This window comes from Dromiciops gliroides, chromosome 2 (genome assembly GCF_019393635.1).
Source record: "Dromiciops gliroides isolate mDroGli1 chromosome 2, mDroGli1.pri, whole genome shotgun sequence".
Lineage (NCBI taxonomy): Eukaryota > Metazoa > Chordata > Mammalia > Microbiotheria > Microbiotheriidae > Dromiciops > Dromiciops gliroides.
Window position 1 is genome coordinate 437539658 of NC_057862.1, and position 118272 is coordinate 437657929.

Sequence of the window (118272 nt, forward strand, 5' to 3'; positions counted from 1 at the left end):
AGGTGCATTCAGGCTCTTGGGTTCTCCTACCCTGCTGACTGCTGTGCATTCCAGGAAAGTCTTATAACATGGAATCAGGGCAATAGCGAGGCACTCCTTCCTTTCATGGCTGACCCAGCCCTGGGCACAGAGGAGGACTAGAAGTCAGGGCCAAAGGGAGCAATTGCCAACAGCTCCCAAGTGCCAACCCAAAGGCCAGCTAGAATTCTCCCAGAGCTAGCTCGGTTTTGGCACACCCTAGTGATAATTCACCAAGTCTACTCTGCCACCTCATTAATTAGGCTTCAGCCCTTCCATCCAGTTTTCCCCCTCACATCCTCACAACCAAGATCCCAAAGGAGACAAAGGAGGAGAACACAGAGTAGTAGAATGTCAGAATCAGAAAGAACCTTACAGAACATCAAATTCAGCTGCTCTTGATTTACATGGGAGGCAGCATTGGTAAAGGTGAGAAATAAGCCCAGTCTATGGATGCAGAATCGGGCATCCTGTGGCTGCTAGGCCCAGGGAACAGCATCAAAGACAGCAGGTGGGATGACACCCACCACCATTTTGAGCACTTTTCTATCCCAACATCAAGTTTTTCTCTCCAGCCCCAGAAAGGTAAAAAGTCAATAACCAGGTCCTTCACAAGGATGTCTGTAAGATCATGGCTATCCATGTGTCTGTGTGCTCGTGTCTATGCATCCCCATGAGTGTGCTTGGATGGGTGTCTGTGTGTGACTCCACAGGTCTTTGTGTTTGCTATTGTAGGTCTCAAAGTCTCTGTGACTGTGTGAATGTCTTGGTGGGTCTCTATCTACATGTGTGTAAGTGTTTGTGAGAGAGTTTTCATAAGTAGAGTTAAGCCTGAGGGCCAGACGCCCTGCAAAGGCAATATCCTCCCCATTGCTCTTCGATCACCATACCAGGAAGGCATATTTTTGGTCCTGCTGTGACCAATCACAGAAACAGCCCTTATTTTGAGTCTGTTTCCACAGGGACTTCCTCCCCGGGGTTTTCAGCATTCCCCCGGCAGAACTGCTCAGAGGCCACCGCCTCTTGGGGTCACAGTCACAAAGCCATCTGGATGGTATCCAGCCCCACAGCCATAGGTTTTGCCCAACACGAAGTCTGAAAAGAGCCCTGCTACAGAGCTGTTACCTGCGTGAGCTCTGTGTTGGGCGTGGATGGACTTTGGGGGCTGGTGGGCATCATGGGGAGTTCCACGCCTAGTCATGCCGGCCTGGGTGCAGTTTCTGAAGTCTTGCAGGCAAATGCCACATCCTTGGCAATGCTCCGCACACGGTCGGACACCTGCAGCTCCCGGCGTAGAGAGGATGCACAGCAGAACTTACGAAAGCAGGCCTTGAAGTTCTCGTCCAGGAAAGCATAGAGGATGGGATTCAGGCCACTGTTGGCATAGCCCAGGACAATGCAGAAGTGCAAAGCAGCCACCGCAGCTTCACTGGCTAGCTGGACTCCCAGACCCTGAGCCAGCACAAACACCTGGACAGGGGTCCAGCACCCCACAAATACAGCTACTACCACCAAGACGAGCCGAGTGATACGCCGCAGGTTACGGTCCTTCTCCCTTGAGCCGGAGAGTACCCGGACACTGCGGAGCCTGCGGATCATGAGGCTGTAACAGGCTGAGATAATGAGGACAGGGATCACAAAAGAGAAGAGGAACACGCAGACCCCAAACACAGGGCCCCAGTAATCCTCAGGGGCGGGGATCTCCACCAGGCACTCGATCTCTGTCAAGAGAAAGAAAACAAGCATGGGGACCAACTTGGCCACAGCTTCCTTGGGCACTGGGCCCATCCCACAGGGGAGGTTCCCAGCTGGAGCTGGGTCACTAGACCTGCCCTGGATCTCCAATTCTCCCCACTCTCAGGCTAGGTCCCATCTGGAGCCCCACCCCTACAAGGGAATGTAAAGGCTGTGTCTGCCCTCTCTCAAAGTTGCATTGGGTCTGGTCACTTTCCCACAGAAGAATGAAGGATCTATTTGGGTCTGGCTTCCCCCATGGCATAGGATCATATAGTTGGAAGTGACCTTAGAAGTCATCTGGTCCAACGCCTTCATTTAACAGGTGACAAAACTGAGACCCAGAGAGCTTAAATGACTTATGGGATCATAGATTTCAAGCTGGGAGGGATCCTAGGAGCCACTGACTAGAAAGCCCTCCATTTTGCAGACAAGAAAACTGAGGCACAGAAAGGTTAATTCATCTTCCCAATCTCATAGAAGTAGTGTCTGAGGCAGGATTTGAACCCTTTCTGACTACAAGTCCAATGCCCCACTCATTATATCATGATCACAGTAAGTAGTTGGGGTAAGATTCAAGCCCAAGTCCTCTGACTACAAATTGAGCACTGTTTCCATGGTCCCACACTTCCTCCTACAGTGGGACAATGCATCTGGATGGGTATGATCAATTTCCTCTAAAGCAGAGATTCTTCTGTTTCTTTCTCTTTTTTTAAGTTTTTTTGGTGAGGCAATTGGGGTTAAGTGACTTGCCCAGAGTCACACAACTAGTAAGTGTTAAGTGTCTGAGGCCGAATTTGAACTCAGGTCCTCCTGACTCCAGAGCTGATGTTCTATCCACTACACCACCTAGCTGCCCCTAAAGCAGAGATTCTTAACCCTCGAGTCCACCACAAAGAAGTCTGTAGAAAGATTTCAAGGGGTCCATTGTAATTGGAAGAGAAAGAAATACGTCTTTATTTTTACTAACCTCTAACTGAAATTTAGTATTTCCTTCAGTTATGATTTTTTTTTAAAGCATTATTCTGGGGCAGCTAAGTAGAGCAGTGGATAGAGCACTGACCCTGGAGTCAGGAGGACCCAAGTTCAAATCTGGCTTCAGACACTTGACACTAGCCTCACCAAAAAAAAAAAAAAACACATTATTCTAAGAAAGAGTTTATAGGTTTTACCAGGCTACCAATATATCCATGATACAAAAGAAGGTTAAGAACCCCTGCTCTTGAGGCATGATAGGTCTGGTCTCCTTTCCCAGTGGGATAACAGCTCTGCATGGGTCTGTCATCCCCAGAGAGATGATAGGTGTGGGCACCCTTCCCCAGAGGAATGATGAGTTTGCCCTCACTTGCCCACCACCACTACAACCATCACTTCATACACATGCATGCACTGACCGTCATCATCCATCTGGGCTGAGCCCATGACTGTGACAGGAACACCAATGAGAGAAGCCAGGGCCCAGATGCCAACATTGACAGCCTTGGCCTTGTTGGGTGTGCGGATGTCCAAGGCCCGGACTGGATGGCAGATAGCAATGTAGCGGTCCACACTCATGGCAGTCAGAGTGAAGGTGCTAGTGAACATGTTGTAGTAGTCTATGGCAATGACCGTCTTGCACAGTGCATTTCCAAATGGCCAGTATCCCAGGAAGACATCAGTGCCCTGAAAGGGCAGAGTCAACAGGACCAGAGCATCTGCCAGTGCCAAGTTAAAGATGTAAATATTTGTTGCTGTCTTCATCTTTGTGTGTCTATGGTGGGTGTAGAGGAGAGAGAAATAGGGAAAATTTTTAAGTTCATGATAATGACCATCAGACTTTTCAGATTCCCTTAGAGACCACAAGGGGAAGCGGTAGGTGAAGGAGGGCAGAGAACAGTAACCTGAGGGGTCAATTACTCAATTACCTGAGGGGTCAAATACTCAATTACCTGAGGGGTCAATTACTCAATGTGCCCCCAGAGAAGGGATCCAGCCAGTTCAAGGGTACAAAGACCTAAGCTTTCCCATCATAGTCTTTACTCCAAAGTGAAAAATACTACACATGTATGTGATATTTGAAAACTGAGTAGATGACTAATTATCCCCATTGCTTGATACCCCTTCTAGACTCTAATGATAATGCTGTGGTTTCCAGAGACTTAAGTTTCCAAGGTCACTTGGATGATTGGCATAAGGCTTTTCCATCTTGGCCCAGACTTAGTGATGGCAACATTGGTGATGTTGACAACAGAGATGATGATAATGATGATGGTGGTACAGGTGATAATTCAGGCAATGAAAGTAATAGAGATAATGACTGTGATGGATGAAAGTGTCAGAGATGGCAATACAGTGGTGACAGTGGAGGTGATGGCAGAGGTAGGAATGGCAGCTATGGTGATGGTGGTAGTCATGGTGACAGCAGCAGGAATGGTGGTGATAGTATTGGTGAGATGGAGATGGCAGTGAAGATGGTAGCCATGGTGATGGTGATGGCAGAGATAATTACAGTAGTAATAGTGGTGGGGATGAGGCGGCGGATGGTGAGGAATATTAATTATGTGTCCTTTGCTATTTTAGCTTTACTGTCTTGAGCAGGTTGTCATGTTAACTGAGCATGGGACCCAGAACAGGATGCTTTCCTGGCCCTCTCAATCCTTGTGCATTGATGTCTCTGGAGAGCTTTTCACCTTTCCTGTCTATTTAAATCCAGGATGTAGGTTTGGGGTTTTTTTCCATCCCAACACTGAGAGAGGATGAAAAAGATAAAAATAGCAGCCTTAGTCTCTAAAATGCTTCACTGTGGCTCCCTTTCCCAGGAGGACTCCAGGCTGGCCTGTCCAAATGATGTCATCAGTGAAGGACATCTAGGACAGGTGGGGTCCACGTCTGGTGGTTGCGAAGCATAGCAGAAGGAGCACTGGCTTTGGAGTCAGAGGCCATGGGTTCAAATTCCAGCTCTACAACTTATTACCTCTGTGACCTTAGGCAAGTCACTTTGCCTCTTGGGCTTCAGTTTCCCTTTCTGTAAAATGAGGTTGGACTTGATGATATATGACCCTTCTAGCTCTAAAACTATTTATACTCTGATAATCAACCTAGACTAGACTCAGCATTGAAAGAGATTTCAGAGATCATGTAGTTGATCTAACCACAAGTTAGAGACTAGAGTGAGTCTGTGTGTCTACCACACTGCTCATCATTGTCATCAGTCATCACAACTCTCATTTCTATAGTACTTTTAGAATTAGGATACTTTCCCCACCAACTACTGTTATCCACATTTTATATATTAGTTACTTATATTTTTATATTACTTACTAACCTATAGCTAAGTAAGGGTAAATCCCCTGCCCAAGGTAATATAACTAGTATTGGAGATACGATTTGAACTCAGGTCTGACTCTATAGGCTCAGAACTCTTTGATACATAACTTTTTTTTGCACCTATGACACTGCACCAAAGGTTCAAAGATGCCTTCTCAAAGAAGGCAAGCCAATAATTCCAACTCGCAGATTTTCTATGCCCTCTGTCCTTTTAATCAATCCAATCTCCTCACTGTCAGCTTAATATCAAGATCAGTCCTGCCTACACACCTTTGCTCATGTTCTCCTCACATAAAACAATTACCTTTCCTCTATCTTTTCTATTTCTACCGTATTCTATCTATCCTTTAAGGCATAATTCAAACCACAGTTCACTAAGCAATACACACTGTGGCCCTGTTTCCTATGTATTCATGTTGTCCTCCTAGTCAGACTTACTTCCATGGATATATATACCTTCTTATCTCATCTACAATGGCAAACACAGGTGAGGGCACATAGGTGGGCTGAATAAATCTGTGTTGAATTAAACTGTCTTGATGAAAAACTAGAGATCAGGCAGAGGAGGAATGTACAACAGAGGAGGGGTTTTTTTTTTGGGGGGGGGAAGTGAGGAGAAATATCCATGCCCAAGCCCTAGCACCCCTCCCCCAAAACTGAGCTCCAAGGTCTGGCCTTAGGAGAGGGCACCATCCATTTCCACTGGGAGATGGCTGGCCCTAAATTCCTGACACTAGGGTCAGACAATCCCCCTCCCTCTCCACAAAAACACTGATCCCTCTAACTAGGCAGGCCTCAAGTGGACCAGGACTTGCTGAAGCCTAAAGCCCACAGGCATGTCTTCCAGCGAGGCCCACAGTGTCCTGTCCCCTCAGGGGTCCCAGTGGCCAGTTTTCTCAGAGGACCTCAAACCCATACCTCCTTTCTCATTCCATTCCTGAGGCATTCCAGAGACTTGGGCCACAGCTTCCCCCTAGGGCATCAATAGGGCAGATTATACCAAGGAAATATATTGGTCCCTATAAAGAGCCCTACTCTTCATCACCTTTAATTGCTACCAAGAGCTGCAGGAAACTGGCAATGCCAGCTCCAGTGCCATAGCAGTTGTCCAGATCAGCAGGGTACTGGGAGGTCTCAAAGTAGGAGCAGATGCATACCTGATTATGACATGTTAAGAAGGACTCAGAGCCCACCTACCTGATGATGACATACATGACAAGGCAGTTCCCCAGCAGACCCCCTATAAACACAGCCAGGTAGACGACCACAATGGTGACCTTGAGGCCGATGGGCAGAAAGGTGTCCTGGCTCACATTGAGCAGCAGGTGAGGAGGTAATTGGCTCCCATTTGGGAGGGAGAAGTTGTTGAACAGGCGATTTCCATAGAAATCCTCCCAGAATGGGGCCAGGAAGAGGGGTTCCATGGTGCTCTCTCCACCCACTTGCCCCAAGCTGGCCCTGAGAAACCAAGGAAAGAGGGAGAGAAATGTGACTAGCGCCAGAGCTTCCCCTGCAAACCACCTCTCCAAGCCCTCCCCGCAACACACACACACACACACACACACACACACACACACACACACACACACCCCTTCCTCACTTCACCAGGCTACCTAACAACAGTGAGAGGTGACATGCTTACATACACTCTGACAGGCATGTGTGGACACAGATACATACAGAGGGATACCTGGCTACAACCCGGGGAGACACGCAGACACTAGACACACGTACACAGAAACGCACACACAGTAACTGCTCATTGGGGCGGATTCTAACCTAGGAATGTGCCTCTCCTGAGCCCCCCACCCCTGCATTCCTTTCGTCCTTACCTTCCCCCCCGCCCCAACTCTACACACACAGGGAAGAAATCCCCGATCCTGCTTGTCCCCAGTGCCTCAAAACACACAACGAACATCTCCCAGCTACCCCCACCCCGGGGCCAAGCCCCGATCCTGCGACACCCAGAGCTACCCGGCTGCCCAGCTGCCCCAACTTCTCACCCTGGGAGCAAACCCCCAGAGGGCTCAGATCCAGAAACGCCCTTCCCCCAGGACAGGCAAACGTAAGTCAAGAGTCAAAGCCAAAAAAAAAAAAAAAAAAAACCACAATGGGGGGGGGGGCAGGAGAGGCAGCTTTAGGAAAGGAGAAGAAACGAAGGACAAACAGACAAGAGGAATAAGGGAAAGGAGGGGGCGGGGGTCAGGAGGCAGGGCGGGGAAGAACTGTCCCGGCTGGGGATGGGTCCCCCGCCCGCAGCCAGCGCTTTCCTCCACCGGGCTGGGCCAATTCCCAGCGCTGCCGCTCTGCAGACGTCTCAGAGAGCTCCTAGCCAACTGCACCCGTAGAGAAGAAGAGAGGAAAGGAGGGGAGAGGAAGAGAGGAGTGGAGAAAAGGGGAGGGGAGAGGAGGGAGGAGAGGAAAGGAGCAGAAGGGGAAGGGAGGGGGCAGGCGCAGGAGGTTTACGGGAGAACTGGTCCAGGAGGGGGAGGGGCGATTCGGGCAGGTTTGGGGAAGAGGGAGGAGGGAGGGGCAGAACTGGGGGGGGGGGGGGGTGCCTGAGCCTAGGTTTATACCGAGTGTACCTATAGACGCGCACAGACACACACACATACACGGATGTAAGTTGAACACAGACAGGTCCCTACAGAGGTTCTAGATGAACGCCTATTTTCCCACGATTGCCCAACCAGACACTAATTAGCATCCAGATAGAAAGGGGAAAGTGACCCAAAGGGGGGGGGGAGGATATCCTTGTAACCTTTTTACATTCTCCGTGAATGTATTTGTGTGTGTGAACAAGCATCTCTGTAGGTGAACGAGCTTGAGTGAGTCCACGGGGTCTTTTGTGTCTTTGGCATTAGAAAAGAAACATAATAGGATAGAAGGAAAAGCTCTGGATTAGGAGTGAAACCCCAGCTCTGCCACTGACCAGCCACAGTGTGACTAGGTGAATCGTCCCACCTTCCCCAGCCTGTTTCTTCTCTGTAAAAATGAGGGAGTACGAATTAGCTAGCTCTAAGGTTTAGCCCTAAATCCCATTCTATGCTTTCCCCCTGAGGAGACAAGTGGTCATCTAGCCTCCACTTGAAAAGTTCAAGTTCAAGTTACTTACTTTAGCAGATCATTCCACATTGGGACAGCTCCATACATGAAACTGAAATCTGCTTCTCTAAAGTCCCGACCTACTGCTCCTGATTCTACCTTTGCCACCAAACAGGACACATCTATTCCCTCTTCCCTGTGACATCCCTTCAAATAATTGGAAATGGTCATGCTGTCTCCTTTAAGTTTTCTCTAAGTTAAATATTCCCAGTTCCTTCAACTGACCCTTGTGGGACACAGTCTCAAGGTCCCTAACTCTACTTTGTCCAGAAGTGAGCCTAATGCTCCAAATAGGGTCTAACCGCAGTAAAGTGCACTCTCACTTTCTTCATTGTGGATGAAATGCCTCTGATCAAACTTGATTAGCTTTTGGAGCTGCCATACATAACCACTGAGCACTATTGAGTTTGTAGTCCACTAAAGCCCCTGGATCTTTTTCACATGAACTGCCAGGTAGGTTACATTGCTCAGCTGGGCTCCCTGGGCTTGCTCTTCTCTGCAGCTTGATTATTGATGACAGTTCTTCTCTCTTGAACCCATAGTCAGCTTTCTTCTCTGCTTCCAGAATTCACCGTCTCAGAAGCTATGTCCTACCTAGAATGCTATTCCCTGTGATTTTGTCACTACAGTATGCATCCCTATTCAAGAGGCAGATGGTGGTGCAGTGGATAAAGCATGGGATCTGAAGTCAGGAAGAAAATGGATTCAAATCCCTTTTCAGACACTTAGTACTTGTGTGACACTGGGCAAGTCACTTAACCTCTATTTGCCTCAGTTTCCTCAACTTGTAAAATGGGGATAATAATAGCAATAAGGTTGTTAGTATACTGTAAATTCAATATCACAGGTTAGCAGGGTTCCATAAGGATAAGCTCATCACTTCTAAACTTACCACCATACTACTAACTCAAGCCTTGATTGATGCATCCTCAACTCATTCCACTTTGCATGTATGTTCTGCCAGGTTTCAAACCCATGGAACAAGATGTCCCCAGGCTAGGTACACCCTGGTACCCAGTCTTTCCCACATCCTGGCTTTTCTGCCTACTTTTGCGTGTTGTCTCCTTTCTACCAACTGTAAGTTTCTTGAGGGCAGGGACTAACTTTATTTTATTAATTGTATCTCCAGCACTTAGCACAGTGTCTGGCGTACAGTAGTTGCTGCATAAATATTTATTGGATTGGATCACATAAGGTAAAGAGGAATGGGGAAAGTGATTCTTCTGGATAGGGAAGAGAAGGAAGCAGATGGCTGCAAAGTCATATTTAGAAGCAAAGAAGATGGAAGGTAGGAAGCTCACATTGAATAGTTCCCATCATCTCAAGAAGGGAGGAGTTTATTTAACAAGAGTGGGTGGGGCTTGATTTTGAAATAGGTTTAAGGGGAGCTTACAGAGAACTTCCAGAAAGATGCCATCATCTTTAGGGGACCACAAGGGAGCCAGATGCTTCTATCCAAGAAGAGGATTATGTTGGCAGTGGATATAGCCAGAGAAACTTCAGGGGAGTAAGATAGAATATTCACTTGGAAGCCACCCCTGGCTTCTACCCCATTTAGGATAAGTAGAAATCTTTTATACCCACTCCTGATCCCTTTCTTAAAATGTATTGTTCCTAAACTAACATTTTCTTTTTCCTTTATTAAGCCCAGTGTGACTTGAATATGATATATTTTTTAAAAAGGAACAAATGAAAAAATGGGACTTCCAGGGATGGAGTGGGGAGGTAGGGGATCAAGGATTAAGCATAACTATGATTTAACCCAGGGATTCCATGAGGCTCAATGGTATAAAAGGTCAAAGAGGTTTAGTGTTTCATGCCAAGGCTTAAAGATAAAACTCAGTGGATTTTTTTTTTAAATAAGGAAAGGAGAAAGCCTTGGAACAAGGACAATGTCCCCTGTGGACCAGTTCTAAGAAGAGACTGCTGTCCAGGAATCTGATATGTTCTTGTTAGGCCTAAGGCCCAGAGTGTGAACCTTTATACCACCTACTGACTCCAGGTACAGAAAAGAAGTCAAAATGTGAGCGTGCAAGAAAGCCACTCCCTCCTTCCCTTCCCCTAGAACTAAATCCAATCCAAAGGAGAAAATTCTATTCCCTCTCTACTGAATTAATCTCTTAACTGCTGTTCTGCTTCTTAAACCAATCTAAAAGTCTGTGTAGGCTCTCCAATATTCCCTAAGCTTTCACTGTCACTGGTGGATACATAAACCCCAGTATCTACCACCAGACTTCTTTCCCTTTTTCTCCTTCCAAAACATGAGGCCAAGACTTAGCCCAGGCACCACCTCTTCCACTAAACCTTATTCCAATCCACTGAATATGCTCTTTCCTCCCTCAAATTTTACCAGAGTACTTTGGGCATTTCCTTTGCACCCATCAGACCCCCTACCTTTATATGGGTTCAGACATAGATATCTGACTCTGGCTCCCACACCCCAAGGAATCCCAAATGTAAACTTCTACAGGGTAAAGACTATCCTTTCTTAATCATTGTATTCCCAGGACCTATCACAAAGCTTTACATGTAGGAAGTGCTCAATAAATGTGTGTAAAATAAATAAACAAACAAACAAATGAATAAATAAATAAATGTGTGGGTAATGAATGAATGAATAAATAGATAGATAAATGAATGAATGAGTGAATGAATGAATGGATGGATGGATGGATGGATGGATGGATGGATGGATGGATGGATGAATAATAAGTAAGTAAATAAATAAAGTGCATTTTCCAGGACATCTATTTAAAGGAAAAGAATAAATTCACAAATAATACAGTAGCCATATCCAATCTGAATGCATAAAAAGTAACAAAGGGTCCCTCTCTCTATTTACATTGTTCTGTAAATGCTAGATAGAGCTATAATGACAAGATAAGAAAATTAAAGATATAAGCATTGAGAAGGAAGAGACCAAATTATTTCTCTAGAAAACCCCAGAGAATCAGTGAAGAGGCTAATTAAGATGTTTAATTACCTCAATTTTAGTTGTTGTTGTTCAGTCATGTCCAATTCTTTGTGACCCCTTTTGGGGGTTTTCTTGGCAAAGATGCTAGGCTAGGGCGGTTTGCCATTTCCTTCTCCAACTATTTTACAGATGAGAAAACTGAAGCAAACAGAGTAAAGTGGCTTGCCCGGGGTCAAACAGTAAGTGTCTAAGGCCAGATTTGAACTCATGAAATCAGGATACTATGTATAGTATCAGGCTACAAAATAAATCAACAAATTATCAGCATTTCTATATAATATTTATGTATAATACTAACAAAATCTACAAGGAGAATAGAAAATTTTCTTGCAAAATAACTACAAAATGCATAAAATCTGGTAGTTAGCCTACTGGGATACACTCAGGATTTTTCTGAATACAATTATAAAACATTAGAGAAAAAATGAAATAATTGGAGAATAGTCATTATTTACAGTTAAACCTCAAACATGAAATAATAATGATACTATCTGAATCAATTTACAGATAGAGTGCTACACCAATCAGACTACCAAGGGGTTACTTTATTAAACAAGACACAATAATAACAAAATTCACTTGGCACAGGTCAAAAAGTATAGAATCTCAAAGGAAATTATAAAGAAAAACAGTAATAAAGGAAGCAAAATACAACTATTGCTGTTGGGGATTTTTGTCCATTTCTAAGAGGTCTAATGACATCATGGGTGATGTCTTGACTCATGCATGAATTGAATTTAAGTGAGGCAGAGTTGCACAAATTTATCAGCCTCGACTCTCTCTTCCAAAGTCATCAAAGTCCAGAGGCAGGACAAAAACTAAGATGATTAGGAATGACTGATGACCTTGATGTCTTCAATGTCTGACCAAGCTCTAAGCATTTCATAATGACTGCTTCAATTACCTTCATGGCCATTGGAATAAATTGTTCTCATGCACCCATTCCACCAGGGGAGTATTCACATGCTTGGGGTAGATATTCCCCTAATTCATCAATGAGTTAGAGGCCCATCGGTTACCCTCAACCTGGTTTAGCCCATCTGCCAAAATAGTTTTGCTGGGGTGTTGCTGCTGTACGTGGTTTAGCTTCTTAGAGTCTCAGGTAAGAATTGAGTGCCAGGTGGATGGATAAGCAGCCCAGGTAAGCCTTCACACCAGAGGTGCTATTCCTTCTTGAACTAGTTTTACCAGATCTCAAGTAATACTATGGGGTAGTTTTCATCAAAACTATTTAGAACTATGCCAGTATGGCAGCTTGGCCAATCATGCAAGCCTGTCATCTTTGCTAGCAGAGGAAGATGAAGCTGGTTCAGGAGATCTGAGCTGTAGTAGGGAGGGCTACAGCCAATCAGAGTTGTCTACACCAAGCCCAACACCTATGAACTGTGGGAGAGGGAAGAAGCAGAACTAAGAAAACAATATACAAAACAACTGCAATAATGTAAATGAAAACTACATTCAAAGGTATCTGATCTCAGGTGAATTGCACTAATCAATCTGGTTCCCAGAAAATATGAAATGAAACACCCTACCTTTAGGTGTGTGGGGTATAGGCATATGGGGATGTCTGAGTATGGAATGTTTTGTATTGTCATTAGATGTCATCACTTTGTTGATCAAGTTTTGCTTAACTATTTTCTTTTTGTTTCCAAGGGAGGGTTCCATGGAGTGGAGGGTTTATCATGAAACAATTTTGATGAAAAAAAAAGACATCAATAGACCTTTTTAAGAAATAAAAGTTAAATCAGAACAGAACTAAGCTGGCCTGAATTAAACTTACTGGTATAGTCTATTCCCTTCCTATCATTGGTCATCATCTTAAGCCAAGAGAAGTCAGAACATATTTCCTTTCCTTCAAACCCTCTGCCCAAAGATAGAAGATCTTCTCTAGACACCCCACCCCCACATATACACATTAGCTTCACCCAACTTCCAGTTCTCTGGGCTATTTATAAAGCCACACCTCACCCACAACCAATCTGGAAGCCTCCAGCCCCATCACTAACTCCTTGCTGGGGCCCTATAAGTTTCCTCCATCCAAAGAGGCTTCACTATAAAGGTGTTGCAAAAGTCTGCGCTAAGACTTTTGGGATACCTTATATGCTTTACACAAGGGAAGATAAACAATGACCACACAACCTGCAAATATTAATTCAGCTATGCATTACAATGCTAAGACCCTTGATTTAACATAGAGCACTTTCCTGGAACTATACCTCCCAGTTCCCCAAACTTTCACTCTCCCCTGGATGTTACCCCCAGATTAGGTTCCCCCTGATTGGTCTAGTCAAGATCTTAACCTGGGGACCATGGATTTTTTTATATATATTTTTTGATTCCTATATTTCAATATAATTCATTTCCTTTATAATTATATGTAATTCATTTTATGTATTTAAAAACGTTAGTCTGAGAAAGGATCCATGGGCTTCACTAGAACATCAAAAAAGGGTCCATGACAAAAAGAATGTTTAGAATCCCTGATCCAAGCACTAAGACCACGGCCTTTTCCTTCTTCTAGCAAAGGGCCTGCAACACAGGATCTATAGAACATATAGTCATGGCCCTCAGTGAGCTCTTCCTACCTTACTACTACTCCATCCTATCCATGTCATTACATCTATTCCACCATATGGATTTGAGAATAATTAGGGGTGAGAGGTGGGAATAAGAGGTGGCAAACTGGTGGGTCTGACAGTCCCTGGTTACTAGGTAAATATGTAGCAGTGATTACTCTGCTTAGAGGCCAATTATATTACATTTTACCAGGGTTCTTCAGTACCTTTAAGTGGTTTGGGGATATCTCATCTCTATCATTAGCTGAAGCCCCTACTTATTATGTTCCCAAAACTTTAGGTAGTCCCAGAACCCCAGTTTCATCTAACAGTCAAATTAGCTTTTATAAATGAATATTTACTTCAAAGATAATAGCAAGAACAAACATACAAAAAGGATCCACATGTACAAAAATATTTACAGTAGCTCTTTTTGTGGTAGCAAGGAATTGGAATTTATGGGAATGTCCATCAATTGGGGAATGGCTGAACAAGTTGTGGTACATGAATGTGATGGAATACTATTGTGCTTTAAGGAATGATGAGCAGGAGGAGTTCAGAGAAACCTGGAAAGACTTACATGAACTGATGCTGAGTGAAGTGAGCAGAACCAGGAGAACATTGTACACAGTAAAAGCAATGATCAACTGTGAAAGACTTAGCTCTTCTTGGCAATACAATGATCCAAGGCAATTCCAAAAGACTCATGATGGAAAATGCTCTCCACATGCAGAAAAATAACTATGAAGTCTGAAAGCAGATCAAAGTATACTATTTTTACTTTATTTGTTGCTGTTATTTTTTCTGTCTTGTGGTTTTCCCCTTTTTTCTGATTCTTCTTTTTAAACATGACTAATATAAAAATGTGTTTAGCATACACACACACACACACACACACACACATATATATATATATATATATATATATATATATATAACCTATATCTGATTGCTTCACAACTTGGGAAGGGATTGGAGGGAAGGAGGAAAATTTGGAATTCAAAATCTTATAAAAATGAATGTTGAGGGGGTGGCTAGGTGGCGCAGTGGATAAAGCACCGGCCCTGGATTCAGGAGTACCTGAGTTCAAATCCGGCTTCAGACACTTGACACTGTAACGATTGGAATGACACCACCTGCTGGATACTTACTGTAGAAGAGTTCTGCCCATGAAGGGAAGGTCTTTGAGGGCAAGACCAGGAGTCAGGAAGTGACGCGGGCTAGTGGGAGGAGGAAGGAAGAGACTGGCGCTCAGTCTCGGGCTCTTTCCTTTGGACTCTGGTGGAGAGCGGAGCTAGAAATGTGCTCTCCCTTTAATAGATAGGAATCTAGGCCTTTCTCTCTCTCTTTACCAAATTCTTCTTTTCCTTAATAAATGCTTAAAAGTCTAACTCTTGCTAAAGCTTATAATTTATTGGCGACCACTCATTAGATATTTTAGACAGTTTAGCTAGAATTTTAACCCTTAACAGATGGCTGACCACGAAGAGGAAAGCTAACCCTCAGTCTTCTTCTGATCTTCTGGTTGGGTAAGAAATTTCCCCTCCCTCTCCCTTTAACTGCTAAGTACTGGTGTACTGCCTGTGTTTTCCTTTAAATTTTTTCGAATGGACCTTTTAAACTCCCTAATTATCCTATTTTTGATTTTAGTCTGTTTAACCAGACAAATGGGAGATAAGATCATGTTAATGCTTTGTTTTTGTGGATTTTCTATTTTTCTTTTTATTTTTGTTAAAAGAGCCAGCAACTTACTCACACAAGGAAATATCTCTCCCTCTCCCAACCATGCTTTTTCAGAGAAACCTGAAGAGATTCCTGCAGCTTTTCCCAGTTCTAACACTAATTGTTGCTTTAATTTTGCATGCCTGGAGGCAATGACCCACCCTCTAGAAGCTTTTAATCCCCTAGCACCTGGAGGCAAGGTGGGGGAAGAGGAATCCAGGCCTGAGTTCAAAATCAAGTGTGATTCAAATTGTGCTGGTCCCTCCCCTCCTCTCCAGACCCCACCCTCTACTCCTCCTATGGCCAAGCCCATAGCTTCCCCTGCCTGGGAAGTCCAGAGATCTGATGCGCATGCTCAACTTTTTCTACCTGCATTTGCAGCTTTAGGCTCAGCCCTTCCCCAGCCTGGCTGTGCTTCTGAGACAACCTTAGAAAACCCTTTAAATTCCAGATATGCTCGATTTGTTCATAATTTTGCTAACCTGCTTTTGTCTTTAATTAGTAATCTTATAAAGCATTTGTATGGTGGAAAGACTGACAGACAATATAGAGGGGTTAAAGAAGAAAAACTTAAGCTGAATAAGAATGACAATCAACATAGTTCAAGACTCTGCCTCTTTTGCCATGGAAGGGTATATATTTTACAGAAATGTAGAAGTAAGCAGCAAGGTATTGATATGAGTATTGGGGATTTTAGATACCGGAATCAAAGGTGTTCTGAATTCACTCAGAGTATTAATATCAGTTCAGAGGTTACATAGGATTTCTATGCTATTACATATACATTTTGAAATTAATGGTATGGGTTTATTTTCATAGAGATTTTCATGCTTTTGAGATTGTGTTTTATATTTAGTTTTTAAAACAAGGAGAATATTTGTAAAAGCTTTTTATAGTCATGTGATCAAGTTTATATTTTATAATACTCTTATTAATATTAAGTTCACATTCATTTAGACTTCCTTAGTTTGAATTTCATTGTCTTTTATTGTTCCATGTGTATTTTCTTCTATTCATTTGTCTATCTAATTTTGAAACATTGCAAGATGGTTTTGATTTTATTATACAATGTTAATTCTAGGAGTATTGTGCTCCCATATTCTGAGTTGTTTGTTTTTGTTATTTTTTCTCAACTGATTATTTGATCAAACTCTTTAAAGCATTTCCCTGGCAAATTGGTTGCCATGGCAAGTGTAAATTGATTCTAGAAGTATTATTTTTGATAAGCATATTCCCCCCCCAAAAAAAAAGAGGGGAACATTTGTAAAAGTTTTCTATTTTCAAAAAAAAAAAGTTCTTTGAGATTCTGTTGTGCTTTAACTTGTATTTAAGTATGTTCTGATTTTTCACAAAAGTAATTGTATACTAAGTAAAAAAAAAGGGTATTATTTGAAATTGTTGCATAATTATATATTATATTTTGAGTCAAGATGTATTCACATTTTTTGCAATCATTTATTATTCTCAATTTTAAATCCATATGAGACTTGGATTATGGGAACTTATCATTTAAGACATTAATTGCCTTTATTCTGAGTTATCAGATGCCAGTTGGCCAAGATGCCATCCAATCACAAGAGGAATACATGCAAGAGCAGACACTGAACTGTCACATGAGGGGAGACATGCATGAAGTCAAGGTATGGCCGAGGGAACGGCTTTTGACAAATGTTGAGGTTGGATTCTCTTGGTTTAATATTTTATTCTCTTTTTCCCCACAATATTGTACAGATGGCTGGAAGTATTGATCCCACCCATCTCACTTCTACACCTGGCTTCTATGCTCCCTCCTATATGCCTGATGCCATGGACATCTCAATCCCATGCATCTGATTAAGTCTGACTCAGTTTCTTCCAATATGTTCGGTGGCATGGACATATATTCCATCCACCTATTTTAAGCCTGGCATACTGTATGGGTAGTACATATTGCTCAAGTGTGGGAATGCTCATATCCCATCATTTCTCTGTTCTTTTATGGTAACCCTCATAATTATCTCAGGTGTCATGATAAATACAGTGTTGAATTTGGCCTTGACACCTGTTACCAATTATATTAGATTTTTTAATTTCTCATAATGGCATGAGGATAATTAGGCAGATGATGCAAAAAGTGATGAAACAAAGATAAAAATTATTTTTAATAATTAATATCGCAGCAATTGTCTTCTCAATTACCCTCCATAAAGGGGGACTATAGTAATATTATAATTTTAAAGAATGTTTCAATTTTTGTTTTATTATATGTTTCATGTGTAACAACTAAGATTCTGAATTCCCTTAGACATGTTTTTGAGAACTTTCATTGTTTGATTTGATTATTGACAAAGCTATTTTAAAGTTGTGTTAAGCTCAATTTTGTAGGAAATTTTCCTGGCTGATTACCAGCATCCACACATCAACCCCTGAAAAGACTTCCATTCCACGACTACACCTAGAGGACATCTGAGAAAAGACTTTCAGAGACTTTAAATTAACAGTTTTGATTTGTTGTTTTTGTTGTTTTTTTTTCTCTTTCTGTTATAATATACACCATCTGTAACATGTATTCTCTGCAGAGGCCCTCCCTTTGCAAGACCAATGTCAAAGCGTCGGTTCATGAGGACAAAAAAAAAAATCGCCCCTCTGTACAAAACTTTCCTCTCTTCCTTTTCTATATTGTTGTTCACATATTATTAGTTAGCAATAGTTATTATATTGTTTTTACTGTTCCGTCAAGGAAACATTTTGTTTCTTGAGGAACAACAGGGGGGACTGTAACGATTGGAATGACGCCACCTGCTGGATACTTACTGTAGAAGAGTTCTGCCCATGAAGGGAAAGTCTTTGAGGGCAAGACCAGGAGTCAGGAAGTGACGCGGGCTAGTGGGAGGAGGAAGGAAGAGACTGGCGCTCAGTCTCGGGCTCTTTCCTTTGGACTCTGGTGGAGAGCGGAGCTAGAAATGTGCTCTCCCTTTAATAGATAGGAATCTAGGCCTTTCTCTCTCTCTTTACCAAATTCTTCTTTTCCTTAATAAATGCTTAAAAGTCTAACTCTTGCTAAAGCTTATAATTTATTGGCGACCACTCATTAGATATTTTAGACAGACTAGCTAGAATTTTAACCCTTAACAACACTTAACTAGCTGTGTGACCCTGGGCAAGTCACTTAACCCCCATTGCCCCGCAAAAAAAAAAAAAAAAAAAAAAAAAAAGAATGTTGAAAACAATCTTTACATGTAATTGGGAAAAAATAAAATACAACCAATAAAAAAAATAAGAACAAACATACTAATATTTCTTGCAACACCTGGAACATAATTTCACACGTGTATACTACTTTATTCTTTGAGCTGGTGAAGAGGATTAAGTTAGGAGCTTAACTCACTTCATTGGTCCCTCTAAATCCAAGTCTCCCAACCTACCCCAGGCTTGCATCTCCAGCCCCAGGCTCCTCAGGGTTTCCCTGCTGGTTTAATGTCCCCCTCAGTTGTAGAAGATCCTGATTTGCCTATCATTGAATAGATCTTGACAAAACCATCTGCCAGCCCTTGATATCCCATGTGCTTTACAACTGGACTCTCAATCCCCACTCACCTCACATGACTTAGACACTATTTTCCAAAAACAAAAGAATTTTCCTTTATTACCGGTAATAATTTAACTCTCCTGGAAATAAATAATGGTACCAATAGTGAGTCCTGTCGCTTCCAGTCTCCTTCCTGAGAATCTCCCTAGAAGGTCCTTGTAAAGTCTTATCCCATTTCCTCCCCCTGCATCCACCCTTTTAGATCTATTAAAATCCCTGGGCTAAAAAGGTTCTTGCAGATCATCTAGACCAAACTAGACCTCAGCAGGAATCCCCTTTTGAACATACATTACAAGTTATCACCCAGGCTCTGTTTGTGGACTTCCAATGATGAGGAATCAAATACTTCCATAGAGAGCCTATTTCACTTTGGGACAGTTATAATCAGTCATGGCTAACTGTGACCCCATTTGGGGTTTTCTTGGCAAAGATAATAGAGTAGTTTGCCATTTCCTTCTCCTGCTCATTTTACAGAAGAGGAAACTGAGGCAAACAGGGTGAAGTGACTTGTCCAGGGTCACACAGCTAGAAAGTGACTGAGGCCAGATTTGAATTCAGGAAGATGAGTCTTCCTGACTCCAGGCCCAGCACTTTATCTACTGCAGCAGCAGCAGTAGCAACAACAGCATAATAGCTAGCATGTATAGAATGCTTTAAGGTTGCAAAGAACTTTACAAACATTATCTCATCTGACCCTTATAGCAACCCTAGGAGAAATGTGCTATTATTATCCCCATTTTACAGATGAGGAAACTGAGGCAGACAGAGGTTACATGACTTGCCCAGGGTCACACTGCCAGAATATCTGAGGCAACATTTGAACTTAGGTCTTCCTAACTCTGGTCCAGTACTCTCTATCTACTGCAACACTCAACTAGAAAGTTTGTCATTACACTGATCTAAAGTTTCCCTCTCTGTAGCCTCCATCCCCTTGTTCCTACTTCCATCTTCTGATGAAAAGCAGAACAAACAATCCATTTTCCACATGACTGCTCTTTAGATACCTAAGACTGCCATCGTATCTCCCCCAAATCTTCTCTTTTCCAGGTTAAACATTGTAGAATTGGAGTTAGAAGGGACCTCAGCAGCCATCTAAAACAACCTGTCCCTGTCAACCTTTTCTCTACACATCTCCAACTAGTGGTCACCTAGCCTTTACTCAAAGCCCTCCATCCTCTGATGCCATGGTTTCAGCTAGGTCTCATAAAATAGATAGAAAGCAGAGACTGGAATCAGGAAGAACTGAGTTTAAATATGACCTCAGATTTTTACTAACTATGTGATCCTGGGCAAGTCACTGAACCTCTGTGAAATTTCCTCATCTGGGATGATAAGAGCACCTACTTCCCAGGGTTGATGTGAGGATCAAATGATTTCACCAATATGAAATTTGTAAAGTACTTAGCATAGTTCCTGGCATTTAGTAAGTACTCAACAAATGCGTTTTCTTCCTTTCAATTCCCCCACTATCCTGGTCATCCTGCTTTGGATAACCTCCAGCTTGGCAATGTCCTTTCTAATGTAATAAGAGTTGATCAGGGGAGACTCTGAATAAATCTGATGAGTCACCTCAATCAATCTGATAGTTAAATCACACACAATTGTTCCTGGGCCCACTGGGCTGGGGTCCTCTCTCTCTCTCACACTCTAAAGAAGCTCTTAGCTCTAGACCCATGCCCACAGAAAGGGTTCCTGCTTCTGAAGACGGGAGAACCCTCTGGCTCTTTATACTCCCATCCCAAAGCCCAGGATAAAATCACTTAAGATGAGATTTGATTCCTATGCAGGATTTCCTCAAAAAGGAGGAATAGAAGGTACTCAATGTACAATGTACGTTATATAGAACAGCTATTTATTTCCTCCACACAAAAGAAATGTTATTAGCACAAAGATGCATAAGTACACATTGACAAAGATTTAAATATGCAGGAGTAATTTATAACTACTATAATATTCTCATGGGAGGTTGATACTTACAATTAAAGCATGAAGCATTTAAAAGGATTATTGAACCACATTTCATTTCATTTCAGCTCTGAACTCTCCCTCAAGGTCATATCTTCTGCTGAGCCACTCTAGGAGCTGGTTTCCTCATCCTGTAGGTGGTCATCTTCTCCTTCAAGAAGCAGTGGAGTAGTTCTAGGGCTCTCTTCCCAAAGTGCAGCCTGTACTAACTGAGGAATACAAGCACTTCCGATTTCTTAAATTCACAAGGCTGCCTCCAAGGGTGAAAATATTCATCTCAGAATTGCTATTTGGTCACCTACACTTAGGCAAAGAAGCACAAAGCAGAAGAGCTTAGAGCTCTTTAGAAAAGCTTTTAGATCCCAACTCAGGTTCACCAGGAAGAGCATTTCCTCTGGTAGCCATGTAAAAGTAGTCACCATTACTGCCAGAAAGATTTGCAAAGGAAGAGAGTTATATGGCATACATTCCAGAGTAAGAAAGGAAGATTGAAAACCAGACAGAGGAACTAAATGTTGCCTTTTCCTCCTGCTGCCATCATGAGATAGCAATCAAGGGATTGCTATGCAATCCCAAGGTGCCAAGTGATTCAGCCCTGAGGCAATCTATATTCATGACCCACCAGAACAGGGCCAGGACAAATATGTCCCTAAAAAGGGCCCAGCTCCAGGGACAACATATATGATCATGGAAACAGCCTAAGTCTAGACATACTTTTTGAGGTGATCATGAGCCAGAGCAGATCTTGGCGGGGTTCCCCTGAATACATCCATTAGAATGAAGTCACAGAGGGTGGCTAGGTGGCGCAGTGGATAAAGCACTGGCCTTGGATTCAGGAGGACCTGAATTCAAATCCAGCCTCAGACATTTGACACTTACTAGCTGTGTGACCCTGGGCAAGTCACTTAACCCTCATTGCCCCTAAAAAAATAAAATAAAAATTTAATTTAATTTAATTTAAAAAAAGAATGAAGTCACATGTTACAGACCTTTGTCAGAAGTGGTACCTCCCATGGGACTAGAAATGTGCCCTGCTCCTTCACTAAGAGGACTCAGGACACTCCTCTGATTGGTCTACAACAACCAGAGCTACCTCTTGACAACTGGTGGGCTGAGGCCCAGGAGGGCAGATTCTTTTTGGAGGAACTATCCTACCTGTTATATATAAATGTCAGTTGTAAAACCAGTTTTGCCTCTCACCTCCATTTTTCTTATTGAGCTCTCATCCCCCAACTTCCAGATATGAGTCTGGAACAAGACATTTCATCCCAAATCCAGGCATTTTTACTGGCTATCCCCCAGGCCTGGAATGTTCTCCTTCATCTCTGCTTTTTGGCTTCCCTGGCTTCCCTCAAATCCCAAATAAAACCTTACCTTTTATAGGTAGCCTTTCCTAACTCCTTTTAATTACAATGCCTTCCCTCTCTTTATTATTTCTAATTTATCCTGTATTTTGTACTGTAACAATTGGAATGATGCCACCTGCTGGAGACTTACTGTAGAAAAGCTCCACCATGAGGTGAAGGTCTCTGAAGGCAAGACCATGCGTCTTTTCTTTGGCGTCAGGAAGTGATGTTTGCTTGGGGGAGGGAGAAGGGGGAACCTGGCGCTCTGACTCACGCTCTTTTCCTGAGAACACTGGTGGAGAAGGGAGCTAGAAATGCGCTCTCCCTTTAATAGATAGGAATCTAGGCCTTTCTCTCTCTCTTTACAAATTCTTATTCTCCTTAATAAATGCTTAAAAGTCTAACTCTTGCTAAAGCTTATAATTTATTGGCGACCACTCATTATATATTTTAGACAGTTTAGCTAGAATTTTAGCCTTAACAGTACATTGTCATTTGCATGTTGTCACCCCTGTTAGATTGTAAGCTCCTTGAGGGCAGGGGTTGGATTTTGCCTTTCTTTGTATCCCCAGTGCTTAACACAGTGCCTGGTACATAAAAGGTGCTTAATAAATATTAATTAACTAAGTAAAACAAGAAGGGGAAGGGATTTCTTACCTCCTTCTCCCCATCAGGAGTAAAAAAAAAAAATAGTGACTTGCAGGAGGTCAAACACATGGCAAGCTCAGCCTATAGTGAACCTGAAGCTGGAGTTCCTGGACTTGGGGTTTATGTCTTCCCCTTTCTGCCTTTCTGTACACTTCTTCTGAGCACAGTCCAGAAAGTAGCCAACCTGAGAATAGATTATTCTAGCTTTGGAGTTTTATCTCTGGTAATCCTGAATCTGAGAGTTACTGAGTTTTCAAGTGGGGCACTAACAGCCTAAAGTGAAAAGATTTCTCTAACAGCATTCTTCTTGGAGGAAAAGAGAAATCCCAACAAAGAATTTTACAACTCAAAAACTAAATTCATTATATGACAAGCCAAGAAATCTAGATTTTGCCAATATCACATGACATTGCTATGCATTTGCACAGATAACACAGGTCTGAGGTGAATGAGAAGTCTTTGTTCAGCAGTCCCACTTGGGGGCACAAGACACAGAGTCTAATGAGTGTGCTGGGCTAATTGAGTGTTTTATGTTTCTTTTATTTGTTCATATAGCCCTGTGGTCCTTTACATCATAAGCATTTTCTGTTGTGGAGAAAATATAAAGCTGTCCCATAGTCTACATTGTGTATATTTGTTGGAGAGGATCCTATTACCCATATTCGGGGAGAACTAGGCATTAGCCATACCTAAGATTTGTTTTAGAGATTTCCCTGGAATATTCCTTAGGGTAGAGGCAGAGCCAGAGAAAACTTGACCCATATTGTGAAATGCAGATAACACAAAAATGTAGCACCCACACTTGAACATTGTACTCCAGATATGGGATAACTAGGGTAGATAACAGAAGGACTCAATTTGGATACTAACTAACCTCCTCTTAATGTAGCCTAAACTAGCATTGGGCAATTAGGTGGCACAGTGGATAGAGCACTGGGATGGGAATCATGAGTTCAAATCCAGCCTCAGACACTTACTAGCGATATGACACTGGGAAAGTCGCTTTACACTGTTTGTCTTAGTTTCTTCATCTGTAAAATGAGCTGGAGAAGGAAATGGCAAACTAACTCCAGTATATTTGTCAAGAAAACCCCAAATGGGGTCATGAATAGTCAGACACGACTGAATAACAACAAGCCAGAATTAGCCTTTTTGACTGCTAAGTCACACTCTTCAATTTCACAACTACATAGATTTTTAATATGCGATTACACAAATACTTATTTGTGTTGATTCATGTGGAGCCTATAGTCTAAAAACAAAAACAAAAGCAAACCCAAGTCCCATTTGTGACAATGATCATCTAGCTATACTATCTCTATGATACATACATACAAATACTCTATGATTGTTTTTGTTGTAGTAGTTGCTTTTGAAATCAGCTCTATTTTTAAAATCAACTCCAACAAGATTATTTTTATTTTTTTAAGAAACTGGATTTTGAGTGAGCTGTTTTGCTGTTTTATAACCATAACAAATTGATGTGTAAGAGGTCTGAAAACAACATAACAATAGTTCAAGATCAAGGTGTTCCCATGGCAAGGCTAAAGATTTCAGCCTCTAGTCTTTGGGAGTTAGAGCTGCAGCCCTTGTTGTTTAGACAGTTCTCTCTCCAATATCTCTGGAGAGGGAGCATCATTGTCCATGCTCTAGCCAGATTTTAACAACAACAACAAAAATGGTCCCTCAGCCCAGATTTATATCTATAAAGGGCTTAGTCTCAGACATGATATAAACAACAAAGACCCTTCCCACAATGCCATGCCAGGTTCTCCTTATTTTATTCATCAAATTCCTTCTTGCTATGAGCTGCTGCTATTCCATGAAGCTTCATTAGAGCTTCAGTGCCATCTCTCCTTCAACATGACTTCATTTTTTTTTTGGTGGAGGGCTGATGACAGGGGTATGCTGGCAAATGTTTAACAACCAGTTCTTGGGGAAGGGAGGGAGTAGGGAACAGACACTGTATGCAGGACAAACACTTATAAATTTAATCTGCATTATTAGCATTTTTCCATCACTTTCTTAAGTCAGATAATCAATGAAACAATAAATCAAGCTCTGCTCTTTGTAGGATTTGTGGATTTCTGAGGTGCAAATGCACATAGAAAATTTAGCAGTCTCTCAATCTCTCTTCAGGCTGATTCTAGCATACCCCAAGGGGCTTAAATCCAATTCAGTGAAATTCATGACATCACCCTGATGTCATGGTCCTCTCTGAGAATAAAGGACAAACAACAGCAGCAATATACCCTGAATGGTCAAAGAGGAAGTTAAAGAGTCTTAGACATACTGGGTAGGTACTCTGATTTCCAAAGCTCATTACCTGGGTAGGTACTCTCATTATTATTGTTCATCTTATTGCTGTTTTTTTAACCTAAGCATATGTCTTTACATTTCTTCTTATAGAAGTTTGATCTTATCAGATTTCACCAATTATTCTAGATTATTGATACCTTTTTAGATACTGGTACTGTTATCTACTATATTAGCTAGATTTTTCTAATTCTTCCTCCATGAATACCATGTATCATGGGCAGATAAAATTATGTTAAAAAGGACAGGGCCAAAGAGAAATTATTCCAGAGACATCTCTCTAGGAAAAGCCCTCTTTGGATCTATTTGTTGCACCAACTCTTAAGCAACATAGCATACTTTTGTCTAGTCTACATTGTGAGAGATCTTATCAAATGCCTTGCTGAAATCCAGATGTTTGCCATTCTCCTGAACTCCCAGTAGAGTAACCCTGTCAAAAAAAGGAAATGAGGTTAGTCAAACATGGCTTCTTGGGGAACTCATCCTGGTTCATAGAAATTACCATTTATTTCCCTAAGTGCTCACAAAAAAACCCTTTAATAATCTATTCAAGAACTTCACTAGAAAGCAAAGTCAAGCTTACCACAGGGCCTATAATTTAAAGAATAGCCCTTCTTAGAGAAAAAAAGTCCATGAGGACAAAAATATTTATAGTAGCTCTCTTTGTGGAGGCAAAGAATAGGAAACTGAGAGGATGCCCATCAATTGGGGAATGGTTAAACTAGTTATGGTACACAAATGTGATAAAATACTATTGTGTTCTAAGAAATTATGAGGAGGAACGTTTCAGAGAAATCTAGGGAGACTTTTATGAACTGATTGGTACACAGTGAAGTAAGCAGCTCCAAGAGAATAATTTCTAGAATAACAATAATATTATCAAGACAAACAACTTTGAAAGACTTGAGAACTCTGATCAAAACAATGACCAACCACAATTCCAAAGGACTCATGATGATAACATGCTGTTTACCTCCTCATAGAGAGCTGATGGATTCATAACACAGACTGAGACTTTTTGGAGAGACATGGAAAATGAAGGAATTTGTTTTGCTCAACTGATATATGTGTAGCGGGGGGGGGGGCTTGTTTTTCATGTTTTCTCAAGCATAAAAGATTTTTTAAAGGGTAAGATTCTTCTTTGGAGAGGATGGGAAAATGACAGCAGGTAACAGAGGGAAAAGGTAGAACTACCCAACTGCTGTTTTGTTTCTGTTTTCTTTGCCATGAAGAATAATTTTCAGAGTGGGAAGGATAGAAAAAGAAGGTCACGCAGGTAATAAAAATCAAATTGATTTTTTTGAAAGAGGAAAGAAAATTTAGAAACAAATTTAATTCAACTATATTTCTAATATAAATAAGTAAACATGTATAAACATATGATATGATGTGATAAATATGTATATAAATAAAATTCTTCTTTATTAAAAATTAGAACATTGACTGTCTCCAATCCTACAGAACCTCCTCCATCAACCAGTTTTCCCAGCATCACTCACAGGGCCTCGATAAGCACATTTGTCCTTTCTTTCAGGGCTCTCAAAAGCAGTGTTGGACAACACAAAAAGCACAGAACATGAAATCAAAGGCCCTGAAATTTGAAACTCAGCTCTGCTGCTTATTACTTGTGTGACCTTTGGTAAGTCACAACCTTTCTTTGTTTCAGTTTCCTCATTTGCAAAATGAGTGAGTTAGACTACATGACCTCTAAGGTCTTTTCCTCAGGTTTAAGGTCTCTGAATCTAATGCTATGTAGTTTGTCCAGGTCTAATGACTGATAGTCATTGAGAATGACTAAGCACTGTCTTGCTTATAGAGATTTCTGTTAACCATTCTTCTCCTATCCTTCCCACTCTGAAAATTATTCTTCTCAGCAAAGAAAACAGAAACAAAACAGCAGTTGTGTTGTTCAACCTTTTCTTCTGTCACCCATGGTCATTTTTCCATCCTCTTGGAATCTTACCCTTTTTTATCTTTCTCTAGCTCCCAAAAGAACTAAAAAAAAATCTGTCACAATGCCTTTTGAAGTCATGTATTATTTCTCCAAGTTCCCCACAGATACCCCATCACTACTTCTGACATAGAACACACAAGCTAGGGAAAAATAGTAAGAAGCCAAGATTTTTGGTGGTAATGGCCCAGTTATGGTGTGGAAGATGCTAGTACCCTTTTTGAAACGTGTCATCTAAGGGAATAAAGCTGGCTGCTCCCCCACTCTCAATCTCATTCTGGTCTTTTACCAACTTCACTGGGGTGGGGCTTTCAGCTACCCAAATCACAGTCTTGGACATTTGTTCCTACCACCAAAAAACACTCCCAGTGCTACATGAGTAATTCTCCACACACTCTTTCAAGGGACATGAGATTTCTCCCTCTCAGATAATTTGCCTGAGACCCCAGTCTTCTTTCCCCTCCTTCCCACTGTTTTGGTCTCATCACTTCAGACAATGACTCAGCAAGCAAAACCACCTCATACACACATATGTGCACACATACACATAAACACATACAAAACTATACAACAAAATTCTCCACATTAGAGCTGTGTGCTCCAGCAAGGAAATAAGGAAGTAGGGCCTTTCTGACAGGCCCAAAGATCACAAATCATCCCTGCAGTTTATTCACTCTCTTTTTGGGCTATGTCTGCATAAGCCATGTATCTGGGTAGTTGACAGGATTTTTTTTTCCCTTTCAAGTGTTCCAGGTCGAAGCTGACACTAGCTGAAGCAGTTTGAATTAATAGTCACAGTTCAGGGTTGTGTGGCCAATCAGAAGTGACTCTAAATCAGAGCCAAACAGCCCTTCCCCTCATATGGGTAGTCAGACCATTCCAAACTCCTCCCACATATGACCACCTGGTTCTGTCAGCATCACTATCCTGGAGCTGTCTGCCCCAACCAAAGCTTTAAAACACTTTGCAGAAAAAAAATTAGCCTGGCCCCTCCCCCACCTCTCCTGGGCCCTTCTCTGGAAGGTTCTCCAACAGGGTTGCTAGGAGACCCACTTCAGCATCCCTGGGTCATCCAGCCAATAACTAAAAGTGTGATATAGACTACAGGCTCCCCTAGACAAATTGGCAGGCACAGAGAGTAGTGCACAGACACATATTTAGACACACATGTAGACATATATAGAGATACATGGACAAACACAGGGACAGAGACAAATACACATGAGATCATGGGTATACAAATACACATTAAGACATCCACTGCAGACTGTTCCTTAGATTGGCTCTACCTGTCTGATCTTTGCTGTATTATAAGGATGTGCATGTGGACAGACATATGAGCAAACACATGCCCAGAGAGATAAATATGGGTAGACACTAAGATAGCCACATAGACACACACAAGGACCAGTGAGCAAGCACAGAGGAACAGACAAGCACATGAATATATATATATCAATAGAAACACACACACACATGACTACAAAGACATTTATTAACACACTGCCAGACCAGCACAGGAATACATACATGTACTTACTGGTAGACAGATACAGATATACAACACATTTAATGCCTCTTACCTCTAAGCAGCATTGTCAGATCAAGATCCCCTTTAGACTGTGGGTCTCTGGCTCAGGAGGGGCTAGTCTGTCTCTCAGAAAGCCCTGAGTTTCCATCATTATTGATCTGAAAACCCAGACACCTGAAACATCAGTTGTAGAGGGGCATCCAGGCAGAAGTCTAAAGAGATCAAGTGACTATCCAGTCATACAGCTGGGCAGCCCACAGCAATGCTGCCTCTGGGCTTAGGAGATGTGAAAGGGCCAAGATCCCTGGGTGACTAAGGCTAAGAATGGGATGTGGGGCTCAGACTGACTTGGGGCATCTGGGGGGAGGAGCAACCTCTCTATGCCACCACTGAACCTGACCCCACATAGGACGGAGACACTTTGTAGGACTAAGGAAACAGCCAATGACAGTTACTGCCAGCAAAGGACACTTGACTCTAGTGAAACCTTGTCTATCAAACAACGTAGATCAAGTATACACATGCACAGAGACCCACACGTATAGTACTTAACCAAGGATCTAGGTGGAGTTTCCCTAGTAACAGCATCTCCACACACACCCTCCACTCGAAATTCATCATTTCTGACCTCACTCTTTCTTCCCTTCCTTCTCTTTCAGTAATTCACCCTAGAAAGGGACAGCTAGAGCTAAAGGGATGGAGAAAGAGTGGTCAGGGAAGGGGCCATAAACCTTGGGCCTTATTGTGGTCATTGCCACACCAACCACATCCTTTGGCTAGCATTGCCTTTATCACAGTATCAGAGAACGGACTGCACTCCCAACCCAGCTCCCTACCCCTGAGACAATATGGCTACCTTGCTACCTAGCTCCCAGGTTTACTAAACCCAGACCCAGCACACACACTGCTCAGTCACCCCCAGAGAGAAGCTTGGGCAAGCCTGATAGCTGTGCTCAGAACAAGAACTCTAACAGACATTTCAGTGGTGTTCAAAGTAGTGAACCAAGAGCATCCCCAGCTGACAGATCTCACCAGTCCCCCAAATCCTTCCTAATTCAGATTTGTGACCTTGGACAAGTCACAGTTTCTCTGGGATTCAGTTTCCTCATCTATAATACAAGGGGAGTGAACTACATGTCCTTTGCTAACTCTAAGTCACCCATTGTATTGTGTTTCCTTGTCTAATAAAGGGATCAAGAGAATTGTTTAAGTTTCCTCTCTTCAGGAATTCAACTCTGCTGCCTCTGAGGTCAGGGGAGGTGAAGGGACCAGGATCACTGGGCATTTCTGAAATCCATCAAATGACCTAAGTCAACTCTATGGAGTCTTGTCCCTTAGAGAATATGGAAGTGAGGTGGAGGCCAGGCTCACCAAGAGTTTGAATTAGGTCAGTCAGAAGGACATCATGGCCTGAATATTATCTATATTCTATTATCTCTGTAATGGCTAGATAGTGTCATGGAAGTAGCAAACATAGTTGTGGACAGACTTTGGGAGATAGTGGAAGACTGAAGGGCATGGCGTGCTAAGGTCCATGAGATCATGAAGAGTTGAACCCAACTGAATGGCTCAATAACAACAGCAAGAGCAACAAGGATAATAGATGCAGAACAGAAACACATTATGTTTCCCAGTATGACACCTTGAGTATGTGACCTTATGTCAGAAGCTCTCATGACCCAAAGGGCACATTGAATGCTCTTCTCATTCTCAACTCATAATCCTTATTCAGAACACTTAGGAAAATAAACAACACCAATCAATACCCTGATCCCGGGGGCAGCTAGGTGGAGCAGTGGATAAAGCACTGGCCCTGGATTCAGGAGTACCTGAGTTCAAATCCGGCCTCAGACACTTGACACTTACTAGCTGTGTGACCCTGGGCAAGTCACTTAACCCCCATTGCCCTGCCAAAAAAAAAATACCCTGATCCCAACTTGCATTTCCAATCATGAAGTCTACAATATTATATGAAGTACCTGTGGCACCTCACTCTCACACCTGAAGTCCCCAGAAGTTATTTTAGATTCAAAGTGCAATATGAGTTTACAATGACACAAACAATAGAACCCAACCCTGGCTTCCCAGGGCAGCCATTCTATCTTGCTGTAGCTACTCTCTCCTGATATCTAAACCCCACAGCATTCTCCTGGCTCCCTCCCAGGCACCCCCTTTCCAGCTACACACTGCTGCGTGATGCCCCGGGACAACTCCACCCTGATGCCAAACCTATATGGACAATGATAAACTGCCTGAAATCATGGCTCAGTGTTTACCATCCCCAACATACCTACCTCATCCCCGTGATTCTGAACCCCAAGATTCGATTGTTCAAATCCTGTTCTTGGTCTCCCACTGACCTCTCCTTTATTGCCCTCCCCCACAACCCATCCCCATCACGCAGGTCTAAAGGTACCCACTCCCTTCACTGTGCTCTCTAGGACATCTCCTCTAGAATGTTAATCACAAACTTTCATCTTAAATCTTTTCCTTTTGTTAAGGGGCTAAAATTCTAGCTAGTCTGTCTAAAATATCTAATGAGTGGTCGCCAATAAATTATAAGCTTTAGCAAGAGTTAGGTTTTTAAGCATTTATTAAGGAGAATAAGAATTTGGTAAAGAGAGAGAGAAAGGCCTAGATTCCTATCTATTAAAGGGAGAGCACATTTCTAGCTCCCTTCTCCGCCAGCGTCCTCAGGAAAAAGCCCCAGAGTCAGCGCCAGTCTCTTCCTTCCTCCTCCCACTAGTCTGCGTCACTTCCTCCCGCCAAAGAAAAGGCTCCTGGTCTTGCCCTCAAAGACCTTCGCTTCATGGGCAGAACTCTTCTACAGTAAGTATCCAGCAGGTGGCATCATTCCAATCGTTACACTTTCCTGCTCCTTCCCTCTTCTTGCCCTTACAAACACTTGGTTCCCTCCTGATAGCATGGCTCACCTGGCTTATCCTTTCCAGCACTGGTTGCAGTTTTCTGCTTCCCTGACTCACCAATAGGTGATTTGGAATACTTGCTCCCTGGTGCTCCTTCCAGGCTTTCCCTCTATCACCATCACTCAGTAACCTCTCTTCCTTGGCGGTTCATTCAATCTATATTTATCACCCAATCAAAATTCTTGTGGCTGCTATCTACCAACCTCCAGAACATTCTCCTTCCTCAATGAAGTCAGTGCACGGTCCATAGTCTTTCTCTCCTCCCAAATCCTGCCTTCATACTAGAGAACTTCAGCATACATATTGTTATTCTTTAAAATACTAACCTTCCAGATCCTCAATTTACTTATTTCCTACAACCTAGTCCTCCACCCCATCAAACTACACACAGAGATAGTTGATACCCTTGATCTGTCCATCACCCACAAATTCACTACTTCTATTTTCACGAACTCTGAAAGTCTCTTATTTAATCACAATCCGTTGTCGTTTTACCTCTCCCTCTGCCTTACAACCTCAAACCCTGTTCATCATCCTCACTTTGACATAAGATCCCTCTACTACTCAGTTCTTTCCTGTCTATCATCCTGCAGTGGCTACACTTGTCCCTTGGTCCCTCGGTGAACCAGTTCAACTCTATACTGTCTTCTCTCTTTGCCCCCTTATCCCGATGAAGATCTTGCCTTGCCAAACCGTAGCCTTAGATTACTCCAAAGGTTCACTGCCTTCACTCCTATTTATATGCTACTTAATGAAGATGGAAAAATTCACTATGCTGACTGGGTCCATTACAAATGCATGGTACGGGGGGCACCTAGGTGGCGCAGTGGATAAAGCACCGGCCCTGGATTCAGGAGTACCTGAGTTCAAATCTGGCTTCAGACACTTAACATTTACTAGCTGTGTGACCCTGGGCAAGTCACTTAACCCCAATTGCCTCACCAAAAAAAAAGATTAAAAAAAAAAACAAATGCATGGTACAAAATCTCAACTGAGTCCTCACTGCAGCAAGACAATCCTTGTATACCTCCCCAAATGACTCACTATCTCACTCACCACAGCAGATTTTCTAAACCTTTCCATATCTTCTCAAACTTCCCATGGTTCCCTTCCTACTCCCCACCCTCTTAACTGAAAACCTTGCCTCATTTTTCACTAAAAAAAATGAGAACATTTATCAAGAGTCACCTCTTCTCTCCTCATCTCACATCATTCAGACTCCTTCTGCTACTTTCTCCTCTCCCCATATCTCAAGAAAAGAGGTGACCTTTCTCCTTGCCAAAGCAAGCCCCTCTCTGTGCACAAGTGATCTCATTCCATCCAATCCTCTTTAGCAGATCACCACCTCTATTATCACCATTCTCATTTATATTCAATCTCTCCTATATACTGGTTGTTTCCCTACTGTCCATGTCTTCTCTATTCTCAAACACTCCCCACTTGATCCATCCATCCCCATTATCTATTATACTATATCTATTCTCCCTTTTGTGGCTAAAGTCCTTGAAAGGCTGTCAATACTTGATGCCTCCACTTTCTTTCCTTCTTTAATTCCTGCAGTCTCACTTCTGACCTTGGCATTCACCTGAAAATGTCCTCTCCAAAATTACCAATAATCTCTTGACAGCCAAATCTAATGGTCTTTTCTAAGGGCTCATCGTTCTTGACTGCTTGGCAGCCTTCATCACTATCAATCATCCTCTTCTCTTTGATACCTTCTAGATTTTCATGACCTTGCTCTCTCCTGATTCTCTTCCTCAAAAGCTTCTGTGTTGGGCCCTCTTCTCTTCTCCCTCTATTCTATTTCTTTTGCTGATCTCATCAGCTGCCACGAATTCAATTAGCATCTCTCTGCTGATGCTGATACTATCAGATTAATCTGTCTAGACCTTCCCCTCCCTTTAGGCTCTGTGTCCCTAAGAAATGGCATTCATCTCTAGAGTGAGGGAGCAGAATCTTGGACTTAAGGAGCTCAAGTCATGGTGGCTTAGGAACCTGGATTCCAGGCCAGAATTTCAAACTCACCCAAAAGGACAAAAAGATAAGTAAGGCTCAATTAAGGGAAGTAGCAAAGAAAGCATCTACTCCTAGATTTTAGGCATATGCTTCCTTACCCTAATAAATTATAGGGCACAATAAGTCAAGCTGTCTATATCTGTTTAAATGCAAAAATAACAGATATGCAGTAGCATTCTAGTGATGTAATCTATGTTTATCACATTAAACAATATAAATTTTAACACGGGATTCAGTAATAGAGGTATCAGTATTTTAAACTTGATGAATCAACAGATTCAAAATTTGAAAAATTATGTCAATGGAACTGACTTTTGAACTCCCTATACCTAGAACCAAAGAGAACAAACCAAATATATCAAAACCCCCAGCCTGTTTCTTGGGGCCACAGGGCCTAAGGAGAAAGGAAAGGTTACCTTTCCCCATCCAGCTTAGCAGGTAGTGGTGAAGATGCGGGTGAATGAGACTTTTACCCCTGGATAGCACTGGAAAGAGGGAGATATTGTGCCATTACTAGGTAGATTTAGAAACAAGGGCAATTACAGCTACCCAGACAATGCCAAGAGACTGCTCCTACTCATGGGGTAGGCCACCACAAGATGTGTTCTCCCAGAAGCAGGTCCCTGGCATCACCCACATGGGTGCCTTTCTCTTAGGTAGTCTGGGCATGTGCCAAAGCCCCATTATATAATATTATTGCATTGTAAGAACATACTATCCACCTCTAAAGAAAGAACTGATATTGATGGAACAGATTGAAGCATGCTATTTTTCACTTTCTTTCATTTTTTTTCTTTTAATCAAGTTTTCATGTACAAAATGACAAATGTGGTAATGTTTCACATAATCATATGTGTATAACCCATATCTGATTGTTTGCTGCCTCAGGGAGGGGGAAGAGGTGGGAGGGAAAGAGGAATAAAAATTGGAACCCAAAACTATAAATAAAATTGTTTATTATTTAAAAAAGAAAAGAGAAGAAATGATAAATGGGTTCATTAAAAGAAAACTGGAAGAACTTGAATCAATTTAGACAGTGACAAAAGTAGGACAGTAAGTTAGATAATTACTACAGCAAAGTAAGGAAAACTAACTGTGAAAGCTACTGTGAAAAGACTTAAGAACACTAATCAATGCCATAACCAATCATGACAACAGAGAATCAATATTAAAGCATACTTTCCACCTGCTGGCAGAGAGGTGATAGACTAGAGGTACAGAATAAGAAATATATTTTGGTCATGGCCAATATGTAGATTTTAACTTGATTATGCTTATCTGTTAAGAGGGAGGGTTTGTTTTTATTTGGAGAAAAGAGTAGAGCTAGTGATAGTGATGTCCCAAAGAAAGAAGAAAAATGGTACCTTTTATGTCACTATTCATGTTTATTGGCATTTGCCATGTTCAGAACAATAAAAATAGACATTTTTCAAGGATTAAAAAAGAAAAACTTCGAGAAATGCTTCTTTACTCTCTAAAATATCAAGAAGAATGAAATGTTCCACAAAAGAATGTAATAAATACTTTGGGGGGGACAACAAAGAGGCAAAAGGAAATTCTACCTTATTTCAGGAAGCTGGTGGTGTGGGGAAGGTGGAAGAATACAAAACAAAAGAAAGGGAAGAAAAAACACCACTGAACTTTTGGAGTTAAGTGACAGGTTTGATTCTCTTTCTATAGAAGGAAAGCTGCCCCCATCAGAAAAAAAGAAGCTTTTTGTGCTCAAGGAATAATGATATGGACCCACAAGTTACAGAATCATGCAATTCAAGAGTTGGGAGAGACCTCAGTGGTCATTTCCTATAACACGTTAAAAAAAGGGATTTCCCATTCTCCCATGTTCAAACCATTGTCTACCATCAGCTTAGGGAGAATTCTGGTGAAGAGGAACCACCTCTCTAGGAAGCCCATTCTATTTCTGGACTGCTCTTACTGTGAAGAAGTGTTTCCTGACATTAGAACCTAAATTAGGCTCTTTGAAAATTCCCCACCATCACCACCCTGCTCCTGGCCCTGCATTCTAGGACCCAACAGAACACATCTGTTCTCTCCTCTACATGATGCCCTTCAAATACTTGAACATAGTGATCACAACCCACAATGGAGTCTTTACTTCTTCAGGCCAAGGATTCTCATTTACTTAAACCAATCTTTTTTTTAGAATAAAATAATAGTTTATTTAGGGTGCTAGGGAAAGGAAACCAAGAGAGAAATCCTTAGACTTCTTTTCATGGGGAGAAGGCCTGGCACAGAGATGTAGTTCTCTGAGATACCTATCTCCTCAAGCGGGAGACAGGCAGATACTTTTATAGAGGACCGATGGTGTGTCCCAGACACTCTAACTTTTCTGAGCTTCCCTGAAGGAGTAGCTGACTATAATATCCCATCTGGAATCTTGGCTCCAATGTCTGGGTCCAGTGGGTATTCTACCTCCTGCACCTAAAATTGAGGCGTAATAACTGAGGGAATAAGACAAATATCCCAAGTATATTTCTTAGGGCCATGGGGCCTAAAAGGAGAGAGATGGGCAAACAGGAAGCCCTTTCCCCTTTATCAGTTCAGTTCATGGAAATAAGGGTTAACCTCCATGCTCTTGGGACACCAAGCTTAAAAATGAAATGAGGATCCCAGTCTCAAAGCTTTTAAAGAAATTACCTGTTCTAGCTACCTAGCCAATGATAAGAGGCCATTGCCATCTATACGGTAGGGGAACACAAGATGTCTTCTCCCCAAAGCAGAATAATCCACATTAGGTAATCTGGGCATGCTTAGTAAAGCCCCTCCATTACGGTTGTAAGAATATATTAAAGATAAGATGGACAGAATGAGGAAATAGACTAAAACTCAGTGAAACAAAACACAAACCTTGACAGAGGCATGACATAGTAATGGGAGACTTCAATTATCTGGACATTCGCTGCCAAAAGCAGATAAATTATGGTCTTGCCTTAATCATAATTTCTTTCTTCAAAAGGTGTTATGGAGCCTATTGCAACGTGACTGTCATAATTCATTTCATGACCCAGTTGTCTGGAAATTGTCCACTATGGTTTAAAAGCTGAGACTTTCTCGAAGGATTCCAAAGTATGTATCAGTCATTATTTAAACTGTGTGTATATGCCTTATTTCTGAGCCATGGTGGACAAGTGGATTTTCCATACATGATTATTTCTTTATATAATGAAAAAGATTATAGTTCACTATTCATGTCTCCTTTTTATAACTTTTTTGCCTCTTAGAAAATTGGCTAAAGTAAATAAATCTCAATTTGTGGTCTCCATAACCCTGTCTTACTACATCTATACATGTAGAGTTTTACTTTTTAGAGTTTTGTAATTGCAAGTACTAGCCTACTTCACTCTGAGAGATAAAAATGAATCAACATTGCTTCCTACAGAACAGATATATATACATTTATATTATATTATTTATAATAATATGGATTATTTAAATATTATTTTAATTTCTATTTTATATTTATTATATATTTACATATATTATATTAATGAGCATGGACTTCATTACCCTGTTAGGATCTTTCTATGATACAAGTTTATTCCCCTTTCCCCTATGGAATCTTAGTATTTCACATGCAGAATCCCAAGACAAAAAACCATGAGCACCACTATAGGGTCTTTGATTACTTACTTGACAGAATAATATAAGGATGTTCTTCTGGAATTTCCCAGATAATTTAAGAGAGAAGTTTTATCCTGTATCCTATAAGTATCTATTGTGTTTACTTTTTTCCCTTTCATCCCTAAAACCGGCTCTCATTTCCCAACGATAACTCCATAGATAAAGTGTCCATCTGAACCCAGACAGCCCCATCCCATCCAGATCATCACAGGTAGGATTTTGCATACTGTGCTCCTAGCCAACCTTGAGTAAATGAGGGAACATTCCATTTTCATCATCCCATCCCCTTCAGATAATTACTGTACTCAAAGATCCCAGAGCTCAGATCCCACTGACTCTCAAAGGAGTCCATTTGACAACTCTAATTATGAGGAGATGTCTCCTAAGAGCAAGCCTAAATTTGCTTCTTTGCAACTTCCATTCCTTGCTCCTGCCTCTGCCTTCTGGGACTAAACAGAACAGGTCTAATCCCTCTGCCATAGGGGAGCCCTTCAGATACTGGAACATAACTATAATACCACCCTCCCCCAACCCTGACTTTTTCTAAATATCCTCTCCTCCAGACGAAACCATCCCCAGTTCCTTCAACCAATCCTGATATGACATGAACTCAAGTTCTCTTGGACTCTGTTTTCTCATCTGTAAAATGAGAAGATTGTACCTTACAGACCTTAGGGACCAACTCTAAATCTATGATTTTAGGATGCTAAGGCCCTAAGATGCCTTCACTGCCCTGCTTGTTCTCTGGCTGTTCTCTAGTCTGGCACTCAGGACTGAACCTAATCCTCCAGATGAGTTCTGCCCAGGGCAGAATGCAATGGAAACTACCAACTCCCCAGGGAATTCTGGGAGCTAGGCGTCTCTTAATATAGCCCAAGATCCTATTAGCCTTTTTTTTTTTTTTGCAACTTCTTCACATCGCTAACTCTTGCTGAGCTTGCAGGCCACAAAACTCCAAAATCTTTTCCAGACAAACTAACCCTGCTTCCCCTAACCTATGCTTGTGAAGTTGACTTTTTTACCTCAAGTATAAGATTTAAAATTTATCCTTATTTTAATTCCATTTTATTTGATTCAACCCAATGCTCTAGGGTGTCAATATCTGTTTTGGGATCCTAACTGTATCCTTAATACAGTTAATACAGCTTTTTGTCATCTAAAAATTTGGTGAGCCTAATACCATCTATGCTTTCATCTAAATTATTGATACAAAATGTTTAACAGCAATGCCAAGCACAGACACCTGAGGAACTCTACTGGAGACCTTCTGCCACATTGGCAATGAACTATCAAGAAACATTCTTTGATGCTGGCCATCAAATCAATTCTGAGTTCATCTAATTATATCATTACTTAGTCTATATCTTTCCTTCTTCTCCACAAATATAGCATGTAGGTGGGGACTGTCCTGTGATTTCCAGTACCAATACTGACATAGGTCAGCACTAGTCTCTGCAATTTATGGACTTAGAGAGTTGTCTAGAACAGTGGTGTCAAACTCAGAATCCTCTAAACCATACATGAGGATTCCTGCAGGAAGCATATTGACTTAGAAAACCACATATTAACATTATTGATGTTTTATTGTCTTTTTGTTTATTTTGTTAAATATTTCCCAATTACATTTTAATCTGGTTCCTGTTGGCATGAGCAGTTTGTTTGACACCTCTGGTCTAGAACACCGAGAAGTTAAATGACTTACCCAGGGTCATATAGTCAGCATGTATCAGAAGTCTGTCTTGAACCAAAGGACTTCCTGGCTCCCAAGCCAGCTCTCTATCCATCACACCATTTTGCCTCTCTTTTGCTTTACTAAAATTTAGATAAATTATATCTACAGTTTCCCCCTCACCTATCAGTTTGGTAACTTTGTCAAATAAAATAAATTATGTTATTCTGGCATGGTCTATTCCTAAAGAGGACAGTTAGGTTCCACAGGGATAGAGCACCAGGGCTGGAATCAGAAAGACTTGAGTTTAAATACAGCCTCAGACATTTACAAGCCATGTGACCCTGGGCAAGTCACTTAGACCTCTTTGCCTCAGTTCCTTCATCTATAAAATAAGCTGGAAAAGGAAATGGCAAACCACTCTAGTCTCTCTGCCAAGAAAACCCTAAATATGTTCACAGAGAGTCAGACACAAGTGAAATGACAACAGCCACACCAACAACATTCCTAAGGAAGCCAGACTGGGTCCTGGTGATTACTGCTTTCATTTCTAGATGTTTACCAACTATCTCTTTCATGATTCCTTTTAGAATTTTCCTAGGAATCAGTGTCAGGTTCACTAGCCTATATTTTATTGGTTCTGTTGTCTTCCCTTTGCTGAAAATTAATGTAACATTTGCTCTTCTCCAATCTTTTCATACCTCTCTTATTTTCCATGATCTTCAAATCATCCTCAGTGCTCATCCATCATATCTGTCAATTCTTTCAGTAAGGAGAATAAAGGTCACCTGGGCCAAGAGGCCTATATCCATCAAATGCAACTAGGTACTCTCTTATTATCTCATTATTTATCTTGGGTTTCAGCTCCCCACTAGTAATTTTTGTACCATCAGTTTCAGAGCAAAAGTCATTGCCCTGGAATCATTCTCCTTAACAGAAAGAGAAAAATTGTGCAATTTTGCTTCATCTCTGTTCTCAGTTGTCACCATCCTTTCTATCCCAAGCAGGCATTTTATTCCTTCTCTGATCTCCTTTCTCTCTTAATATACCTTTAAATAAAAAAGCAAACAAACCCAAAAAAAGCCTTTTTCTGTCCTTAGGTTCCCTTACCAGCCTCAGTTCATTCTGAGGTTTAGCACTCCTGACCTGATTTTTATACCCATCTTCTATTACCTAGACTTGTCTCCATCTTCTTTACATTTTCTTCTAGAATCTAAGGTAGTTTAGTGAATTCCCTTTGCTTCAACATAGATCTCTCCAATAAAATCCCATTTTTCCTCTCCATTGGAATTGCTTCCTTTTGTGTCTTTCAAATTTCATTCTTGAGTATTTCCTATATCTCCTAGGATGGCATCCCCTGTAGAATTGTAGATCATGGAGTCCCATCTTTCCTCTGAACACTTTGGAATCTGCTTTCCCAAAATCTATCACAGCCTCTAAAAGGGAGTAGTCAATTACTCAGGGTTTCCTACATTTCCACCCCAGCAACCTGTTCCTCCCTGTTAATGAGAATCAGATCCAGAATTGAATTTCCCTTTGTTGGTTCCTCTACTTTTTGGAGTTTGAAATTATCATTAAGGCAAGTCAAGAAGTTATTACCTGCTCTGCTTTTGGCAGAGAAAAAGAGCACCAACAGATGTCTGGATAATTGAAGCCTCCTGTCAACTAGTACAAATATCATGTCTCCATGCCAGGTCTGTGATCTGTTTCCCAAAATACTCATCTATCTCCTCTCACTGACCAGAAGTGACTTTAAAACTCAGATTTTTAAAAGATATCAATTTGAAAATTAATTCAAGAACAGGAAACTAAGGATGTGTACAAAAACAGTAGTGTGATTCTGTGAGATACATGAAGTGTGCTAAGACCTAAGATGAACCAAGATTGGTAATGAATGCAGGGGCATCTGGGTGGTTCAGTGGATAGAGCACCGGCCCTGGATTCAGAAGGACCTGAGTTCAAATCCGGCCTCAGACACTTGATACTTACTAGCTGTGTGACCCTGGGAAAGTCACTTAACCCCAATTGCCTCACCAAAAAAAAAAAAGAAAGAAAGAAAGAAAGAAAAGGTAATGAATGCTAAGAACAATGAAAATGGGTTCTCTGGTGATTTGGGTGGGGGGGACAGGAAAATCAAAGAATGGGGTGAATGAACCAATAATAAGGGACAACAATGAGAAAGCTGAAATACTGGGTCCTTATTTTGCTTCTCTTTTCTTTTTCCTATCAGAAAGAATTAACTTTGGATTAAGGAGAAAACAAAAATGATTAACTGAAAATGACACTGAAGTCAAAAGACTAGTGAAAGAGCCACCAAATGTCATCAATAGGTTCAAGCCACTGGACCATTACAAACTCTAGACCAGAGTGTTGAAAGATCTGGAAGCTGTGAATGGTCAGCTTTCTATAGTCATTGAAAGACTTCAGAGAACAGGAGAGGTGATGTTAGACTGCCTGAGGGGAGATGTTTCATTTTTTTAAAAAAAGAGTAAAGATTGGAGGCAGCATATTGGAAAGCAGCAATTTGACTCTTCTATGCCTAACAAATTCTAGAACACATATGGTTTTTAAGCATTTAGAAGGGGAACTGGTAATCACTAAAAGCCAACATGGATTCATTAAGAATAGGTCATATCAGATTATTTACTTTTTTTGATAGAGTTACAAGATGGTAAATCAGCAGAATGCTCTAGCCATACTATAGTCAGCAAAGTATCTCATGGTCTCCCACGTTACTTTCACATACAAGGTGGGAAGGGTGTGATAGACAATATTAGAGTTGAGAAGATTTAGGACTAATTGTACAACTGAATCCAATGCGTAGTGCATAATAGGTGCCAAATAAATATTTATTGAATAAATGGGTCAATATCAACTTGGAGAAGTCTCCAGTGCATTGTATCTTTATCTCTGTGGGGGTCTTATACTTTTATCAACTGGAGGCAGCTGGGGGTAGAGTGGATGGAACTATGGACCTGGAGTCAAGAAAACCTGAGTTCAAATCTGACCTCAGATACTTACTAGCTGTGAGACCCTGAGCAAGTTACTTAACTTCTATTTGCTTCAGTTCCCCCAATTGCAAAATGGGGATAATAGCAGCATCTACCTCCCAGGGTTGTTGTGAGGATTAAATGAAATAATATTTGTAAAAGCACTTAGCGGGCAGCTAGGTGGCGCAGTGGATAAAGCACTGGCCCTGGATTCAGGAGGACCTGAGTTCAAATCCAGCCTCAGACACTTGACTAGCTGTGTGACCCTGGGCAAGTCACTTAACCCTCATTGCCCCACACCAAAAAAAAAAAAAGCACTTAGCACAGTGTCTGATATATAGTAGGCAAAATATAAATGCTTATTCCCTCTCCTTTATCAAAATTTCATCTAGAGCCAAAGAAACTATGCTTGTCAAATTTTCAGATTATGAAAAGCTAGGAGGAATAGCTAACAGATTTAATGACAAAGAGTCCAAAAGGATCTCACCAGGCTAGAACAATGAACTAAATCAAAGAAAACTGAATTTAATGAGGAATAAATGAAAAGTTTTATATTTGTGATCAAAAACTCAAGGATGGGAGGTGTGGCTAGACAACAGTTTGTGTGAAAAGAAAAGGTCTGGGAATTTTACAAGATCAAGAAGTGTCAATAATGTGATATGACAGCCACAAAAAGCTAATGCTAGCCTATGATCCATTAAAAAGGCAGGACAGCCTTCATAAGGGGGCTAGTGGTTCTACTGTCATCAGACCATGGCCTAGGTTCAGCTCTGGGCTCCACATTTAGGACGGATATAGACACGCTTGAAGTTGTCTGGAAGAAGGCAGTCACAACAGTAAGGGAACTGGAGATCGTGTCATGTGAAGATCATATTGAAGAAACTGGACATGGTTAACCTGGAGAAGAGAAGGGAAATATGAATATCATAGCAATATTGAAGTACTTGTGCTGCTATAATGTAGAAGAGGAATAAAAAAAATTCTGCTTATTCCCAAGGGACAGAACCAAGAAGGTAAAAGGCAAATTTACACCTAGCTGCCCCTGGAAGGCATATTTTAAATTTATGTTAATGTAGAAAGTTGATCAAGGGAGTTTCCAAACAACTTGATGAGCTTACAAAATGATTAGCTTCTGATTCCCTGGAAACTATACTCCTAATGCTGGTGCTGAAGTTACTCAGCCTTTTCAACTCTTGTGAACTCCATCTCCAACTGGACACACCATCTGGACTTTACCATCACTCTAGACTATGCAACCTTCTGGCCTCCAGGATTCCCCTCTCTGATCACAATCTCCTTTCTTTTCATGTTTCTCACATTCTTGTTTTTCTTGTTCCACCCTTGCATCACCATCATGGGGAGCTTCAAGTCCCCAATCCGTCCCTATGCTTCCATTTCATCAGCCTACCTCTAACTCCAATTTCTTTTCTTCACAGTCTTGCCTCTATGGTCAACCTTTTCAGCAATATTCTGTGTTTCATCCTTGAGTCCTTTGCCTTCTAGTGTTTCTACTGTTCCTCCTGATAATCTGCAACCCTGATTAAACCCTGCCATTTTGCCTTCTCTATGCTTAATCCCAATAAGTATAAAATTGATTAGAAAGATAAGGTGGATACCAAACTGTGGAGGACTTTAAAGACGAGACTAATGTGTTCAGACATTATTTAGTAAAAAAAAAAAAATAGGGAAAAGCTGTGACCAATTGGCACAGTGAGTAGAGTGCCATTCCTGGAATCAAGAAAATGAGTGTTTCTGAGTTCAAATCTGCCCTCAGACACTTACTAGCTATATGACCCCAGGGAAGTTAATCTCCTCTGTTTGCCTCAATCTCCTCATCTGTCAAATGAGCTGAAGAAGGAAATGGCAAACCATTCCAGTATCTTTGCCAAGAAAATCCCAAATGGGGTCACAGAGAGTCAGACATGACCGAAAAAATGACTGAGGAACAAAAACAAGGAAAACATTAAAGGATTTTCAGCAGGAAAATTACAGGACCAAATCTATTGATCTGTTACCAATATGAAGAATGGATTTTAGTAGTGAGACTAGAGGCTAGAAGAATTTTTAGGACATTATTACAAATGTCTGCATAATTAGGGTGGTAGCACTGGAAAGATAAAGGAGGGGACCATTACAATAATAGAGGGAGGAAAGTAAAAAACAAAACCAAGATTTTAAACATGAAAGACTAGGTAAATGGTGGTGCCTCTTAGAAGAATAGGGATATCAAAAGGAAGAACAGGTTGAAGAGATAAATCACAAATATGGTATTATTTTTTACATTTGGAGTATGAGGTACTAGCAAGAGATACCAGTCAGGCTGTCCCATGGGCAGTTGGAAATAAAAGTCTGGTACTTCAGAAAAGAGGTCAGATATAGACTTGAGAGTTATGTTCATAAAGATGATAGTTTAAGATATGGGGATGAATGGGATTACCAGGAAAGATAAGAGAGAGAGAAAAGTGATTTGAGAAACAGAAGAGACCAAGAAGAGTATAGTGCCTTGGGATCCAGCAAAGGATAGAGTGTTTAGGAGGTACTAGTCAATAACATCAGATACTGCAGAGAAACCAAGGAGAAAAAGAACTCAAAAAGTCTAAATTTGAGAATCAAAATCAAGGAGTCAAAATTTGAGAGCTAAAATCCAATGGGTCAAAATGTCAAAATCTGGGAGTCAAAATTCAGAGACTTGAAATCCAGCAGTGAAAACTGGAGTGCCAGATTCTCAAAATTTGGGAGTCAAAATATAAAAGTCAAAAGTCTAATTTTGAGAGGCAAAATCAAGGGAGGCAAAATCCTGAAGTCAAAATTTCAGAATCAAATTGTCAAAATTTGAGAGTCAAAATATGAGAATCAAAATCCAGAAGTCAGAATCCAAGGAGTCATAATGTCAGAATCAGGGAGTCAAAATGTCATACTTTGAGAATCCAAATTCAGGAGTCAAAATTCCATTAGTCAAAATGTCAAATTTCAAGGGTCTAAATCCAAGGGTCAAAATGTAAGAGTCAAACCATCAAAATTTTGGAGTTAAAATCCAAGGAATCAAAATTTTGGAGTCAAAAATGCCAAAATTTGACAGTCAAAATTTGGGAGTCAAAATTTGGGAGTGAACATGTCAAAATACAGGAGTCAAAATCTAGGAGTCAAAAAGTTCAAATTTGAGAGTCAAAAATCAAGAAATCAAAACTTGGGAATCAAAATCTGAGAATCAAAATTCATGAGTCGAAAGGCCAAAATGCAAGAGTCAAATCCAGGGAATCAATCCAGGGAGTCAAAATTCAGGAATCAAAATGTTGGAATCAAAGTCAAAATCCTAAAGTCAACATTTAGGAGTCAAATTCTCAAAATTTGGGAGTCAAAAACCCAAAAGCCAAATATAAGAAGTCAAAAAGTCTAAATTTGAGAGCCAAATGTAGAAATGTAGAAATGGGAGAGGTTTCTGGGAAGATGGCAGAGTAGGTCAAAAAACTTTCAGCTCTCCAAATTTTCTCCACAAAAAAAAAAAGACAGAACATAACCTCAGAGGGAATATAGAGCAGAGGAAATAAACAAATGGCAGGGTAAAGCAGTCACCCTCAAGTTGTTTTACAACTTGAGAAGAACCCTGCAAAGACTTGACCTCCAGGGGCAAAGGTTCAGCCTGGGTGAACACCTCCAGGCTGACTCTGTGGAATCAACAAACAACAAGCCCTGAAAGCGGCTGGGTTGAGAGGCAGCTTTAATCTTAGAAACTTTCCTCTCAAGGACAGTGTCAGGGTTGTTTTTTTGTTTTTGTTTTTGCTTTTGTTTCTGGTTTTTTTGCTTGTTTGTTTGTTTTTATTGTTTGTTGTTGTTGTTGTTTTGGTTTTTTTGTAGGGGAATGAGGGTTAAGTGACTTGTGACTTGCCCAGGATCACACAGCTAGTAAGTGTCAAGCACCTGAGGCTGGATTTGAACTCAGGTCCTCCTGAATCCAGGGCCGGTGTTTTATCCACTGTGCCACCTAAATGCTGCCTAGCTGCCCCTAGTATTGGGATTTGACAGACAAATAAGGAAAGACTGAAAAGACCTTTGAGCGATGCCAAACACACCTGTGCTGACCAGACAGTCCTAGGCTGCAGGTACAGGGGGAAAGGAGCTAACACACACCTGGTAAGTACAACAGCAGAGGGGTGGGGACCCTGCTGGCTGTGTGTACTTGCAGGAGAGCAGAGTCCATGGTTCCAGCTCCGGGGCAGAGAAGACATCTGTAGTTTGCAACTACCAGAGGCACTTCAAGAAGCAAAATAATCTGTGGGACAACATGGCTGGAGGCCCTACCTGGATTAGGAGTAAAGAGGAGAGCCCAAGGTTTGGCCCTGAGACAAACCTCAGGAAGTAAAAGTAAGAAGGACCTGAGAATCGGAGTTTCATTCCCCATACCTTGAGACTAGAACTTGATCACATCAAAAACTGCTAGCAGCAAAATAAAACAAAAATGAATGAATGAATGAATGAAAATGAGTAAGCAAATGAGAAAGAACCCAAGCATAGATAGCTACAATGGGGATAGAGAAGCTATGGGTTCATATTCACAGGAAGATAATGGAGATCAAAAAGCCACTCCTTCTTCAATGAGAAACATCAAATGGTCCCAAGCACAAAAAGAGTTCTTGGAAGAACTTAAAAAGCACTTTTTAAATTAAATAATTGAGATGGAGGAAAAATCAGAACAAAAAATAAAAGCAATCCAAGAAAATTATGAAAAGAAAGTCAACCAATTTGAAACAGAATAAAAAACTTAGGGAAGAAAATAATTCCTTGAAAACTAGAAGGGGAAGAGGAAGCTAATAACATTCTAAGACACCAAGAAATAATAAAACAAAATCAAAAGAATGAAAAAATAGGAAAGAATATGAAACATCTCTCCAGAAAAACAACTGAACTGGAGAACAGATTGAGCAGAAATAATATAAGAATAGGTGGACTACCTGAAAATTATAATTAGAGAAAAGAATCTTGATACAACATAACAAGAAATTATCAATAAAAATTGCCCTAATGTTCCAGAACAAGAAGGCAAAGCAGAAATAGAAAAAAATCCACCAATCACCGCCTGAAAGAGATACCAGGAGGAAGACTTACAGGTTTCAAAGCTCCCAAGTTAAAGAGAAAATATTGGAAGTAACAAGAAAAAATATTAAATATCATGGAGCTACAGTAAGGATTACACAAGACCTAGCAGCTACTACCTTGAAGAATCATAGGTCTTGGAATACTATGAGGGTTGGGTTTTTTTTTGGGGGGGGGTTGTTTGTGGGTTTTAGTTTGTTTGTTTTTGCAGAGCAATGGGGGTTAAGTGACTTGCCCAGGGTCACACAACTAGTAAGCATCAAGTGTCTGAGGCTGAATCTGAGCTCAGGTCCTCCCGAATCCAGGGCCAGTGCTTTATCCACTGCACCACCTAGCTGCCCCAAATACTATGTTTTATAGAGCAAAAGAGCTGGGATTACAACCAACGGTAACTTACCCAGCAAAGTTAAATATAATCCTGAATGGGGGAAAAAATGGACATTTAACAAACTGAAAGACTTTCAGGTATTTGTGACAAAAACAGAAGAACTTAAGGGAAAATTTGACATATACTATCCAAGAGAAATATTAGGTAAACATTAAAGATCAATTATAGGGGTGATTCTAAAAAAATAAAACTGTGTAATGAGTGATAAAAAGGCATAATTATCTCATACAATGAGGAATAAAAGGAACAATTGATATAGAAGAAGTTAGTAAGGGGGAGGGCAGGTAGTGCTTAAACTTTAGTCTCGTCAGGAATGAGTTAAAGAAGGAACAACAGATAAATCTAGAAGGGTATAAAAGTCTTCTAAATTCAGAAAGAAATGAGGGCAAGGGGATGAGATTAAGGGAGAGGATAAGGGAAAGGGACTCTTGGAGGGGTGGGTAGATTTAGGAACAGAAGGGGAAGGTAGAGGGTAGAAGTGAGGAAAAATAGGGAGGAGGAAAATACATAAATAATTATAGTTTAGAATGTGAATGGGATGAATTTACCCATAAAACACAAATATATAGCAGATTAAAATTTTGAATTCAACAATATGTTCCTTATAGGAAACACTATAAAAATGAGAGACACACAGAAAGATCAGAAAAAGGTCAGGAGTAGAATTTATTATGTAAAAAACCAGGGGTAGTAATCATGATCTCAGACAAAGTTAAAGCTAAAATAGATTCAATCAAAAGACAAAAACAGGGAAACTATGCTGTGTCAGCAAGATTATTCAATATTGTTTTAGACCACTTAAAATAACTAGACAGTATAAAATACCTGAGAGTATACCTGACAAAACAGTCAGACACAGGAACTATAGGAATATAAACATAAAATACTTTTTATATAAAGTCAGATCCAAATAATTGAGGTAATACTTATTGTTCATGGGTAGATAAAGCCAATATAATTTTTTAAATTACAATTTTACCTAACTAATCTATTTATTCAATGCTATCCCAATTAAATTACTAAAAAAAAAATTATCTTACTGGGTTAGAAAAAAATAATAACAAAGTTCATTTGGAAGAACAAAAGGTCAGGAACTTCAGAGAGACCAGGGGGAAAGAGATGTAAAAGAAACAGATTCAGCAGTATCAGACCTTAAACTATATTATAAACTGAGGACATTGTTGAAGTATAAAATGGATCATTTTGATTATTTTTAATTAATTTTTTCTTGTATAAATAAAAGCTATGTAGTCAGGAATAGAAGGAATGCAGAAAATTGGGGGAAACTTTCATAGAGAATCTCTCAGATAGGATGTGACTAGTTTGGAATATTGCTGTGGTGTAGGATGCTATTCACCTTCAGAGAAACAGATGACAAGTGGAAATAAGTATAGTACGGTCTTACATACATGTATATGTGTATATATGTATATCTTTGTAGATATCTATGTATATGTATATATCTCCTCACTTAATTGTAGCCTTCTTTAGGGCAGGGGAAGGCGGGGGGGGGGGGGGGGGGGGGCGGGGAGAATAAAGTAAAAAGTGCACAGCAGAGAACAAAAGAAAATCTACAAGGAAGCCAAAAATAAGCTGCTTTGAAAACAATGTGTAGTGTTTATTATATAGGTTTTCTTGAAATGTACATTTATCATTTTATAATGAATCCTCTCATATTCTGCTGTGTACATGGAACTTTTTTCCTTTTCTCCTTTTGTATTTAAGTGTAAAATAAATTTTTAAATGTACCCAAAAGGGGTCAGCTAGGTAACACAGTGGATAAAGCATCGGCCTTGGATTCAGGGGGACCTGAGTTCAAATCTGGCCTCAGACACTTGACATTTACTAGTTGTGTGACCCTGGGCAAGTCACTTAATTCCCATTGACCCCCAAAAAATCAAAATCTGGGGTCCAAAATTCATGAGTAAAAAAGTCAAAATCCAATTAGTCAATATGTCAAAATTTGGGAGTCAAAATTTGGCAGTCAAAATGTGAGAGTCAAATCCAATTCCTATGAGGAAAAACACAATGACATGCTTTACTTTTCTCTGTGGCAAAAACAGACATTACATCCTGCTTCTATAACAGGGGCTCAGGTAAATACCCTAGGAAACATGGAAGAATCAGGGTTTTCACATAGGTAAGGGCTTAAGAGTTATTTTTGCCTGGATAAATCCATACCAATCAGACTTCTTATAATAATGATGTGAATGCAACCACCCTGCTGTAGAAATAAATAATAGGGAGGAGAGGGGATCAGAAAAAAAGGTGGGTAAATTCTCTGAGGACCACAGAGAGCTTGGTGCTTCCCCGGAACTTCTTCTACGAATGAGTTGAGCACAAAAGGTGAGTATAGAAAACTTCCCAGGTCATGGAACTTATGATGGATAAGATCAGGTTAGGGACAGCAATACCACCTAGTGGTTAATAAGGAAAATAATCACGCAGTATAAACTCTTAAAAACTAATAGTGATAACAATTTATATCCCATTTCCAACCTCTTTTCCATATGTATATTTATAAAGAATTGGAGTGGTTGTCATTTTTTTCTAACAGTCTTCTTATTCCTTCTTTGCATCACCTCATGCCTTTCCATATTTCTTTTGTCTTTTCATGCATCCTTAACACTTTATGGATCAGTGATTATTTTAATAAAAGAACTCTCTCCATCAATGTAGGAAGCCTTAGAGAAGCTTTTCCAAGTAACTAACCCCTATCCTATGATCACACAGGTGGTAAGCATAGAAGAAGGTTCTTCTGAGAACCCCGATCTACCTGACACCAAGTTTGCCACCTTGCCACATCACTGACACCTGTTATTTTTATAGCTGTTATTTTTACCGTTATTTTTACAGTACAGTAAAATTGTCACATTAATATATGCCAACTAATTCAGCCATTCCACAATTATTGGAAATTCATGTTGTATCCAAATTTTTTTGCTATTACCAGTGAAGCAACCATGGACATTTTTGGTACAAATAGATCCTTTCCTCTAGTACCAAGAGAACATGTGTCCCCAAGAAAAACAACCCCAGGTTTGAGGCACTTGTAGGTCAGTGCCTATTCAAACTATAACTCATGAGCTCCCACCAATTTGTTTGTTCTTACCGGCCAGCCAGGGGTCACATTCATTCAAAGCAAGAGATATTTAATCAAACTGCATAGCAATTAAAGCATCAAGAAAAGAATATTCCATGCACACAAGAAGTTCACTTTCCTACAGGTTAAATTGCCACCAATGGGGAAGGATATACATATAGAGAACTCACCCAACCACAGTGATTATATGTTGGGGACAAACATCTAGGAAACATATACCATCAAGGCATATATGTGAAGGAGAACACAAGAGAAATTTGTGTGGCCAGGGTGGGCATGTGTCCAAGGCAACTCACACATCCTTAAGTGAAGAGCTGTTAATAAGGTGGTGATGACACTGTGCTGCTCTCTGCTGGGCGTTTCAGTTGGGCATCACATCTCACTCTCCTCTGGGTATCACATTACCTCTTCCAGATGTCTCCCCTCATTCTCTGCTACGATCCACTGAGAAGTGGCTAGAAATCCTCTCCTTGATATGGGCAGGCCGACTGCTCTTTTAGGGTATGAACAAAATTTTGAGCCAATGCACCCAACTACAGATACCAGCAAAACATCGGCAGGATGGGCACAGGCTCAGATTAAATCTGTTCTTTCAATGCTTTTGTCTGGTGCTGATTTGAAGTTCATATTCCCAGTACATAATAGATAACTGTAAAACATTCCTAACTTCAGTTATACTGTTGAGTGGATTCAAACATGGCTGAATAATTGGACCCAAAAAGTTATGATTCATGGTTCAATGTCAACCTATATGGTAGAGTTCTGTTAAACATTTTCATCAACAACTTAGATGATGGAAGAGATAGAATATTTTTCAAATTAACAGATTACAGAAAGCTGAGCATTATAGATGACACATTGGAAGACAGAATTGAATACAAAAATACCTTGACTGTATAGGACAACAGACAAAATCTAATAGGCTGAAATTTATTAGTAATAAATATAAAGTCTTCATATCAATTTAAAAAATTAACCATGAATATGAGATGAGGAAAGCTGTGGCTTGCTAGTAGTTCATATTAAAGAGACATGAGAGGTTTATTGGACTGTGTGTGCTCTGTATGAATCAACAGTATAAAGTAGAACATCATCATCATCATGCAGTCTTCAATTGTGTTAATAAGAACCATTGTTATCATAGGTGAAATGGAGTGCTATGGGCTGCCAGGATAGAGCAACCATAGGTAGCACTCTGTGCTATGTCTACTTGGAGAGAAATGCATTGTGGCTGATCATATTGGCACTTCATCAGGTATTTAGGAGACTACCTTATGTCAGTAACTGAGATAAAGCAGTCTGAGCACCCTAATGAATAAATTAGCAACAAAGTAGAGGACTTGCCAAGGTCAGAAGAAGATAAGGAGGACTACAGACACAATGAAAGAATATGCAGTCCTAAAGGAAACTTCTTAAATTATACAAATACTAGCTAATATTTATATATTACTGTAAGTTCTGCAAAATGTTTAATAAACATTATCTCACTTGATCCTCCCAATAACCTTGTGAGGTAAGTACTACAGATATAATTTTCCCCATTCTAAAAATAATGGAACTAAGGTTCTAAGAGGTTATGTGAATTGTCATTGGTCATACAACAAGTAAATATCAGAAGCAAGATTTGAACCAAAGCCTATTCTAACTCCATGAGGGCAGCTAGGTGATGCAGTAGATAGAGCTCTGGGCCTGGAATCCGGAAGACTCATCTTCATTAGTTCAAATCCAGCCTCAGACACTTACTATGTGACCCTGGGCAAGTCACTTAACCCTGTTAGACTCAGTTTCCTCATCTGTAAAATCAGCTGAAGAAGGAAATGGAAAATCACTCCAGTACCTTTTCCAAGAAAACCCTAAATGGGGTCACAAAGAGTTGGACACAACTGGAAAACAACTCTATCCTAACTCCAAATCCAGTACTCTTTCCACCATTCCAGACACCCTCCAAAAGAACAGAAGGGGGCAACCTTCACATCGACAAAGAAGGTAACAGGAAGGGCATGAGAGGCATTCCTTTATATTACATGAACATAGGGGAAAGGACAGTGTTCCAAGAGAGGACAGCATGGCAGGTAATTCAATGTCATTCCTATGAATGGAGACACATTCAAAAGCAGATACCAGAACACAGGTGCAGCAATATGTGGCCAACAGCTGGAGCAACTCTTTCTATAAAGAGAGCTGTTTAAGGCCATGGTAGAGCCAAGCCTGACCCTGGTGATCAGTTAGACCAGCTCTCTTGATTCTTAAGGAATTAGGCCAAATATAGTATGCGGTAGTTGTAGCACAGTTATGGTTCAGAATATTAGGATAGAACCATGGGTCTATTTGGTGGTGGTCTCCAAGTTAATACCCTTCTTCATATGTTGATGGGCAGCTCGGTGGCTCAGTGGATAGAGTTCTGAGTCTGGAGTCAGACAGACTCATCTTCCTGAGTTCAAATCAGGCCTCAGACACTTACTATTTGGGTGACCCTGGGCTAGTCACTGAATCCTGTTTGCCTCAGTTTCCTCATCTGTAAAATGAGCTGGAGAAGGAAACAGTAAACCACTCCAGTATCTCTGCCAAGAAAACCCTGAACGGGGTCATGAAGAGTCACACACCACTGAAACAACTGAACGACAACAACATGGGCATGGCTCTGTCTAATGGCAGCACCTCTTAGTTCAGGTTTCATGTCGGAACAAAAAAGAGATACTCACAGGTCACCGAACATTGAACAAAGGGGGTGGTTTACTTTGCCCTAATGCAGCACAAATAGAAAATAAGGATACTGTGACAGTTTGTCTAGATGTAGCACCCATTGTCTTCATCTGGAAATGTGTCTGGTCAATAACTCAGGATAGGGTGGGGTATGAAAACCCCAGTTGTCTCAGGAACACACCAAGTCTGAGAGGCCCTGACCATATGAGAATGGGATTTTTAATAGCTCCAATCCAGGAAGCTGCATCGGGCAAGCTGAGGCCACGAGGGAAGCTGTATCAGGGAAACACTGGTCCTTTCATACTCAGTTTGAGTTTGCTTTGTGCTGTGACTCATCATGCATGAGCTAGCTCTAGGGCTGACTGGATCAATGTCCATGAGGGAAGCTAGAGGGATGTGATCCAACTTTGTCAAACGTAAGGGATGGCTCATATTATGAGACAAGAGTAAAGGAAGGAGAGCCTGTGAGGCTGTCGGTGCAAGACAGTGTGAATGGTAGGGCAGGGGCTAAGAAGTAAGAGGAAAAGTATGAATCAGGTACCAGTATGTAGGGATAAGGAATGAAAGAGAATAAAGTATGAGAATTGGCAGGCAACACTAAGGAGGCCTAGATGAGGTTAGGCACCCAAAATTTTCTCCAGTAGCTTGAGTAGGAGTGTATCAATTAAACAGTGGGTATTGCTACAGAATGAAGATTAGCAGAGTAGAAATGTAAGTCTAGCACCAATTGACCCTGGGTTGGTCAAGAGCTAAGTATGGAGATTCACTGACTATCTTTCCACAGAAAACTCCTTAGTCCCATCCAGCTCTAATTTGTTTCCTAACTCCAGTCCTAGATCACCAGCTTGCTGGCTGAATGTCTTATCAGCATATCCCATCACAATCTCTGACTCAAATGTCCAAAATGGAGCTTGTTATCTTCCTCCCTAAGCCCAGCCCTCCTCAAACTTCCCTATTTCTTTTTTTTTTTTTTTGGCGGCACAATTGGGGTTAAGTGACTTGCCCAGGGTCACACAGCTAGTAAGTGTTAAGTGTCTGAAGCCAGATTTGAACTCATGTACTCCTGAATCCAGGGCCGGTGCTTTATCCACTGAGCCACCTAGCCGTCCCAAACTTCCCTATTTCTACAGAGGGTGACCACCGCTCTGCCATCACCCACATTATGACTATGAAGTCACCTTTGACTCTTACCTCTCCCTCATCCCCACAGCCAATTAATTGCCATGTTTTATCTATTCTACCTTCACAATATTCTTGCCTATATCCCCTTTCCTTCACTAACATGATTGCTCTACTAGTACAGACCTTCATCACCCCTTTCTTAAACTATTGTAATAGCCTCCTAGCTGGTCTCTCTGTTTTCAATCCTGCTTCTCTCTGAAACATCCTCCACGTAGCTGCCCAAAAAAATCTTCCTAAGGCACAGGTTTCACCATGTTAATCCCCTGCTCCATCTTACAGGGGTCCCTATTTCTTCTAAGGTCAAATATCTCCCTAGCCTGACATTTAAAGCCTCCCGTGGTCTGAAGCCAAAATATCTTGTATCGTATTTATGAATTCTACTTTCTAGCCATACTGGCCTAAGTTCCCAAAATTTGGTACCACATATAGTTCACACAGGCTGCCTCCAAAGCCTATAATATCTTGGAATCCCCAGTTTCTATCAAGGGGGCTAAGTGGTACAATAAATTAAATGCTGGACTTGGAGGCAAGATGATCTGACAGGTTCGAATCCTGCAACAGACCAACCAATCCTGGTTGGGTGACCCTGGGTAAGTCATTTAACCTCTCTGAGCCTCAGTTTCCTCATCAGTAAAATGGGGGTAACAGATTTTACCTCATAGGATTATTGTAAGGATCAAATGGTGTTGGGCGGGGTGGGAGGGAAGCATTTATCGAGTATGTACCAGGCACTGTGCTAAGCACTTCATAAATATTATCTCATTTAATGTAAGTTCTGTGAGGGCAAGGATTATATGTCATTTATCTTTGCATCTTAAGCACCTAATAGGCCCTGCATATAGGAGCCATTTAATAAATATCTGTTGGATTGGTTTGGTTTGATTGGCTGGGGATGAGGGACCCCTGAAGATAATATCCAGACGGCCCTGCCTGACCCTGCCCATACAACTCAGGATTGACCACCCATGGCCCTCTCAACCAGCCATCTACTACTGGGAACAAAGTTTGGGAGCTAGAAAGGGGGACTCCCAGGAAGCTTGTATGAATGTCTGAGAGCCCAAGTATCTGAAATATCTGAGGCCTGAGGATCCAAGCCCACCCCAGCACAGTGAAAAGACCACCTGGGTTTATAGTCAGACAACCTAGGTGGTCTCTGCCACTCACTACCAGGGTGAGCTGCCACAATCCATTTGATCTCTCCGAAGTTTCCTCCCAGGGTCATTTCTAACTCTAAATCTATGATCCAATGATGTCTCATAGTTAAGCTGAGTATTGGAAGGAATGTGATTTTCAGATTTCTCCCCAAGCAAATGTCCTCTTCACGTGCTCACCACCACCACCACTGCCACCACCGACTCAAACTGAAACCAGTGGCAGACTGGCTTGAGGAGAGAGAGGGACTTAAAGGGAAGAGGAAAGGGAAGGGCAAGGCTTGGTTGCCAAGGCTGGGGTTGCCAGGCAACCAAGTCAACAGTATCAACAGCCTGAGCCTCTGACCAAGGAGAGAAGAGGCTTCCTACAGAACAGACAAAAGACAAAAGCCAGGTAGGGACAAAGGGACTGGTCTGAGGGTCAAGCAATGAAGGATTTTATACTTCACAGATTGTGGAGGGGATAGGGAAGAGTCTGGGTCTCTTCTTGAGGCTGCCACCCCCACACTCCCCAACCACAGGGCCAGTCAGACTATGTCACCCCAGACTCATCATGAGGGGTCTCCTCCCTTACCCAGAGTCCACAGGGATAGTCACCACTCCCCCAAGACCTCTGGATTCCTCCTCAAATTATCTCCCTTTTCCCACAGGCCTCAGGGACTCTTCCCAGCCCCTCAAGGATACTTGTGATACCCCTGCTCCTTTTGACCCCATTTAAACTTTGCTCTTCTAGCAATTCTGCATTCTTTCCTGTTTCCTCTAATGAGAGGCAGCAAAGAGTCACAGAGGGCTGGATTTTGATTCAAGAAGGTCTGGGTTTTCAATTTGTCTCTAATACTTACTAGCTGTGTGACTCTTGACAAATCACCTAACCAAAGCCTCATTTTCCTAATCTATAAAATGAGAATACTAATAGATATAGTACCTACTTCACAGAGCTTTTGTGAGGTGTTTTAGAAAGGTCAGTCCTTATTGCCTCCCCATCCTTCCTAACATAGGGGCCCTCACTTGAATGCTTCTGTGCTCCCCAAAACATTATCATCCTTCCTACAACTCTGTCTTTCCTATCACAGAATCCTTCCCTAAAATGATAGCCTTGGGAATGCACTCCCTGCCAGCCCTTTTCATGTCAGATGGCCTATGCTAGTCTTTTTATGCCTTTCTCTTCTCCAAATACTCTGCATTCCAGTGACAATGGCCTTTTTGCTATTCCTTGCACATAACACGGATCGTCCTGACTCCAAATCCTTTTCTCTGGCTGTCTTCTGTGCATGGAACTCTCTCTTCCTCATCTCTGCCCCCGGCTTCCTTGGCTTTCTTCAAATCTCAGCTAAAGTCCCACCTTCTATAGAAGCCTTTCCCAGTCCTCCTTAATCTTAGTGCCTTCCCTATAAAATTAACTCCAATTTACCATATATATATGGCACGTATATAGATATAGATATAGGTACATTATATATGGTACATATATATGTGCATATATAGGGTGTGTGTGTGTGTGCGTGTGTGTATCTGTTGGGCCAGCTATGTGGTACAGCGGATAGAATGCAGGCCCTAGAGTCAGCAAGACCTGAGTTCAAATCCAGCCTCAGATAATTACTAGCTATGTGTCCCTGGGCAAGTCACTTAACCCTATTTGCCTCAATTTCCTTATCTGTAAAATGAGTTTGTCATGGGGAAAATGGGATAGGGGTAGGGGTTTGGGGTCCCTAGGAATTCCTCTTTAAAGAATTATACCCTCCTGCACACAAAAGCAGTTAGAATAAGATGGTAGTTTATTTAGGGGCAAGGGAAGGGAGGGGAAGGGAAACCATGAAAGAAATCCTTAGACTTCTCATGGGGAGAAAGGCATGGCACAGAGAGAGTGGCTCTGAGATACCAATCTCCTTGAGCAGGAGACAGGCAGGTACTTTTATAGAGGACTGATGGGGTGACCATCTGCCTGTGGAAAGTTCCTTTAATGAGGGAAGTCCATCCCCCACTGGTGGTAGCTGGAGGAATTGGGTGAGGGGTGGCTGCAGATCTCTCTAACCATCTCCTCAGGACACAAAGGAAGCAGCCACACCTAATCTTATCGCCCCAGGGTTGAAGGAAACTAGAATGAAGGGTGAGGGTCCCGGAGCTAACTCAGTCCGATCTGGTTCCACTTATCTCTCTAGGCATGTCTGTCCTCTGGTTTAGTTTCTCAAGGAGAAGGTTCTTTGATGTGCCCCAGAGAACTTCTGGGGTGCTCTGGGCCCATAACAAGTTGAAGAAGAAAATGGAACACCACTCCAGTATCTTTGCCAAGAAAATCCCAAATGGAGTTACAGAGTCAGACATGACTGAAACAACTGAACAACAATAATGAATATATATATATATGTGTGTGTGTGTGTGTGTGTGTATACATACATATCATATGTGTATATATGTATTACTATTTATATATCACTATTTGCATGTTGTCTCACCCTTAAACTATACCCTTCTTGAGAGCTATCTTTTGCCTTTTTTGTATCCCCAGCACTTAGCATAGCTCCTATCACATAATTATTAATAAATGCTAGTTGACTGACTATGCAAAAGTCTCTTTTGGTCTTTTTAGTGGCTGATGTTGCCATTGATACAAAACAATCCACTCTACACTACTAGTTCCTTTCCTCAGTGACAGAGGCATCTGAGGTTCCAATACTCTATTTAGAAGCAAGTGTCCACATCTGGCTGGTGGCCTTGATGCCCCCTCCCCCCATGTCTATACCTTCATCCCAGAACACCATTTTTCCAGCAGATACCCAGAAGATCTCAGAAGCCTATGTATGAGTCGGATGCACCATCCTGGACAGAATCTGATCTTAGAGCCTTTCATCATCGCTCACTCCATATCAACTTCCCAGGAAGGAGAGGCAGTGGGGAGAAGCAGGAAGAGCTCTAGCAATCAGGTGATAGCCCAATCCCCATGTACCATATTTATTCCACACTCATTATATTGAGGTGGTGCAGCAAATAGAGCTCTGGGCCTGGGGTCAGGAAGAGAGCAAACAGGGCCTTAGACACTTACAAGCTGTGTGACCCTGGGCAAGGAGCCCACAATCTAACGTAAATAATAATAGCACCTACCTCAACGTGTTGCTCTGAGGAGCAAATGAGATATCTATAAAGCACTTAGCAAAGTGCCTGGCACACAGTAGGTCTCTAATAAATACTTGTTCCCTTCCTCTAGCCCTCCCATAACAACACTCATACCAAGTGCCCAGGCCCCTGCTGTGGTTCCGAAGCTCCCAATTCATACCCCACTAATTCTCTAGTCTTTCCCAGTTCTGCATCTACTCTCAAACAGTCTTACAAAATCTCTGCTCCCACACAGTAATCACTGACTCCTTCCCAGATGCTGCACTCACAGCTCCCAAGCCAGCCTTTCAAACCAACAATAAACACCCACCAACCCCAAGGCTACTTCCTTTTTTTTTTTTTTAAACAGATCTAAGATTTCATCAGGGTAGGAGGGAGTTTCTGGTGAAGAACTTCCTCCATCAGGCTCTGTAATTTATAGTCTCAGAGAGTTGCTTGGGAGTTTGTGGGTGGTGAGGTACTGAGATAGGCTGTGTGAATTGCCCAGGGCAACACAGTCATTACCTGGCAGAAGCCAGATTTAAACCTAGGTCTTCCTGACTCAGAGGTCTTGCAGCTTCCTCATCCTCCACAATACCACTCCTAACCCCCCACATGAATGCAGGCACTTCCTTCCCTTTGCTTCTGCCCCCACTTGATAGGAGATGAGGAGGGAATCTTCCATAATACAGCAGGCACCTGTCAAGTTTCTCTCTCCAAATCTTGTCCTCCCCCACTTTGGGAAGAGAAGATTCCAACCTTACCTCTTTGCCTGCCCCAGAGAGGAAACAATGTAAGGCTCCCACTGGACTGATGGGTCTGCATGAGGAAAAGCCCTGATTTCTTGTCTGGGTGCTTTTCTAACCTTCTTTCTACAGGTAGTGCAGTGGATAGAGCTCAGACCTGAAGTCGGAAAGACATGAGTTCAAATCCTGATTCAGACTCTAGGTGCATGACCCTGAGCAAGTCACTTAAACTTTCTTGGTTTTAGTTTCCTCATTTGTAAAATGAGACTGCTCAAAACAATGGCCTCTGAGGTCCCTTCCAGGTCTCACTTAGAAGAGTAAGTAGAGTTGAAGGCAAACCCAGTTCTTCCTTCTTGCTGAGACCTGTTTCCATGCCCTCACCCTGAGCCACAATGGAGGCCTGAATTTAAGGGCCCTTTCCACAAGGGTCTCTTCCTTACTCTGATAGACCTCTGGATCTGCTCTTTCCCAAACCCAGGCCCTTAACCTGGGTATCTTGCAGCCCCTTCCTGTTGATCTCAACCTCATGTTCCCTTCATGATAGTAGAAGCATAGAAAGAGTCTCAGGCCCAGACCTCCAAGTCCTTGAGGAGGGGCATTGCCCAACTCTATGACCCCAGAAGGAAGGACCCAGCCCTACATCAGAAACAGGCCTGGGAAGGCCTATCACCGCCCCACTTTGGAGAACTGGGGCCTCTGCAATTGCTGGGACTGTTTGTCCAATCTATTCTACTAATGCACAAACTGCACTTTTTATATCCTGAACTTAGGAGCAGTAACACTGCTGGGACACAAGGCCCAGGAATCTACACCTTGGCTTGCCAAGCAAGTCTGGGAAGTTTACCTGGGCCAGGGAGCACCCAGCTGCATGGGTTCAGGACTGTCTTCTCCTCCATCCTTTGTCTTGTCCTGCCCTGTCTTCTGATTCAGTCTGCTGTCTACATGTCCAATCCAAGCCAATCTGCATCAGACCTGTCAGGCTGTCCAGGAAGGACACCCTGAAAGTAGTCTTAGAGCCCTTCCCTTGAGCCCTTCTTTAAAATCTCCAGCAAGACTTCCTTTACCCCCTTTACTTACACACACACACACACACACACACACACACACACAGGCTCTTAAAATGAGTCTTCCATGCAGTCCAGCAAGGATCTCTCATACTCCCTAATGGTTAGCATTTCAACTTCGGCAATCCATGTCCAAATGAGTGAGCCAAACATCACCCAGAAATCTGTCTCAAAGTGCTGGCAATTTCCCAGCAAGGGATTATCTTTCCTCAAGTCACCAAGCAATCAAACGCAACACCTTTCAGCCTGCCAATAGTGAACCCTGCCCTCTCCTGCCCAACAAAAAAAAAAAAAAGAAGAAGTGTAGGACTGTATTATGGACACTGGATGGCACTGCTCCCAGAAAAGCCGGAGTACTCTCTGCTCCCCAGGAAAAATAGGCAGGGCTCTAATTACTGGCTCCTGTGGCAATAGCCACCAAAGATTTGAGGCAATTCTGTTGTATCAAAAGCTTAACTGAAAAGGAAAAAAAAGTACTAAGTAGCATTTTAATTAAACACAGTCCTAACCCTATCTCCTCCCCCACCCCCACCCACCCCCCAAAAAAAGCTTAACTGTGAGGCTTAGATCTCCCAAGGCTATTACCCAAAACTGTGTACCTAACTATCCAATCTTACACAGAGGGGAGTAATAACTAACACTTTTTTATGCATTTCCTTCTCTCTCCCTCCCATCCCCTGAGCATTCTTGTCCCTTCCTGATACTGCTAGTCCCCCTCTCCCCTTTGTTGTTTGGGTGGTTACAGTGATGGGACTGGATGAGATGAGATGACAGGGAGAGGAGGAATCACTCTGTATCCTTCCTCTGATTCTCTTAATATTTGAGGGATACTCTGGCTGTCCACTGTTACTCCTCAGTCTTGTTAAATGAGCAACCCTCCTCGGTTTTCTCATCAGACTTGTCCTGGTTGATTAATTTCATGCCAGTTGTCACATACAAGGAGAGAAACAATATGGTGAAGTGTATACAGAGTCAGCATCAGACTCAGGAAGACATGAGTTCATGTCTCATCTCTGACATACACTGGCTGTGTGACCATGGACAAGTCATGTAAATAACTCCGTGAGTCTATACGTTGCAGAGAAGATGAGGATCTCTCATCAGTAGAGGGAGTTTCCTTACCAAGAAGTTCCCTAAACCAGTGAAATCAAAAATCTGCTCCAAATATAGCACACAAGTCATCATTGATAGTATATTGTAATCTACTTAGATTTAGAGCCCGTAATGACTTTAAAAGTCAGCTGGTTCAATTCCCTAGTTTTACAGGCTAAAAAACTGAGCCCCAAAGAGGTTAGGTGCCAGATTGTAAGTGGCAGAGTTGGAATTCAAACCCAGGTGTCCTGATCTGGACACATTTTCATTGCCCTTTGGGTCATCTATGATTAATAGTCAAAATCACAGCAATTAGCATTTATATAGAGAGATTACTATGTGCCAGGCACTCTACTCACTTTATCTCATATGATTATCACAACAATCCTGGGAGATAGATGCTATTATTAACCCACATTTTGCTGTTGAGGAAATTGAGGCAAACAGAAATTAAGTAACTTGCCCAGGGTCACACAGCTAGGAAGTCTTTCAAGTATTCTGATGTTCTGGGACTCCAAAGTTCACAAACACATAGTAGCATTGGGAGAAAGAATATTGGTGTTAAAATGATGGCCCTTTCTGTCAAGGAGTAGCTCGAGATCATTAAAAATGCCACACCAAATTTGATCCAGCCTGATCTTCTCCTCCTGGTAATTCTGGGTCCTATTTGCAGTGCTCATACAAAGTATTTTCACTGGTAGACTAAATGTGATAACCTGGATAAAACATGTTTTTCATCCACTTTATGTTTCCTCTATGGATGGATAGGTTTATCTCTTTTGAGAGTCTGTGGATTTCAAGACAAGGCAAGTTATTCCATTAATTTAGTAAGGTGTGATCAGCAAGCAGATATCTAGATATCCCCATAGACAGTTCCTCTTCTATTTGGATTAGGCAGAGGGCATTGTTTCATAAGTAGGTAATCTTTAGTCACCATACCTCTTTTTTTTGCCTTGATATTTATAATCAAAGGATTACTGAGCAAAATTAATCTCCATTGAAGCAAATGTCATTGAATTATGTGTGTAACTTTAGCAAAAGAAAATGAGGCATCTTGTTTAAGGATGAATTTGAGGCTATATCTTGTTCTACTGAGTCAGGTCGGGTTTTGTTTGTTCATAATTAAACAGACACAATTGGATCTTATATTATCTAAAATAGTTGTTCATTTCTGTAATTAAAAATGTGGTCTCCCTTAGAAAATTACAGAAACCTGCCCATTTTGTGTTTTCATCAAGCATATCTTTAACACATGCATAAAACATTCTCATAAGGATTTTATAGAGAAGAGATAGTAGGAATGAAGGTCTATAGTGCAACCTTTTTTGGTCAGAATGTCATCTGTGACCTTTTCCATCTTAGAGAATCTTCTCCCTCTTTGAAAGATCTTGAACGTCAATACCAGGGGGCAGCTAGGTGGTACAGTGGATAAAGCACTGACCCTAGATTCAGGAGGACCTGAGTTCAAATCCAGCTTCAGATATTTGACGCGTACTAGCTGTGTGACCCTGGGCAAGTCACTTAACCCCCATTGCCCCACCCCCCAAAAAAAAGTCAATACCAACTCTACAATTTAGTACCTGTGTGACCCTGGACAAGTCACTTGACCTATTCGAGTATCAATTTCCAAATTAATAAAATAAAAGGGTTGGACTACATGACCTCTAAGATCCCTTCCAACCCTAAATCTAGAGGGTTTTGGTCAGGTCCAGCTATTCTTCCTGTGCCATTGTGGCTTCTTCACCTCAGATACTGAGAATGTAGAGTCCAAATCTGGTAGTTCCCTTGTCATTGCTAATGAGAGTAAAATGCTATATAAGCACTAGCAGAGCTATTTTATTTCACATCTATTTATTGCCCTCTTTCTAGTTTCATTTACTTATAGCTACACTGGACCAAATGTCACTCAACAAGCATTTATTAAAGACTTACCATATGCTAGATACTATGCTAAGTGCTAAATATACAAAGGTGAAAAAAGTTCCTGCCCTCAACAAGCTCACTTTCTAATAGGTGAGACAACATGTAAATAACTAGGTACATACAAGATATGTACAAAGTTGGTGGATTGTAATCTCAGAGAGGATGGCACTAGCAGCTGGGAGGGAGGAGTGGGGCTAGGCAGGACAGGGAAATGCTTCCTCCAGAAGGCAAGATATAAGTTGATGCTCTAAGGAAGCTAAAGAAACTAAGAGACTGAAGTGAAGAAGGAATGCAGGTCAGCCAGTATGAAGGCATAGAAATGGAAGATAAGCTGTCATATGGGAGGGACAACAAGTATACCAATATTGGGGACTGGGAGTCCAACATTAAAGGAGGATTCTCTTTGGAGCAACCAGTCAAGCCTTTTCTGTGGACTCATTTACCCTCCACTGTTTTTCACTGTTTCACTGGATAATAGGGCTCATAAATCTTTGCCCATCCTCCCCCCCACAATATCTTTTAAATGAACTGGTACTCTAAACTCATGCTGTCCTCAGTTGATAGTCTTTCCACATACAAAGTCATCAGGTATTTGCTGGCTGAGGTGATTTATAAACTCATTCTAACTCTTCATTTTGGTCACCATTTTGCATTGGTTTAATTTTTCTAAGTATCAAAAAAAATTTTCTGAGTATGTGATAAAGTCATTGTCTTTTTCACTAATTTCCCATGTTGCAGCCTCAATCGCTTATTTAACAAGTCCAATTAAAGTTGCTAGGATTGATTGAAGTATCTTCTCATTTTTATCCTTTCTTCTAATTTGATATTGATTTTGACCTTTGCTCCAACAAATTGATGATCTGACTGCCCAGGGAGCTGACTCTAAAAAGTCATTCCCTGCTGTGAACATGTAGTCCAATTTCACTTTTTATGAGGTTATTCCAGTCTTCACCACATGTAGCCTCTTCAAACTCTTTTTGAAGAAAATACTTATGATGTACAGACTTCTGAGCTATGTACAATGTTTTAGCATCTTTCATTTTTTAAATACCAAAATATATTTTTCTAACATATATTCCCTGGCCTCGCCTATGCCTACCTTCATATTGAAGACACTTAGTATCAGTGTTGATGTTGACTTTAGAGGAATTTGTCAGATTCTGCATCTGCATCTTCTACAACTGATATTGGGGTATGTAAAAAATGAAGCTGATTTCAGGGCAGTCTGTTTGCTTACACTCACCATGAACACTGAGGTGAGATGTTCAGGTATGCCATGAAATGAAGTTTGTTGTTGCCCATTGGCACAGGATGGAAACAACTCCTTTGTCTCTATTTAACTTCAAATTCTTCTCGCCATCTGGTTTCATTTCTAGCTAGAATATCAGTAACAATGTGGTTTATTTTCTCCAGGAATGTATCAACTCATTGGCCAAAGCTGGCACATTAAAAGAATGAACAGTCAAATATTTCTAGAGAATCTATCTATAGAGCACCACCATGACAGGGTGCAGAAAAAGCCAGTTTTGGAGACTCGAAGAAGACTAGCATTCAAATCCTGTCTCAGACACAGGACCAGCTGTGTGATCCTGCTTGTTACTTAATTTTTCCAGTATTCTATGAAACTCTTAAGAGTATAAATTTCAGAGAAGGTGCTGAGTTGCACCTTCAAGGGAAAACACAGACATTATTGCTATAGATGGCCGAAGAGCTGTGTACCATAAAACAGATCTTTTTTGATTAAAATAACTCAATTGTCTGGTGGCCTTTTGCTCCAGTTAATTCCCCAAGGTTTTCTGCCCTTTTCTCTCAGACCTTTCCTCCATTTCCTGTATTAACACAGGAAAAGATGGGGAAGACTGCACAGAGATAGGAATCCTGAGCCTGAGTTCTCTGTAAGCAGGGGAAGTCATCTCCCATTTTACTCTTAAAGAAACAGCCCCTACCCATCCGCTTATCCCAAGTATCAAGTATCTGACTCATAGTAACCTGACATTTACACAGAGTAACCACTCTCAGCAAGGTCTCCTATACTCCCCCACATTGCTTCAGTTCTAGAGTTCCTCTGCTGTTTGCTGAAAGAGCCTATATTCCTCACAAACAGCATAGCATTGTAAGTGAAATTTAAACAAGGAAATTAGAATCACAGATTCTCAGAACTGGAAGAGACCTCAGAGTCCAAACTGAACTTGAAAAATCTCTCTCTCTCTCTCTCTCTCTCTCTCTCTCTCTCTCTCTCTCTCTCTCTCTCTCTCTCCCCCCCCCCAACCCCCCGCCATCATAACCAACAAGTATCATCCCCATCCAGCCAAAACATGAGGGTGGAAAAGAACCACATCCTGGGAGTACCTTATTCCACTTTGGAGCAGCTCTGATTATTGGAAAGTTTTTCTTTGTATTAAGCCCAATCCGGCCTAGATAATGTCCACAAATTGCTCCTAGGTTTACCCTCCTGGGCCAAGTAAAAGAAGTCTAATCCCTCTTTCAAATACTTGAAGACAGATTTCATAGCTTAATACTTCTTTTCTCCAGGTTAAACATACTCAGTATTTGCGACCGATCCTCATAAAGCTCCCACTGGAGTCCTAGACCCCACATGATACCTCTTTAGCATCTGTTCCATGTCCTTCACTCACCCAATCTCCAGATGCTCTAAAATGTCCTCCAGGTCATCAACATTTTTCCTAAAAATGTGGCACCCAGAACAAAACATAGTATTCCAAACAGGCACGGTCTAGTAATGTGGTGCAGCGAATAGAATGCTGGCCTTGGAGTTGACTCGATTTTAATTCAGATTTGAGCTCAAATACTGTGTCAAACACTTACTCACTGCATGATCTTGCACAAATCATATAACCCCTCTAAGCATCATGTTCCGTCAAGGAAACATTTTGTTTCTTGAGGAACAACAGGGGGGACTGTATTGATTGGAATAACGCCACCTGCTGGATACTTACTGTAGAAGAGTTCTGCCCATGAAGCGAAGGTCTTTGAGGGCAAGACCAGGCATCAGGAAGTGACGCGGACGAGTGGGAGGAGGAAGGAAGAGACTGGCGCTCGGTCTGGGGCTTTTTCCTGAGGACGCTGGTGGAGAGCAGAGCTAGAAATGTGCTCTCCCTTTAATAGTTAGGAATCTAGGCCTTTCTCTCTCTCTTTACCAAATTCTTATTCTCCTTAATAAATGCTTAAAAGTCTAACTCTTGCTAAAGCTTATAATTTATTGGCGACCACTCATTAAATAGTTTAGACAGTTTAGCTAGAATTTTAGCCCTTAACAATCAGTTGCCTCATCTGTAAAATAGAGATGATAATAATAGCACCCACTTGCAAACTTTAGAGAAGAGCTTCTTAAACTTTTTCTACCTGTGATCCCTTTTTGCCTGAGAAGTGTTTACACAACCCTAGGTAGGTAGGTATATAAAATAGGTATACATAACCTTTTACTGTTGCCAAATTTTTTGAAACCCCCACATTCAGTTACATGACCCCATAAAGGGATGCAACTCACAATTTAAGAAGCTAGGCTCTAAAGGACTATGTAAATGCTAGCTGTGATGGTGGTAGTGATGGTGGTCTTGTTTTTGTTGTTGTTGCCAGGACTAAACACAGTGAGAACTAGACCTTGCCTCTCTTCTAGTAATACAGCCTAAGATCACAACAGCTCTTTTGGCCACTACATCCCAACATTAATTTATATTCAAGATGAAATCCACTAGAACCCCTAGCTTTCATGTAAAACATGAAATTTTGTCTAACCATTCCCCTCTTCCTTTCCTCATACAATTGATTTGTTTAAAACAACTATAAGACTATCATTATTACATTTCATTTTACTAGATTCTGACTATTGAGATTTTGTTATTTAGATTATGCCATCCAAGATATGTTATTTCTCTACAAATTTGATTGGTATGGCCTTTATGCCTTCATCTAGGTCATTGGTAAATATCGTGTATAGAATAAGGTTAAGGACAGAGCCCTCAGGCACTCCACTGAGACCTCTCTCTAGTCTATCTCTAGATTAATCACCATTGTCTGGGACTGCTTCCAGTCCAATCTAGCAAGCATTAATTAAACATTTTATCATGTATGAGACACTGTGCTTGCCACTAGAGCTATTGTTGTTGTTTGTTGTTCAGTTGTTGCAATCGTGTTTGACTCTTCATGACCCCATTTGGGGTTTTCTTGGCAAAGCAACTGGAGTGGTTTGCCATTGCCTTCTCCAGCTCTTTTTTACAGATGAGGAACTGAGGCAAACAGGACTAAGTGATTTGTTCAAGGTCTGAGGCTAAATTTTAACTCAGGTCTTCCTGACTCCAGGTCCAGTGCTCTATCCACCCAGTGGAGGTAACACAGGGCAAAAAAAAAAACCTGCTCCTGACCTCAATAGGCTTATATTCTAGTGGGAGAAAACAACATGTAAACAGACTAATATATAAGTGATTATCAGAGGAGAAAAATACTCCAACTACTAGGGAGATCAGAAAAAACAACATAAGAAGTTGCCCCCTGAGCCTCTGACTCTTAAGGTGTAAGAGATAATGATGAGAAGGGAATAAAGTCTAAGCATGGGGAATTAGCTTTGCAAAGGCATGGAGGTAGGAGGTAGGAGGAAAAACAGCAAATAGATCATTTAGCTGAAATAAGAGTGCACAAAAGGAGAGTAACGTGAAAATAAGCCTCAAAAAGCAGGCTAGAGACATATTTTGAAGAATTTTCAAGGTTCTTGAAAAGGAGAGTATCATAATCAGACAAGTTCTGAATCATCTTGTCAGTCTAAATATCTTTCATCTTATTGGTAAAAAGCAGTTGAGAAAAATTTGAAATACCTTGATAAAATCCAAAAATGGGTATACCAAAAGTCATTGTACAATTTCAACCTATTAAAACTGATAGCTTTGGGGCAGCTAGGTGGCACAGTGGATAGAGCACCAGCCCTGGAGTCAGGAGTACCTGAGTTCAAATCCGGCCTCAGACACTTAACACTTACTAGTTGTGTGACCCTAGGCAAGTCACTTAACCCCAATTGCCTCACTGAAAAAAAAACAAAAAAACCCTGATAGCTTTAATATGAATGTATTAGTATTTTTATGTGTAATAGTCTATATAAATAAATATTTATATATGTTAAGGGCTAAAATTCTAGCTAAACTGTCTAAAATATCTAATGAGTGGTCGCCAATAAATTATAAGCTTTAGCAAGAGTTAGACTTTTAAGCATTTATTAAGGAGAATAAGAATTTGGTAAAGAGAGAGAAAGGCCTAGATTCCTATCTATTAAAGGGAGAGCACATTTCTAGCTCCGCTCTCCACCAGAGTCCAGAGGAAAAAGAGCCAGAGTAAGCGCCAGTCTCTTCCTTCCTCCTCCCACTAGTCCGCGTCACTTCCGGACGCCAAAGAAAAGATTCCTGGTCTTGCCCTCAAAGACCTTCGCTTCATGGGCAGAACTCTTCTACAGTAAGTCTCCAGCAGGTGGCGTTATTCCAATCGTTACATATATCTATTTACTTATTTAAATGAACTCTATATACTATGTATTTATATTTACTAACATGCTTATATATAGTACATATACATAATAATAAATATATATCTTAATATAATAGTATACTCTACATGTTATGTCTATGGCATTCCCCTTATCTGCTAATCTAATAACCCTATCAAAAAAGTTTGGCTTGATTTTTTTTCTTGAGAACCAATGCTAGTTTTTAGTGATTATCAATTCCCTTTCTTAATCCTCCTAAACCATCACTTTAGTAATAGCATTGTGCCAAGAAGCAATGTTAAGGTATACAGCATGTAGTTTGAAGCCTCATATTCTCTTTTTTGAAAATAAGAATAGCATTTGTTCAACTGCAGCCCTGTGATAGCTCTCCTACAATCACTCCATTGTTCTTCAGAGCAGTTTAGGAAGCACATCTATCAAATTTTTCAGTGCCCTGCACTGAAAAACTCATATCCAGCTTCAGACACTAGCTGTGTGACCATGGGCAAGTCATTTAACCTCTTTGCCTTAATCCACTGGAGAAGGAAATGGCAAACCATTCCCATATCTTTGCCAAGAAAACCCCACTCATAGTATTTTCCACAGGGTCACAAACAGTAAGACAGGACTGAAAAATAGCAACATATGCCAGGCACTGTGCTAAGTACTTGGGATACAATTAATAAAAAGAAAGACAGTCATGCCCTCAAGGAAATTACAATCTAATGAGGGTTGGAAGGAGACAATATAGAAAAGGAGGCAGAAAAAGGGGGGGCGTGTGTGACATCAGGGGATATTCAGGCTCAGGGACATCTTGTTCTATGTAATTGAAACCAGGTAGAGCAGCAGATTCAGAGTGGAATGGACCCAAAAATCCAATTTTTGCTCTCTATAAAGGAAGTCATTGGGAAGAGTTTGGTTTTCTACCCTTCTGTCCTCCAATCAGAAGGGAGAGGAAGCTGAGAGAGTTGGTATCAGTCAAGGCCTGAGTTAAGAGCTTGGAGATGCAATTAGAGGTGATGAGCTTAACTTGGAAAGGGTATCTAGTTCAATGGATCTGAAACCTGGCACATTCAGAGTAGAGTGAGAAATACATCCCAAAAAGTTTATAATACATCTAAAAAAGCAAAGTTATCCATAGAAACTAAAACAAAATTTCCTATACATCAAGTGACGCAAAAGAGAACTTGCAACAATGCTATCAAAGAAAACAAAAACCATTCACACTGTGAACAGAGATAAATAAGAAAATTACATTATACTTAAAGGAACTGTAAACAGACAGATATCAGTATTAAAGTTATGTTCTCTTAATAGTATAGCATCTAAATTAATAAGTGAAAACAACTGAATTACAAAAATACATAGACAGTAACATTATAAAATAGAAGATTTTAATGTTCCTCTTTCAAAGTTAGACAAATCTAACAGAAAGGTAAATATAGATCCAGGGTAGTACATTTTAGGCATGAGAAAAGGCACTAAGATAGTAGAGGGCAGGAAAATGCCAGATTTCCTATAATGTAGAGTGAGTGAAAGAAAATATTATTAGATAAAACTGGAATACAATTATAGGTTACAGAGTATGAAGGAGCTAAAATAACAGAATCAAAAGTTTATAATCTATTCATTCTGAAATGTAGAGCCATTAAAAGTCAGTCAACAAACTTACTAGCTGTGTGACCCTGGGCAAGTCACTTAACCCCCATTATCCCACCAAGAAAAAAAAAAGTCTGTTTGGGGCAGCTAGGTGGCGCAGTGGATAGAGCACCAGCCCTGGAGTCAGGAGTACCTGAGTTCAAATCCGGCCTCAGACATTTAACACTTACTAGCTGTGTGACCCTGGGCAAGTCACTTAACCCCAATTGCCTCACTAAAAAAACAAACAAACAAAAAGTCAGTCAACAAGTCAATAAACATCTTTTAAGCACCTACTATGAACCAGACACAAAAAAAGACAAAATACTGACTCTGCTAACAATCTAATAAGGGACACTACATGCAACTGACTATGGACAAACAAGCTAAATACAAGAGAAACTGAAAATAATCAAAAAAGGGAAGACACTAGAATTAAGGAGGATTAGGAAAGGCTTCTTGTAGAAGATGTGATTTTTATCTAGGACTTAAAGGAAGCCAGGAAATGCAGGAATCAGAGATGAGGAGAGAGAGCTTTCCAAATATAGACTCTAAATTTATGTTCAAGAACAAGAAAATCCAAAGTATATCTAAAACTACCATCAGGTCCAGTGCCCGCTGTCACATGCATCCCTCTTAGTATGGGGGGAAAAATGAATGAATTCATCTAGCACAGTCAGATGGGCAAGACCAAGGTGTTAAAAAGAACTTAAGGTTGGGGTCCCTTCTAACTTCAGTTTTATAAGACCATCTAATAAAACCTCTTCATTTTACATATGAGGAAACATGCCCAGAGTGATTAAGGATTTTGCCCATTGTTACACTTTGGGTTTTCTTGTCCTTGAACATTAAATTCAGAGTTTGTATTTGTTTATCCTTTGGGAATCAACCTTAAAAAACATACTTTTAATGTCAAAAAGAAGAAAGGAAAGAGGAAAGGGTGAAGACTTGTTTCATCAAGGAAACACTATAATGTTCCTCGAAGAAACAAAGGAAATTTGATGAGGACCTCACAGGGGTTATTGGCCATTTTAGAACAATTTTCAGAGGATATCAGCCCACTTGGAATGATGTTTATGAGCTTATGGAAGCAATATTATCCCCAGGGGAAAGAGCAGAAATAATAGCTGCAGCCAATGGCCTGGAAGCTGTTAAGGGCTAAAATTCTAGCTAAACTGTCTAAAATATCTAATGAGTGGTCGCCAATAAATTATAAGCTTTAGCAAGAGTTAGACTTTTAAGCATTTATTAAGGAGAATAAGAATTTGGTAAAGAGAGAGAGAAAGGCCCAGATTCCTATCTATTAAAGGGAGAGCACATTTCTAGCTCCCTTCTCCGCCAGCGTCCTCAGGAAAGCGCGTGAGACCGAGCGCCCGTCTCTTCCTTCCTCCTCCCACTAGTCCGCGTCACTTCCTGACTCCTGGTCTTGCCCTCAAAGACCTTCCCTTCATGGGCAGAACTCTTCTACAGTAAGTATCCAGCAGGTGGCGTTATTCCAATCGTTACAAAGCCACAGGAAAGGTTGATATTGGGTGGCCTATTGAAGACCCTGAATGGGACCCCAATAACCCTAGGCATTTTGATCTGTTGAAAGAGGCAAGAGACACATTGCTGAAGGCAATAGAATCCTGTGCTAGAAGGATTGATAACTGGCAAAAATTTATAGATACAGTTAAGAGTTCTGATGAGAGACCTAATAGATTCTATGATAGGTTGTATAAGCATGCCAAGCAACATGCTGGGCAAGACCCATTAAACCCTAGAGATTCCCATTTTATCTGCTCTCATTGTGTATACCAGTCCTTGCCAGAAATTCAGAAATATTTTAAAAGGTATTGTCCAGACTGGAATAGTTTGAGTCCTGACAGACTTAAAGAAATAGCAACATATATTTATGAAGGAAATGAGAGGGAGGAAAAGAACAGACAAGGCGCTTTAGCTCCAGTACAGGAAATAATAAGGCAGCAAAGCTGGGCAGTTGAGAATCACCACCAACCCCAGAATTATTAGATACAGGAGCCTCAAGATCAGTCCTAGTGAGAAAACCTAACCCTGAATGTACACCTATTGGATCTCTAAATGTAGTCGGTGTTTCAGGAAAAGCCCAATCCGTTGCAAAATTAACCCCTCACATGGTAAATCTGGGTCCATTAACAGTAGAACATTCATTCCTACTTATGCCTGACTCTCCTGCAAACCTATTAGGCTGTGACCTCCTTTGTAAACTCAGAGCAACCATATCTTGTTCTCTAAATGGTAGCATTTCCCTGGAGGTGCCAGAGGACACGGTCCACTTACTGCCAATTTTGACCTCAGACAGTCAGGGAACAGTGGAGAATACATTTGAAATCCCTTCATGGTCGCCATCTGTAAAGGGCTAAAATTCTAGCTATACTATTTAAAATCTAATGAGTGGTCGCCAATAAATTATAAGCTTTAGCAAGAGTATTTAAGTGTTTAAGTATTTATTTAAAAGCATTAGGATCGGAGAGAAAGGTAAAAATCTAACTATTTTTAAGAGTCCCCAGCATCCGACCTGCCATGGCGAGGTCAGGAACCAAAAGGACCCAACACTTCCTCCTTCCTCCCAGAAGCCTCCTGTGTAACTGGGAACATCCCACACACATAGCTCCAAGCTAATTGGTTGGTAGCTTTGATAGACAGTACCCATGAGCAAACATCACTTTCTGATGCCAAGGACCTGACCACATGGCTTACCCTCAGACACCTTCTCCTCAGGGCGGAGCTCGCCTCCAGTAACTCCCCAGCAGATAGCATCATTCCAATCATTACACACTAGTGGTGTGGCATTTGGGGTGTGGTGGCAGAAGAAGGGGAAATGTTAATGAGGTATTGAATGTGGCAGATCTCTGAGCCCAAGGATCAAAGTAGGTGTAGGGACCAGAGTTGGGGGCTTAAATTCTTGGACCTTGGAGTTAAGCCAGGAAATTAAAGGTATTTTGACCTTAATTAGCCCTGGCAAAGAGCAAGTATTCCCTAGATGTCTTCTGAAGAGTTGAGTCCCTGAAATGCTGAGGTGCTCACTAGGACCCTTAGTTCAAGATGGTTCTTTAGATATGGGGGAAGTAGTGGGATTAATAATAACAATGATAATAATCTCACATTACTTAATAATTTTATAAGAAACTCACATTTTGCAGGATTACAGAATTCAAGTTGGAAGGGATGGCAGCAGAAATTTAGTCCAAAGTATAAGAAATAAAGAATCCCCAATTTAGTATGTATAACAAGTGCTCATCTAGCCTTTGCTTAAAGATTTCCATTGAGGAAGTACTCACTGCCTTCTAAGGCAATCCATTCCAATTTTTGATAGCCCTAATTGTTAGCAAGTTGGGGGCTGGGGGTGTTTCCCTGACATTAAGTTTAAATTTCCCTCTTTGCAAATTCCATGCATTATTCCTAATTCTATCACCTTGGGCCAAACAGAACAAGCCTAATCTCTCCCCATGACAATCTTTCAAATACTTGAGGACTGGTATCATGTACTCTGAGTTCTCTCTTCTTCAGGTTAAACATCTCCAGTTCCTGCAGTTGATTTTTATACAACACGGAGTCAAGGCTTTTTCTGTGTTTAAGTATTTGAAGGGATGTTGTCATGTGCAGGGAGGATTTTATTTGTCAGGCAGCTCCAAGATCAATGGGTGGAAGTGGCTAGAGGGTAAATTTAATGTTTTTGTTTTTGTTTGTTTGTTTTTGTGGGGCAATGAGGGTTAAGTGACTTGCCCAGGGTCACACACCTAGTAAGTGTCAAGTGTCTGAGGCCGGATTTGAACTCAGGTCCTCTTGAACCCAGGGCCAGTGCTTTATCCACTGCACCACCTAGTTGCCCCCTAAATTTAATATTAATGTCAGGGAAAACTTCCTGACAATTAGAGCTTCCCAGTGGTGGAATGTGCTGCGAAGGGAAAAGTTGAGGTCTTTGAGCAGAACCTAGATGGTCATTTTTGAGGTGCATAATAGAAGGTTTATGAGATTGGGGGCTTGTGGCTTTTTTCACTAACAGTGTCTTCACTGTAGACTGTTGGTGGAGTGGGGTTGGGAAGGGAAGGGAGTATGGCTTGTGCTGCTTTGGACCCCAGGCAGTAAGGTGGCATCAAGGGCTTTGTTCAAAAAAACAAAAAAAAGGAAGAAAGGAAGGAAGGAAAAATAAAATTTTTTGTTGTTGTTTTTTAAGTATGCTTTGAATTGGACATCAAAAGAATGCCCATCAATTGGGGAATAGCTAAACAAGGTGTGGTATATGATGGTGATGTAGTATTATTGTGCTATAAGAAATGACAAGCAGGATGATTTCAGAAAGGCCTGGAAAGACTTGTATGAACTGATGTATAAGTGAGCAGAACCAAGAGAACACTGCACAAAGACAGCAATATTGTTTGAAGAACTGTGAATGACTTAACTATTCTCAGCAATACAACAATCCAAGACAATCCCAAAGGACTAATGATGAAGCATACTATCCACCTACAAAGAACTGATATTGATTGAACACAGACTGAAGCATGCTATTTTTCCTTTCATTTTTTTATTTTATTCAAATTTTCTTATACAAAATGACTAATATGGTAATGTTTTACATAATTTCATATCTATGAGCCACATATGATTGCTTACCGCTTCAGGGAGGGGCAGGGGAGGAAGGGAAATGTGAGAATGCAGTGGGACTCCAAGAAACCTAAAGATCCCAACCTCCAAGGAATTCTTAAAATTTTCCCAAGGGAAAAGTAGCTCTATCTCCTACCTCAGGAATAAGGTGTGGCCAAGCAAGACCCTGGTAAGCTGATAAGTAACATCAGGGTCTGCAAGATATTATGGAGGATATGGTTGCATGCTGCATATCCTACTGATACCCCATTATTCAGAGATCCCCTCACAGTTATCTTGCCTTTCCTTCCCCTTTGTTCTGTAAAGATACAAAAGACCAAGTCTTCTCTTACTCCAGTGGGACAGTCACCAGAATGATCTGTCTTACAGCCATATATTCCTCTCTCCTAATAAATCTATTTTACAAGATTCAAGATGAGCCTCCAATTTTGGGGGTGAACTAGCCCCCCTATCCAGGTATCAAGTCCCCCCAACAAGTTCATATGTGTTTTCATGTTTTTCTAAAAGTATCTGGTTCATCATTTCTTATAGCACAATAGTATTCCATTATGATCATATACCACAATTTACTCAGCTATTCCCCAAATTGAGGGGCATCAATTTCCAATTCTTTACCACCACAAAAAGAACTGCTATAAATATTTTTGTACATATAGGTCCTTTTCCTTTTTTCTTAATCTCTTTGGGATACACTGCTAGTGTGGTAGTACTGGTTAAAGGGTACGCATGGTTTTATAGCCATTTGGGAATAATTCCAAATTGCTCTCCAGAATGGTTAGATCAGTTTACAACTCCACCAACAATGCTTTAGTGTTCCAATTTTCCCACATCACCTCCGCATTTGCCATTCCTTTTCTGTCCTATTAGACAAACTGATAAGTGTGAGATGCTATCTCAGAATTGTTTTAACTGGCATTTTTCTATTTATAGGACTACAGATTGCTTTTATTTCTTTGGCTGAAAACTGTCTGTTCATATTCATATCCTTTGATCATATATCAATTGAGGAATGACTTATTATAAATTTGACTCCATTCCACATATATTTAAGAAATGAGGCCTGTATCAGAGAAACTTGCTATACAAAAAATTTTACAGGTCTGATTACTGTGTATTTCTCTCCAATCCTATTTTTCACCTGTTTATCCTATTATCATTCTTTTACCTTGTCCATCCCCCTCAAAACTGTTTTGTTTATGTCCACTGCTTCCCCCAATCTCTTTTCCAGGTCATTTCTATTTCCAATGAAATAGTTCACATTTTCTTCTTTTGTTCTTCTTTTGATTTTCTTTTATTGTTTCTTGATATCTAATGGAGTCATTAGCTTTGACTTACCTAATTCTAATTTTTAAGAAATTATTTTCTTCAGTGAGCTTTTGAACCTCCTTTTCCATTTAACCAATTATACTTTTTTCTTTTCTTCAATGATTTTTTTGCACATATATATATATATATACATATATACACATATACATATATGTCATACACATACCATTTGGCATATTCTGTTTTTTAAGGTGTTATTTTCTCTAGTATGTTTTGTGCCTCCTTTGCCAAGATATTTACTCTTTCTTCATCATTTTTTTGCATTGCTCTCATTTCTTTTCCCAATTTTTCCTTTAGCTCTCATTTCATTTTTAAAGGTTTTTTTGGAGTTCTTCTAGGAATTCTTTTTTTGTACCTTAGACCAATTCACATTTTTCTTTGAAGCTTTCCATGTAGTTGTTTTGACATTGTTGTCTTCTTCTGAAGTTTTTTTTTAATCTTCCTTTGTCACCATAGTTACTTTCTATGGTCAAATTTTTTGTTGTTTGATCATTTTTTCCCACCTATTTCTTGACTTTAAACTTCATGTTAAAAATTGAGCTCTGCTCCCAGGGTAAAGGGAGCAGTGTCCCAAGAGGGTAAAGGGAGCAATGTCCCAAGTTTTAAGTTTTTCATGCTACTGTGTTCTGATCTAGTTCAGGAGTGTGGGGTCGGGGAGAGGGATATAAGTTTTCAATTCTTCCAATGTGGTATGATCTCAGGAGAGATGTGGTCACTGCTCTTCTGGCCTGTGCTCTGGTCTATGAGTACTCTTCTGCCCTGGAACTGTGGTCAGGGTCTCTGCTTCCCTGTTGCCAAATGCTATAGTGTGCTAGTGCTCCTCCTCACCCTGGGACTACAACCTGGAACCTCATATGGGCAATGCAACATAGTCCTGTGCCCAATGCCAGCAAAGGGTCCCCTATTTCCCTCTGACCAGTTGTCCAACCAAGGGCTTCAAATTCTTCTAAACTCAGACCCATTGACACTTCTAGGAACATTCCACACTTACCCTGCTGAAGACTTAGCTCCTTCCATTCTACCTGCCCTATCTGTATATATTTTTACCACATAATCAGCATTCATCCCTGGTTATGGGTCAGTTTGATCATGGTATACCGTCTGTATCCCCTTTCTGACACCCATTAGTACTCTGATGAGATATTTACAGCCAAGTAAAATCAAGGCAACAAGCATATTAAGTACCTACAATGTACCAGTTATTGGCCAAAAAAAGACAGTCCCTGCTCTTGAGGAACTCACATTCTAATAGGCAGAAACAACATTTATAGAAAGGTTCTGCTTCAGGGTGGTAAGAAAGGTAGAGGAGTCCTTAGGATACACAGGGCAGAGTACCTAGGGAAGTTCCCCACTTTGGGAAGGGGGAGTAATTCTCAAAGGGAAAGCTAGGTGGCACAGTGGACAAAGTGCTGGGCCTGACTAGCTGGGTAACCCTGGGCAAGTCACTTAACCCTGTTTGCCTCAGTTTCCTCATCTGTAAAATTAGCTAGAGAAGGAAATGGCAAACCTCTTCAGTATCTTTGCCAAGAAAAACCCAAAAGGGGTCACAGAGAGTCAGACACAAGGGAAAACAACTAAACCACAACAGTGATTCTAATAGTCAGATAAAAGGTTGCCTCTAGCAAGAGTAGGTATGTGGGAGGAGGTATATAGTCAGTGTTCAGCCAGAAGAGGAAAAGGGAAAGGGAACTGGAAGGAAGGTTAGAAACTGATTGTCCTGGGGAGGAGGAAAGGCAGGTTTTGCCACCTACAAGGTCAATAAGTTCCTCTACAGAGAAAAAAAGTTTCCCACTTCAAATCAGGGACTCCCTGAGGGAAGGTCATGTCTTTTCCTTATTAACTCCATAACTTACCTGCTCTAAACCTAAGTGATATGGAACTCCTGAAGTTACACCCCTTCCCCGCCCCCCTGCCCCTTCTTCTTTTATTTAGGGGCCAGGAAGATGCCAGGAGCACAGCTGGACTCAGATAAGGGGAATAAACAAAAGAGGACAAGTTCCATAAAGAGGGAGACTAACACAGGCAAACAGGAGCAGGAAGCCTCGGCAAAGAAGGAGGCAGTGGAAGGAAATGAATCCAGGCAAAAGAAGAAAGCAGCAGCCACCACAGTGAATGTCACCAAAGGTTGGAAGAAGGTGGTAACGGCAAAGGCCGCAGTGAAAGCAATGGCAGCCCGGTCAAGGGAAGAATTCAAGAGCCAAAGCCCGTGGGGGGAAGCAAAAGGGTTGACCACGTTTCTGAAAAAGTACCCGGATGCCCTGCTGCGCAAGGACCTGGCTTCCTTATCTCCAGCCGAGGCGAAGCGTTACTTGCTTTTTGTGGAACCCAAGAAGGCCGGATCCAGCGCCCTGCTCCCCAGTGACTCGATTGATAGCATCAGCAGCAGTCAAGGCTGCAGGCGGTGGGAGCTGCCTGCGGAGGCAGACACAGAACAGCAGAAATGCCTCATTGGAGTGCTGAAGGCTTTCGAGGCTCGAAGCCGAATCCGAGCACTACGACTCCGATATACACGGATGAGGGTAAGGGACGTGGATTAGACACCCACCAAAAATGTTCGACTTCAAGGGAGGCTTCTTAGACATTACCAAGGCCTCTTTGAGGGAGGAGGATGGGAATATAGTAAACCTTGCCCCTTTACCCACCCCAGAAGCCGTGAAACCTTAATTCTTCACACCAGCCATCCCTGGGATGGCCTAAAGTAAAGTCTGGGATTGGGGAGGGGGGAGGAGGGGGGAGGGGATCATGACTTGGAACAAATAGCCAGGATTCCCCCAATCCTGGGGGAACTTGGTGAGGGGAGGCTCAGCAGGGTGTGTGTTCCTAGAAGAATGGAGCACTAGATAAAACACTTTCTTGGGGGGTGGGGGACTGGGTCCACAGGCTGATGAGATAAAGCACCTGATTAGCAGGCAGAAAACAGCCCGGGCAGCAATCCGACTTGAAATATTCCTGCCCCCTCATCTGAACCCCACAAAGATCCCTGACTGTCTGGACAGACGTGAGGTACCCAAAGCCCCAGGGAAGCTGGGAGGGGGTAATACAGGTGGGACCCCAGTGGCAGTAGGAGATCAAAGTCCTTGGGGGAGGGAAATAGAGCATGTGATAAAACTCAATTTAGGCAACTGCCAGAATCCTGAAAAATAGTATGTAAATTGAATGTTGTTGTACAGAAGGCCAAGAAAGAACTATTCCCCCCTCCACCCAACAAACCCATCCCTAATCTCATGGCTTAAATCTAGTTTTCCTTTTACTTAAAAGGACCCAACCTTTAACCACCCTCAGGAATATCCCTCCAGGACTTCCTACCCCAACCCAAGTAAAGCCTGTCAGAAAAGGGAAATGATATCGAATTCAGGAGGATTGTGAGAGAGGGGTATTTTGCCTAATGTTTATTACTAATTATTTGCCTTGTGATTATCCATGGATTTTGATTATCTAGGATTCCCTGGGGCAAGCTATTCTCCCCAACCTTTCTCCTAAACTCCAAAATTTCTCTTGATTTGGGCAGGGGGACCAGAAGGTGGGGAAACTATTCCTATCCCCACAGTCACTTCTGCCCCCTTGGGCTCTCTGGTTTCCTCCCAGTTACCCCAATTACCTTTTAGTCTTTCTGTCCCCTTAATTAACTCTCACACACACCCCCCCAAGACATTCCGGTAACTTTCAAGGAAACTATTTCTTCTGTCACTTCTCTGCCCCTGAGTTATTACTGTCTCCTCAGCTATTTGGTTTCCTGTCCTTGATGGACAGCCCCCTCTAGTTACTCCTTAATCCTCAGGTTCTTCAGTCTCACCTTATGCACTGCTGTCCTTTCTCATCCATTTTGGTTGCTCCACAAACCTCAAACCACTCTCATCTCTCCTCTCCCTTCAATAACTCGTAAAACTCCTTCATTCCTGTTACCCTGAGCCATGTCTGTCTTCCAAAGTCATCCTTGTCACCTCAACCATTCCTGATTTCCCTCAGTCACTCTTTCCCCTCTTCAATTAGTACTGTCCCTTCTCAGGCTGACCTACTACCCCCAGACACAGCTGTCTCCCTTTAGTCATCCCTATCTTTTAGTCACTATATTCTTCATACCCATTTAGTTTCTTCTGTCTCTCCATCTTCCCTCCCCCACCATCCTAGAGGCATCGAGTAGAGGCCATCCTAGAAGAAGACAACGCCCATCCAATGTTCAGATGATTTGGAGGAGCCAGCTAGGGATCATTTCCCCTACCACTGGAAGCTCTGGACCAAAAAAAAAAAAAAAGAAAAAACCAGAAGAATTCTTTCCACCTGAAATTCTTTCTTTTATCTTTTATCTTTATTCCCTGATAACATGCCCAAGACTAATTTTATGACTATAAATTGGGTACCTGGGTCAGGTATACGCCCAAATTCTGGCTTTAGCACCACACAAACAACAGGACAGCCTCCTTGGCCCAGACAACATCACAAACACACACAATAGATATAGTCACCAGGCAGCACTTGGCTGAAATCTAGATCAGGAATGCTATAGAAAAATATGTGGCTTTCATCAGAATATCTGATAGTCAGGCAGCTAGGTGACGCAGTGGAAAAAGCACCAGCCTTGGAGTCAAGAGTACCTGAGTTCAAATCCGGCCTCAGACACTTAACACTTACTAGCTGTGTGACCCTGGGCAAGTCACTTAACCCCAACTGCCTCACTAAAAACAAACCAAAAAAAAGAATATCTGATAGTCTTTTATACTATCTTCATGGATAAGGAGGAGAGAGAAGGGATAAATGACTGTCCCAAACTAAATTTGGAACTAATCAAATTACTGGACCCAAAGGGTAGTACATCTGATGTAAAGTCTCAAGAGAAATACTCTAGCAATCAGTCCTAGGCCTTGTATTATTCAATATTATTATCAGTGACTTGAACAATGCCATAGAATGTTGATCAAAATAGCTTTGTAGAGAACCTGAAGCTAAGAGATAGCCAATAGGTTGGATAACAGAATCCAAAGAGTTCCACAGGCTAGAATGATTGAGCCAAAACTAATGAGAAGAAGGTTAATGGGGATAAATGTAAATTCTTACACAAGTTCCAAAAAAAAAAAAATACACAAATCCAGGAGTAGGGGGAAACTTTTCTATACAGCAATTCAAGGGTTCTAGTGGCTACAACTCAATATGTGTCAACAGAATGACACAGCAGACAAAATGGTAGCCAAAATGGCTAATATGATCTTGGAGAAAATTCATAGAAGTACAGTGTCTCTGATGAGGGAAGTCATTTGTGAGGCACTTCCTGCTCAGGTTCCAGTTGGACTAGTCCACCTCTGAGGTCCCTTCCAACTTGAAGATTCTATTCTATTCTCTTCTTTTTCCATGTGGCTTGGTTTGTTGTTGTTTAGTTGGTCAGTCCTATCTGACTCTTTGTGACCCCATGTGTTGTTTTCTTAGCAAAGATACTGGAGTGGTTGGCCATTTCTTTCTCCAGTGAATTAATACAACCAGAGGTTAAGTGACTTGCCCAGGGTCATACAGCTAGTGGGTGATTGAGGCCAGATTTGAACTGAAGTCTTCCTGACTCCAAGCCCAGCACTCTATCCGCTGAGCCACCTAGCTGCCAACAACAACAACAACAACAACAACAACAACAACAACAACAACAAAAACTGGTTCTCTTTTTTCTCTGTGTATCTTGGTTGTCTTTGTGTTATTTTATGTTCAGTTCCTTCACTCTCTGAGGCCTCTGCTGCCTTTGGCCTCCATCCAAATCCACAGTTGTTTTCCCAACTCCGAAATAGAAGATTGTTGGAAGGGCCCCTTCAGTTTATAAGGAAGGAGAAATATTCTTTTTATATCTACTGAGGAGGAGAGAATGAAAGGGGAAGAAGAACATATCTCTAGATTTGGGAGAACTGAGGTGAAGAGGGGGAGGTACAGTTCTGCCTTCAAGGAGCTTCCAATAAGAGAAGAAATTAAGTTACCTAATTGAAAGAATTTGTAATGAAACAACCCCAGAGATTTCCTCCCAAGAGATTCTGCCCCCCAGTCCAGATCAACCAATGTTAAGTCCCTTCTATTACAGGGCACTATGCTAGGCTATGCACACAAGAACAATAGGTATTTTCATACTCCTGGTCTGGGGGCTTGGGAGAGGACTATAATAACATGTACACAGATAAGTAAGCACAAATATAGACAAAGGAATGTCAAAAGAAAGAGGACAACAGGAAGAATTGTGAAAGGCCTCCTATAGTAGATGACACCTGAACTGCCTTTGGGGTGGGGGGCCAGGGAGGGGACTAACATGGCATGATATGTGCCTTGGGAAGGTCAGTTTGGTAGGAGGCTGGGTTGGTTATCAGAGAAAATAGAAGTAGGGAGAACAATTAGTAACCCATTCATTACAATAGCCTAAGAGAAAAGTTGCAAAGGTCTGAATCATGGTGTGTGAGTAGAGACAAAGCAAAGATATAAAAGAAGTTGTAGAAGCACATAGGATAAGACTTGCCAAGGTAAAGAGTTATGGACTGGGAGAGTAGGGAGGAGCTAAGGAACAAAATGGGGTGGAGGACAAAGGAGAGAATTTCCAAGAAACTTCCAAATGCCATGGGGGAGTGGGAGAGTGACTGGACTAGAGGAGGATTTCTCAAAAAACTTTAATCCTAGGATTTAAAACCCTTGTCCTTTCTTTGCTCTGCAGTGACCCTTCCCCATCAGGGCTACTATAGCACAGGACATTTTCAGGCAGTTGTATACAGAGCACACACTATTTTACTCCAGAATCAGTGTGTTTCAGGGCACTGAAATGTTAGAATCTCAAGGTGAACCTCAATTCTGCCAGACTTTGATGGCAAACTTGGGATACATTTGAATACAACTAGCTGAGGTGGTTCACAGAGCATATAACTTCATAGGACCTAATGAAATTACCATCAAAAGAGAACAGATAGAAGAGTGCCTTGGATACAGCCTCAGGAAATGAGGCCCATACTTAAGGTTTTAGTGCATAGAGATGTGGCTACAAGGCAGAAAGACCTGGATTTCAAGGTGTTATTTTAAAGTTGTTAGAAGAGGAATGTTGGGAGAGTTGGCCTGTAGAGGTCCCTCTAGTCTGCCATCTTGGCTCTGCCTCCCAATTTCAAGTGCCATTTCTTACATATATTGTCTGTGTGACATTGGGCATCAACTTGTCAGTATCCCAGGAAACTCAGAGATTATAAATTGCAGAGGAGTTGTGGACCTGCTTTGGTGGAAGGAATTTCTCACTTAAAAGTTCTCTATGACAATGAAATCACAGATCCATTTCCTATCCTTAATACTGTAAGAAGTCTTCCCAGTCTGAAGACAATTCAATTACTATTCAATTCACTGAAGTCTATTCAATTGCTAGAATAATAAGGCCATAGTTCTAGAGCATGAAGGGACCTCAGAAACCATCTAATCCAACCCCCTCTTCATTTTACAGATAAGGAAACTGATCCATAACTTACACAGGTAATAATCATCAGAAGCAGGATTTAAACCCAAGTCCTTTTCCTCTGGAACCAATGCTCACATCTCAAAGACATCTTAGATGTAAGCCTGTTCCCATCAAAGTGTCTCTGAACCTGCATGAACCAAAGCCCTCTTCCCACCAGAGAGAATCTGGAGATCACAGCAGAGTTCAGACAGGTAGACTGAAATGTCAGGGTCCCAAGTCAGAATAATGTACCTATAATATATAATATATAATATAATGCCTCTATATCTCCTAGTACCCAGCATACTGCCTAGTACACATTAGGTGCTTGGTAAGTGGACATTAAATGTAATTGAGTCTTCTGCACAACGAAGTACTAATTCAACTCAACAAATATTTATTCCCACTATGTGCAAAGAAGCTTTCAAGTTTAGATGAGAACTGGTCCACTTCTTGAAGTTTATACTAGGACTCAAAACAATAAAAGTGCTTTGTGGAGTGTGAAGGTGAAAGGGGCATTACCAACTGGAAAATTGGGTTAAGACTCCACAGAAAAGGTAGCATTTAAGTTGTGCTTTAAAGGATGAGCAGGGATTCAACTAAGTGGGGAAAGGGAAGACCAGAATAGTACTCAGACTTGGGAAATAAAGTAAATTCAAGGAGTCAAAATGGTCTTTTAAAAAGCCTTTGCTGGAAAGGCTAACCAATTCCTTTTGGGAGGGGACTGGCTTCCCAGTTTTCTGTCCAGAAATTCTTAGCCAATCACAGCCTGGATTCAAAGGGGTTTTCCCAAAAGGATGAGGAAAAAAACCAAAGGGTTTATCGACCCAACTTCCCTGCCTATTTTTCCTGCAGGATGAGCAAAGATAGAGGGGGGAGGGGGAAAAAAGACTTCCCTGCTGCACTAAGTTCCCCTCCCCTCCCCCACTTCCCTTAGCACCTAAAACTTTCTACAATAAAGTTCTATTTCTGACACTTCCTGTGACCTAGGACAAGTAATTTCATCTTTACAAGCCTCAGTCTCCCTATCTGTAAAATGAAGAGATTGGGTTCGATTTTAAGGTCCCATTTTTTGAGTCTGTGACTCTGGCAAATGCTAAACCCCTGCTGGGGCAGGGGAGAGGAGGATATGGAGAAACAGGCCCCATAATGAGATGGTGGAAGGAATTACTGACTTGTACATCATTGTAGTTAGGCCTATTATCTCCTAAATGTACCTGAGTTGAGGTTATCTTAGTCCCACAAGATTTACTAGAAAGGATAGATTCAGTAGAGGCCATAGGGAGGGAGGCAGAGAGAAAGTGGGAAAGGAAAGGGAAGGTGGCAAAAGGAAGGAAAAAGTAGGGGCTTTACTAATCCAAAAACCTGAGGAAATAAGCTCGTACCCAATATTACACACACACACACACACACACACACACACACACACCCTCCAGAGACCAGGTATATAATTTCCTTATTAGCATTCATTTCATTAGATTCTGATCACCTTGAGAGCAAGGGTCTTGGCCTTTCTTTGTATCCCCAGAACTTAGTACAGTTAATTTCATATAGCTTAATATTTATTGACTATTGCCAAACAAGAGACCGGGGCCAGGATACATTTTTATCCTTGGAGAAACTGAGCCACTTAGAACTTTTTCCAGCCCTGTGCTGTAGATGATTAGGTCCTGACCGTTTGCACCCTTCTCCCCGACTCCTTAGAGTCCCACTATTCTCCTAGTGTGAGTCGGTCACCACCTGCTGGGCAGTCCAGACATGGCAACCCCTTCAGACCTGTGGGATCTGCCCACTCACAGACAGAGACACGAGAAACACGAGGATAAGGAGACACAGACATGAACGGACACGGAGTCAGGAACAGAGGGAGGCGGCCAGAGAGACAGGAATATGGAGTCAGAGACAAAAATCCCAAAATCAGAGATGCAGAAATACAGAGACAGAGATTCAAAGAGACGTGGACACTAGATAGGAAACTCGAATAGACTGGGGCAGAGTTAAGGGCAGAAAGACATAGACACGCACAGATCTCAAGACGCCCTCTCCCCATCCCTTGTCCAGAATCAGCGATGCTGGGGGAGCGGGACGCCCATTTCGGGAGCCATTCACCTGGGGGGAGGGGAGGAGCACAGATTTCCCCCAGCCTCCACCAGCTGGTCTCTGTGGATCTCCTCCCTCACTCCCTCACCCACACACCTTCACACACCCACTTTAGCCTGGTGGAGACGACCCCCGCCAGGCCTGGGGGATGGTTGGGGAAAGGAAGAATCTCCCAGGCGGCAGAACCCGGGAGGCTGCAAAGTGAAGTCTTTGGGCGGGGGCCGGGACGGGGGCGGAGGCGGAGGCGGGGGCGGGCGGGGCCCCCAGCGGTAAGGAAGTCTAGGCTCCGTCGCTTTTGGGAAGTCACTGGTGGCAGCCCTGGCGCCTGCGCAGTGAGCCCCCCACCCCCCTCCTCCCCAGCCCCGGGGGCGACTCCGGAGCCTGAATCTCTGTCCGCTGCGCGGGGAGCCCGGGATCCCGAGATCCTGAGACTCGGAGACTGAGAGACACTAAGAGACACCCTGAGAGATCTGGGGAAACGCACCCCGAGGAGCACACGGTACCCGAGACGCTGAGAGACACGCAGACACCCCCAGACAGAGATACTAAGGGACACACAAGGGACCCCCAGACACAGAGACTCTGAAGAAAGACTGAGAGACCCCTGAAACGTGGAGAGAGCACAGGCCGAGCTGTGGACGCCCCAATGGTGAGTGAAGATCTGCCTTTCCATGCCCGTGCCCCGCATGTGTTTGTTGGGAGTATGAGGGAGTCTTCAAGGAGAAGAAGAGTAACCGTGGGGGTCTGCAGGGCCGAGGGGGAGGAGCCTGTGGGGGTCTGCAGGGAAAGAAGAGAGGCCTGTGGGAGTATCTGTAGAAGGGGGGGGGTCTCCATTGGGCGGGGAGGGCCCAGTGGGAGTCTGGAGTGGAAAGGGGAAGATCCTGGGGGTGGCGGAGTGGGTGCTGCAGGGAGAAGGAGAGGATTCTGTGAGGGTCTGCAGCGGGACGGGACGGGAGGGGCATAAGGTAGAGGAGGGGGACAGCGGGGGAAGGGAAGGGCAGGCATTGCTACACGCTGGTCACAGGTTCCCCTTTTCTGTGGTTGGGCCGGGAAGCGATTGCACAAAAGGGGTGCAGTGAGGCCCCAGGTTTCCGGGCTTCCCATGTCCCAGCCCCAGTACCTCCAACCCTCCACCTGTGGGACAGGAGGGCAGCGTTCTTTCCCATCCCCAGAAAGCAGGGGTTCAAAACCTCCAGAAGACACTAAGCTCTACTTCGTTTCCGCCAAGTTGGTGCGGGGGTGCCCAGGGCACCAATAATTCACTCTTCGGGGAGGGGATGCAGCTTCATGTACTGGGAGGAGCACAATGTCCAGGGTGGGAAAGAGCTTAAGGGTCTATCCCATCCATTCCCCTACTGTGAAGACATGTGCCCCTCCCCGCTGGCAGGAAGTGTTGGCTTTCCTCTGACTGCAGTCAGTGCCTACAGCTAAAGTGCCTTTATGGCCTGAGCTGAGAGGCTGGATCCCCACTTCCAAGGAAGCCCCCAGGGATTCTTTGCCGAACCGCTCTGTGCTTTGAGCTTCTCTCCTCCTCAACCACCCTAATTATGCTGGACTATTTCTGCTTTAATGTGAATCTTGTCTTTGCCCCATCCCCCAACAGGGGGATAGTTTGGGCGGAGGAGGGGAGGAAGGGGAGGGGGTAGAAAGAGTAATTCTATTGAGCTGTTCATAGCATGTTCAGTTCAATCCACATGGTGTAATGAAAAGGATGTTGGATATGGACTGAAGAGGATGTGGCCTCAAATTTGCCTGTGCTTACTTCCTACCTGAGTAATCTTGGGCAAGGCACTTTGGGCCCTCATTTTCTTGCTTGCCTTTTTTTTTTCTTGCGGGGCAGTGAGGGTTAAGTGACTTGCCCAGGGTGACACAGCTAGTAAGTATCAAGTATCTGGGACCTCATTTTTTTCATCTGTTAAATGGAGTCCCTGGATTAGATCATTTCCAACGTCTCTTACAGCTTAAATCTACCAACCCATGAGAACGCATTTATTAAGTAACAGTTATGTACCAACTCTTGTCCCTTCCCTCAAGGAGCTTACTGTTCTATAGGGAGATATAACATGTGTCCCTATGTCTGTATAAAATATATAAAGTAGGGGGCAGCTAGGTGGCACAGTGGATAGAGCACCCGCCCTGGATTCAGGAGGACCTGAGTTCAAATTCGGCCTCAGACACTTGACACTTACTAGCTGTGTGACCCTGGGAAAGTCACTTAACCACCATTGCCCTGCAAAAAAAAATAAATAAATTAAAATAAAATATATAAAGTAAATACCAGGATTTGGGGAGGAAGCCACTATCTGCTGGTAGGAGATCAAAAAAGACCTCAAAGGAGGTAACCCTTGAGCTGAGTCCTGAAGGAAGCCAGAGATTCCATGAGGTAGAAATGAGAAGGAAACACACACATTCCAGAGCCTGTGCAAAGGAGATAGAATATCCCACATGAAAAAGAGCAAGAAGTCGAGTTTAGCTAGACCACAGAGTGGAGAAATGTGTAATAAACCTGGAAAGGTAAGCTGGAAACAGGATGGAAAGGGCTTTAGATGCCAAACAGTTGTTTGATTTTATTTTAAAGGCAAAAGGGAACCACTAGTGCTTCTTGAGCAGGGGAGTAACTAAGTCAGACCTGCGTTCTAGGAAAATCACTTTGTTAGCTCTGTGGAAAATGGATTGGAGAAGAAAGAGACGAAAGAACCGGAGACCAAATAGGAGGCTGTTGTAGTAGTTTAGTCAAGAGTTAAGGAAGGCCTGAAATAGGGTGGTGGCCATGTTAGGGAAGAAAAAGGAAGGGATGAGAGAGGTGCTGAGGAGGTAGAATCAACAAGATTTAGCAACCGGTCAGATATATGGGGTGAGAGAAAGTGAGGAAGGGAGGCAAAGTTGCAAACCTGGTGACTTGCAGGGTGGTCATGCCCTAGATAAAAATAGGGAAGTATCCTGCAGGGACCCACATGTTCCCATGAGACAAATTCTGTACAGGGACAAGCTTCCTCTTGCCTCTAGTGTGGGCAGAACCAAGGGTAGAAGGCTCTTAGGGACAGCTGCCTGAATGAAGCAACAAGGCCTTCCTCTCTGGGAGCCCTGAATTTAGAAACATAGGAATTTCATCTTGGGTGCTATGAAGCATAGATCAGAGTTGGGTTAAGTGGGGTTAACGAAAAGACCCTCTGAGAGGAGAGCTAAGATCGGTAGCCTGGAGAATAGAACTATCTGAGGGGGACCTATCTTCAGGATGGGGACAGCTATGTATAGGGCAGGAGCCTAGGGCAATTGAGGACAGTATCAGGCAGTCACACCAACCCAAATGTCTGGGGGCCAGCCGGAACTCAGTTTCCAGAGTCTAATGGGGACACTCCTCCCAGGCCTGTCACATTTTACGATTTTGTTTGGACATCGCTGACTCTAGGAATTTTCTTTTTCCTTGTTTGGAGCCAAAGCCTCCCCTGGGTATGAGAGCAATTCTCTGGGGAGACTTTCCCATCCTGATTTGCCAGGACCTTTTGGTCAGGCCAAAAGGGTTACCCACGGACCTTGCATGGTCTGGTTAGTGCTTTGACCTAGGGACCCTTTATGATTAGATTAGTACTGTTACCCAGGTGGAACAGTGATTTTTACTCAGGGAGCCCTTGTGGTTGGGTTGATGGTGGTAGATTATGATCCTGATAAGACTGATGATGTCACTCAAGAGAACCTTCCTGTGGAGAGCAGGCTTTCTCTCACCATCCATATCCACCTCAGACCTGGGTTGGTGGATGCCTCTGGCCCAGCTTCAGAGCTAGGTCCTCCTTGGGGTTTCAGACAGGAGTCTCCTCTGTTCCCTTCTGGGGGAAGGACACTGAGCAAGGCACAGAGGTGATAGATGAAGAATCTGACCTTGGATCCTCACCACTATCAGAGCCCACCTGCAGAAGGTCAGAACCTTAATACAATGTCCAGGATTTCAGGTCATTCCTTAAATTTGAAAAAAGTTGTATCATATACAATTATAACATGAAAGACTCATGGTCAGAGACCAATAGCAATGAAAACGATTTGGGGGTTTTTGTGGACTGCATGCTCAATATAAACAAGTCAACCACGGGATATGTGGACCAAAAAAGCTGTAATCTTAAGCAGCATTGATAAAAGGAAGTGATAGTCATATTCTACTCTGTACTCAGACTACAGCTGGAGTATCTGTTCAATTACAAATGCCACATTTTAGGAAGAACAAAGACAAATTTGAGTGTGTCCAGAGAATATCCAGGATGCCAAAACTAGAGACCAGGCTATACAAGGTTAATTGGAAGGAATAATTGGATGTTTAGCTTGGAGAAGACTGGCTGGCTTGAGTGAGGGTGAGAAGGGAATGATGACTGTCTTCAAGTATTTGACGAGTTCTCAAAAGGAAAAGAAAAGCTTCTTGTTAATTGTCCAAAGGTAGAATGGGCTGCTTCAGGAGGTTGTGGGTTTCCTTTCCCAGGTCTTCAGGAAGAGACTAGATGTCAAGGGTGTTACTTGTCAAGGATAATATTGTAGAGGGGATTTCTGGTCAGTCGCATATCGGCCTGGATAGTTTCTGAAGTTCCTTCCAGTCCTTAGAGTCTTTGATTCTCAAGGAAAGAACCAATTGGGTCTAATAAAGAATGCTCCAAGAAACCTAGGTACAGCCTGATTGATTGAGGGCAGTCAATTGGCTAAACTCCACCCCACTGCACCCCCCCACCCCCCCCCCACCCCCTGCCCCCAGTGGAGCCATTGTTTCCAGAGGTTAGGTCCTACAGATGACACCAAATCTGGTGGATAACAACTTCTAGACCAGTCAGAGGTTGCAACCAAGGTCTTAGGGCACTTTCCTCTCATCTCTTCACAGTTAGAGGTACTTTGGGGATTCTTGGGCCCAAAAGTTTAAATCCAGGCCCCACCCCCATCCTGTGAGCTCAGAAGGGGCTAAATTTATGCATCACCCTCAGCTTGGGCCCAAGTTGATTTGACCAAAAAGCTGGAGAAATGTGCTACCCAAGGACGGGTAGTGCTTTCCAAGGCAAGGAGAGATGACTTAGAATTATCTGTGTCTCAGCACAGAAAACTGAGTTGCCTTTACTATTTGCCTTTAAGATCAGTTCAGATCAGTTCAACAGACATTTACTGACATGGGTATTTAGGCCCTATTCTAGGTGCTTAAAACAGAAATAATAAGACCCAGGTTCTGCCTTTAGGGAGTTTGTAGCCTGTGGTGGGGAGAGAGCAGGCCCAGAGACCCTCTCCTCAGGAAGTTTGGAGAAGGAGCAAACTCAGGCCCTGCCCTCAGGAAGCATTTAACCAACTTGCGGATTATCGAGGAGCAGACCTGATCTTAGGATGGCCATGTTCAGGGGAAAACAAAGAAGGAACGAGGTCTCTGGTCCTTCCTTGCAGGAATTCCCAGTCTGAAGAAGAACAAACCTGGGCCCTAAACTTGAGGAGCTCATTGTCTTAAGGATAGAGGTAAGAAATAGTCCCGATCCCTGCCTTGGGAGAGGTCACAGTCTAGGGGTGACAGACACAGCCAACCTAGGCCCTAAACTCCAGGAGCCCACAGCCTGGGAGGAGACAAGAGGATAAGATTCAGACTCTATGCATGAGAAACTTACAGCCCCCTGGGCCTCCAGAGAGAACACATAGACATAGCTATACTAAAAGGCAGGTGGCGAACATCGCTGGTTATCTCAATGCTATGAAATCGGAGAGTAGAGAGTTTAGTGGTGACAATCAGGGAAGTCTTCATGGAGAAGGTGACATCTGGAAAGGTTGTGTGATAAACCAAAAGCATGCTGGACTTGGAGTCAGAGACTTGAGAAACTTTGGTTTCAGATTCTGCCTCTGATACCAGTTTTGTGATCATAAAAAAGTCACTCAGAGCTAGTCTCCACATCTGCAAAATGGGGGCAATGATACACTCAGCACCAACCTCACTTGAAGTACAAATGATAATAAAGGGTTTTGTGAATGTTAAAGTGCCTTACAGATGTTAGCTAGCTATTCTTTTTGAGACAAGCAGCTAAATGGCACAGTGAATAGGGCTCAAGGCCTGGAGTCAGGAAGACCTGATTTTAAATCTGGCCTCAGACACTTACTAGCTGTGTGATACCAGGCAAATCACTTAATCCTGTTTGGCTCAGTTTCCTCATCTGTAAAATGAGCTGGAGAGGGAAATGGCAAACCACTCCGGTATCTCTGCCAAGAAAACCCCAAATGGGATCATGGAGAGTCAGACACTATTGAAACGACTGAACAACAACAACATTGTTGAGTTGGATCCTGAAGAATGAGTAGGATATCAGTAAGTGGAAACACATTCTGGGCATAGGAAACACCATAAACAGAGGTGTATGAGGGGTTTGAGGACATACCCAGATCATATGGAGCATAGAGTATGGGAAGAGCAGTAGAGTGAGATAAAACTAGAAAGATAGTTTGGGGCCAGACTGGAGGGTCTTGAATGGTAAGCTAAGGAATTTGTATTTGATTCTGCAGGCACTCAGTGACAAACTCAAGGAATCAGGAGGCTTAGGTTCACATCTGCCTCTGTCTCTTACTACCTTGTGTGATCTTGGACAGTCACTTTATTTTATATCTTAGGGCTTTAGTGTTGTCAACTGTAAAATGAAGGAGTTGGATGATGGTTCCTAAAGGCCCCTACTAGCTCAAAAACCCTAAGATTTCCCTCAGCAGTAATGTGATGAATGATAGGGATTCCCCATACCTGGAATGCTCTCACCCCTCATCTCTACCTCTTGGCTTTAAGTCCCAACTTAAATCCAACCTTTAACAGGAAACCTTTCTGCATATATCTTGTTTGTACATATTTGTTTACTTACTGCCTACCCCATTAAGATTGTGAGCTTTCTGAGGGCAGGGAGTGTTTTTTGCCTTTCTTTGTATGCCCAGCACCTACAGTGCCTGGCACATAACAGACCCTTAATAAATGCTTATTGACTGACTGGGGAGAAAAATGTGGCAGAAAAACCCGCTTGAGGAACAAGAGGTAAGGAAGGTCTGAATTAGGATCATGGCAGTTGGAATGGAGAGTAGAGAAATAATCCGAGATTGAAACAGAAGAATTAAGAGGATTTGGCTACTGGTTGGATGTAGGAAAAGAGGGAAGAGTCAGGGACTCCTAGGTAACTGAAGTTGATGGTGGCACTGACAGGGACAGGAAAAGGAAGGAATTGGTTGTGAAAATAATAATAATAAGCTTAGTTTGGGAAGTTGTGAATTTGAGATGCCAGCAAGATACCCACATAGAAGTATTTAGAAACCCAAGGAAGGAGTTTGAAAAAGAGGTCAGAGATGGAAAAGGAGATTTAGGAGATATCCCAGGGAATGAGAAGAATTAACATGAAGTGGTTAGTTGGACTGGAGAGTGGGTCTGGGAAGGAAAGAGCATCATGAACAGGAGGAGAAACAAGAAAAGATGAGGAAAAGAAAACAAAACATATCAAAGAAAGAAATTTTAAAAGGAAGACAATGAATAGGGACACAGAGAAGGTGGATGAATGGTGAACAGAACTAGTGAGAGACAGATGTGGACATTGGGCTACAGCATTGTGGTTGGCACAATATTCCCACATCTAGCCCCATCACCTCTTAGGGCCAACAGTATATGCCTCCATGGTGGGGAGTTCAGCCCTTCCCCCACCCAAATCAACAAGCATTTATGCAATCCTTACCATGTCTGAGGCTCTGTGCTAGAAACATAAGGGATACAGAGACAAAAACAAAACAGTTCCTGCCCTTAAGAAGCTTATATTATAATGGGAAAGCCAACATTAATATTAGGTACATGTATAACATATGGAAAACAAATACAGAATAATTGGAGGAAGCAGTAACAAGACGGGGAACTAGGAAAACCCCTGACAGGAAGGTTTAGGAGCTGAGCTTTAAAGGGATCTACCAGTGCCAAGATTTAGAAGTGAGAAGGGAGGGCATTCCAGGCAAAGAGGACAGCTTATACAAAGGCAAATAGGCAGAAGACAGAATGTCATGCATGGGGAACAGTAAAGAAGCCAGTTTGGCTAGAACATAAAATGTATGAAGGGGAGTAATGTATAATCAGCCCAAGGTGATAGTCTGGAATCAAATTGTTAAGGGCTTTAAATGCCAAAGAGAGAAGTTTGTGTTTTATTCTGGAAACAATAGGGAGCCACAGAAACTTATTGAGCAGGTAGTGACATGGTCAAACATACTTTTAAGAATATCAAAATGGCAGCTTCGTAGAGGATAGATTGGAAAGGGGAAAAATTAGAGGCAGGAAAACTACTTAAGGAGCTATTTCAAGAGTCCAAGAGAGGTGATGCAAGCCTGAATTAGTGCGGTTGTGGAGTGAGTAAAGAGAAGGGACCCTAAAGAACAAGGAAGTCAGCAGGAAGTTCAATCTAAAGAACAAGGAAGTCAGAAAGAGGTAAATCTGAGTACCTGATCTGGACTAGGGGGATGGACCAAAGTTGCCCAGAACACTGTCCATCTTTCAGAGAACTCAGGAAGGTATCTGGACCATCAATACCAGAGCCCAGCTGGAGTTGACCTCATTCCCTCAGCCAGGTAACCCAACAATGAGGCAAGGAGGGCATTGGCATGAGACATACCTGGGCTCCCATATCTCTATGCTCCTGACATTTTTGATACTTTCCCCAAACTCCCTCCCTCAATAGGGTAGAAGACACCAGGACCTCAGTCTCATACATTGAGACATTCCTTAATTCTTAATACCTGAATAACTCTGAGAGTTCACATTAGGCTGCCTCTCTTTGCCCATCAGCTCTTCAGCTGGAGCCCAAGGCTCACTATTCCCATGTGGGATACCATATCAACTACCTCTCATAGCAAAATATCAGGGAAAACATATTTTATGGTCCTGTTCCACCAGCAGGATCCAAAATCCCAAAAAGTCACTGCTGGGGCATAATTGCATGTCTCCCCATCCCTTCTGAGTCCCCATTTAAGCCTTGCTCTAAAAACCCAGGTGTCTGGACTTTAAAACAGCTGCTAGAGCCACATAGGGAGGTATGGCCACACCCAGGTCTAACCCATGGAAAATTTCCCTCCAGGACCCCAGTTGACTGGGTCATCTGGTATTTGATTGACTGAAGCAATCTTCCCTGCCCCTGGACATCCAGGGATTCCCTAAAGATGAGCCACTGAATTCTCTTGTCACAATGCTCAATCATTTTTGGTTGTGATCCATAGATCAACCAAGCTAGCTATAGGTGGCAGTGGATAGAGGGGAGTCAGGAAGACACATCTTCCTCAGTTCAAATCCCACCTCAGATATTATGACCCTGAGCAAGTCACTTAACTCTGTTTGCCTCAGTTTCCTCATCTAGAATGATCTGGAATGAGCAAACCACTCCAGTATCTTTGCCAAGAAAATCCCAAATGGGGTCACAAAGAGTCAGACATGACTGAAAAAAACCCGACTCAACAAGAACAAATGGTTCATCCATGCTAGTGTTGACCCAGACTGGCCTCTTTTCACTACACAGAATTAAAACTTGGAATGCTCATAGACCCCACAGGAGGTTTGTCCATAGCCCCCAGGTTGACCTGGAAAGAGAACAGACCTCCTGTGTGGATTATCTGTTCCCTTCTCAGGCCCCTATTTTTAGATGAGGGGAACTCGTAATAGGAGGAAAGGTGGGAGATAAAGTCAAAGTAGGCATGTGGCTGAGATTATGCAAATCAGGAGGCCATGGGAGGGGAGATCCTAGGGCTGAGCCAGGCTAGGAACCACTTTGGGGGAGCCTTAAAAAGAAAGCCATAGCTCAATCCGGATGCCCCAGCTCCCTAGGCCCCTCCCCTAGTCTGGCAAGCCCCCACCCCCGCAGCGGATGTATCAAGCTCCACTGGCAGGGGGGTGCCTGGTGAAGAAACAGGGATCCTGGTAAGGATGGGCCAAAATGATGACTAGGGGGAAGGGGTGCTCAGGGGCAAGACAAGGGAAGGAAAGGAGCCATCAGGGTCTGGGAGCCCAACACAAGCCTACCTAAGGGAGAAGGCCTGAGTCCTAGGGATGGGAAGAAAGTAATTTTATCCATCCCCTTGACTACTCTTTTCAAAACCTCTAAGGGAAAAAGCTCTTTAGTCCACACTCCCCCATCTCATAAAGAACGCTTTCCCAGGATTTCTCCTCATGCATAAATCTGCACTGCAACCTATTTCACTTTCTTAACTTCAATACTTTGAGGATAGTAGATGGTCAGCAACTTCCTGGGACTGTTGGAAAGCAGGCTAGGCCCCCTTCCTTTCTTCTCTCCCCCTTTATCCTCTTCCCCACCCCTATCCCCCTCCGAGCACTAGAGGCAGAGTAGCTAGAATGAAGCCAAAAGGGAACACATTTGGCTACCCCCATGCATTCCCTGGCCCCTTCCACCATGACCCCACTCTCCTTTGACCCTGACCTGGTCTCTCTCCAGTGAGTGACACCACCACCACCCCCAGCCTCCCCTCCCCAAAATAGGATCAGGGAGGGGCTGAGAGAGCAGGAAGTGTGGAAAGAGGAACAACCCTCTCTTCCGGGTTTCCGGCAGAGAAATGACTGAGCAAACCCATGGGGAGGGCGGAGATCTAGACTCTAGAGAGGTCTCAGGCTGAGGGGGGAGGGGTGGTGACATAAAGCATACTTTATAATCTATATTCATCAAATAATAACCTTGGTATATTGATTGGGGGGAGGGGCATGTCCCATCAGCAATCAGGTTGAAGAATCATCTGGGTGAATCTGGAAAGTCTCCTTGAGGGAGGTGACCTCTCACCACAGAGATCTATAGCAGCAGCAGCTCAGCAATCCCATTCGCAGGTTCTGTCAGTAGCCTGAGTTGTAAATGGTCCTCTTGAATAAAGTATATCTGCATGAAGACCCAGGAGCTATGAGGGGGCCAGTCACCAAACCAAAAAACAATTCCATAAAGATTCAGAGAGCAAGAGGATTTGGTGAGAAGGGGGAAGGAGGTCCCACACGCCAGACTGCAAGGCTAGAGTTGCAGGCTGATACAATCCCGGGAAGATGACCAAAAGGGCCTAGGATAGGATATTGCTAACCTGAGGATGGGAGAGGGAGGCTTGGGGACTCTCAGCAACTGCTCCCCATGTTAAAAACTGACCCAGAAGTCAAAGGTATACAGAAAAAGACTAAGTCAGCAAAACTACTTACAGATTATTATTTGTAAGCTTTCAATAACCATGAGCTTACTATCTGTCAAGGTGGCCAGTTCCACTTTTGGACAGATCTTGTTGTTAAGTGCTCCATTATACCAACCTGAATCGTGCCTCCCTGATCCTTCTCCTTAATGCACCTAAGTTCTGACCAAACAGCATATATTTAATAGATCATTCATACTGATTCTAGAAGAATGAATTCTTCAACTATTTGGAAGACAGCTATCATGTTAAATCTTCTCCTCTCAAAGCAAAGCATTCCCAACTTCCTTCAGTCATTCTTTATATGGCATAGTCTCTAGTTCTCTTAACTTCCTAATCAATCTAATTCAGATGAAGTCCAACTTGCTAATGTCCTTTTTTTCCCCAAATGTGGTATCCAGAATTGAATGTGGCCTGACCAAGGCAGAGTACAATAAGACTCATTTCCCTCATTCTGAACACTGGTTGGTTAGCATGTTACTCTTGATTCATAATGAGCTTGCAATCCACTAAAGCCCCCAGATCTTTTTCACTTAAACTATTATTGGTCCACATTGCCCCTAACCCATATTTGCAAGTTGATTTTTTTTAACTCATGTTTACATTTATCCCTATTAAATATTGCCTTATTAGAGTTAACCCATTGCTCTAACCTGTTGAGATTTTTTTTAATTAAGATTCAGTAACATCAATTCATTAATCACCACTTGAAGGTAGGGAGGAAGGGAGAAGCTTGAATGTACCTTATCTAATTGTACTATCATCAAGTCCTTATCTCTCCCTCTCGTCTTTAAGAATAGAATGAAGGACTTCACCAAGAGTCTTGCTGAAATCCAGACATAATATGGCATTCTTCTGACCTACCAGCCCAGGAACCCTATCAAAAAGAGAAATAAAGTCTCTGGCAAAACGTGTTCTGGATGAAAATTGTGAGGAGTGGCAGTGGTGCAGCAAGACAAGAAACAGGTAAATGTCCCAGTTTTCAAAAAGTTTAAGATTTTTCATTGATAGGCCTATGGACTTGAATTTTATTCTTGGCAAAATTCTAGAAAAGATGACCAAAGGAATTTTCTTTTTTTTTTTTAATCTTTAGAAAAGGAAAGAATGGGACACTAGGAACATTCCTGTTTCTTATCCAACCACAGTACCACCACCATTCAGTCTTTTTGGGGGGGGGGGGCGGGGCTCAGCAATCTCATCCATAGGTCCTTTCAGTACCCTAAAATAGCATTCATCTTGATCTGATAAGTTGAACTCACAGAGAGTATATTGGTACTCTCTTCCTATTTCTTCACTTCCATATCAATTCCCTAAGTCATCATTTTTCTTCCTAATCTGAAGATCATTCTCATTGGTAGAGAAAACAGAAGTTGGAAAGTACCTCAGCTACCAGTTAGTCCAGCCCACATACATTATAATGCTCCTGACAGGTGGTCATCTAGCCTTTACCTGAGGACCTCTACAGAGGGGAAAACCTACCACCTCCCAAGGTGACCCTGTCTACTTCCGGCACCTTTCACTGGTAGGATGGTTTGTCCTGATATCAAACCTATACTTGCCTCTTTGCCATTTCCATCCATTACTCCTGGTTCCTCCCTTTGGGGCCAAACAGAAAATGACTGATCCTTCTTTTATATGACAACCCTTCAATCACCTGGACACTGATATCATAGGTCCACCCCTTCTCTTCTCTAAGCTAAATGTCTCCAGTTCCTTCAACCTGTCTTCATGTGGGCAGCTAGGTGGCACAGTGGATAGAATTCTGGGCTGGGAATCAGGAAGACTCATCTTCATGAATTCCTCAGGTACTTACTAGCTGTTTGACTATGGGCAAGTCACTTAATGCTGTTTGCCTCAGTTTCCTCATCTGAAAAATGAGCTGGTGGAGGAAATGGCAAACCACGCCAGTATCTTTGCTAAGAAAATCCCAAAGGGCATCATTAAAAGTAAAAAAAAAAACAAAACCTGAAATGACTAAACAGCATCTTAATGTGACATGGACTTGATGCCTTTAACCATCCTGGCTGTCCTCCTCTGGATGTTCTTCAGTTTACCAGTGGCATTCATAAACTGGGGCACCAGAATGAACACAAACTCCAGGTTAGATCTGACCAGGGTGGTATATATAGAGTCAAGAAATTCTGGTTTTTTTCCTCTGTCATCTGTTATCATAGACCTTTCCAGCCTAAGTATTTTCCTGTACCTTTTCTTTCCCCCAACTTAGCTTTTTAAAAAATGTTCTTTTTGAGCCTAGCATCCATTGCCAATATCAGTCAGCCCATTCTAGATTTTTAATTCCTAACGCCCTTAACAAGGGCTTCTGTTCATCTGCAATTCCTTGCCCTTGCTTCAATCTTATAAACATGTCTTTTAAAAATCGAAGTTGCTCAATGATTTCTCTGTACATCCATATCAGCCTTTTTATTTTTTCTTTCCTTTTTTTTTCTTTTTTTTGGTGAGGCAATTGGGATTAAAGTGACTTGCCCAGGGTCACACAGCTAATAAGTGTCAAGTGTCTGAGGCCGGATTTGAACTCAGGTCCTCCTGGCTCCAGAGCCGGTGCTCTATACACTGTGCCACCCAGCTGCCCAGCCTTTTTATTTTTTAATGCTTTATTGATGTCTTTTTTCACCACTCAAAGTCACTTCCCACCACTGCCCAGATTGAACCCTCCCTTGTGAAAAAGAAAAACAATTCAATAAAAATATCCAAAACCCAAACCTTGACTGACAAAGTATAAAATATCTGTATACATAGAATCCTACCTTTCCACAATGATAGAAGCATGTTTCACTACCCCTTCTCCAAGACCTTTAGTGTTACTTTTTTGTTATTGTTACTCAGAGTTTAACTTCCTCTTGGTCTTTCCACTTACGTTGTAGTCATTGTGTAAATTGTTCTCGTTCTCCTTATTTTGCTGTGTATCAGTTCATATGGATCTTCCCATGTGTCTCTGAATTCCTCATTTTTGGCATTTCTTACTGCACAATACTATTAATTCACATACCATAATTTTTTCAGCCATCTCCCAGTCCATAGATACACATCTTTATAAAAATAAATTTTTATAAAAGCATTTATAAAGGATTTATCAATGCTCCCCTTTTACATTTAATTTCATTCATTTTGGACCAACTTCTCTTATAGAGTTTTAGGTCATGGAGTCTTACCTATCCTTTCCTTAAATTTATTTGAAGTCTGCTTTCCCAAAAGCTTGGTTGTTCATCAGATTGTGTCAAGCTTTGCTTTCTATCAACTGTTGACTCTAAAATGAATTGGTCATGGCCTCCCCAAAGTTCCTGTGCATCAGTCATTTTTCAGTCATGTCCAACTCTTAATGACTTCATTTGGGGTTTTCTTGGCAAAAATACTAGAGTGGTTTGCCATTTTTTCCTCCAGCTCATTTTACAGATGAGGAAACTGAGGAAAATAGGGTTAAGTGACTTGCCCCAGGGGTCACACAGCTAGTAAATGTCTGAGGCCAGATTTGAATTCAAGAAGATGAATCTTCCTGAGTCCAGGCCTGGCACTCTTCCCACTGTACCACCTTCCTGCCCCTTCCAGTGCATCACTAACTAGTTTTTTTTTTTAACTGTTTCTCTCATTGCTTTCCCTACTTTCTGAAAGATAAAATTATCAGCAAGTTCAGAGTTTGTTGTCTCCTCTGCTTTTAGCCAAGAGCTCTCAACAGATTTCCTTATATACTCAAATATTCAACTAACATCTTTGCATCTCCTGGCTTTAAGTGTAACATGGATCTCCCTCCAAAGATACCACATCATTTGTAATTTTACATTAGAGGTTACTTTTCCTACTTACCCTGAGTGATTGACAAAGCCAGGAGGAGAGTTGATTATACACCTTGCTTTCTAGTGTTGCTTTCAGAGATTCGTCTTCCATCTTTTGAGATCTATACAATCCACCTTCTCATAATTTTTCTGTCATCTATTGACCTTCAGATCACTTTTCCAACTTTCTCAATTAATCTAATATAAAGCTTTAGTCTTCCTCTCCTTCACATCTCTTGCCTTCATCCAAAGAGATTTCAGTAGTCATGCTGATAATCATGATCATGCATTGAACACAAGCCTTTGTCAGCACACCTGATCCACAGTCTAAGCATGCCTCTCTTCATCACCCTTATAACAACCTTACTTCTCAATTCTTCAGCCTCCTTAATGGCAATGAACTTTGTCATCCAACTTGACATAATCATACATTAGACTTCACTATCTATCAAAAATGTATCTGGGGGCGGCTAGGTGGTGCAGTGGATAGAGCACCGGCCCTGGAGTCAGGAGGACCTGAGTTCAAATCCGGCCTCAGACACTTGACACTTACTAGCTGTGTGACCTTGGGCAAGTCACTTAACCCCCACTGCCCCCCCCCAAAAAAAACAAACAAAAAAAATGTATCTTATGTATTCCTTCCATTTCTCCCACTCATGTTAAACCAGCTCTTTGCCCTCAGTTGTGACTTATTCACCCTCCTCTCAGTCCATTTCTCCCAAAATGGTTTCAGTGTTTCACCAACTATTATCAAATTTCTTATCACATTAATACTATCAAATGAGATATTTGTAAGGTGCTTAGTACAGTGCCGGGCACTATATAAATAATTATTTCCTTCCTTCCCCTATTACTCTAGAATACCTTGTTCCCCTGACTTTCTATTGTTCTAGAATCTGTGAATCATTAACCTTGAGTTCAGGTTTCAATTCATCCCCTTGTTCAGAATTCGGTATAAGCTGAACAAGGAAGGAGAAACTGATACACTATTGTAGCATCTTGAGGTATTGTGGATTTTATAGCTGATAACTAGCCAGGAGAAGAAAATGGCCAAGGATGTTGGGGAAAGAGATCTCAAACCTTACTTGAAAGTATGATTGTAGGGATGTGAGACAACTCCCCAGAAAGATTCATAGGATCATAGAATTTAGAGCTAAAAAAGGATCTTAGAAGTTATGTAGCACAACTTCCCTCATTTTACAGATGAGAAAACCAAACCCCAGAGTGAGGTCAAGTGACTTGAATAGAAAGTCCCACAGTAAGCAGCAGTAGCAGGATCCCAACCCAGGTCTTCCAAATCCCCATCCAGTGATCTTTCCACTCCAGCATGCTGTTCTCTCTGCCAAAAGCAATATTCTTGACATGCCTTAATGATAATTTCATACTTCAGAATATGGAAGAAAAGGAGTAGAACTGCTATTCTGGACCAAATTCTGACCAATAAGGAAGAACTAGTTGCTAAAGTTTTTTAAAAATGACATGAACCTTGGGAGAAAGTAATTCTTCATAGACATGGAGAGAAAACTTAGGAATAGTCTGATTGCAACCTACATTAGTCACTTAACCCGGTTTGCCTCAGTTTAATTATCTGTAAAATTGAGCTGGAAAAGGAAATGGCAAAGCACTCCAATACCTTTGCCAAAAAGACCCCAAATGGGGTCACAAAAAGTCAGGCATGACTGAAAAACAACTGAACAACAAACAACACTAAATTTGGGAACAACTAATTTCAAGGATTTTAGGGAAAGAATAGGTAGGCTTCCATGGTACACAGGAGTAGAAAGCGCTTACTAATGCAGTTCTGATGATACAAACAATTTCAGTAAGGAAGAAAGGAAGGAGCTGTCTAGGAAGACTAAAATGGATGCATAGAAAGTTCACTGACCAAGATTTTTTAATCTTGTTATATTCGAGGGCTAAAAAGTGAGAATGAATACAAAAAGAGTGTCATCACCCTGGAAAAACAGTTTCAGGATTGCTAAAATTCAAAACATGTTTAGGCTAATAATGAATGCTAAGGACAATCAAAAGGCCTCTATCCTAGAGTACTGAATACATTTCCAGGTGTGATTGCTGAAACTTTGTCAACGATCTTTCAAAACCCGTGGAAAATTGGAGTCGGACTCAAGGTTTGAGAATAGACTAATGTCATCATTTACAAATTAGGAAAGGGGGTAAATTCTTCCAATGGTAGGCCTTAAACCTTGACTTCAGGTTTTAGCAAAATTCTAAAAGACAGAGCATTGATAACCAAGTGTCAAAATCGCTTCATTAAAAACAAGCCACGGGGCAGCTAGATGGCGCAGTGGATAAAGCACTGGCCCTGGATTCAGGAGTACCTGAGTTCAAATCTGGCCTCAGACACTTACTTAACACTTACTAGCTGTGTGACCCTGGGCAAGTCACTTAACCCTAATTGCCTCACCAAAACAAAACAAAAAAACAAGCCATGCCTGATGAGCCTCATTTCTTCTTTTGACAGGGTTTCTATCCTGGTAGTTCAAGGGAATGCCATAGAAATATAAGATACCTGGATTTCAGCAAAGCATTTGAGAAAGGCTTGTGGACGAGATGCAGAATTATGGGCTAGGTAATACAGTTAAGTAAATTTAGAACTGATTGATTAGCCAGGCCTGAAGAAAAGTTAGCTCTTAATTGAGCCATATCAGCTTTGAGGTGAGTTGCTAGGAGAGAGCCCCAAGGATTTCATCCTTGTCACTGTACTGTTCAGTATTTTTATCATTGATTTGCATGAAGGCATAGATAACATCTGCAGATGATGTGAGACTTAAGCTTTGAGTCAAGATTCAAAGAAAATTGACAAGAATGATAGGCTAAATCTAATAAGAAAATCTAATTGGAATGAATGTAAAGTCCTACATTGAGGTTAAAAAAATCAACTGCATAATTACAGGATATAGGAAGCATGTCTAGACAACAGCTTTGTGGGGAAAAAATCTGAGGGTTTTAGTTGACCTCAATCTCAATATGAGTTAAGGGAATGAGGCAGCCAAAAATGTAGATGCAATCTCAGGCTGCCATGAGAGGCCAATGTCTAGAATAAAAATATCTTCGAATTGGAAGAGACTTCTAGTTCAAAGAATTCAAAGATTATCCAACCTAACCCTGGATTTTATTTGTGAGAGAATTCAGGCTTAGAGAGACCAAGTGACTTGCCCAAGGTGTCTCCAGTTAATAAATGAAGTGGGACTCAAACTCACACCTTCTGATTCTTAAATCCAGGGTTCTCCTGTCCCACATGGCTAGGTGAATGCTGTCCTAGTCAGACCACATTTGGAGTATGGTGGTCAGAACTTGGCACTTGGGAAAGAACATTTACAAATAAAAAGAGCCCATCCAAAGAAAGGTGACCAGGATGGTGAAGGAAATGGAGAGTATTAGGTACAAGAATTGGTTGAAGGAACTAGGGGTGTTTTGCCTGAAGAAAAGAAGTCTTGTGGAGATATGACAGCCATTTTGAAGTATTTGAATGACCATCATGTGAAACATATGGTCAGACCAGTATCATAGAAATGTTCATTCAGCAGTTGTATCAAGGATGGATTGGAAAGAGAAAAAGAATGGAAGCAGAAAAACAAATTAGGAGGCTATTTCAGATAGTCCAGACAAGGGTAACAAATGGGAAATAGAGAGGAGACAAATGTGAAAGATATGGTGGCGGTAGTGCCAACTAATTGGATGGGGGGTAGTGAAAGAGAAGAGCAAACCTGAACAACTGGAATATGACAGAAATTGGGAATTTGGGGACAATAATGATCTCCATTTGGGACATGTTTAGTTTGAGATTCCTATGAGCCATCCAGGTAAAGATTCCCCACAGAAAGCTGGTGATACAAAACTGCACATAGGAAATTAGAGGTGGCTAGACAGATTTGGGAGAGACTGTTTGTTAAGAATGTTGTCATGGGTATTCCTGTTGTGGTATATGAGTTGAACAAGGTGGCCCCTGAGGCTCATTCCATCTCTGAGATTCAGCTACTGAGTATTACTTAAGAAAACCCCCAAATTCAGCTGACTTCTCCCATTTAAACACATCTGGACCCAGGCTGTTGCCCCCAAATCCTCCTCTAACTTTACCATTTCTTTACCTCATTCCCAATAATGTCCATTGCAAGTCCTTTTTTCTCTCCTTTCCTTTCCCCCCAGTTCTATCCCTCCTCCTATAAGTAGAACAGATGGCCCAGCCCCCTGCATCACTGAGAAGGTTGAGACCATCTGACATGAACTCCTTCAGTCATTCTCCCTCCATGCCTTAAAACTTCTCCACGTCACCACCCATTCCCCGACTCCCATGGTTTTAAGACAGCAGTATTCCTACTTCTTGTTTATCTCTACTTGAACTCTTGTACCCTTAGTCAAACCTTCCCATTCTTTCATCTTCAGTCTCTCCTTTTCTAATGAATGGGTTTTTCCCATTTGCCTTCAAACATGTTCGGGTCTCCCCAGTGCTTAAAAAACCTCTCATTGACTCTTCTACCCTATCAGCTACCAGCTCCTCTGTCTATTTCCCTTATTGCTAAACTTTAAAAAAAAAAAAAAGGAAACTTGATGCTTCTATTTTCTCACTACACATTCTCTCTTCAACCCCTGACAACTTCTGTCATACACATACATATACACCCATACCCATTAAGCAAAAGATATTCTCTCCAATGTTACCAATGACCTCTGACTCACTAAAACCAACGGTCTTTTTTCACTCTACTCCTTTGCCCCTCGATGTCAACAAATATTTATTAAGCACCTACTATGTGCTGGGCACTGTGCAAAGTGCCAGGGATACAAACACGAAAAAAGAAAGATAGATAGTCCCTTCCCTCAGAGAACTTGCAATCTAACTGGGGAAGACAACATACAAATGGAAGCTGAAAAGTGGGTGGGGAAGGTACCTGACTTGGGAAGAGGGAATGGCATGGTGGAAAAGGCAGTCAGAGGAGCAGCTAGATTGCGCAGTGGATAGAGCACCGGCCCTGGAGTCAGGAGTACCTGAGTTCAAATCCAGCCTCAGATACTTAACACTTACTAGCTGTGTGACCCTGGGCAAGTCATTTAACCCCAATTGCCTCACTAAAAAAAAAAAAAAAATTTTAAAAAGTCAGTCAGAGAAGAAACACAGTAGTGCAGCCAGATGAGAAATAAGGAGAGAAATGAAATCTGTCTTTGCAGAATTCATCATTGTTGAGCACTGCCTTGTCTTCAGAGATGCCACATACTCCTGCTTTTCCTACTTTTCTCCCTCCTGTGTCTCCTTCACCAGTGGGCTGACCTACCCTACCCACAGAATGCCCTCTGGCCTCCTCTGGCCTCCTCTGGCCTCCCACATGCTTTAAAACCCCATTCAAATGCCACCTCCTCCTTTGAAGCTTTTCCCTAATGCCCTATAGTCAGGAATAATCTTCCCCCCTCAAATCTCATATAACACTGTTTTACAACTCTCTGCTGCACTTATTTTTTTGTTTGGTTGGTTTTTTTGGGGTTTTTTTGCTGGGCAAAGAGGGTTAAGTGACTTGCCCAGGGTCACACAGCTAGTAAGTGTCACGTGTCTGAGGCCGGATTTGAACTCAGGTACTCCTGAATCCAGGCAATACTTTATCCATTGTGCCACCTAGCTGCCCCCTCTGCTGCACTTATTATGTATTATTGTATATGTTTGTGCCATCTGGCTCTCCTAAATTTAAGCTTCCTGAGGGCAGGGACCCTATCTTCTCTAAGTTTTGTCAATTCCCCACCACTACCACTAACCCCAGTACCTAACTTAGTGCTTTGTACATGGTAGAGCTGAATCGATTCTTATCCCCTGTTAAATGAATTGTCTAGATAGTTGAAATTCTTGATAATAGCTCTGACCTGCCTTCATTTCTCCGGGTCATGTCAGGAACTCATCATCTGCAGCATCCATCTGACCTAAGTATAGTATAGTCTACACTGTATCACCAGCTTCTCCCTCCTTTGATCAGCACCCAGATATTCTCCACCAGGCTTCCTCCCCTTGGACTCATGGACTCCTACATAGGAGTCATAGGACTCCTACATACCAAGCTACTGACCTTTCACCTTTGCCTAATCTGATCCTCTTGAATAAAAATATAACTTTTCAAATCATTGAGTCATATACCACCAAGTCTAAAATCCTACAGAGCAAATCAGCCTAAAAGAGAAGAAAAGCGCTCACTGATATCTCTGTCATCAGAGTGTTTATTTCTCTTTTTTTTTTTTTGGCGGGGCAATGAGAGTTAAGTGACTTGCCCAGGGTCACACAGCTAGTAAGTGTCAAGTGTCTGAGACTGGATTTGAACACAGGTCCCCTTGAATCCAGGGCCAGTGCTTGTTTTATACACTTCGCCACCTGGCTGCCCCCACTGTGTTTCTCATATTTTTGTGTATAACCATCTAAAGTCTGGGTTTTATTGCTGTTGCTCTTTTCTGATGTTATCAAGTTACTAGTCCTTTTTTCCTGCATCATACCTGCAGGTAGAATGGCATTTGTGATATGTAGGACTGTTAGGTAGAGCAGTGGGCCCACTGGAGTCAGGAAGACCTAAATTCAAATCCAGCCTCAGATACCCACTAGCTGTGTGACCCTGTTCACTTTCCAAATCTCCCTCTCTTCTGAGATTCCTATCTTTAACCTGCATCAGTGATGAAAATGTGACCCCTGCCCCTAACTACTGCCCAAGACCCCATAATCCCTAGTGGTGTTTTTTTTGTTTTGGGTTTTGTTGTTGTTGTTGTTGTTGTTTTTTAGTGAGGCAATTGGGGTTGACTTGCCCAGGGTCACACAGCTAGTGTTAAGTGTCTGAGGCCAGATTTGAACTCAGGTACTACTGACTCCAGGGCCGGTGCTTTCTCCACTGCACCACCTAGCTGCCGGGGCCCCCCACCCCCACCCCAGTGGTGTTTTAGACATCCCTTCTGTCAGAATCATTCTCTACACGAATCACCAAAAGTGGATAGTGGTCATCGAGTCTGAATAGCTTCAGGAAAGGTCATAAGAACCAAGTTCACCTACTGTGATACCTTCAGAAACAATGTGAGCTCAGGACCTCAGTTTTCTCACTTGTAAATTAGGAGATTCAGCAAAATGAAGTTTAATGGATCAGGGTGACCTGTGGCCAGCTTGACAGCCCTCAGGAAGGAGTAACCAGCTATTAAGACTCATCTCTGCTCCCTATGGCTACCAGTTGGCCCCTTTCCCTGGAAGCACCTGTATGTCCTTATCACCATTCAGTGGAGCACTGAAAGGTGTTCCCTCCTTCTGGAGCCCTGCGTGGTCCTTCTTCTTCCCTTCCTTCTCTGTCACATTCTTTCACCCTCTTGACACCCATTAAAATTGCCTCCTGCTTCTCTGGCTTCTTTTTGCTCTTCCCCTGAAGAGTTTCTTCAGTCCTTTCATTCTTTGTGATAAACCAGAGTAGGCAGACATGCTTTGCTCCAGTCTTTCTCCACTCCTTTTGTTTTCCTTACCTGCTAAAACGAAGGTACTGTGTTCCCATGTGGCTTTTGCTGCTCACTCTTCCCGACAGCCTTGGGCTTAAGGGGGATTGCGGGGTGGAAGAGGGGAGTTGTGGGGAGGAATTCCAAGCAAAACTTTTTTTCTAGATTTTTTAGATGTTTCCACCTCTTTCTGGGGCATTTCAGCTTTTTCTGATACCTAGTTCTAGTCAGGTGCCTCTGATGTGCAATTAGCAGATTCTAATCAACCCCCCATGCAGTGATTGTCCTCAGCTGAGGAGCTCTTCTGAAAAATAATCATTGAGATTTGTAGCTAACATGTTTCACATATGTTATCTCCTGATCCACACAATACTAAGATGTAGGCATTCTAACTTCTAGCTACTTCTCATATATTCCTTTCTCTTCTCACTGCTAACTGTACATCAGTTGCTTTCTATTTATATCTTGCCTTTTCACTATGTCATAGCTTCTGGAGAAGGGAAAATGGGAGAGCCAGCCCTGAGGGGATATTAGGGACCCAACCTAAGCACTGTTTGTCATTCAAGGATCAGGGATGTGTCAGGAGCCTGAGCTGAGTAACCAGAAGTCACTTCTAAAGAACAGTCATGAGGGGGAAGGTAAGGGGTTACGTGGTCCCTTCCTACTCCCACAAGACCAATGCTGGATCAAATACAGTGTACTCTGAATTATTCAGACTAATGGAGGAGGTAAAGATGGAATAACCAAAACAGCAGAGCCCAAAGTGCCTTTTTCCTTATCTCTGGGCTCCAAGCTGATCACATTCTTGGCTGGGTATTGGGAAGCCCAAATTAGAGTTGAGAGTTTGTTCTAATAAAGGAGAAGTAGTGTCCCTCTCTGCAAATCCAACCCAGGCTCTCATCTCTATAATTTGTCCATTTTTCCTGTAAGGAAAAGGAATAAAAGTTAAAGGGAGAAATTCTGTGCTTGAAGGAGAGATAGAGGTCCTTATTCCAAGAGGTCCCTCTGCAAAAGGACTTTCAGCGAGGAGGGTCAGTACTAAGCCTATTTCTCTATTTTCCCCAGAACGTCTAAGCAAAGAGTGTGGGCATTGGGGCCCAAAGTGGCAGGAGCACTAGAGACAAATACAGTCCATTCATGCCGACAGCTGATGAGGCTGGGAAGCAGGTGAGAGAACAACACCTTGACCTTAATTTGCCCTTTGAGGGAAAGAGGGACAGCATACCCTTGGGATACAGAGAATAAGGAAAAAGTGGGAAAGATGAACTGCTCAGTCTTGGAAAACCCATACATTGGGAAGGATCACCCCTGGGATTGGGGGGAACCATATATTGGGGCAGGGCCCCAGGCCTCCTTATTCTTGTTGTTCAGCATACAGGGCCTGAGGAGGCAGACAGGCCCCCATCTATGTCCCGAAATGACCCAGCCCCTCTGGCTCCTTCCCGGCCCAATGCCTGCTGCTTTTGCTGGTGCTGCTGCTGCAGCTGTTCGTGGTACGTATTTCTGTATACAAAAATTTGTGCATATGCATGTGTTCATCTGTGTGTGTATGTGTGTGTGTGTGAGTGTGTGCATGCAGTCGTATGCACTAACAACCCCAACATTCATCCTGAGATAGACCCCAGAACACTTAGCCTTCAGGTTTCTTGACTGACAGGACAGTAGTAAAGCAGACAATCCAATGCAGTGTACGAAACACACATCAGTAGCATTTGACCTTAGTGGTCTATAAGTGCAGCCAAATAGCCCTTTCTTTAGCTATCTCATCCTTCTTGCCACCATACCTGGCCAAGATGGGATTTGGGGAAGACAGAGAAGAAGTAGACTCTGTCCTCCTCTATGGTGAACTCATACTTCTGAGAAAACAGGAGGAGCAAACTGGGGTCCTGTCCTTGGGCAGTTGCCAGTTTTGGGGAAACCGATGAGAAACAGCATCTGTCCCTGTCATTAAGGGACAGTCAATGAAGAAACTAGGAGCTTGCAGATTTAAAGGAAAAGGGTAAGATGTGAATAAGTGCTGTCATATGATCTAGTCCATGGATTTTGGGGGGGGTGGGGGGGGTGCAGGACAATGAGGGTTAAGTGACTTGCCCAGGGTCACACAGCTAGTAAGTGTCAAGTATCTGAGGCTCGATTTGAACTCAGGTCCTCCTGAATCCAGGGCTGGTGCTTTATCCACTGCGCCACCTAGCTGCCCCTAGAGCATGGATTTGAAGTCCGTCTCCATTTACTAGCAGTATGATCTTGGGCAAGTCATCTTCTTTCCTTGGTTAATCTTTTTTTTAATCCATCTATAAAATGAGAGTTTGGACTTAGATGATCTCCCAAACCCCTTCCATGTCTGACTTTCATAACTCCATCTTATATAACTACAAAATGTTAAAGAAAGGAAAGATCACTGGACTAAATAAGTTGGAGGAGTCTTAGAGAAAATGGGATTCTCAGGGGCAGCTAGGTGGTACAATGGATAAAGCACCGGCCCTGGATTCAGGAGGACCTGAGTTCAAATTTGGCCTCAGACACTTGACACTTACTAGCTGTGTGACCCTGGACAAGTCACGTAACCCTCATGCGTTCCCCCCCCCCCAAAAAAAAAAAAAAGAGAGAAAATGAGATTCTCAGTGCCTGAGGCCTGGCCTTGCTCCTAGAGAAGGAAGAGGCTAAGGAAGCAGAGGTTGGCCATACCAAGGCCAGATGAAGGAATCAAAGCCTACTGATGGCAGGGGCAGAAAGGCATGCTCCTCCTACTCCATAACCCCAAGTTCTAGGGAAACCCAATGGAAGTGGAGCCTGAACCTTGGGTTCCAAAACTTCCCTCTTCCTACTTGGGGGTATTTATTTATAGAAGATTTGAGAAAGTGAGGGTGTATGAACCTAGGTCGGGGGCCCCAAAGTGTGACTATATGTGCAATGTGTCTTGAGTTAGTGTATGCGCGTGTACCTCAAATCTGTAAGCATGTGCCTGAATCCACATGCTTATATCAGCACATGTGCTCCTGTGTGAGTAGGGCAGTGGGGGTGAGTGTGTGGAAGATCACGTGTTGAGTGCTGGTACTACCTTTCAATCTCACTGTTAGGAATGAAGATCGGCAGCGGGCTTGGAAGACCTCTAGAGAGACCAGACTGGAGAGCATCCCCAACTGTGAAACTTGGTAATTCCCTCCCATTCCATGCCCACACTCATGGAGGAGGGAGCTCTTTCCCCTGGGGGGGTGCGGGGGGACCTTCACAGTAGGGTTAGCAAGTTTCAGCAGTCAGGACCTTGGCTCTGAGGGGAATTTCAGTTTTCCAAGCAAAATAGGTATGGAGAATGAGGGGAGTAGAAAAAGCTGGTGATGGGAGAATAAAGGTCAGCTGATACCCTTACAAATGTCCATCTCCTCCATGTGGACTTACACATTTGCAGCACCAAGCCCAGCCAAGAGGAGGTCCAGAGCTGGGCAAAGTCTTTTGACAAGCTAATGAAGAATCCTGCCGGCCGTAATGTGTTCCGGGAGTTCCTTCGTACAGAATACAGTGAGGAGAACATGCTCTTCTGGCTGGCCTGCGAGGAGCTCAAGGGGGAAGGCAACAAGCAAGCTATCGATGAGAAGGCTCGGCTTATCTACGAGGACTATATTTCCATCCTCTCTCCCAAAGAGGTGCGGCCTAGGGCCCTCAGAGCCCTCAATAACTTCAGTATCCCCTCTCCTCCCCAACCTGGGGTCCTGCCCTCATTCCCTACTCTCTGTATTCCTCTATCTCATCCCCACAGTCATCAAACCCATCCACTACACCAGGCCAGGGTTAAGCTTTCTTGGGCCAAGACCACCACCAATGCTTGGCATTGTATTTACCCCAAAGAGGGACCAGGGTGATGGGATGGATGGTGTTATTATCTGTCAGGTGCTTCATCAGGGTTTCCTCTTCCCTGGGAGACAGTGTTGGTCTGACTAGTGCAGAATTAATCTTCCCCTTTTGCCATTGTGGAGGAAGCTGGAGGGTGGCAGGGCAAACATAGAAAGCCCAGTAAGGCTGAATCCCTGGAAGAGGAGAGTCTACCCATCCCCAGGGAGGGGAGGAGAGGGGGCCACCGGGGATTCTGGCCTCTGGGGAAGGTAAGCCCCAGCCCCCATGACTGGTAAGCCTCAGGGTACCAGAAGTGCCTGCTCACCTATGATCCTCATACTCAGGTGAGCCTGGACTCCAGGGTACGAGAGGTCATCAACAAAAAGATGCAAGAGCCATCATCGCATACATTTGATGATGCCCAGCTACAGATCTACACCCTCATGCATAGGGACTCCTACCCTCGCTTCCTGAACTCAGCCTTCTACAAAGCCCTGCTCCTCAGCACCTCAAGATCCTCCTCTGAGTCTTAGGGCAGCTTCCCCTCCCCCTGGAAGGGATGGGGGCAGCCCAGGCTCTTAGCTCTACAACACCTAGAGGGACAAGATCTGGCCACTTTGGAAAATGGGACCAGGGGGCAGTTATGCCTATGCCCCCACTCTTAGAGAAACCTCAAGTTTTTCCACACAGAATTGTCCTCTGGCCCCTGAGGTCACTGCCCACTACCTGTACTACAGTGTTGGACCAAGTGATCTTCACAACCTCGGGCCTGATTTATTATTAATAATAACAGCTCCCATTCCTATAGCGCTTTATGGGTTACAAAAGTGCTTTCCTCACAACAAGCCTGGGAGGTAGGTATTACAAGTACTTTCTCCATTTTACAGATCAGGATACTGAGACTTCAAAGAGGTTACATGACTTGGTCAGGGTTGCATGGTTATTAATAAGTGGCAGAGCAGAGACTCGAACCCAGGCCTTCTGACTCCAAGTCCAGTGCTCTTTCCACAACACCACAATGCCTCTTTTACTACTGAACCCCCTCATAGGGACCCACAGGACTCTCAAGAGAACTGGGTATTCAGGGCAGAGTGGGGCAGCAGAGGGTGTTGTAGGGCAGGAGGACAGCCCTAACCAGCAGAATCTGCTGCTTTTCTTTTTAAATGGTCACTTTATGCTCCTTCCTCTAGTCCTGTCTTCTGGCCAACAACCTCCCCCCAGGAAGGGAAGGTTTAGTATTATTTTTTTAAGTCTCTGTATAAAGAAGTGTCAAGTTTACATTTCGCTTGCTGAGGCCAGCCCCATGCTGATAGCGACACTGAACTCGGGGATGTGGAGGGTTGCAGCCCTAAAGTCCTCCCTCTCTTTAGCCTCCCCCCTCCCATCTCCATGTTAAAGTGTAGTTAAGAAAAAAAAAGGATCAAGCCCCTAATGCTACCCAACACCCACTTCCACCCCTAGAGCAGGAAGTAGTTAAGACAGACATGGACCAGACCTACAGCTGTTTCTTCCCCCACTGAGAAAAGTCCCTAGGACAGTATTCCCATCACACCTCGATTTCCTAGTGGTAATTTCTTGTGGCTTTGAGATCCTGCCATGCCTAAGTGACAGGAACTGTCTGTCCCTATTCCCTGCTTCCTCTCATCTGTCCCCTTTAAAGCCCTGGGTAAAAAAGGAGAGAGCCCTAGGGAGGCAGGGAAAAGCTGCAAAGGAGAAAGGGGGAGGAGGAGGAAGGATCCTGTCATAGAAGCTCTGCCCAAGCCCTGAACTGAGTCCTTCTTTCTCATGCTGGTCAGCAGGGACTGGGTAGTTCTAACTAACCATTTTTGGGTAAACGCCTTGGCACTCCTTCCCTCTCCCTCACAGTAGCCTCCAGTCAGGCTCCCTGTTTTCCCACCCCCACCCCCAGCCTCCTCTTCTCTGGACGCCCTTCCCCCACCCCTTAACTGCACATGGGTAGTCTCTCACACCTGGCTTACAAGGAGAGGGCTAGTAGCCAGCCAGTCTATTGCCCACTTTACTCCCCCTTCCAATCCAAGCCAGCTAGAATCCTGTGCCAAATTCTCAGAGGCCATCAGAAAGAAATTCAACCCTTGAGCCAGATGAACCCAGGCCTCTGAAGATGCCTCTCTAGAGCTCTGAGCCTGCTCCTCCTAGCCCCTGAACGCTTTGCTTAGGGAAACAACTTGAGCACACAACTTGAGCAGACTTTTTATGGGGGAGGTGGGGTAAGGAAAGAGACCATGGGGCCATTAATTTATAAATGAATAGATAGGCTCCCCTTTTGCCCAAACTTGGAGGGGAGGGAGCCAAGTCACCGAAGAAATGTCTTTGATGAAGAATATATTCTACCTACGGATATATTTTTGTAAGGTAAAAACCATTTACTCAAACTCAGGCTGTCTCTAGCAACACTCCCAACCTTCCACCCCTGTGCCAGCCATTCCAGGAAGAAAACCACTGATCCCTTAATCAAGCCCTAGAAAATTATTGGTCTCTCAAGTATGTTTTGTATTTTCATATCATTTCTAAGTCTGCCAGGCTGTGAAAACAATAGTCTTTCCTGTATGTTTTAGGGGGAAAAGAAAACCATGGTTTTAATATTTATCACCCCCAAATTTAGGATGTTCTTTTTATTGAAAATATTTTTTAAACAAAAACAAAAATAGCTTCTTTTTCTTTCCCCTTTGGTCGGTATACAGGGGTGGGAATGGGAGGTAAGGTAAGGGGAAAGAAGGGAAGACTGAAGCAAACACACAGAAGCCCTTCTGGTTTGGGCCTAGAATCTCGGTGGGGGGGAGAGGGGAGAGGAAGTTCCTTTATTCACTAGCTTACTGAACCTAACCATCTTTCCCAGCACCACCTCCAGCTACCACCAGGGGGCAGGCCTTCCAGTCCTCTAATAGTTTCCTGACTCAGTCCGGCCCTAAAGAGATGCTGCTCCTGGTTCTTAGCTATCAAACCAGCTGACCTGCAGCTCATAGATGCCTTTTACAATAGGGTGAGAGAGGTTCTCATCTACCTAGGTTAAACATAGTGTGGCCTCGAGGCAAGAGAATGTCCAAGATGAAGCTGGCTTGTGTATAATTTGAAATAACAACCCTGAACCACACAAACAGGCCAGAAGTTTGACTAGGATCCTTCATTTCCCCGGAAGTGCCTGAGCGCTGGGAGGATCTGCCTAGCTAGCTTCTATGGAGAAGACATTGAGGATGGATGGATCCAGAGCAGTCACAAGGCAAGACGGTCCCCCAGAGCTGGCAAATACACTTTTGTCCAGATGTCCAAAAGCAGGGCTTTCCTCCACTAGGAGCTTTGGGTAGATTTAGCTGAATGAGGGGCCCTGCTTCCCTGGTGACCTTCACCTGATATTCCCCAACTGGTATGAACAAAGCTCTTGTCCAGCTAGGCCATCCAAGTCAGCCATTCCTTCCTCAATATGAATTGAGCCCAATTTTCAACTCAGATAACACTTGCTGACATATAGTGTCTACTGTGTTACACTGTGCAAAGAGCTTTCAGACTTTGGAGTGACATCAGAGGGAATGGGGAAAGTCCACATTAGAGTCAGTGCCTATTACCTTCTAACTGCAAAACTGCTTTTTAAAGCACCTCACTCTAGGTAGGGGATCCTTTCAGGAAACCGGGAGCCTAGAAACAATGTTGTAGGGACCAATGGTGTCATCCACATGTCGCTCCCTCCATTCATTCAGATAACAATCTCAATCCTTTAGTGGATCCTGGATCATAGATTGAGAGCTGGAAGGGACCTGAGAGATCATCTAGTCTAATCGTCTCATTTTAGAGACGAGTAAACAGGCCCAGAGAAGTTACACGACCTACCCAATGCCCCACGTGGAAAAGCCAGGATTTAGCCAAAGTGCCTTCGACTCCAGATCCAAGGCTCTTCCCATTATGACACAGTGCCACCATTAATAAATAGCCTTTGTGAAATGCTAATTGCTATGAGTAAAAACATTAACTCATTAGCAAATACTCTGGTGATAAGCCTCTCTAAACTCTGACAGGCAGTCTGTCACCGAGCCTGCACTCAAAGCCTTTATTAGGACCAGAACTTGGGACCTTACAGCACAACCATAAGAAGTCAGGGTCATTTCCATCCCACAAGGAGGTACCAATGCACTGTAGTGGAACTTCATGAGGTTATCACCAAAGGATCTCAGCTGGAAAGGACCCGAGGTCAAAAGCTATCCCAAATATAAATCCCATCTCTAATATCCCCAACAGGTGGGGATCTAGCCTCTACTCAGAGACCTCCAGTGATGGGGGCGAGATCATTACCTATACCACTGTAGTTGGAGCCAGTTTAAGACAGCTGAATCAGCACTACTAAAGTAATGAGATCCCCGAAAAAACCCAGCCACATCTGATAGCCATGTCCCTCCCTAAGTGTAATCAAAGTCAATCGAGAATTTGGGTTAGTCATCTCATCACTGATGACATGGCCAGAGCCTAACATTCCCTATAAAGTTTGAGGCCAGAAAGACACCCAAGATGATATGTGGCAGTGGCCTTCCCTATAACCACCTGAGGTGAAGGTGGGCTAACTTCCTCCAAGGCACATTGGGGAGGGAAGGCCATAACAACCATACTTATAAGGACAGGAACTGCTCATTCTGACTCAGAATCTCCACAACCTTTTATGTGCCTGGCCTGTAGTTCAGTCTGAAAAGTACACAGGCAGGCCTCTGGGGGCAAATGGACTCAGGAAGACCAGAAACCTCGGAAAACCCTGAGCCTGAGAGCTCAGTGGCTTGAGAACTCGTGGGTTTTCATAAAATGTCCATGCAACCCCAAAAGACAATCACTTCATCTGATTTTTTCCCCATGCCATCATATTGTTCCTCTATCTCAAATGTATTTATGTGTGTACATGTATAGAAACAAATACACGTGTGTGTATATATGTACACACGTGTGTACACATTTATTCCTCACACACACACCAGGCCAATTTTGTGACAGGCACACAAACCACAGCTTCCTCTCAGTCCTAAACTGCTAGGGATACAACAGCTGCTGAAAAATGCCAACTCCAGCCCAATTTCCTGCCTGACACAATGGCTGAAAGTCCAGACACTTCCTCATATTAATAGTTCCTCCAGGACCAGAGCTTACGTGTCGTATGTCAGGAGGAGGGCAACAGCCTTCTCAGCCTCGGGCAACCTAAAAAAGGGTTGCTCCTGGATTCTGCCTGCATTTCCAGGCATTCTCTGGGGGGCTAGCAACTTCCAGGGCCCTGGGAAAGTGTTCTGTCTAGTGCCCCTGTTCCAATAAGCCCAGTCCATTTGCGATGACCTTACTTTTCCTGGCCAAGAGATAGATGCTTCTAGGATGCCCTGAAGGCAGCAAGATGTGGTATATGCTCCACAATCTGCTGAACAATGAGAAGAATCCTAGGGAATCACAAACTTCACCAAGGCTAACGTCATCTCTCAACCTTCCTGTGAATTCACTAGATCTTGTCTCCTTCCCTCTCCCAATCTGTTCATTGCTTGGATTCTGGAGCAATGCTGTGGTCCAAAAGCAAACTACAAGAGGATGAGGGAGGGAAGCAAGCAATGTGAATCATCTACACCTAGATAATTTCACCACCAGAAAAGTAAAAAAAAGGCATTCCTTTTCAATGACTACAACCATTCATTCCCCTTGTTTCTAAATGAAGAACTAGCCAAGTCAACATGAGGCCTAGGGCAAAGGAGTTGCTCCCTCATTTCCTGAAACCAAGGGCAAGCAATAAGAACCTGAAGTCCCCCAGGACAAAGATGGACTTTAGAAACACGGGGTAGCCATGCAAGTCTCCTATCCTCCTCCCATCCCTTCTGTGGCTTCCTCTCTGCCCAGGCTTGGGGTTTGGGAACTGGCACACAACATGCCTGTTCTGCAACCTCTGGTCGCAA

General features: G+C 42.4%; 3 protein-coding genes across 9 annotated transcripts in view; 2 read left to right on the forward strand and 1 right to left on the reverse strand.

Annotated features, from left to right (window-relative positions):
* OPRL1 (opioid related nociceptin receptor 1) overlaps positions 1-7432 on the reverse strand; it is a 9471-nt gene extending 2039 nt beyond the window's left edge. Inside the window, exons 1-4 of one of the 2 annotated variants that reach the window (XM_043988823.1) lie at positions 7062-7432; positions 6256-6516; positions 3147-3502; positions 1-1739 (exon numbers count right to left, since the gene is read on the reverse strand). The exon at positions 1-1739 is cut by the window's left edge and continues 2039 nt beyond it. In XM_043988823.1, coding sequence (XP_043844758.1) covers positions 1216-1739; positions 3147-3502; positions 6256-6482 — 1107 coding nt within the window. In that variant the 5' untranslated portion in view covers positions 6483-6516; positions 7062-7432 and the 3' untranslated portion in view covers positions 1-1215. Of the gene's footprint in view, positions 1740-3146; positions 3503-6255; positions 7026-7061 lie in introns of those variants that run through there. The other variant, XM_043988824.1, reaches the window with a different exon arrangement.
* A 48467-nt stretch (positions 7433-55899) lies between these two features.
* Positions 55900-81126, forward strand: LKAAEAR1 (LKAAEAR motif containing 1). Of its 3 annotated transcripts, XM_043989183.1 has the most exons (5): positions 55916-55992; positions 58366-58519; positions 78524-79110; positions 79472-79594; positions 80720-81126. In XM_043989183.1, the coding sequence occupies exons 3-5, from the start codon at positions 78535-78537 to the stop codon at positions 80774-80776; spliced, it is 756 nt and encodes a 251-aa protein (XP_043845118.1). In that variant the 5' UTR covers positions 55916-55992; positions 58366-58519; positions 78524-78534; the 3' UTR covers positions 80777-81126. The 3 variants fall into 3 exon arrangements, with proteins under 3 accessions (XP_043845119.1, XP_043845118.1, XP_043845120.1); XM_043989184.1 differs by lacking the exon at positions 58366-58519 and having other exon boundaries at positions 55900-55992; XM_043989185.1 differs by lacking the exon at positions 79472-79594.
* A 5349-nt stretch (positions 81127-86475) lies between these two features.
* Positions 86476-113158, forward strand: RGS19 (regulator of G protein signaling 19). 4 transcript variants are annotated; one of them, XM_043989622.1, is made up of 8 exons: positions 86476-86766; positions 91518-91586; positions 98081-98246; positions 109589-109690; positions 109895-110016; positions 111601-111675; positions 111930-112164; positions 112696-113158. In XM_043989622.1, exons 4-8 carry the CDS (start codon positions 109661-109663, stop codon positions 112882-112884), a joined length of 651 nt encoding a protein of 216 aa, XP_043845557.1. In that variant the 5' UTR covers positions 86476-86766; positions 91518-91586; positions 98081-98246; positions 109589-109660; the 3' UTR covers positions 112885-113158. The 4 variants fall into 4 exon arrangements, with proteins under 4 accessions (XP_043845557.1, XP_043845555.1, XP_043845556.1 ...); XM_043989620.1 differs by lacking the exon at positions 91518-91586 and having other exon boundaries at positions 98076-98246; XM_043989621.1 differs by lacking the exon at positions 91518-91586.
* Positions 113159-118272: the final 5114 nt, after the last annotated feature.

Excerpts from the sequence above, each read along its gene's own strand:
- LKAAEAR1 (XM_043989184.1), top strand. The coding sequence starts at position 78,535 with ATGCCAGGAGCACAGCTGGACTCAGATAAGGGGAATAAACAAAAGAGG. Across the intron at positions 79,111-79,471 it reads TCCGATATACACGGATGAGG|GCTGATGAGATAAAGCACCT; the intron begins GTAAGGGACGTG and ends CTGGGTCCACAG. Across the intron at positions 79,595-80,719 it reads ACTGTCTGGACAGACGTGAG|AGGCATCGAGTAGAGGCCAT; the intron begins GTACCCAAAGCC and ends CCACCATCCTAG.
- RGS19 (XM_043989622.1), top strand. The coding sequence starts at position 109,661 with ATGCCGACAGCTGATGAGGCTGGGAAGCAG. Across the intron at positions 111,676-111,929 it reads ATCCCCAACTGTGAAACTTG|CACCAAGCCCAGCCAAGAGG; the intron begins GTAATTCCCTCC and ends ACACATTTGCAG. Across the intron at positions 112,165-112,695 it reads CCATCCTCTCTCCCAAAGAG|GTGAGCCTGGACTCCAGGGT; the intron begins GTGCGGCCTAGG and ends CCTCATACTCAG.